The 143,114-nt window shown below is 41.5% G+C and overlaps 9 protein-coding genes across 12 annotated transcripts; 4 read left to right on the top strand and 5 right to left on the bottom strand.

Annotated features, from left to right (window-relative positions):
- Positions 1-19,679: 19,679 nt before the first annotated feature.
- On the bottom strand, positions 19,680-25,395 carry sod1 (superoxide dismutase 1, soluble). The gene is made up of 5 exons (XM_030068260.1): positions 25,240-25,395; positions 21,598-21,694; positions 21,386-21,455; positions 21,127-21,244; positions 19,680-20,090 (listed from the first exon to the last, which is right to left on the bottom strand). The coding sequence occupies exons 1-5, from the start codon at positions 25,309-25,311 to the stop codon at positions 19,983-19,985; spliced, it is 465 nt and encodes a 154-aa protein (XP_029924120.1). The 5' UTR covers positions 25,312-25,395; the 3' UTR covers positions 19,680-19,982.
- A 2,916-nt stretch (positions 25,396-28,311) lies between these two features.
- Positions 28,312-42,245, bottom strand: scaf4a (SR-related CTD-associated factor 4a). Of its 2 annotated transcripts, XM_030068247.1 has the most exons (19): positions 42,081-42,245; positions 40,528-40,611; positions 40,308-40,352; positions 40,032-40,193; positions 39,780-39,912; positions 39,233-39,369; positions 38,917-39,081; positions 38,639-38,727; positions 38,440-38,524; positions 37,745-37,921; positions 36,972-37,045; positions 36,615-36,805; positions 36,266-36,366; positions 35,696-35,809; positions 35,416-35,572; positions 34,998-35,128; positions 32,522-32,675; positions 32,149-32,304; positions 28,312-30,877 (listed from the first exon to the last, which is right to left on the bottom strand). In XM_030068247.1, exons 1-19 carry the CDS (start codon positions 42,108-42,110, stop codon positions 29,706-29,708), a joined length of 3,357 nt encoding a protein of 1,118 aa, XP_029924107.1. In that variant the 5' UTR covers positions 42,111-42,245; the 3' UTR covers positions 28,312-29,705. The 2 variants fall into 2 exon arrangements, with proteins under 2 accessions (XP_029924107.1, XP_029924109.1); XM_030068249.1 differs by lacking the exon at positions 38,917-39,081.
- A 2,436-nt stretch (positions 42,246-44,681) lies between these two features.
- hunk (hormonally up-regulated Neu-associated kinase) lies at positions 44,682-57,456 on the top strand. Its single transcript, XM_030069709.1, has 9 exons — positions 44,682-45,247; positions 48,546-48,838; positions 49,784-49,839; positions 50,263-50,398; positions 50,832-50,959; positions 52,971-53,097; positions 53,243-53,411; positions 53,782-53,935; positions 55,160-57,456. Exons 1-9 carry the CDS (start codon positions 45,008-45,010, stop codon positions 55,903-55,905), a joined length of 2,049 nt encoding a protein of 682 aa, XP_029925569.1. The 5' UTR covers positions 44,682-45,007; the 3' UTR covers positions 55,906-57,456.
- Positions 57,457-63,179: 5,723 nt separating this feature from the next.
- mis18a (MIS18 kinetochore protein A) lies at positions 63,180-70,910 on the bottom strand. Its single transcript, XM_030068970.1, has 5 exons — positions 70,560-70,910; positions 68,021-68,087; positions 67,792-67,914; positions 66,607-66,709; positions 63,180-64,007 (listed from the first exon to the last, which is right to left on the bottom strand). The coding sequence occupies exons 1-5, from the start codon at positions 70,822-70,824 to the stop codon at positions 63,927-63,929; spliced, it is 639 nt and encodes a 212-aa protein (XP_029924830.1). The 5' UTR covers positions 70,825-70,910; the 3' UTR covers positions 63,180-63,926.
- A 1,980-nt stretch (positions 70,911-72,890) lies between these two features.
- Positions 72,891-76,352, top strand: haus1 (HAUS augmin-like complex, subunit 1). Its single transcript, XM_030069046.1, has 9 exons — positions 72,891-73,050; positions 73,130-73,304; positions 74,264-74,399; positions 74,543-74,677; positions 74,817-74,940; positions 75,181-75,246; positions 75,368-75,439; positions 76,073-76,120; positions 76,213-76,352. The coding sequence occupies exons 1-9, from the start codon at positions 73,030-73,032 to the stop codon at positions 76,261-76,263; spliced, it is 828 nt and encodes a 275-aa protein (XP_029924906.1). The 5' UTR covers positions 72,891-73,029; the 3' UTR covers positions 76,264-76,352.
- Positions 76,353-78,726: 2,374 nt separating this feature from the next.
- Positions 78,727-86,549, top strand: eva1c (eva-1 homolog C (C. elegans)). Its single transcript, XM_030069043.1, has 8 exons — positions 78,727-79,254; positions 80,513-80,712; positions 81,427-81,550; positions 81,671-81,823; positions 83,246-83,389; positions 83,981-84,058; positions 84,573-84,683; positions 84,789-86,549. Exons 1-8 carry the CDS (start codon positions 79,140-79,142, stop codon positions 85,202-85,204), a joined length of 1,341 nt encoding a protein of 446 aa, XP_029924903.1. The 5' UTR covers positions 78,727-79,139; the 3' UTR covers positions 85,205-86,549.
- Positions 86,550-86,556: 7 nt separating this feature from the next.
- On the bottom strand, positions 86,557-89,556 carry cfap298 (cilia and flagella associated protein 298). 2 transcript variants are annotated; one of them, XM_030069045.1, is made up of 8 exons: positions 89,428-89,556; positions 88,958-89,125; positions 88,632-88,799; positions 88,148-88,215; positions 87,866-88,024; positions 87,392-87,523; positions 87,167-87,262; positions 86,557-87,037 (listed from the first exon to the last, which is right to left on the bottom strand). In XM_030069045.1, the coding sequence occupies exons 2-8, from the start codon at positions 89,094-89,096 to the stop codon at positions 86,927-86,929; spliced, it is 873 nt and encodes a 290-aa protein (XP_029924905.1). In that variant the 5' UTR covers positions 89,097-89,125; positions 89,428-89,556; the 3' UTR covers positions 86,557-86,926. The 2 variants fall into 2 exon arrangements, with proteins under 2 accessions (XP_029924905.1, XP_029924904.1); XM_030069044.1 differs by having other exon boundaries at positions 88,958-89,135; positions 89,428-89,550.
- A 1,188-nt stretch (positions 89,557-90,744) lies between these two features.
- Positions 90,745-123,957, bottom strand: synj1 (synaptojanin 1). 2 transcript variants are annotated; one of them, XM_030069040.1, is made up of 33 exons: positions 123,861-123,957; positions 121,775-121,932; positions 121,418-121,504; positions 120,632-120,899; positions 118,459-118,684; positions 117,092-117,175; positions 116,632-116,709; positions 112,502-112,563; positions 110,390-110,486; positions 109,730-109,905; positions 109,557-109,638; positions 109,302-109,454; positions 107,836-108,001; positions 107,287-107,310; positions 106,470-106,661; positions 106,169-106,253; positions 105,451-105,591; positions 104,511-104,703; positions 104,263-104,421; positions 103,748-103,904; positions 102,757-102,880; positions 102,282-102,494; positions 102,097-102,175; positions 101,637-101,802; positions 101,091-101,273; positions 100,918-100,956; positions 100,344-100,472; positions 100,129-100,167; positions 97,879-97,920; positions 96,696-96,748; positions 96,370-96,559; positions 95,882-96,252; positions 90,745-94,767 (listed from the first exon to the last, which is right to left on the bottom strand). In XM_030069040.1, exons 2-33 carry the CDS (start codon positions 121,896-121,898, stop codon positions 93,751-93,753), a joined length of 5,199 nt encoding a protein of 1,732 aa, XP_029924900.1. In that variant the 5' UTR covers positions 121,899-121,932; positions 123,861-123,957; the 3' UTR covers positions 90,745-93,750. The 2 variants fall into 2 exon arrangements, with proteins under 2 accessions (XP_029924900.1, XP_029924901.1); XM_030069041.1 differs by lacking the exon at positions 116,632-116,709 and having other exon boundaries at positions 107,836-107,992.
- A 337-nt stretch (positions 123,958-124,294) lies between these two features.
- LOC115371897 (solute carrier family 46 member 3) lies at positions 124,295-130,847 on the top strand. Its single transcript, XM_030069502.1, has 6 exons — positions 124,295-124,402; positions 125,093-125,305; positions 126,848-127,727; positions 128,573-128,656; positions 128,961-129,117; positions 130,279-130,847. The coding sequence occupies exons 2-6, from the start codon at positions 125,114-125,116 to the stop codon at positions 130,388-130,390; spliced, it is 1,425 nt and encodes a 474-aa protein (XP_029925362.1). The 5' UTR covers positions 124,295-124,402; positions 125,093-125,113; the 3' UTR covers positions 130,391-130,847.
- Positions 130,848-143,114: the final 12,267 nt, after the last annotated feature.

Here is a 143,114-nt window from a genome sequence, read left to right as displayed (position 1 = left end):
ACTCCTATGCCCATGTAGCCCGGGCTCATAAACAAGGCGGTGGTGTTGCCTTAATTTACAGAGATTTCTTTAATTTTACATCTAATCTGGAAAATAAATTTAAATCCTTTGAGGCTCTTGTCTTGAGTTCATCTTCCTCAGCCATGCATAGCCTTTCTCCATTTTATATGGTGGTGATCTATCGACCGCCTGGTCCTTACTCTCAGTTTTTAGATGAATTTGGTGAATTTTTGTCAGGCTTAGTTACCCACTCTGAACAGATCTTGGTTGTTGGAGATTTTAATATCCGTATAAATAAGGCTGATGATCCACTGAATAAAGCATTTTCAAATCTTATTGATACATTTGGATTTACTCAGTCTGTTCAAGAGGCAACTCATTGCAATGGTAATATCCTTGATCTGGTCTTGTCTAAAGGGATTGTTGTTTCTGATTTGACTGTCTTATCAGCCACCTCTGCTGTGTCAGATCATTTTCTTATTAAATTTGAGGCATCACTGGCCTGTCCTGTTAGTAGTGGCACAGATGTAATCACTAGTCGCCATATTGGTCCCTCTGCTGTTGCTGCGTTTAGCCAGCAGTTGCCTGGAGTTTTGGCTCCTCTCACTGTAGAGACAGGTTCTGTCGAAAATCTTACTAGTTCCCTCAATGTGGCCCTCTCCAGTCTCCTTGATACAGTTGCCCCGCTCTCTACCAGACCGAGGCGACTGAAGAGATTCACACCCTGGTTTAATGAAGAGATACGAGCTTTGAAGCAGGCCTGCAGGAGATTGGAACGACAATGGCGAAATCGAAGTTAGTAGTTTTTTACCTATCCTGGCATGATAGTTTATTGAAATATAAGCGCGCCCTAGCTGTGGCTAAAGCAGCCTATTTCTCCCGCTTAATCGCCACTAATAAACATAATCCTAGATTTCTCTTTGAGACAGTAGCAAAGCTCACAAAAAAACAGCCATCTGCTACTAGCTTATCACTTACAGCAGATGATTTTCAGGACTTTTTTGGCAACAAGGTTGAGGAAATCAGGCAAAAAATTAATTCTGAATCCGCTGCAGCTCCTGCGGACTCATTGGCAGTCGCTAGCTCACCAGTAGTCCCTACTATCTCGGTTTTTGAGGCTGTCTCACTTGATACCTTATCTAAGCTTGTGATAGCCTCTAAACCGACGACCTGCTTTCTTGATCCGCTACCTGCCAAGCTTTATAAAGAATCCTGGCCTTTACTGGGCTCTACAATGCTAGATATTGTTAATTTATCTCTTAGTACTGGCATTGTGCCCAGCAGCTTTAAGACAGCTGTGGTCAGACCGCTTTTAAAGAAACCACATCTTGATTCTAGTTCTCTAAATAGCTATCGCCCAGTTTCCAATCTCCCGTTCATGTCTAAAGTGCTCGAGAGAGTTGTCTTTCAACAACTCTCCACCCATTTGGCAGTGAATCAGCTGTATGAGCCTTTCCAATCAGCTTTCAGGACCTGTCACTCCACTGAGACAGCACTTACTAGAGTTGCCAACGATCTTCTGTTGGCTATTGATGCGGACTCTACCTCTGTGCTTTTATTACTGGACCTCAGTGCAGCCTTTGATACTGTTGATCACTCCATTTTATTAGAGAGACTAACTGAGAATTTTGGTGTCACGGGCCTGGCTCGTGCATGGCTTAACTCATACTTATCTGAAAGAACACAGTGTGTCATGTACAATAATACTAGATCCAGATTCTCCAATGTTAAATGCGGGGTACCTCAGGGCTCAGTCCTGGGTCCTCTTCTCTTTTCCCTGTACATTTCGCCACTTGGACAAATTATACGTAGCCATGGTATTAATTTCCATTGTTATGCTGATGATACTCAGCTATATTTGCCCATAAAGGCTGATGATCCCACAGAGATCAATAGATTAGAGGTCTGTCTGGCTGCGGTAAAGAATTGGATGTCACTAAATTTCCTGCTATTAAACTCAGATAAAACTGAGATGTTAGTAGTCGGCCCTCCCAGACATAGACACTGTTTTGAACAGTTAACAGTTCTACTTGACAACTGTGTGATTTCACAAAGTGTGGCAGCCAAAAATCTCGGTGTTACTTTTGATCCCTGCTTATCCTTTGACAGGCACATTAAGGATATCACCAAGACTGCCTATTTTCATTTACGTAATATAGCACAAATTCGGTCTTCCCTGTCCATGGCTGACGCAGAGACCTTAATTCATGCATTTGTTTCAGCCAGACTTGATTACTGCAATGTTCTGTTTTCAGGTCTCCCACAGGCCAGCACCAAAAGTCTCCAGATGGTTCAAAATGCTGCAGCTAGGGTCTTAACTAGAACTAGAAAATTTGATCATATTACTCCAATTCTGGCCTCCCTTCATTGGCTTCCTGTGCATATCAGATCTGACTTTAAGGTGCTTCTGTTAACCTACAAAATCTTAAATGGGTTTGCCCCATCTTATCTTTCAGATCTCCTTAAACCCTACATTCCATCGCGGGCTCTCCGCTCTCAAAATGCGGGGCTGCTTTGCTTACCTAGGATTAAGAAGAAGTCAGCAGGTGGCCGGGCCTTTTCCTATCGTGCCCCGCTGCTATGGAATAACCTCCCTGCTGACGTCAGGCAATCTGAATCTGTTGATTCTTTCAAATCTAGATTAAAAACTCATCTCTTCGGCCTAACTTATGGCTGACGGTTAGTGGTACGGTGGGCTGGTTCTCTGTCTCAGTGAAGTAACCCAAGCACTCACCTGCCGACGAGATTATGAGATTATTGCTCTCACGGAGCTAATTATCAATTAGTCTTCTCCAGAAAATTAATGTGCCACCTTTGTCTTTGTGTGAGTGTGTGTGAATGGTTGATGTGTGTTTGTCCAAGTGCGTGCTGTCTAGTTCAGATCCAGGTCGTCGTGGTGTAGGTGGCTGTGTGGCCCGGGTCCCTGGCTGCTCTGGTGCATCCAGCTTGCCTTGGCGTCATCATCCCTCATCCGCCACCTATCTATTCCCATTCATTTTATTGTTTGTATCTGTGTTTACAACATCTATTGCACGTCTGTCCGTCCTGGGGAGGGATCCCTCCTCTGTTGCTCCCCTGAGGTTTCTTCCTATTTTTCTCCCTGTTAAAGGGGTTTTTTTAGGGAGTTGTTCCTCATCCGATGTGAGGGTCTAAGGACAGAGGATGTTGTATTTTTCTGTAAAGCCCTTTGAGACAAATTTGTATTTGTGATTCTGGGCTATACAAATAAATAAAATTGAATTGAATTGAATCTTGGCTGGCTCTGATGGTGTCCCACACAACTTTGAGATCTACACAGGGAGAGTTGTGCAACCCCCTGAGCTGCCAGATGTAGGGGCAAGTGGCAACATTGTCCTCCGCCTGGCCCAGCCAATACCCACGCAGCAGAACTACAAGATGTTCTTGAGAACTGGTTCACGAATGTCCCTCTCATACTCATACTTGCTCAGCAGGGAATTCACTGTACTGGTACTGTTCGTAACAACAGACTACCAGGTGTCAACTTGATGTGTGAGGCTGAGTTGAAGAGAACTGAACGTGGATCTTTTGAACAGAGGACGGCCATGGTTGGAGAAACCACCTTGCATGCTGTGAAGTGGTATGATAACCATTCAGTCAGTCTTCTCAGTCATTACATTGGAGCACACCCAGTCACTGAGGTTGATAGGTGGGATGGCAAGCAAAAGAGAATCATCAAAGTCTCCTGTCCTGCTGTGGTGAGAGAGTACATTAAGAATATGGGTGGGGTGGATCTACTGGACTCTCTCATTGCACTGTTCCGCAACAAAATCAGGTCAAAGAAGTGGTACCACCGGCTGATGTTCCACTTTATCGACATGACCATCGTGACTGCCTGGCTGCTCTACAAGAGAGACTGGAGCAGCACTGGGATGAGAAAAGAGGATCAGATGAGGCTTTATACATTCAAGTCGTAAATCGCTGAAAGCGTGTGCAAAAGTGGCAAGAATCTGGAGCACGAGAGAGGTCGTCCCAGTTCCACAATTGCTGGGGAGTATGAGGAAGTCCTGTCTATGTGACAGTGCAACATAAATCATCTTGCTAGATGACATATGACATACTTACATGTATTGATGGATGTCAGTGTTTGACTTACTACATTTTTATACTCAGGTGTGGGATGCTAGCTAGTTCGCCATCAGTTCCACTGTTTCACTTCAATAGTAGGGCTAGCTAGCTCATTAGCATACATATTGCTGTGAAAAGTTCAAAACTTGGTTAATACTCCTGTAATGAAATTTTGTTTGTTGGTTTTGTTTTGTTGTTGTTGTTGTTGTTGACATTGTAGAGAATGTGTAAATTTTATTATATGTTTATTATTGAAGTTGTATTTTGCAGAGGTCACATATTGGATGACACTATATTGAGAGGTATTTCTAATTTTTGTCCTCCCTGTTTAGAGGGACAGAATACTGGAAACACCTCTCAATAAAATGCAGTCCAGTACAACAGCAGCACTGACTATGAGCTCAATGTCAAACATAGAACTGAATGAACACCTCTATTACTGTGACAGGAAGAAAACCTGAGCATTACAGACATCATAAGAGTAAACTTTATGGCAAAACAGTTGGATTGGATGGATTAGATTGTGCAGGTTGACCTAATAAAGTGGCCACTGTGCGTAGACATGCTATTTATAGTGATGTTACAGTGAGCATAATGCCTTTTTTCTATTGGTATATACAATTTTTAAAGAGTAAGTAAACCTCAAACCCACATCTCGGAAAAGTGAACCTAAAGGTAGAGCAGGGTGTCTGGTCTTTGGTGACATCAGCCAGAGATTTGGGTTTGGGTTTACCTACTCTTTTAAATAAAAAAAAGGGGACAAAAAGTCGAGGGGATAACAAAAAACATTTTCAGTGGGAGGAACGTGTCCCCATTTCTAGTCGAAATTACACCCACGGGTAAACTATAGCCTATTGTATTTTCCTGTTCTTATCACTGAAAGAGGGAATAAGTCACCAAGAAAAAGTACTTAATTAGTGTGGGAGAACTAATGGTCTGCTAAGCTATAAAGTAACCACCAAGCCACTCATTAGACCACTACTAAACACAATGAACTGTGTTGATCTGACACACCAGCACACTCCATAAAAAAACAGTGGAATGATAATTTGACTGAAATATGCATAGGTCGTTCCAGGCTGTTCTAAAACACCGCCGCACAACTCAACACAATAAAACATGACAGCTGAAACATTTACTTATTCATTTATTTACTGATTTTATTATTTACCAAGGCAAATTGTGAATTATGTATTATGAACAAGTATGCCTTTCAAAATCAGGAAGTTGTCGCTGTGAAGTCTTTTGGGATTGATGCACTGCAAAGAACAGAGTCGATGAGAGAAACATCTCTTTGGGGTTAGGGTCATGTATGGGTTGAGGGTGATACAGGAGACTAGCTCAGATGTCTCTTTCTTGTGTTATTGTTTATTTTGATTTGTTTTGGTTTTTTATGCATACACATCTATCACTGTGTATGTGATTTATTTTGTTATACAAGGATGTGAAAGTGTGATGGAAATGAAAAAACATTAGAAATGCTTATCACCAAAAAATGACAGTGAGCAAGAACTGAGGGGTTTTTTTATGCATTATGTAGGAGTACTACCACTCCACCCGGCTCATATAACTGTGTAAGGTGCTGGAAGATCAGAAAACTCCTGTTGAAAAAAGGATATCCGCACACTTAGTCAGTGCAAATTTCACTTTACTAAGGTTTTGGTCTGTGAAACCTTCATTGGAGCAGACATGAAAAACAATAATGGACAAGCAGGGTTAAATGAGAGAACACACATCCTTGAAGTGGAGCCACACCTTCTGGGAAAAAAAGGAGAGGGAGGTTGTGGAGCACAGTGAATAAAGAAAAACAAAAAAAAAGCCCTCACAAAACAATCACAAAGCATTTTCTATTATTATACATATCATCGATAATCAGAAAATGGGACTTTCATAAATTACGGGTCCCCAGATAGAAATACAGACATTTTAAAGAATCTCAAACAAAATCCAAGAGCTATGGAAGGACATCAGGCTAGGGCCGTCATGAACCATGGATCCCAGGTTTCATAATAAAACCAAAAACAGGGATATCCGAGGTCACAGCATTACACTCATGTCAAACTCCTCATTGAGACCTTTGTGTTGAAGGGCATCTTGTCTTGCCCATATAAATCTTATCACATGGGTATTTTAATAGATAAATAACATTTTCTGTGCAACATGTGATAATACCCTTAACAGGAAGGCTTTTGCCTGACCTTGGATGTTGAAAAACAGATGTTTTCCATGTGTTATGGCACTGAGAACAGTGGCCACAAGGATAGTTCACATTAGGTAGAGGGGCTAAAAGAGTCTGATTAGGACCTGCCTTAACGCACCAGCTTGTTGTGCGGATTTGGACCTCTTCTGTGGATAAAGAGGGAAGGGTCTTTAAAATGCTGAGCCAATTCTGGGTCAGAGGTCAAAATAGGCCAGTATTCAAGATTTTTCAGCTGAATATAGACTGAAAGCTTAGTAAAGTGAAATTTGCACTAAATTTGTGACTAAGTGTGCAAATATCCTTCTTTCTACTTCTGTTTTATGCATTATAAAATCTCTCTCTCTCTCTCTCTCTCTCTCTCTCTCACACACACACACACACGCACATGCATGCATCCTCATGGTCTCCTGCCTCATTTGATGAAATCTGTGTATCTGGGTTGTTTCCAGGTCAAGCAGCAGAGACAGAATCAGACTATCTCTTGTCCGCCAGTTGTGCCTGTCTCATTACATCATTCACTGTCCGTGACACACAGACTTCTCAAATTCACGTCATCTAACCCCATTTAGCAGCTCTCAGGGCTGCCGCTGTGAAGACAAGCAAAACAAGATAGACTACAGTCGATGTAGTGCTAATATAAACAATGCATTTAAAGAAAATAATACTAATACTAATACTACTAATAATAATAATAATAAATTAACATGCTCAGCCAGCTCCACCATTTAAAATATCTTCCTGATATGTTATATATGTGATATGCTAACCCTAAACCTCCTCAACACAGCAGATATGAATCGAATTTCACATTTTGACACCTACTGTGACAAAACGATTGCCATATGGAATGAAAAAAAATCTCGTTCTTATTAAACACTATTTGAGTTTAGCCCTTCAGTCATGCAAAAGTATCTGCTAAGAGGATTTAAACATGGGTGATATTCACAATACAGAGCGAGCAATTCATTTCCATATGTATATACAACACACAGCATCTTTGAATAAGACATTTCAGACGGCACTGCAACCTCACAGGCAGTTTCCAGCTTTTAACATTACTACTGCTGCATCTGCAGTTTCAGCAACTTCAGCTAGAAGTTGACAGAGCCAGCAGAGAGGGAGGGAGGAAGGGAGGGGAGGGAGGGAGGAGAAAACGGGATATGGGGTTAAGAGGGTGAGTGTGGGAAAAGGAGGGGTGGGTGTGTAAAGTAGATGGAGGAGAGGGAGGGGGATGGGAAAGAAGAAGAGAGGGAAGAAGGGATTAAGGCATCAGAAGGTATAGCGTTGCTCTGAGACATGACGGGATGATGGCCGCTCCCACAGGACTCACATGAAGGAGTAATCCCACCAAATGGATGAGTTTAACAGTTACCACCCACTGAGAGGACTTCACACACACACACACACACACACACACACACACACACACAGAAAAATGGTTAACACACAGACACAGAGCCACACATGTACGTGTATGCATACACACAGAAGAACACAGAAGTAAGCAGAAGTAAGGAGAGATAGCACTGACAACTGAGAAATAAACAAACCAGAAAATACACACATATGTGAGCAGGCACACACACACACACACACACACACACACACACACGCATGCACGCACACACACATGCATGCACACACACACACAAAGACCTGTAATTACAGTGAATTAAGCAGAAATATAACACTAACAACAGTGAAAAATAACAAAAGCATTGTTTTTCATTGCTGACCACAAGTACACACACACATGCTGGCACATACAATCACACACACACAATTTGTTATAATTAACAAGACATAGTGCACTGGCACTGCTGAACAACTGAAAAATAAAATAATAGAAAAACAAAACAAAAATGCATGAGCTTTTATGATATGCATGAGAAAAGTACTCATGCACCGCTGACCACAAAAGGCAACATGTCTGTGCACCAAAGCTAGAAAATGCACAGTTTCACATGCATGCATGCACACACATACACAAACAATGGAGGTTATTCTGCTTTTTGAACATTATGGCATGGTGCAGACACTTATACAGACACACACAAATACTGCATTTGAAAATCCCTCAGACTGCAGAGGGAGAGAGCGTTGTGCTGTAGGGTGTCAGGTGTCCTCACCTGACTCTGAAGCTTTCCCCGTACATCAGCAAAACCCAGGGCAGTCCCAGCCCAGTCTGAGGCTGCCTGCCAGAGTGGCTGCTGCTCTCCTGTGTCTGCAGAAGATTTGTCAGTGGACTCGCCTGACCCTGCAAACACATCGCCACTTTGGTGAGGTTTCTGCTGGGTTTGCCTGGCACACGAAAACACAGCAGAAACCTCACTTTCCTGGCACACTCCAATAATTAGACACACATAAACAAAGAGCAAGAAAGTGTGTGTGTGTGTGTGTGTGTGTGTGTGTGTGTGTGTGTGTGCATGTTTTGCTTCATATTGTGAGGACCACCTATCGAGGAATCAGTGTTCTTGTAAGGACAGTTTGAGTTTTGAGGACATTTTGGGTGGTCTTCACAAAAGACCAATTTTGGCTATTTGGTCAAGATTAGGGTTAAGATTAGAGTTACGGTTTGGTTAAGGTTTGGCTTAGGCATAAATTGGTTATGGCTAAGATTATGGAATAGCTGTGAAGAACGATGTCAGTACAAGATCCCCACAAAGATAGCAAAATCGTGTGTGTGTGTGTGTGTGTGTGTGTGTGCATGTATGTGCTTGTGTGTAGAGGGTGGTGGTGCTGCCAAGCTAGTAATGGGCTTTAGTTCAGTGAACCCTTCAAAGCCTCAGGACAACCCACAGTTAATTTAGCCAAATCAAATTCTAACTAAACAAGACAAGACATAATACAATTTCAGCAGCAATTAGACTTTCTGATCCTTAAAGGGCTACCCATAATGCATAATACTTGTATCAAGTGCTCACCGTGTGTTGCCTTAATGCCCTGATGAAGAAAGGTCTTGATGGTGAACTGATATTTCAAAAATATTAGCTGTCTCCGATCCAGCGAAGAAGAACAAGTGCAAAAAGGAATCAAAAGTTCAATTTACAAAGTTTAAGTCTCTGATATCCAGCCATATGCTGAGGACTGCCCAAACACCAGTATTTTCATCCAAACCTTGCTGCAGAGAGCACTTCTGCAGAATCCTCTCATGTGTGGCCATGAAGCCTGCATGCACAAGTGTGTGTGTGTGTTTCACTGGACGAGCAGCTTGGGCGGATGTGCTTGTGCAAACACACTTCATGTTGTCTTTGACTGGTTCATTCATTGATCAGTTAGTTGAATAAGATTTGTTGTTCAAATATCCATTGTCAATTATCACTTTGGCATTTCAAGGTCAGTATATTTAATTATATAGAATGAGAACTTAAGTGGACTGATTTTCAGTTTGTTTGTTTTAAATGGAGAATGAAGCCCTGGCATATCTGAAATATTTACTGTAATGGATATTTTCATGTTTGTATCCTACACACATACACTCACTCGTGCAGGAAGAATCTCATAAATTACATGCACTTTTAGGTGGGTAAGGTCAAGTAGCAAACTGTTTTCCCTAATCTCGCTAAAACAAACTGCTACATGTGCTCCCATGGTGTAAGACTCTCCACTGGGGCAGCTGTGTGACATCTCTACATGTGGTTTATTAATGTGAAGTATGGGGGTTGTGACGTGTGTGTGTGTGTGTGTTTCTGAATGGGAAAGGAACCTCCCCACTGAATGACCTTTATATTTTAATGTTTAGATGAACAAACATCTTAATCACAACCAAAGTGTGAAACTAGCTTTATGGTTACAGTCACTGAGCAGCTGCTAAACCTGCTAATGAGAGTCAATACGGCATCAGAGTGGACCGAGTGTGGTTCAGCACTGGTGAAAGCACAGGTGCACACGCTTAGATCAATACTGTGGAGATACTGGAGAACTTTTTTCAGCAGCAAATAACAGAACCATTACAACAGCCTAATATCAGCCATATCTCAATATTACAATATCCATAATCCCAGACAATAGCCAGTCTCATATTATATCAATATAATACTGATATATCACTCAGCCCCTTATTCAACCCCTAACCTCTACCCTCAGCCATAATCATAATCCTACTTCTAATGTAAACCCAAGATCAAATTTTAAATAAGCTCTTTAAAGAAGAGAGGACATTAGGCCAGTCCTATCTCTCTACTGTTGTGAGGGTTAGGCTTATACTTGGTATTGTGAAGGTATATATATATATAAGAAAGCACACACTCTCACACACACAGCTCAGTGTTTTGCTATCATCTCATTAGCATCTATCCAACCCTCTCTACCTGAAGGAGTTGGTCTCTTGGCTCCTCAGGGCAGCACTGGTCTAATTAAAACGGGTTATTTGCTGTCCAGGGCTAACAAAACAAGGTGCGCCACAGGTAATGATTAGAACAACTTTAAACACCAAAAAGAGAGCACACTCACTTCCAAACACACATTCAAAGTACTAAATTACTGTTCCACATCAGCTGGAGAGCAAAAGAGAGGTCTGGAGGAAACAGATAGAGCACAGAAAACTGGTCCAAACAAACTCCATATCTGTTATATTGTATATGTGTGTATCTATGGCTGATGTAACAAGTGCTCAAGGGCACTCAGGCAGTATCAGACCAGATGGACCACAACTGGGCACCTTGCAGGTCTTTTTCATTGTGGATTATACTGTAGTTTTTTTATGATCAATTGATCATAAATAAAAAATAAATCATCTCTTCAGATCGCCTTCTTGCTTTCCTCTTAATACCAAGGTATTAATATTATGATATTTTATTAAGTATTAATATATAACATCCAGCAAATCTTAGCATCTTAGTGATCTCAGTGAAGCTGGAATTAGCAAATTTTGGGGATCTTTACTTGATAAATGACTAAACAGTTATTGAAATTTTATGAATTTGGCTTGATTGACTGAACTGATTAATTGTTTCAGAAGTATTGATTGACCAGTTTGACTGGTCATTACACCAACAGGTTGATTAACACCTTGTTAACCACCTTCTTAGGCTAATGACCAATCAAACTGGTTTGGGTATGGCTAAGGAAAACAAATACAGATGGCAGAGGAGCAAGAAAATTTTCCATTTTGCTGAATAAAAGATAGTGTGAACTTCAAACTACCTTCACTTCCCATGAATTATTATTACACTATTATACCTTTTATTTTATAGGGATTCTATCTGAATGAAGAGTCCACAGCTCACTGAACACACTTTACTTTCCAAACCCTCTTCACAAGTGGATGAATAATTAAGCAAAATGTGGGGTGAATTGTATAATTTGGGTCGGCTAATTCAAAGGAATGCAAAATATGCGCATATTCGTCCAGTAATTTCCTCCTTCAGCTCAAACAGTGTGGGGGTCAGAGCCCAGGCAGAGGGCCGTCTCCTACAGAACAGAGACAGACGGGAAGAAAGGAAGGAGAGCAGAAGAAAGAGAAACAAAATCAGAGCGTAGACTGAAAAGAGAGATGTCCTGTAGAGAGAGAGAGAGAGAGAGAGAGAGAGAGAGAGAGAGAGAGAGAGAGAGAGAGAGAGGACAGGCAGTGATAGGGAAAGTAATAACATTCCTTCTCATCTGGTAATGGACATTGTCAAATTTCCATTCTCTCAGAGATAAATGGGAGCATCAGTGACCCTCTCTCCCTCTTTCATTGCTTCCTGTTCTCCTTATTCCTTTCTTCCTCCCCTCCCCCAGTCCTCCCTCCCTTTCTCTCTCCCTAACAAGAGAAGAGAGTGTATGGCAGCATTCAGTCCTCTGGGAACCGCAGAACACTTCACACCTGAACAGCACATCTCACACACGCGAGAGACTCATAATGGAAAACACACAAACATACGCACACGTACACACACACACACACGCCCAATTGGCTGCCCCCCCAAAAATCACAGAAGCATGAGATTGTTATAGTGAGCCAATACAGAAAACTAACCTTGAACACAAAAATATATGGAAAGTTTTGCACCAAAATGAGATACCCACCTTTAAGAAATGATATCCACTCTCCCATATTTGCTGGTTAAACCACATTATGAATTAGTAATATGTCATCGTTAGACATTTGCTTATACAAGAGTTAATAATTTGAGGACAGAATTGCTTATTTTTCCACATACTGCCTGGTGAATTTCAGGTACCAAAATTGTTTCACAACAGATATGTTCGGTCTGCTTCATTTGTAAGGACATTTCTTATCACCTTAGTACCGAGTTAAGAACATTCCTATTAGGAACCTTTGTTACACTTTAGACACCCTGAGAAGGAAATGTAAGATGATTACCATAGAAAAATCCAGTCCTCCCATTCTTTTTAATGGGGGTAGTGTGTTTAGGCTGTGAGAGTGTGTACCGCATGGGGTTCAGCAAAAGAGTGCAGTAGCAGTCAGGCAAAAAGTTGAACCAGAATCAGTAACACCAATAACCCAGCGATCAGACTAAAGATGCCCAAAGGAAGAAGAACCTTGTTTACCATGTGGCAACGTAGCACGAGGGGAGGACACTTCTCTTTGTTTGATAATGTTAAAAGTAAGGATGGATTGTTGTCAGCTTCCCGACTCATTCTAAAAAAGATGAAAAAAGAGAGCACAAATGAGCTGAAAGCACTAGTGAGAGAGAGAAAGAGATAGAGAGAGAGAGAGAGAGAGAGAGAGAGAGAGAGCGCCGAGATGGTCGAGCAAGCTAAAAGGTGAATGAAGAGAGGGAGTGGTGGTAGTGAGGACAAAGCAGTGAACCAGAGAAATATGATGTTTTCGCAGTTATGTTCTCGAGCACAAATAAACACGCCCACACCTCCGCACAATCCTGCGGGAGGGTGCTGCTTTGCCGGATTTGGTCTTAATGCAGCCTAACAAGGAGGCTTCTTTACAAATGCAACACACCTATTGTGTTTTGGAATGAAAGTTTTCATATGCAAACACATCCACTAAAGGATTAGTGCGCCTAGACGTTGCTTCAGGTAAAAACAGGATTGGTAAAGCCTAATCCATCCAGCTTAGTTCAGTGATCAGACCCCTGAACAGAATGTACAATATTTCTGCTCTGTGACACCCTTTTCTACTCATAGTCCTCCTTAGGATTTGAGTTGACAATGTTTGGCAGCCCAGCTCTCTCTCTCTCTCTCTCTCTCTCTCTCTCTCTCTCTCTCTCTCTCTCTCTCTCTCTCTCTCTCCCTCTCCATTGATATCCATATCTTTCATACTACTTCCTCTTTCTGTAACTCCCCTCTAAATATTTGCTTTGATAATATTTGAATGAGGAATGGATTTACATAACGGAATCCAAAAAACTGTCTGCAGGGCAAACTCTGCATGAACACACCCAGGGGAGGCAGGGGGAGGAGAGGGACGAGTGAGCAATTCAAAACACACAGGGGCTATGAGCCTGTGCTTGCTCGCTTGTGATCAACATATGTGAAATGTCTGCCAGTGACCATTCAGAAATTAGACATAGCAGCTTGAGCTACATCTCTGGAATGTCGCGCAAGGTCAGCGTCTGGGCAAGATGTTCCGTTTCCAAAAATCCACTCATCTTTGTCTGACTGCCTTCCTTTTTTGCAGAAATCTATGAAACAGCTTGTGGAAATCCTATGACTTTCCACAGGAAAAAAATAAATAAAAATGAGTGCTCTGGTGTGTAAAAGTGAGAATTATGGTCGTGCAGGTTCAGCGGGTCACCGAGTTCAAAGGTCAGACCCCCAGACTGCTGTTTGATGGAGGATATGAGGGGAAATTGTAATGGGTTAAATTGACCTGAGTTATTTCTGTGCAGTGTGCAGACAGTGTAGCCGTGTCCTTTAGCCCGCCACAGCCTGTCTTCTGACCTGAAAGGGCATTGAACCAGTGTCAGTCAAACAGCACAGAATTCAAACACTTAAACCTCGTCCTTATCTTCTTCTGCTCTTTTCCATGCTGACAGTAGGACTCCACCAAGCAATTGCACACTTTAGCCAATTCAAAACATGTTTGTAAGGTTACAGACATCCTGACTAAAATCAGGACTTACACTTAAGGTTTTCTCTGTTGAATAGTCTTGGTACATAGAGCTGTTCATGCGCTGTTTGAATTATCACGTCTGTATTTATGACTTGGTCCACAACAAGGCTGTACAGTGGCATAAAAGTGAGATGTAAAATGAACAGCAGGGGAAGAGAAAGAATTGAAAGGAACAGTTCAGCCAAAATACAAAAAATATATATTTTCCTCTGACCCTTATTGCAATCCTAATTGTTTCTGTGAGGTTTCCAGTCTGCCATCTGCTTCCCTGTGTCCTGGCATCCCAATGCATTGGGACCGGAGTTGTGGAGCTCAAACTCTTAAAAATATATGTGTGAAAAACTGAACGGCAACAGCTCTTTGAAAAAACAATGACACAGATAAACAATATAATCCATATCCCTTGTTTTGTCAGGAACTATTTCCTGCTGAAGAACACCGGAAAATTGTGTCCATCCACCCCCAATGCATACAAAGTAGAGGCGGGTAGATAAAGTTTGATGGAAAAAGCTTTTCTTTCTTTGATGTGCATTTTTGACTGTTTTTGAGCTCTACAAAAGAATACCCATCCAGCTCCACTGCAGTGAATGAAGATTGCAGCAGGCACACAGAAAAAAGGTTGTAAAGGATGTGAAGTTTGCTCAAGAGGTGAGGTGCCCTGTTCCTTTAAGGCGGAATGGGATGTTCAGGGGCTCCACTTGCAAGATCACATGACACAGTGCCGAGGGGTCAGAGGTTAGGTCACAGGGGCCTTGTAATTAGTCTGTCTACCAGCCACCCATGTCTCATAGGACGGGCACCATTTATGGCATCTCACCCCTGACCTATGGCTCTTTGCCTCTAAAATATCCCCACAATGTCAGTTGTGGGCAGCACACCGGAAAGCGAACTTTCACCCTTGAGAATAGAGAGAGGTCGTAACAGAGTTAGCACCAATACCACAATAGAGGCATTGAGTCCAAGGTGCAGAATGGGGACCTGTATTTATTTAGAAATGCGCAAGTGTGTGTGTGTGTGTGTGTGTGTGTGTGTGTGTGTACGTACATGCAGTTACAAAGATATGTGAGCTGTCCAAAGCCCAAAGAGAGGAACAGCTCTACCCTGAATCAAACCTCTTATGCAAATACAATCTTCCTGGCTAAGGGAAGCCACTTTTATGATTGCAGTGTAACTCAAAGTTTGAAGAGACAGTCATAGTGCCACCATCACACCTACTCAACAACCACACTTTTAAATTTGTTTTTCTTTTTGCCCGTGTTTGATCACCTGGAAAAAGAAATTTTCACATCCCAAATAAATCATCTATGCGGATCAAAAGTTGGGTGTATGCACAGTACGTATAGCATGCAGCTGTCAGACAAGTAAAAGCCTGTCCAGGGTGTTTGGCTGAAGCGGGGCTGTACGTCTTCTTCTGCAGCCCAGGGGTAAGCGTTAGGAAGCCACCTATAGAAATGTGACCACGCTGGTTCTTGTCAGCAGGGTCTTGGAGTGCAAAGCCAGACACATATAGACCAAACACAGCTCCATGAGGCTTCACATGCAAACAAAAACACAGACACAGAGATGCTGACAAACACACCCATACGCTATACCAATAGGTTGCACTCTCCCCACTTCCGTAACACAGTCAAAAACAAGAGCCTCCACTGCTGAGGTACATTTCCCCAGGAGTCCTACCGACTCCTGTGTGTGTGTGTGTTGGATTTCTTTTAATAGCAGATCTCTGGTCTCTTTTCTTTGTTACATTCACACTCATGCACAATTGCATTGTATGTGCACACACACGCACATACAGTGTCACTTTGTGTCACTAACAAAGGGACTGAACCCTGTAAGACTGGTTCACTGGCAATTTTGGGAGGAACACACATTTACTTTACACCCACAGTAAGTGTGCAATGTCCAAACCCTAAAGCAATGGCTAATACACAAAGAATACACTGTGAGCATCACCTTTCACCTCAAAAAGAAAAACAACAAATCAATCGTGGGCTCCAAGGAATCATGTATAGCCTATTTGTTTTGTCAGGAAGACAATGGGACCCGGGTTATAGAAGGCCGATACGTATACTGACATTTTTGTGTTCATGTCTGCATTCAAGCTGTTAAATATTGACTATTTATATATCTACAAATTACTGTGTATGTCTCCAATCATTTTATTTTTTGGTATAGTAGAAAAGCCTCTGACAATATGGGGCACGAAAACCCTCCAGTGAAATCCAGGACAACACAATGATACTACAACTAATGGTAATTATAATCATCAATATTTTTTTTTTAATAAAAGAAAACTTTCATATGGTTAATACGTCTGCAAACCAATATTTTGCTCTAAACAGAGCAATATAAAAATCTACTTAAAGATGAACCATGTTAAGTGGCTGAACGTCGATTTAAGGGAAAATACTTTGGACTGAATTGCAGGGCCGGCCCGAGGATGGTGGGGGTCCCAAACAAAAAGTCCACACGGGGGCCCTATTTTAATTATGAGGTAATTAAAGATCTGTTAAATTGTCAGCGCCCAGCCTGTTATGCGCTAAAATTATAATACATGGTCTTTTTCCTGCCATCTTGTGGCCATTTGGTAGTACTGCAGATCTGGTACAAGAGACTCGCTCCATTGTTTTATATTGTTATGGCTATTATAATAATATTGGTATTTTAAAATGTCCTATTCTCACTCACTAAAACCTGCAGCAACTGGGGAGGCTGACTTTGTTGAGATTTTTTTTTTAATTCTCACATTTCTCAGTAACCAATAATGTCTCCTTCATCTAAACAGCTTTATTTAAAATCTGTTTGCTTTCCTCCAGTCTTTGAATAATAATATTTACGTTCTGAATATCTGTACCATTTAATGGTTCATGTTCTTAGTTTATCTATATTGTTCTTAACTTTGGGTTAGGGTTATGGCATAACAAGGCCATGGATGTAAAAGGGAGACCTCAGAATATCCTTTATCCTTGACTTTCAGATATCAGGTTAAGAGACCAGAAAATTAGACTAAAATCAGAAAATACAGGACGCAAACATAAAATTTCATGGTTGATATGGCTGTGTGTACTAGTACTGTTTATTAGATTATTTTATTTGAATGATATTATATTAATAATAACATCTGGGCAGGCTGGGGCCCTGTTGAACCAATCAGGGTGACGAAACAAATGTTTAATTTACCCATTGATTTGGCCCTGCTGAACTAGAAACTTGACTTAGAAAAAAGAAAAAAACAAACAAAAACAAAAACAAAGAATAAGCACATCATTTACTACTTAGTTCTCAAAATCAGATTATTCCATGTTTTTCTTGTCAGCTGAGTTTAAAGGTTCTCTTTTAAATCAACCCTAGACACTTTTGCATAATGCACCTTTAAACCAGACTGGCTTAAAACAGTTTTTACCACCTATTGCAGTGACAGTTGCCATATTTTTAAAGTTGCAAAATGAAAAGCTGGCGGTTAAAATGAAAGAGGCCCTTCCATTTCCACACAACCCTCTGTTAGCCTAGCTGTCAGTCTCATTCTAGTCCATTCTGTGGTTTCCATCAGAAGCTGCTCCTTCGGTCTCTCCCGCTGTCATGGCCTCTGTTCCTCTACGCCAGCACCACTGGTAATCTCTATTATTCATCACCTCCACTCCAGGGCTATTTATACTAGCTCTTACAGTCGTCTGTCTTAATGCTCCACTGGCTACATCTGTCCACACTAATACAACTATTTCAACTCCGATGCTCACTTTTGGGCTGCTTATGAGCTTCTGACCTGCGTCTGCGTCACTATAGATACACAAGCACAGTGCAGACACATGCACCGACCTCCATGCATAACGGCCAACACACTCTGCTGCCTGTAAAGTCACTGAATACGGGCTATCAAATGTGAAACAGAGGAACACAAACATCCCGCTTGCACTTTTATTTTGTCAACAGATTAAACATGCATCTCGCCATATAATTATTCCGATGCACGTCTTCGGGACTCCATCTATGAATTGTAACTGCGCACAGTGTTGCCTCTGGAGCCCTCCCTGAGGTATTGTCTCCACTGAAGAGGCTCCAATCTCTCTTTTCCCCAGGAGAAGAGCAGAGAGTGCCAAGTCACTACACATGGGAGCATCCACCATTCCCATGAAAAGAAGGCGGCTTTTGGAGCATGTAATTTCAGCAGCCATGCGCTGGCCATCTGTGGGGAAGGGTGTAGTTGAGTGTGTCAGTAAGAATGTATGTGTGTCTGTGTGTCTGTGTCTGTGTGTGTGTGTGCATTGGCCAGTGCAGGCCGCAGCTGTTTAGTTTAATATCGCGGATGAAAAGCAGAGACCATGATTCCAATTTCAACCTAAAAAATTCCAATTATAAAATGCTATTTATTTTTTAGTAGGTTGGCCCCGATGGGTTGGCTGAGATGTTCATGAAATTTTATGTTTTTATATATGTATGGCTGAAATGAATATTTAAAGGGAGGCAATTCATTACAAATGCGGCATCATGAGACTTAGGTTCAACATTAGCAGATGCACTAAAAATAGCAATGGTTAAAAATCTGAAGACAGCGTTTCCATTTTGATTAAGTTGAACAAAAGAAATCTGATAGGATTCATCCAGCGACTGTCAGAGCTGGACAGTAATTGCATTTTGAGTTACAAAGTGTGGCAATGCCCTCTAGTGGAAGATACCGTTTAATACAACATCTTAACAAAAACAGATCCTCTACGGAGCTCCTGCAGTGCATTTATTTTGTCAAAGCTGTTTTTTCAGTTTCTGATTTGAATTGAAACTGATTATTGGAAGTGATCAAAACTGTCCTCTCACCATAGCCACAACACAAAAAAATTTCAGTCTATACTAAGCCTATAGTTTGCACCACATGTATCTGAGCAGAATCCAGAGGTTAGAAATGTTGACGTTGATAGGTCCCTGTTGTTTCATTTGCCACTCTTGGGCAGGGTTCTCCCCCTCAGTCTTGCTCGTTTTGCAATATCTGGGTGTAGCCAATAATGATTTTAGTTCAACACTTTCATGAGCCCTGGTTACTCAGTCCCCAACCGTGCTGCCCAAGTTTGAGAACAATTGTATGCTGTGCTTCAAGAAAAACAGGATCTAGCCAAATGTCTTTATAAGAAAAAAAAAAACCCTATGCAGATGACCACTAAAATCTTGTATCAGCGTTTTCGTTCCCCATCTCAGTAATAATAAACTTTCAAGTCTCTGGCCTCACATTAGCTTACAATTCATGCTGCATCCAAGACTTTTTGCCTGTGCAACAATTTCTATAACCCCAGGCCTAGATAAATCTTCATTTTCCATGTCCAAAACAGGTTTTCTTGTGTACCGGAGGAACTCTCTAAATGTGTGCCACAACTGAAAAACTACACAGCATGCAGATGAGTTGACAATTTATTGGTTAACTTTGTACAACTTCACTGAGTACGTTAACAACTCTTTGGAACAAAATTGATAAGCAGACATACAAACACTCAGACTGTGCAAGAACGAACAGGGTAAAGGAACTCATCTAATCTCTTAAGTGCTATTTTTCCAGACTGGTCAATAAGAAGCCATAAAGTAACTGAACAACAAACTGTCACATTAGGTGGCTATATTGGTCTTGTTTGCGGCGGAGGGCAACAGTGGTTTCCAGTGCTCCTAGTGCAGGCAGATTGTGGGGAAAGCGTGATTACTTTATTGGGCAATGCCAATGACCCCGCAGGCCAGCCGTCCACCAGCGTTACCAGTCTTGAGACTCTCCTCGTTGTTTCCTTTTCCCAGGTCATCAGCCTTCTCATGGATCTACAGACAGAGCAGAGACCCAATCAGAAAGGTTTTGGCTCAACAGTTTAACAGGGTTTTTCAACCTTTATCAACAAAAGCCCCAATTTATTCTCTCAGAAGAAAGTGAGTTTTTCTCTTTCATGGAAAAAGTGTCAATGTCAACACTTGCCAGGATGTCACTGTAAATAAGAACTTTCTTTAAAAAAAAAAAAGGGGGGGGGGGTAATATAAAGGGAATAACAAATCCAGGTGTATTCTCATGCTTGATATAATCTGGATTATAACTGCCAACAATCAGAAGTTTTGAGAAGTAGCACCCCGCGCATAATTTGCTTTGGGTGTGAGAAAAATGTCAATTTTACCTTGTCAAACCTGCCTGACTACTTCTGAAATTTGTATTGCATAGCCATGAGGTGTGCCGTTCACCTGACACCTGTCAGACATGGTGACAGAAACATGACTGCGCTTGTATCTACTCAAATATATTTGAGTTTTATTTGTTTTAATTTTGTTTTTGATAGAGTTGATATTGACATTTGTGTTTAAATAGTATATATATATATATAGCCACAGACTAGCATTTACATAACACTGGGCTCAGTGGTTAGAAAAAACCCTGTCTAAACTTGAACAGAAAGCAACTTTGAACTTTGTCATTTTCATTCTAAACACAAGATTGAAATCATGGATCCCTTAGGTTTGTGAATCAAATGCCATGCTATAGGTACCACTATCAAACTGAGGAGAAGAGGCCCAGCCCATTAAAATGACAACTGAGGAAACACTACTCTGGAAAAATGCCAAATGATTTCCAATGTTTCTCTTTGTAGCACTGCCACTGCTCTCTGCCCAGCTGGTGTGTCATCCAAAGTGCATGTGTCTATGTTTAGAAAAGAGGGCTGCACTCAGAAATAAATCCTAACATAGATTCGAAATTTTGCACACAATGGTACAAAATTTTGAAAATGTTTTACGTCAGACAAATGATCTAGTAAATCCAGGCACGATTTATTTCCGAACGTGACCCTCTTTTCCACTTGTCCCGCTTCCTTACCACCATGGTCCTGCCAATGATCGAGAGAGGGCCGGTGAGGGTGAGCATCCTGTCTGTAATGTTTATCTTGGCCACTTGATCTGCACCCGCAGTGACATTCCCAAGGTCTCCAACATGCCTTTTCACATAGAAAAGAAAAAGTTAAATTATTTTGATGGGGTGGGGAATCTAGCAACATACTGAGATTATTTTTGATCTGATCTCACAGGGTGAAATAAATTCACGCCCTGTCACTCTTGCCAAAAAAGCACTACCTCACCTCTCTTCATCATCAGGACCAGCATGAGTCTTGTTGTGGGGGTTGAAGTGAGGGCCTGCACTGACACAGCCTGGAGAAAAGAAAAAAAAAAAAAAAAACTTATGATAAATGCCGTCTATGAAAAGTTGTCCAACAGACACATTGCGCTTTATTTCCACAAACCAGCAGTTTGACCAACGCGACTCTACATGCAGTTTTTGTCAGATGCTTACCATTGGTGTTGTCCCCATAAGCGTGGACGTGGAAACCATGATCTCCAGGTGCGAGTCCCCCAATTTCTCCTGTCAGTTTCACCGGGGCCTTGTCATCCTGAATAGATCAAGATACCATATATGGTGTTAACCCATTTCAGAGCAACATGCACACACCAAGACACAAAAGGGCTGTCAAAGCCATGTGGCTACAAAGGACTTTCAGCACTGGAATACAAAACAAGGATTAGACTCATCCTGTTATGCATTCCCAGGTCGAGTTGCTCTACAACAGTCACAAAATAAAACATCATAACTATGACTAGCGTTTTATCAATTAAACCTACATTCTCTTGTCATCAAAGGTCAAGCATCATCAAAAGAGACAAATCTGCTATCAAAGCCTCTGTAACACTTGTAACTGGCCATTCATATTCTCATTAAGTATTTGGACTGATATTCTGTAGTGCCTTCAGTGTTTTTTCTGTAGGTGGTAGAAGGGGTTTATTGCGTTGGAGTCCAGTTTAGTTTCTATCGTGCTCCTATGTGTTTGTTATTGGAGCCCACGTGTAGTAATGGCGGATTCAAAACAACTAGGGTCTCTATCACGTAAAGATTACTTCCGCAACAGCGATACAAACTATAGACTAAGATTTCTGTTGGTAAGACATTTGTTTGTCTCGTCACATCGCACAGCCCAACTCCGACCACATTACAACGTTTCACAATGGCTGAATAACTTGATTATCTCTTCATAACTTCGCAGTGCAGCCCGCAAATATGAGGGACGAAAAATGACAAAACAATAAATAAATGAATAAATAAATAAATACGCATATAAATATATAAATGCATAAATAATTAAATTAATAAATATTTCTACATTTATTTATTTCTTTATTTCTGTTTTAATTCATGCATTTATTTATTTATTTGTGTATTTATACATTTATGCATGTATTTATTTATTTATTTTTACATTTATTTATTTATTTATTTATTCATTTCTACATTTATTTATTCATTTATTTATTTATATATTTATTTTTACATTTATTTATTTATACTTTTATTTATTTCTACATTTATTCATTTATTTATTCCTTCTTTTATTTCTACATTTATTTATTCATTTCTACATTTATTTATTTATTTCTACATTTATTTATTTATACATTTATTTATTTATTCCTACATTTATTTCTGTATTTCTACATTTCCACATTTATTTATTTCTGTATTTCTGTGTCGTATGTTAATAAGGTGGGCGGTTCTTACATTAGTCTTAAGCACGATTGGTTTGTGGGTGTGATCCTATCCACTGCTACTACCTGGACCATAGACATATGGCCTGGACTGGCAGTAGCAGTGGATAGCAGTGGACTAGCTAGCTACTAGGGCCAGACTTTTCCATGTCGTCGACGTTACGTCGACCCGTCAACACCGGGAGATTTTTGGGGGGCTAGCGGGGCTCTAACCGGAGGGAGGGAGGGGTTGTAGTGGAGCACTGACCGGGGGGGTGAGGAGGCTGCAGTGGAGCGCCGACCGTGTGTGTAGTCGGACCACTGGAAGTAGTCGGTGGGTGCATGATTTACCACATCATTCGCCAGTGACCTTAAATCACTGACGATGGCTCTCAAAACGCTTTCCATTGCGTTTTACACAGTAGCTAGTAGGGCATTAATGTAAACATCGACCCGTCGAAAGTCGAAGAAACACCCACACACACACCCCCACACACACGGTCGGCGCTCCACTACAGCCTCCTCACCCCCCGGTCGCCCGGTCGGCGCTCCACTACAACCCCTCCCTCCCTCCGGTTAGAGCCCCGCTAGCCCCCCAAAAATCTCCCGGTGTTGACGGGTCGACGTAACGTCGACGACATGGAAAAGTCTGGCCCTAGTAGCTAGCTAGTCCACTGCTATCCACTGCTACTGCCAGTCCAGGCCATATGTCTATGGTCCAAGTAGTAGCAGTGGATAGGATCACACCCACAAACCAATCGTGCTTAAGACTAATGTAAGAACCGCCCACCTTATTAACATACGACACAGAAATACAGAAATAAATAAATGTGGAAATGTAGAAATACAGAAATAAATGTAGGAATAAATAAATAAATGTAGAAATAAATAAATAAATGTAGAAATAAATAAATAAATGTAGAAATAAATAAATAAATGTAGAAATGAATAAATAAATGTAGAAATAAAAGAAGGAATAAATAAATGAATAAATGTAGAAATAAATAAAAGTATAAATAAATAAATGTAAAAAATAAATATATAAATAAATAAATGAATAAATAAATGTAGAAATGAATAAATAAATAAATAAATAAATGTAAAAATAAATAAATAAATACATGCATAAATGTATAAATACACAAATAAATAAATAAATGCATGAATAAAAACAGAAATAAAGAAATAAATAAATGTAGAAATATTTATTAATTTAATTATTTATGCATTTATATATTTATATGCGTATTTATTTATTTATTCATTTATTTATTGTTTTGTCATTTTTCGTCCCTCATACGCAAAGTGTTGCTCTGAATTATTTGTGTGCTTATCAATGCAATCCATCAACGCAATTTACATGGACAAACATGAAGTTGCGTAACTTAAAGCGAGGTCATGTATCACGGAGACCGCAGAGGCTGCAGGTTTTCATTCAGAGCAATCACTACGCAACGTGATTTCAATTATTACAATTCCCAATTAATGAATACAAGTTTATCAGTGAATTTGGCAAGCTGTATATTGATTGAGTGCAGTGACCACGACCATGGCTCCAGTCTATATCCCTGCTTTAGCTCTCCTCAGTGAACGAGGTACGGTATCTAACGTTACCAGACATTATCAACTAGACGACTCTAGAAGAAGGCCACCACCATGGCAATGACTCAGCAAAAATCGTTATTAGTGGGCCACCATCTGGCTCACTTTGAGTAATTAATGAAATTTGTAGTTGCATGCATGCTAGCCCCATTTGACGTTACAAAACTAGCCAACGCTAAGTGCAAGTGTAACTTTCCGCCCCTGACTTTATGAATGAAACGCCGTTTTCAGGGTCTTCAGGATTAACTCGTCTGGGACTTCATGTTAGCTCGCTGATACGAACAGTCATTCAACAGGCGTCTCGAGCCAAAGGGAAACGTTGCTTATTAACGAAATCGGGTCATGGGGGTGTATGCGTAGCTAGAGTCGCTGGTGTTCAAAGGTTGAGACTCTGTTGCTACAGGCGGAGTTAAACAAGCCAAAACGGTAGTCCAGTGCAGCAGAGAGGGAAAAATGTTGTTAGGAAGTGTACTTTGAATGAAGTGGCCGCTAACTGATGGCATTTGTGCAACGTGCTAGCTAGCCTCCTGGTATGCATGCGCAAACGGGTCGTTTAGTCGAGTGTCCTTGCCAGTGAGTTACTTCAAAATGCAGATTTAGCTCGATAGCTTCTAATTAAAAAAAATGCGCTGGCATGTAGCTTTAACATTAACTTCAGTTGGGAGTGCCCGACTGTCACATGAATGGAGAAGTCGGGATAGCATAGCTAGCACTAACGGTGTCAGAGAGCCGCTTGAGGAGCCGGGAGAAGGTTAGTAAGGGGAGGAAATATGTTACAACGATTTCAATTACGTGAAAGCAGCGAAAAACACATTACCTCCTGCTGGAAAAACACGGTCCCGCCAACGTTTCCGTCTCCCTTTAACACACAGACCGCTTTCAGCACCATCTTTGCAGCAGCTTCACAAGGTGTCCAAGTTTCGGTGTTGCTCGAAAGGCCACCAACGACAGGGATATCTGACTGCTGGGTGGGCGGGCCTAGAGAGCTGCCGGCCAATCAGCATCGAAGACGAGTAAATACGCACATTTTGATTGGCGAGGAGTCACTGCCACTGGGTCGCCGTCAATAAAGGCTCAACTTTGCCCACATCTCAGATTCCCTGCCCACATAACATAAAATCTGTACTGCCACAAAGAGAGGCGACAAAATCACCTTAAGAGCATTGCATATGGTGGAAATCGCTTGACTCCTTAACAAAATAAAAGGCAATTCATTATTTTGCTAAAATTTACTGTCCATGGTGTTTGTCCGACTGCAGCACATAGGAATGCAGGCTGTGCATCACTGTATGATGTATGTGAATTATATTTGTACACTGCATCTTGTAAGCAATTCACAAAGTGCATTTTGTGCATCACGAGTGCCACTCATTTCATGCATTTGCATATGTGCCACAGGGAAGTTTAGTCCTTTTTTGATAAATTGCATCAGCATAATGTGAATTCTTAAAATGACTTGCACTGCAAGAGGGGTATAGGCTTGTCCATTGATGGGCAAGCCAGCATTTTCAGTCTTCACTTACATAGATTTATATTAAAGTCTCCTTTCTATGATTACAAAGTTAAACAAAACAAAACAAAACAAAACAAAACAAAACAAAACAAAACAAAACAAAACACCAAAAAACTTGATGCATCTAGCTCTATTATAATTTTCCATGACCTTGACTTCATATATTTGGACTGTATGGTTTGATTTGGTGCCACATCAAATAAAGTAACAACTCAGCAGTTTCCTTTCTTGTAATGTTAATAGTCTCTGTACAACTCTTTTGACTCATTTGGTCTTCTGGCTTCTTATTCAAAGGTGAGCAATTTAAAGAGAAAAAAAAAATGTATTTTTGTGAAAATATGGTGAAAAATGTATATTTGAGTACAAAATAAAAGCAAGAAAAGATACCACTTACGCTATATCATATTACAATATCTGAAATCTCAGATGATATCTAGTTTCATATCACAGTATTGATAAAATATCAATGTAATGCCCAGCCATAGCTGAAAGACAATTAAATAAATGAATACCACCATTAATACCAAATTAATACCAACCATGACTAAGGTGTTTTTTTTTTCTTTTTTCTGTCATGTTTTTTTTTATACACTATACAAACTGTATAGTGTCTCATTGATTATTGTATAAAAACAATATTCAGTAGAAAATCAATACACTGTATTGTAAATGTTTATCGAATTAGCGGAGAACTGAAAACAGATTTAATGCACAACACAACCACATACAAAAACATTTGGTACAAAAATAGTTTATTAAAAACAATTTCCTATAGCTGAAATATTGAAGATCTCATGTCCACGTCTTTTGTATTTTTAACAAATCATAGAAACATCTCAACTTTTAAACCATTAGGAGTTAAAAAACATTAAAGCAAAGGGCATCTTTGTTCTTTCCAAATCATTTTTTTCCTCTTTGATAAATGAGTGTGGGGTTATGAACAAAAATTATCATTACACCTTGGTATCTTCAGTGATAAAAGCATATTTACAGCAGTGTGTCTCAAGCAATACTCTTCATTTCCTCAATTTAATTTTGCACTTAAGTTTCTTTGTGTTCAAAAACATTCAAGCACCAGAGTGGGGCTCGTACTATTTAGGCATTGTCTCATATTAACAAACTTATTTCTTACCAGCCAGTTACTGTTTGTTTTCAGTAAAAACGCACTATACTTTTGCAAGCCATATGGATCAGACAACGTCAACTGCAATTTATATTCAGCGACCAGGGTTAAATTCAATATTAAGATGTGGCCAAGTTATTCAAATTTGAGTTTGACTGGTTTACATGGAATGAAATGAGACACAAAGGCAAGCCTCTTTACAACCGACTCAACATAGCGTCCCCTAAAATTCAGAAAAACTGGCGAGAGACCACCACAAACATAAAGCTTATCTGCCATGCCTGTTAAAGTGTTGTACAGCCCCTCATTAAGCCCTGCAATCTTGTGCCACTCTGGAACCTGATTTTTTCCCCCACATTTTTGTGACATAAACCAGTTTTGAAATCACAATTGAGGATTTTCTTGTGTTTGATCTATACAAGATATTCTACTCTAACCAGAAAGAATATTTTACACATTTTTGGGAAGGTGTAAACTTAAAAGAACACTAAGTATCTAGTCTGGAAAGGTACACTTATCCTTGTTTTATATGAATTGGCTTAATAGCCAAAATCTTTTCTGCATTTCAAACAGATTTGTCCTTACACTTAATTGTTATGATGTAGTTAAGATTTATTGACTTTTTCTTTCAAAAGTCTGCAGAAACCCTACACACAGAAAAAGGCAATATTGAGCAGTTTCTGAACTTAGTGCTGATATGTGAACAACTTCTTCACAAGCACAACCAGCAAATGAGCATGAGCTGAGCAGCCTGCAAACAAGTTGAGTTTTTTTTCCTCAGGTATGTGATGTACTTCCTTTTACTTTGCATGTCACTCTACCATCTCATCTAGACCAGTCCAGCCTCTCTTGCACTGAGATAATGCTGACCTCCATATTAACATGATCAAATATTAGGACAATATCACATAGCACACCGAAGGAGGCAGCCCTTCTTTCCAATCTTAATTTCTATGCACATGTAATGTTGATGGATAATGTCACATTTGTCGCATAAGTAGTCTATTAGAAACTTTGTTTAAAAAAAGAGAGAAATGCCACAATCCAATTTATATGAGGTGTTGCACTGGTTTGTGTTAGTCAAATATTTCTTAACAAAGGGGACATTTATATGAACATGTAAAGAACTAGAAATAACTTTTTCCACATTTGACAACTTTAGTCCAAAGTGAATTCTGAAGATTATAAAATCTGATTAAAAAAACATTAATGCAGTCCTGATTTTCAGAATTGTATTAGCATTGCAAGCAGTGTTTTTTTTTTTTTTTTTTTTTTTTTCTTCACTCACATTTACTAGCCATGATGAGTAAAATATGGCTACCAATTATCACAGTTAGACTCAGAGACATGAAAGTGACCTCAGCTTCTAATCGTCATTGTGGCTAAAAAGAATCCTGGTACTTGTAAAATGTGATTTTTTTTTTTTTTTTTAAATGGACTCCTATAATACTGAAAACTGATGGTGAAATTTTTAGGGACACTGGATACTGGCCAGTAAAGGTTTGCGCAAGTGGCACTGAATTTTCAGTTACCGTACCAAGTTTTATGTGGAATAATTTTCTCATCTTCTGGCAATTGAAATAAAAGATTATGACTCAAAGTGACATTAATTCAGGATGGAAAATGAACAAAAGAGGAGCTCAATATTTAGTGATCAAACCAGTGATGCTAGATCATTTCTAACTCCAGAGGGATGGACTTTCCTTATTTTTGCATACTGAGGAAATCAGATATGCCCCTCAATAACCTATGACTTGACAGCATAAGAAATCTTCTGGCAATTTATTTTGATTAAAACATTATTTTTGATTTCAAGGCAAGATTAATCGTTCCAAAACTGTCTTACTGGGTGCAATACTGCGGCATGACATGTCCCAAGGAGCCACCATGACACAAGATAAAATAATAAAAGAAAACTAACCTAACTAAAACTGGAACTTTCTAAATAAGATACCACAAGTAATTCTAGTATCATTGTTTGGGAAGGTATTACCTGTTAGACAAGGTTTTGGCGTATTTTTTAATATGAATTAAAATGGAGAGTTCACCTTGTTGGAATACTGGGCAGTGCTTGTGCCCCTGCCATTCCATAGATTAAGCCATTTACTGAAAAATCATTTTCTTTGTTAGAAAACATTTCCTGTCTTCAAACAAACTCGAGTGAAAACAGGACTAAAAGATAGTTCCAAATCATGGACAAAACTTACATGCAAGAATGTCATCCATCCACCATCCACCATCCATCCATCCATCCATCTTCCCATCCATCCACCCATGCCAAACTATAGCTTACTGAAAGGGCAGCAGCCTTCAGTTGATATCTGATTTTTTTTGTCCTGACAAATTTTCCAAGGATGACGTGTTTCATGATGCTGATGCACCAAATTCAGGGATAAGTGGTGGAGCTTGTAAACAATTGTTTCTCCTCTGCTTGACAGTATGTCTGGGGGTTGTTAATTCTCCACATTTGTCGTTATTACTGGCCAAAAATCGTCAATTATCAACTGTTAAAAAGTCTGACTGAGACAGCTTCTGAAACTACTGCTTGTAATTTATCTGCCAGGGTTTGAGGCCATAGAAGAGAATATGGTTTTGTCTCTCATCTCTGGTTTAGAGCAGTCTCTGGCTGAAAGAGTGGTGAGTCAGCCTATGACGCTGCCTCCTTTGTTGTTTCTGTAGGGTCATTTTGAGCTGAAGGTGGAGGCTCAGAAGCCACCGGCTCTGCTGCAGCAGTTGTTACTTCAGGGGGCGGAGATAAATGTTCGGATTTTGCCTTTTGTGAAAAAGGTTCCATATTGGGTTCTTCACTCGTCTCCACAGTAACAGCAGGAGCCACACGAGGCTGCTCCGAACTGTCAGAGGTCCGCAATCTGTCTAAATTTTCCAATTCTGCTAGCCGATCATCCCTGTCCCACCGTGTGCTCCTCTCTCGTCTTTCCGACCGCCTTGGCCTATCTCCTTCTTTCCCTTCGACCCCTCTCCCCCTGTCCCTGTTTCCTCCCTCTCCCTTTCCTCTTTCTCCTCCCTCCCCCCTCCCTCGTTCCCTCTCTCCATCCTCGCCCCTACCTCGCTCCCTGTCGCCCTCCAGGCTGCTTCGCCTCTCCCGCCAGTCCCGTCTTTCCCTATCCCTGTCTCTTTCCCGGTCACGGTCGCGGTCGCGGTCTCTGTCCCTGTCCCGATCCCGGTCTCTGTCTCTCTCCCATCCCCTTCCCCGGTGATCTGCCCCTTCCTCCTGCCAGCCTCCAAGCCTGTCCCTCCCATCCATTCTATCACCGCCTCCTCCTCTCCCTCCGTCACCAAATGGACGCCTCCCTCCTCCAAAACCCCGATCCCGATCCCTGTCTCTATCTCTGTCTCGATCCCAGTCTCTGTCCCTCTCTGGGTCTCGGTCCCTGAAACTGGGCCTGTCCCCCCTGAATGGCCTGCCATCCATTTCCTCCGGCCCCTCAAGTCCCCGAGGACCTCCTGGTCTGATGAAAGGGGGAGGAGGGCCTGGAGGAGGAGGGCCGTGCCCATGTGGGGGGAATGGACCTCTTATAGCTTGAGGAGGAGGCATCCCAAAACCTCCTGGAGGTGGAGGGGGTTCATGGTGCATCATTTGTGGGTGTGGTCCCCTGTGCATCATCTGTGGGGGCAAAGGGGGCATGTTGGGATGAGGGGGGCGTGGGCCATGCGGCGGAGGGAAACGCTGCATGTGTGGAGGAGGGAGAACCGGTGGACGCTGGAGGGGGATTATGCCGGGCCGAGCCCCAAGCAGGCCGCCAGAAGGGGGCTGCATGTTTCCTGGAGGACCCGCTGGAGGTCCACTGACCTGGTTACCTGAAGAGGAAAACAAGTACAGCCTTAATCGCACATGTCTGAGTTTTCTCCTGTGCCCACTGAGAGGCAAAGAGAGCCAGGCCCTATAATTTAACATGAAACCTAAAATAGCCATTTCATTTATGACATATTTTATTTTGGTATGACTGAAGGAAAATGCAGTATTGCCATATTAATTGTAATTTTCCTCCTGTTCTGTATCGGTACACTGACATTTTTGTCTCTCTTCATGGCTATATTTCTTTAACCCCCTGAACCCCAAACCCGCCGGCGGGATAGAAAGACATGTATTTTTTAAAAAATCGCCAAAATTCAACCGTTTATAATAGCTGGAAGCTTTAAAAACCTATTTTTTCGTCGGATTTTGAATTTTCCGATGGTACCTGAATGCAACATGTCCGACTTCGGTTTAGCGGTAGAAAAAAGGACGAATCTAAGGCTAAAAAAGCGATTTTTCATTCGAATCATTTTATTATACATGCTTCATTTAACAATTCGCCAAAAAATAGTCGTTTACTCAATCCAGATCATTCAAAAAACAGAAAATTCTGCGGTCTTCAGCGGATCTGAGACATCTTGATTGATTCAGGTGAGCCCAACAGTCGTGTGGCAAAAATTCACTGAATTTCAGTGTGTAGGCAGCAGTAGTAATATGGAAGGGCACAAGGCAGTAAAAACGCCTAAGTTTATACAGGTTGGAAAAATGTTAATATTTCAGGAAATACATCATGTGAAGCCCTACTTTTTTTTTCCTGGATCAGTGACACTTGTGGGCACCTGAAAAAATGTTCTGTACATTTATTCCAGTTTTTCTCGATTTTTGTAAAATAAATTATCAAAAAAAATCAGTTTGCCCTTTTTATTTTTTTTATTATTTATGGCACTATAACTCTTTCATACTGTGTGAAAGACATTTTTGAATGGCTTCAGGTGATAGCCACAGCTGTGCTGTTTCCATAGAGGTGCAGCACTTGTAAGTGCAGTGAAAAACAAGCCAACAGTGAGCCAAAATGTGAGGGGAGCAGAAAACGCCCCAAAACTGCTTGGGGTTCAGAGGGTTAAATTGGCAAACCTGACTTCATATTGGCCTGGCACATATTAATAACTGTTCAAGACTACAATTGGCCATTATTTTGATTAACTAAACTAAAATAACAACGAGATGAATACTAGCTGTTATTTTGCCATGGTTGTGGCAGAGTCTTGGACCACAGATGATAAAAAGCAAATCAGTAGCATTTTTACAAGTCAGGAGAGAATAACAGACTGACCCATTGGTCCCATTTGGTGGTTGAAGAGGTTAGGCCCCTCCGGGCCTTCGTCATTTTTTCTGTTGCCCAGACCTGCTGGGTCCAGAGACGGGTCCTCAATTCCACCTTTGGACGGAGGTGGGGGTCCCATGGGCATAGCACCTGGGGGCGGGAAACCTGGAAGAAGATAGAGAACAAGTTATGCTGTCCGTATAATACTTCAAGAATGTTACTTCAGCCTTCAGGTATGTTACTGAGAACTGCTGATAATTCAGGTCATAAACAAAAGAAGACAGACGAAGCTCAACTCATTTTCTGGTATTTTTTCCTGACAGTGGAGAAAGAAAGAGCAAGAGAAAACAGGAAAAGGTTTAAGACTAACAAAGGATGTTACCTGGTGGTATCTGCATGGGGTTGAAGCCAGGTCTCATGAAGGGAGGAGGAGGGACACCAGGGGGGAAAGATGGTGGAGGCATGCCCATAGGACCTGGGAAGACTGGAGGCTGGACTGGACCAACACCAACCATCGACTTCTGCATTGGAGGAACCTGCGTAGAACATGTACAAAGCACACACTGATTAAGGTGTTTCAAACATGCAAATCATTTTCTCATGTCAGATATATGTCCAATGTCAGGCCAGGTGGTTGTACAAAACTACGAGACTGATAATGTTTTTTTCATGAAGCTGTCTATCATCCTTTTGTCTGACTTATTTCACAGATATGAAATACTCTGGAGCGCAGCATTGTAAAACTGATATACGGCTGCACAATGGCTCCCTCAAGAGGACTTAGGTGGCAGCTTCTTACCCTGCCCCACCCCTGAACCATGTTGCCAAATTACCTGCCTTATTTGTCAAAAGAACAAAGGGCAAGAGAAGCTGAGCTGGGGCTGGGCTATGCAGGATCGAAGTCTAAAGGCAATTTAAGGCAAACATCGTCTTGCTCAACAAAGGCCACTGAAGTGATGGGGTGTGTACAACTAACCTGACAGGAGAGGAGTTTGCACATCCAACTCCATCAAGATGTTTGTTAATTTAGAAGGCTCAAGGTGAAAAATCTGTACTTTGTGCCCTGTGTGGTGATATCACTTGAATAAACTGGATTAGAAGACCATTTTGATGGAGTTGTGTGTGTGCATTCCTTTTTAATTTTATTAGAAATGGAGGTTCCAAGTGACATGTTGAATTTTTTCCATCATTATCTGCCATGCCTGAAGCTGACTTATGGGCCTCGGCCCCTGTGCTCCGTCTGTTGAACCTGTGTCCTCAATATACGGGTCAGCTATTCCTCAGCCCAGAGGCAGACGAGCTTGTCAAGTTGTTTTACGTTGCCTCCCTCATCTTTCTGACTGTGCAATGCTGCACACAAGCATACACATTTGCAGAGTCCAGGAAGATCAGCCAACACTTTTGTTTCTACTCCATCTCCCATACACAGATCCTCTCCAACACAATCCTGACACTTAACACTCATTTTGAAAACACCTCTTCTAAGTAATTCATACAAGCTTGAAATTCAAAGTAAATTATCAGAGAAGACAGGAGGAGTACATAATTTAGATCAAATGATGCATCTGTGCGTAAGTATCGGTGTAGCGGCCTATGCTGGTGTGAGTATTTACAGTTGTTTGTTGAAAAGTCTGCCCACAATGACTTTATCACTGAAACACTGGATAGCAGTATCAAGGTTTTATTCATTCCACCTTGAGCCACATGAGGCATAGATTATAACAGAAGCCATTATGTTCACTCTCATATGATCATCACATTATCATGATCACACTGGCAGTGTGCGAAGCCATGTTTGGGGATATTTCTCACCATTTAAGTAACATATTGCAGGCTGTATAATTTGGGGATGAGGTGGCAACATCAGAACAAACATGGCAAACATCATTAGCTCAAGCCGGTTGAAGAGCGACAACAACCGGCAACATGCAACCGACTCAGCTGAGATCAACCCACAAACACAAAAGATATGCAAAGCGGTCTATCAGACCAATCACAGATTTTGTGGTGTTGCGGTCGCCCTGGGCACAGTTACATTTTTGGAAAAGGTGCATGCAAACTACAGCAGAACCACAGATCCCATGGAGGCACACTTGACCTTAAACTTTAATTTCCCAATTTCCTTTTCACCTATATGATATATCCCAAAAGAATGCAAAAATAAATTTAACAGCTTAAAAAAAAAAAAAAAACAACAACAATGTTTTCTAGCAGTCATTAAAAAAGGAGGACTATTTCAGAACTGCCACCTAAACCCACTGGAAATATGGTTTGTTTATACATTCATAGAGTTTCATACATTCAGAAAAAAAGGGCCTAATACAACCAGAGCCTTTTAGCTGTGTGCCGCAGGACAGCGTCACTGATACAGCTGAAGGTTAGATGCCTTGTTCAGGGACATCTCAACAATATTGAGAGAGAGGTGAGTGTTACTCATTCATTTTCTCCACCAGAGCCAGGGAGTTTACCCCGTGACCATCCAGTCACAAGGTTGCTCCACTGACATCTTGATGATATACTTTATGGCAAGAAATGTTTAGTCAGAGGTTACAATTGGTTCTTTCTTTGGTGATATAGGAATCAAATCTATATGAGAAACAACTTCAAAACCTCTACTTTCTTCTCTAAATTATCTTCATAATTCAGACACAGACGGTTTCATTTTGCATGAATAAAATGTGGGTCTTGTTGGTCAAGAGAAGTTGTTGGTCCAATACTTTGAGTTAATTCTGAAAGCAAAGAAAGGCTTTTAAAAAAGTGCCTTTACACAGGTCTTCTATAACCAACAACGGAAACATCTTGACCAGCACATCTCTACGCTAAATGTCAGCTCATATCTTGCAAACAGCACGATGTACCTGTGCAGGAGGAGGAGCCGCTGCAGGGGCCACAGATAGTACTTGTGCCTCCTCAGACTGCTGAGGCTCTGAGCGGCCATTGTGAGCAAGCTCCTCTGGGTTCTCCAGGCTGTTCCTCACTCCTCTCCACTCTAGGAATGAGACACAGATTCAACCGCCTTAAAAACGGCACAGTACTCAGCCATGAAAGTAGTGATATCAATAATGCATTTTAAAATCTTACAATCTTAAATTCCTGAAAGAAGTAAGTGCAGAATCTGAGGTCAGGTGATCAAACATTGGCTTCCACAAAGGGGAGGAGGCAGACTAGGCATAGTCCAGGGGGCACAGACAAACTATCAGAAGCAAGTGTGAGATCAACTAGATTTCTTAAATAAACTGGATTTCTTACATTCCTTATGCCTGTCTATGTTTTTACCTGGTGATAAGGTGTCTACATCCAGCATCCCGCCTTCTCTTAGCTCCTCCAGCTGGTCCTCTTTGATCTTGGACCAAGGTATGTACGTGACGCCCAGCTCCACGTCCCAGTACTGTTTAAATTCAGGCTTTATGCCTTTGTTCAAAGCCCAAGCAATCTGGCAAAATGAGACAAACAGCGATCCTTCATTCTAACAAGAATCTCATTTTTCTTTCTCTCTGAATAGTCGACTTTTGTGCAGCAGCGCAGTACAATACAGCACTTTGTATTCCTCCCTCACCTTGATGGCTTTCTGGTTAACTTTGTAAGTTCCTCTGCTGAGTTTCTGCAGAGCCCTGAAGGCATCCTGCCGGTGTACCATGACAATGTAGGCACAGCCACGTGGTGGAATCATCTGAACAAGGAAAAGAAAGGAATGATGGGCAGGTGAGGAAGTTGTGGTTATATTCATTTCAGTGAGTCTAACCTCAAACGCACAACAGTGTTGTTGCTGTGCTGTTTAGATCCAACAGCTGAATTGTTTCTTTTCATATAAATAACTGAGGTCAAAGCAGAGATATTAACTGTTGATTCTGATTTTACATAGCTTATATGGGGAAAATAATAATAGTAATACTAACATTAATTATAATAATATGATAGTAAATAAAAAAAAAAAAATTGCTGCCGGCCCTCCAGACTATAAGTTGGAGACAAGCAAATTTTCAAGATCTTTGGCTGACAAACATGATCATGAGTAAATTACTAGGAAGTCTTTTAACCAGCCCATATTTCTGCCACTATTCTGATTTGAACATGAGCTGTGGTCAAATCTATATCAGTCTAACTCTATCTGTGGAGGTCCATTTACATTGATGGAGTCGATCTGGCCAAACTCCTCCAGCAGACAGGCGACATCCTGCTGCTGTGTTCTCTTGTCCAGCTGGCCCACCCAGAGAGTCGTACTGCAAACTACAAGCAAAGAGAGGACAATGTGCACAAGAGAATGAAGTGGAAAGAAATGGAACTATGGAAGGGAATGAATAAGCACAATACCAACAAAGGGAGAACATCATCTGAAGAGACTGAGGATCTAAGCAAAGAATAAATATGTATTTACCATACAGCTTTAAAACCCTGCTGCCCACGCTCAAACAATTTCAGGCCCATGATTATCTGCTTAAATTAATATAGAAAAGCATAAATAGCTTATGACTCACCACTTAGTGTTTCATTCTTGGGCTGTGGGAGGCCTTTCTGTCGACGCTCCCTCTCCTTCTCTCTCTCCCTGCGCTCCTGCGAGCGGGAGCGTGGAGAGTGGTGGCGCCGATCTCTGGAACGCGAACGGGAACGCCTGAGTCTGGATCGCCGCGAACGGGAACCAGATCGTGACCTCCTCCTTTTTGGAGACCTGCAGCAACAGGAGGTGTTGTAGCCGAGTGAACATGGCAGGTTAACCAACTAACCATGAGCAGCTCATTTGCATAAAACAAAATGGATAGAGTGAATAACATTGTCTAAACTTATTTACTTGTGAATACCATTTTATTTGGATGTGTTCTATTTAAGATGCTTACCTGGAGCCTGAGTGTGACCTGCGCCCATGTCTGCCATCCCTCACAGTTGAACGGTCCATGTCCGTAGAAATATCCTGATATGGTAAGGTTAAAATATAGTCACTCTGCATGCAAATTATGATGCCCGATACAGTACCACGATATACCAATGCATTTGATTATCACTAAAAACCCAATTATGAAAACTCCCATAGAACAAAAAAATTCCTTTAATCTGAAGACAATGAATGTACATATATATAGGTATATATATTATACATTATACCAAAATATTCTGAATGTGCCGTTAGGGCTAGGCAATATGGGCGAACTCAAATACTATGATATCTTTGACCAACATTATCTGACATTGATGTACTAGAAGTAATTACTGGCTCCTTCATGAGGTATTAACACATATGATTTCTGACAGTCATTCATAATGTGGATATGATGATCAAGCACGAAGAGGCAAATAACAGCCAGAACAGTCTAATAAGTTAAGAAAATGCATCCTTTTACTATAATGCAGTTTTAAAACCAGGAAAAGACATCACTAACAACATATCACCATATTGCAATATCCAGAATCTCTGACAATATCTAATGTCATTTCACAATGTGAAAACATCCCCCAGCCCTATCTGCTGTCTTATTTTGAATGTGTCTTTTAATGCATATTTAAAGGCCTCCTGCAAACAGTGTCTCTGTGTCACAGTGGCTTACTATTTCCCCAAAAACTGCTTGTGAAATGTCCCTGTTTAACATATTCTTTGTGCTAATGTTAAGCCTACCTGTTGCTGAGGGGCTGTGTTGTGGGGTGGGTACCCCCCTGGGAAGCCCGTAGCGCCAACAGAGCCAGGAACAGGCTGGCCAGGCTGAGCCTGCCCCATGGGAGGCATCATGCCTGGAAAGCCTTGTCCTGGTGGTAACCCATAGCCCTGGAGTTGGCCATTAGGTGGGAGGGAACCCTGGGAGACAGATGGTTATAGTAACCACTGTACATGTACAGATTATACACAAAAGGCCACATATTGAGCAGCACTTGTTGACACAATAAAACAAACAGAAAATTCAATTCAGTGGCACTTTTAAAACCATTGTTATAATTTATAGTTCAAAAAACAAAAAACAAATAGAAAACTTGAAAAGTGCAGATCACTGCCAAGCGTGTCTTCCCCCTCTCCAGCGCTCAGACTTATGCGAAGTCAGAAGCAGTTAGCACTCAATTGAGGTTTTTCAAAGGTTTTGAATCAAGGCAACCATAAGAGGTTCTTGGTCATACAGCCATAACTGTACACAAAAAACATTAGTCAGAGAGGCGCAGTACTATGTGAGGTTAACTGCAGAGAGACGCACACGACCAAACCCAATATCCTCTTTGGGATACCGCCTGACGCATATAACAAAAGAACAAGACATTAGAGGAAGGGATGGCGTGTCAGAAAATATCAGTTCATTTATAATCAATAAACTATAGTCATATTACCTGTTGTGAAGGGTCTCGTGGCATACCCATCATTTGTGGTTTAAAGTGCTCCATGTGCTGTGAGAAGGCTGGAGGCTGCTGCATACTGTCACAATAAAAATACACTCTATCAGCTTCTCATTTAAAAAAAAAACATAACATATTCCCTCTTTACATTAGAGATGAGTCATGGTTGTTGTGAAATAAATGAAGGTCTTACAAAGATGGCTGGGATGATGAAGTCTCATCCTTCTTTGTTTCATCACCACCTTCCGGCTCATCATCGTAGTCAAAACGGTCCAGTAATTTCTAAGACAGAGATGTGCAACGGTTATGGATACACAGTACAGAATGCACAAAATGCGTAGATTTTCTATACTGCTTGTGTGACCATACACGTTCACAGATTGTCACTTTCATTATATTATTTAATTAGGGTGCATAGATATCTTTTTTTGCTGCAGATGGCATGAGCAAATAAAAGAAACTCATTACCACCTTGTCAAAGGCTGTCTTCTGCTGAGTGGGCTGGGTAGACAGGGGAGGATGTGGGGCACCCATGCCCAGGCCAGAGGTGATGTTCTGTGCCTGGGTCTGGAGGGGGGGAGCAGGGGGCTGGGGCTTAAGTGGCTGCTGCTGAAAGTTCTGGAGCATCTGCTGAAGCTGAGAGATACCAGTGACGGAGAGCACAAGAAAAGACATATTGGAGAATGAAGTAAGAGAAGGGGGGGCAACAGCAACAATGCAGGGCAGACTGACTAAGGTGAGGAGTCATGGCTAAATGCAAGCATGCAATGCTCACAACAAAACAAACCTGTTGACCCTGTGAAGACTGGAAGAGCTGTGCCACAGCAGCAAAGGCATCAGAGTTCTGCAGCTGAGGAACAGATGGCACGGTGGAGTTTGCCGTTACTGCAGCAACTGGCTCTTTGGCTGGAGACGGAGGAGAACCTGGGAGAATAAAAACACATCTTAACAACACTGGTTGATGGATGATTCAGTATCAATACAATGCTTTGGAAGTGATATAGTTTTAAAATATTAGAAATTTCTGAACTGACCAACCACTTCAATTTTCGCTAGTGAATGCAACAGTGCATGTAACAGCAAATGCAACCAATCAGGTTGCATTTGCTGCAAGGACCTCAATTCCCAACTTTTAAGCAGTGTAATTTCATTCATTCATCCACTTGTCTTGAAAGCATTTTATGGTAAAAGATAGATTTGAGAATAAATTTGTACAGATGATAATGTGCTGTTAAAACTTAAAAATGCAGAGTAAAAAACAAAACGAAACAGTGAGGACCTCACGAATATAGTTATCGCTAGTGCATCATGTGTACAGACACACATGAAATTACCTGGCTCATCTGTGCTTGTAAAGGCTGCAGCAGCACTACTGGAGCCAGCTGCCATGTCCAGTAGAGGCTGGATTACCTCGATTTTGAACACCCCATTCTTCTGCCACAGGTTCAACACCCGAACTATCTTACTCTGCATCAGAAAAAACAAACAATGGAGTAGAACAGGACAACAGGTGGGTGGGGTTTAGGTAAATAAAATTTGACCGATGTATCATTTTGCATCGCATGGTCTTCCTCAACACTGCTTACCCTATCTTCCACGGGGCAAAGGCAGAGGTTCTCAAATGTTCCAGTTATGTTTTTGGTGAACCTTGGGCCAAACACATCCTTGTCTGGCCCAAACTGGTGTCTGGACTGCCTAACGATGGAATCCACCACATACAGACCTGCCACCTTGTACTCAGGCTTACACTGAAAACAGGAGAAGAGATCATATGATCAGAGAGGACAAAGCCAGGGGATGATAAGGGGATGTTCATGGGTGTTGAGGAGAAATAGCATGATTATGGAATTAACACTCCTCACCTTCTTGATAAACTTTTCCACAATCTGGACAACATGCTTGTATAGCTGAGTAAGAGGAAAAAATGCAGGGGATATAGTTTTAGAAATGCAGTGAATAATTAGTGAACAGATCAATCACGTCAATACACCAAACATAAGCAAAAATACTTTCTCCAAATGGAGAAGGTTCATACATGCAACTAATTGCACTGTTAGGAAAGTAAAAGACACAGAATCTTACTTTCATAGCTTTAATGGCTGATTTGGTGATGGAAATCATCTTTGCCCGAGAGATTGGGGGCTTGGAGTCCATCAATGAGAATAACTAGAGGGAGGGAGAAAGCAAAGAGTGAGATGGACAGAGTAAAGAGGCAGAGAGAAAGAGAGAGACAGACAGAGAAAGAGAGCTACACAGAGAGACTTCCATTTTCTTGGAAATAATTTGACAAAGCCTCATTTCAATGCCCCCTCATATCTAAGAAGCACTCCTTGCCCAAATGCTACAAGACTCAGTCATTCATTTGTAATTTACAGTTTACAAGTGAGGAAGTATGACCAGTCTGCTGCACAAAGCAAAAACTCATATTAGAGGGAAATCTGAGATGCCTTTTATCACATGATGTTCAAAAGCATACATTTGACGATGCTGGATTTAAGCCACTGCCTTCCCTTTCAATTATTGCTAAGGTACATGCACAGGCTCACTTTGAACTAAATGGAAACTAGTCAATTGCAAATGTTTACACTTTTAACTGGTGTCCACTAGCAGTATGTTTATGTTTTCAGTGATTGGCCGCATGTACTATATTTAGGTAATATTTGACAGTAATTTGCATCTATAAATAAGGAGGAAAAAAATACTTCCTCATCCTATGTGAAAACCAATATTAGGTACTCAAAGACTAATGAAAAAAGCATATTCAAAAACCACTGAACTGACTGACATTCATTATATCCTTCCTGCCTGTAAAGCCACAAATATGCACCAACATGCGGTTGATAATGCTCAGTCTTAGGGGTCATGTTGCATTGGTGTGCATACCATCACAAAGTAGTAGTGGTTGTGTAATTTCAGGATTGTGTGTGCCGCCCAATCTCACAGGTCAAGTAACCCATTTTACGGGCCCGGCCAGGGCGAATCAAGCCTTCTAGAGATTATCAGTTTTAATCAATAGTCAACAGCCTAATTTGAAGACCAACAAGAGCATTTATTGAGCACACCCAACAGTTCGCCGACTAGTTTCTAACAACAACAACCATTTCTCTGCTGGGCTCACTAGCCTGTTGACTTTCACTGACTGACACAGCCAGGGTAAATCAAGGGAAACACCTCTGGAGTGGCAAGTGTTTATTTGCGGCCTCCTGGTGTGGCGGTGAGGATAGTTTGCTCGCTGAGGGAGTGAGCTGCTGCCTTGCTCAACACATAACCCAATTAAAGTAACGCTAGCTACCACACCATTGTACCAGCAGGTAGCTACAAGTTTGTGCTGGCTTACTGCAACAACGCTACCTAGCTAACATTAGCTAACTAACTGGAGCAAACCCTGTCGTTTCCTTCCACAGCTACGAGGGTTATGCTACAACTGGGCGACACCAAGGCTAACACAAGTATCCGTGAGCTTGGTAAAGTTGATAAATGTGGCTAGCTTTCCATGCCACACTTCTCCTTCGTCCTGCTGGCTGCTGCTGGCTCGGCCTTCTCCACTGGCTGCACTGGTGCTCAGACAGCTCCATGACCAGCATCCGCCGGACTCCGTGTGTTCAGGCTCTCAGCGGCCGACACGGTCAGCTTACCTCATGGTTAAATGCGTTGACGGCATCCATGGTTGCTCGACGATCTGTCCCCAGACACCCAAATCCCCGTACAAAGCGATGTTTATTCAGGGCAGGGCCGGTACAACATGTCCGCTCCGACTGGCTAACAGTAGCTAGCCTAGCATCAGTAGCTGCTCGGGTACCTGGGTCGGCCAATAGAGTCCGACGGCGGGCACGGCGCAAAGCACGATGGGATTGAGCGTGCTGTTCAACATCGGACCACTGGGGGGCAGAGGCGGCGTGTGAGTTTTGTACACACGCGACTTCCAGAGAATGAGAGGTGCAGGCTGCAAGAGTTTTGCAACAGTTGCAACAATTTGTGTTTGGGATGTGTGGGATTCTGTGAATATAACAGAGGCAACCCTGCTGAAATTTACATTGTATTGTATTGTATTGTATGACAATGACTCTGTCAGATCTACACTTTTTCTGAATTAAAGCCAACCGATGGTGGTAAAAAGTACAAATCTTTTAAATACCCCATTAGAAGTCCTGCATTCTAAATGATACTTACCTGGGATAATAAAAGCTAGTATGACTACAGTCGATTTCACTGAAAATTGGGAAATCCCAGCCTGTTTTCTCAAGTTTAAAACAGTCTAAAGGATGGATGAATAAATGAGTGAATGAATGAATGAAAGAATCAACAGCAAAAGTAGTCATTGTGAGGAACACCCCCTTTCAGCATTAAATTATTGATGCGCTAACCTGTGGCAAGTATTTTAGTCTTGTCCATATGCTGTTGGCAAGTCTAACCATACATGATAATATGTAATGTTTTGCATATAAAAGCTTAATATAAGCGTCAGATTAATGTAGTGCAGTCAAAGGTGCTGTAGTTTACTCTGAATTGTAGTGGAGAAAAAGTATAGAGTTTCACAAAGTGGAAGTAAAAGTGGACTAAAGAGCAAGTACCTCAAAACTGCACAGTAAGTCCTATATTTGTCTAAAGGTGGCTTACCTACTTTCCACCTATGAGGCTTACAGTAGACTACATGTGGTATCCCAAATCCAATCTGCTGTTTTGCCCAAGTACACAGGTAGTACACATATGCATAACTGCACACCATTTGGGCCAATGTACACTAAAACATTGAAGGTTTTTATCCATTTACATTTACATGCCTAGACAATTTTTGCATGTAACCTGTGGTTTCTGGACACCTGATAATCATGTGCCTTGTGCTGGTGCATACTATACTGCAGAACAGATGCTGTCCACTTTTTAATGGTTAGGCCTATAACTATGCCATGCATTATGAAACTAAAATATATTGCCTCAGCTTTGGATGTACAGCCAAGACAAACCAGTGCCTATCGTGACACTGGACACTGTTCCCAAGACGTGATGTTGGCTTGTTGGTTCAAACCCTTTCTCCTGCTCATTCATAACTTTAAGTAAGCTGTAAGTAGCCTACCCGACTGAATTTTCATGTAATACAAAGCAATTCCGATAGATGGTGGTATACTTATATGTTTGGCTCGCCGCCTGGGCGTCTGGTGTGGTGTCTAGGGCGCATGGTCCACTGGGTTGTTCATGTGTTGGTCCAACACACAATGTATTCATCTTACTCTTTCCAGGAGCACAGCCTGGAGGCTAAGTGTATCAGACATTGTTCAGTCCAGTGCGTCCGCCAGAACGTAATAGAACCAGGTCTGCTTAACCTGAGCTGAGGCCAAATTCAGGATAGAAAAGTCAATAAGTGTGAAATAGCTTCCCCCTGCAGGTAGCCTCATTAAAACGAGCACCTTTCCAGTTAGGGCAGTTAACACCTTAAAAGGCGAAGTGCAAGAAGCTCCTTAATTTCATAGTCATGCTGTGCCAACCTAACTGCACGTTTCCATTGTTGATTTGCCACAAAACATATATAACATCGCTGACATCAATGAATTTGGCAACGCGAAACACATAGCAGTCAATACACTTGATTGAATAAAACTGGTTATCACGCAGGAAATACAGTTATTAATTTGTTGCTGCTAGACCAGCCTCTCCCTTCACGTTGTGCAGGTTAATTAAGCCGCTGCTCAACTCGTCTTCCCCCGCTTGCAGCGCACGGGGTGCATACTGATGGGCGCACATGCATTACGCACATGCTCACGTCTTTAGGGAACCTAAAGTCACGACGCAAACTCATGGTGCAGTAATTTTAAAAAATGTTAAATAAACTAGGCCGTGACGATTTCTAGTGTAAATTTCAGTGTCTCTCGCTTTCAGAGTGAACTCTTTGTTCATAGCTCTAAGGGTTTGGGGTGCACCGAGCGAGACGACGGAGCAGCGGCACCGGGTGGAGTTGGCCCCCTTGTTCTTCCATGTGCTCCGCCCGACGGCGCTGATTGGATTGGAAATTATCCCAGTCACCACCAACAGAGGGGCTTTTTTTCTCACAATAAGGAACGCCCACCCAGATAACCGGGAAAGTCACTTCAAACTAAAAAACACGCTGCCTCCACCAGACTATTCAGGAGATGCTCATGTGTGGAGAAGGAGGGCTGCGCACGTCTCACTGAGCGACACTTTTTTAGACATCTCACACATGCATTAACATGTATTTAGGCTGTGTCAGTGGGACACGTTAATTGATTAAGTCTGGTGTTTCTTTTCCATGCCAAGATTTAATCTGATACACTTATCAAAACCTACGTGTGTCGGAAACTGCTGAGTGCGCTCATGCTTGGGGTGAACAGGTGGCGCAGGCTCCGGTTCCGTATTACGTACTATTCATTAGCCGGTAGAGACGAGGGACGGGCAAGTCACCGACAGATTGGAGTTACTGTACTTTCAGACGTGCGTAATTCACGGGACGCTTAGCATTTGAAATCCCCCAGAAACGAGGGCGACAAAAGAGCTGATCCAACAACCTGAGCGAATTTTACTGAGAAGAGAGAAGTGACAGCGAGCTGTTATGCCAGTTGCTGACAGCGAGATGGTTGTGGACAGCAGCCATGGGGTGCATGAGGGCAAAACCCCAAATTCTACCGGGAATGAGAGCATCCTCTCGGCCTCCCTGTGCAGTCCTGCCGCGGACATCCTAAGGAACTTTTACCACACCAAGCGGGTCGGGAACTACCTGATCGGGAGGAAGCTGGGAGAAGGATCTTTCGCCAAAGTTAGAGAAGGTCTCCACGCTTTGACTGGAGAAAAGGTGAGCCCACAGGCCGTACTGTTGTCATAACAGTGTTAGTGCTGCAGGATGCGAAGTTTAAATTGTCTGTCATAACTGTTTTGTAGCCCTTTTTCAGATCACAAACAGAAAACAGACAACTAGTAAGTCTCAGGTATCATTTCAATGCATGTTTTTGGCGATCCTATCACGTGGCATCAGTATACTCCCCTATAATTTAGACTTATTGCACTTTATGGTGATTCATAAACGTTTGAGAACTGGCTGACTCGAAATACATTCAGCATAGAAAATACATTTTTATTGGTCTGTTTTGGAAACTGGTTTTAATTCCAAAGGGGTAATATCAGCTGTCAGAAGCCACTTTGCAAGACATAATTATATGCATATATAATAGCTATATAAATTTTAATTTTACCATCATTAATATTATTTTCTTTTTTTGGCGGAATGTCAGCAATAAGGAAAGTCTATTATTACAAAGGAACAGTTGAGTGGATTTTCTATATTAGATTATTACAAGAGACAATTAAGGTCTCAGCGCTTACCCCAAGAGAAAGTCATGCACCCAATTTACACTGAGAGCCTTTTTTTTTAATGAGCTCATGCGGCATCACCAGGTGTTGAACTCGACTTTGCACAGCAGGGCATGGTTTCTCGCCAAGCTCTAGTGACAATATTTACTCTGCATGTGCTTGTGTGTGTGTGAAGACGAGAGAGGGAGAGGGCAACCTGCCTGCAGTTCAGCCATGTGTTGAATGAGCAGCTCAGTGGTTTTCCTGAACGTCTGCTTTGTCTACTAGCGGTGATCTCACCGCTTTGGGCGCGGGAGCTTCAATCTGATAGGGTCCCAGAGAAAATTGCCCAGCCTATGAGAGAGCAAGGCCGCTACTTACATATGAAATGATGTCTTTGATAAATGGGCTCCCCGTCTCATTAGGATTCAGCCAGCGCAGGGCTTTGATATGGGCTACCATTGGCCACCGGTTGCCTTTGTCTCTCTAAGCTTTTTGAGGAGCAGCCAGTACATTTGCATATTAGAAAAACAAGCACCCCCTTTTTCTGTGTGTATGTACATGTCTGTCTAAGTATATACACTATATGTATATGTATGCATATATGTATGTTTGTGTGTGTGTGTGTGTGTGTGTGTGTGTGTGCGCCACTGTGTATTTGGGACCTGAAATTTTCATGTAGTATGTTAAGGATTAGCTCATCTCGCACGCACGCGCGCAGGAACACACACACATACATGCATACACACACAGACATACCCTATTCACTGTTGTCATGAAAAGAGAAGAAAGCACTTTGCCTCTTCCCTCAGTCTCTTTGTTGAGGATGGGATGATGCAAACCCTGGCAATCTCGCCACCAAGCACAGCACACGACTCTAGCCCCCTCTCCCTCTCTCTCTCTCTCTTTCTCTCTGTCTCTCTCTCATGGTTCAACAGGCGCTGGGAGGGAGAGGAAGGCAGTGAGTTTATTCAGGCAATAGGCTAGGCAGGGGGCAAAGAAACAGAATCCTTTTTAGCATCACTAGAAAGTCAGCGTGAATGAGGGGATGGGAGCGTGTCTATGTCAGGACAGGAGAGAGTGTGTGTTGGGGGGGTTGTGGAGGTAAGAGGAGGTGATGTATAGTGCTGTCATGGTCAACAGGGGATTCAATGGATATTGGGGAGCCAGTGAGGTCATATGGACATGTTTTGATGTCTGTAACCCACTTTCCCCTCCATAACTCCACCCCCCATCCCTCTTTCTGTCTGAGGGGATCCTGATAAACAACTGACTCCCCCACAAGCCCCCCAGCTGGGAGCACCCTTCCCCCTCGCCCTCCTGAGCCTCATCCTATGCCACCCCATCCCCCCATCCTCATATAGCCTACTGTAAATACAGTGCCCCAACCCCCCCCACCCACACACACACTGCACCCCCTCTCTCATCCACACCGCCTCGCGTTAACAGGGGCCGTCTATTGTAGCAGCTCAGCCCACACACACACACACACACACACACACACATGCTTGTACTAATTAGCTAGTGCAAAAAGGGTTGCAGAGGTGAATGAGTTATTAGAGATGAAAGGGTGAAAGAAATAAAATAAGACAAGGTGGACAGGCAGACAAGGACAGGGAAAAGAGATCCTCCACCCCTCTCCGCTGTCCACCCCCCAGACGCCCCTTCCGCCCGTGCCCACTTTGGCCTTCACCATTTCGATAATGGATATGGTGATTAGTTTGGCCGGTTATGCCCTTCTGTGTCGGTGGATGTGTCTGTGTCCTTGAGGTGATTTGCGAGTTATGGGAGTCATGTTCTTGAACTCGCATTAGATGGAACAGAAGACGATGTGTCCCAGGGAAGAAATAGGGTAGACGGGCGCCCGTTTGCATGTAAGTAGCTACAGAGAGGTGTTTGCGCTGTGTGCATGGGACACTTCATTGAGTTGAACATCATCAACCTGCTCGGGGATCATAAGTGAAAATGAGCCCAGATGACTACATTTTAAAACTGGTGAATGCGATATATTTTTGTATGACTAGAGAGAAGACAGATTAATATTGTGGTTGCTGTAGAGATTTTGTAAGCTTCGTCTTGGATAACGAGGACAGAGGAAGACAGACAAGCTGGAATGAGAAAGTTGAAAAAAACACCAACACATCTCCATGTGAATCTGCTCTCTGCCGCATCTACTGTGGAAAAATGAGCGACTCCTAATTTAGCCCTCCTCACTCTTGGGCGTACATTTGTCGCCGCTCCTCAAGTGTGTTTGTCTTCAGTGGCTGGCGGGCGCGACTATGTGGCAAACGGAAGAATATTAAGTGTCCATTTGGCCTCAGCCCCAGTGTGGGAAATAGGGTAACATTTGCCTTTCCCCCAGTTTATGATGGTTCACTAACTCCTCTAACACACACATGGGTATGCAGAGACACACACACACACCACATACACACCTCCCTCTGCTGAAGCCCTAGGGCCATAGTGAAAGCGTCTGGGTTTGCTCCACATTGGGAGCAGCTGTGAGGGAGAGGTCAGTGTCGAGTCATATACCCTGCAATGGAGAGCGCCTAGCCCGTCACCTGTTACGCTACAACTCTCTCCCTCTCGCCCTCATATTTTCCCTCGAAGCAGCAGCAGCGCTCTATTCTCCACGGGGATTGTTCAGAATATCATATCTCACAGGGTCCAAAAGTCAAACTCTCGCTGCCAAGTCAGAGACGTCTAAAATAGCATCCCATCCTCCTCTGCTCTTCTCTGTTCTGTTCTGTTGTCTTCTCCTCACTTATTTCCTCTCCTCTGCTCTCCGTCTCGTCTTCCTCCAGGTGGCGGTGAAGGTGATCGACAAGCGGAAGGCCAAGAAGGACTCGTACGTGACCAAGAACCTGCGGAGGGAGGGCCACATCCAGCAGATGATCCGCCACCCCAACATCACGCAGCTGCTGGACATCCTCGAGACAGAGAACAGCTATTACCTGGTGATGGAGCTCTGTCCCGGGGGAAACCTCATGAACCGCATCTACGACAAGAAGCGCCTGGACGAGAGGGAGACACAGAAATACGTGCGGCAGCTGGTGATGGCCGTGGAGCACTTGCACAGGGCAGGGGTGGTGCACAGGTGAGGGAACATGCAACTGAAATAACAAACGCAGGAGCAGACTGATTCAAACACACACACACACACACACACACACACACACACACACACACACACACACACTGAATTCTCAAGTGTCACCAGTAGAATTGGTTTAGAAGTGTCAGAAAAGAATCAACATATGTCATCTATAGCTAAGAGAGCTTTTTGCTGTTTGTAGGTTAAAGCTGCCTTTAAGATCTCTGACTCAGACATGATCTGATCCTCTTTCCAATGTGTGGGTTAAGCCCTTATTGTACACATTATCATTAATCCATACATCACCAAACCCATCTAGTCACTGCTTGGGGTGTGACGTGACATAAGTTTCCCCAGAGAACCGCTAAGAAGTAAATACTACTTTATGGTAGGATTCGTGCCATTCACTGTATTTCAGTATAATCACTTTGGGATTAGGCAATGATCCAAATGCATTTTTACTTGCATTACAATCAAACATTTAACTCTGACTTCAGAAAAACAAAGACATTGTAACGCCCAATCAGACTTTAGACTAAACTAACCCAGTTCACAAAGCGTTCCCAGGTTTCAATTGTTTGCAGCTCTCGGAAAGCTTGGGAACTAAAGTTGTGTCACATTGAGAGGGATGCGTGGTGAGATGGCCTACGTAGATAACTGTATAACAGGATTTACAATACTGAGGAGACATCTGAGACACACAATAGACCCTGAAAATCAGCCAGCGTGACCCACATTGTGAGGGTGTGTGAGTGTGTGTGTTGTGGGTGGCGGGGGTTGCCAACAGCCCTCCCTGTTTCACTGGGGGTTGTTACCCACTAACCGTTCTTGCCCCACCACCACCACCACCTGATTGTGCATTGTGTGATGACCGATTTGATAAGTTATCTAATGTAAACTCTGACGCTGTGCAGGCATTGATGTATCCTTTTTGTCTTTGTCTCGCAGGGATCTGAAGATTGAAAACCTTCTGTTGGATGAGCAGGACAACATAAAGCTCATAGGTAAGAGAGTAACTCTCATATTTGTCTGTGCTCTGTTTATGATATTTGATCCAATTCCCACAGAAAGAGCAAGATAAAGATTTATACAGCAAACACAAAAAATGAATAATAAAATTATTATTAAAATTATTTAAAAATAAATAAAAGGCCTTGAAGCCAGCCACTTTACAGTAGCAAGAACAAGATTTGCAATGACTGGGAGAGCGTGTGGCCAATGTCACTTGGCCCATATGTAGTGCAGAGTTAAGAGCAATTAAATATCCTGTTAAAACCCCAACAAGCTCTCATCGTAATTTCAGCCTGCTTTTGTTTGTGTGTAACACGGTCGAGAGGCAACGTAATTAATGTTAGTTTGATGAGTGGGCAGAGAAGATGGCTGTTAACGCCGACACAAAAGCTGACCCCACCTCCTTTGTCTTTCAGATTTTGGCCTGAGTAACTGCGCTGGCATCCTCGGTTATTCAGACCCGTTCAGCACCCAGTGCGGAAGCCCCGCCTACGCCGCCCCAGAGTTGCTCTCGAGGAAGAAGTATGGGCCGAAGGTGGACGTCTGGTCCATGTGAGCTCAGTTTTTTTATGCAAAATTTCAGTGATTGTTGTTAGTAGAATTATCAGTGGCATCTATTTACTTAGATTTAGGGCTAGATGATATGGTTACAATCAGTATCATGATACTCATGCTCAAGAATTTTTCTCACATATCTCCATGCCTGCAAAATCACAAAACAGAAAGTCTAAAAATCAGTCTAAAAATTTCAAATAATATTCCTTAAAATGTTTCATGCCTATTTTTGTCTGTTTTTTTTTTTTTTTTTTTTTTTGCTTGCCATCATCATTTATACAGTAATATTGTGTGACACGATACCCCAAAATCACCATATCATTATGATATGATTATACTGAAAGACTATAAATTGTAATATTGAGTTGGATATACGGCTTCTGGAATTTAGTGCATCCTGATCTTAAATGTGTGTGTTTCCATTCTCCAGTGGTGTGAACATGTACGCAATGTTGACGGGAACGCTCCCGTTCACTGTGGAGCCCTTCAGCCTCCGAGCCCTGCACCAGAAAATGGTGGACAAGGAGATGAACCCTCTGCCTCCCTCTCTCTCTACAGGTACATACATACAAATACGCAATTGTTCTGCCCTGCCAAGTCCTACATGACCCGCCCTTTTTATGTAGAGTACAAAATGATCATTAATCTCACATATCCTAGAAAGGGTACAGAAAACATGCCCACACATCGCAGTATTGAACCCTCGGGGAGGAACTGAAATGCCATTGTCAAGTCTGTACAACTGACATGTATATGTTTCTCAAGAACAATGCTTGCACGTGAGGGTGAAGGCACATTTCTTAATTCATACATGTGTAATGACAGATCCTGTCATTGAACTAAAAGGCAATAAGCATACAAAGATAACACTGAACCTGTTTCAAGTCATTTGGGTTCATTAGAAAAGCTGTCAGCTCATTGTGCTCATGGTTTTAGGTTACTAGCAGACAACTTTATGCCAGTGCAGTGCAGTTTAATCCCCTCTGATATGCATGCCTCAACGATGGCTTGTTGGTTGGTTGGTTTTGCTGGCTCCTTCTTTATCTTAATATGATAGCATGTCACGTTTGATGTGCAACAAAATCAGTGCCAGCTACCGCAACTACCTCTTTGTTCAAACAGGTTTATTTGGTGCTCCTGTCCAAACGCTATATGCAAATTTTCTGTCACTACATTGTAATCTGACTCATAGACAGGAGCCAAAATCCTGATTTGAACCTTGTTGTAACATTAAAAATGACTGGGGAACTTAGGTGAATACTTTTTTCAATATTCAGTTTCAGCAAACATACACATACATGCAGGCATATAATAACATCAGTCAAGGATATTTACACGCTAAAGTATAGTAGTTAGGGTGGACTTTCAGCACTAAATATAAAAGAGAAGTCTGAGTGGTGTGATTTCTCTGTGGTACAAATTCAAGATAATCCATATCTAAGGAGGAAAGACAGAAATGAAAAAAGATAAAAAAAGACAAAGGAAAGGTGCAAAAAGTAAATAGAGTGGTAGAGCACAAACAAACAGCCACATTAACTAAATAGGCTTTGTCACGTCGCCCGTGTTAATCAAGAGTGAAAGGCAGACAAGGTTTTAAAGGGATAATTTGTTCCGAGGAGAAGCTCCAAGTCACTTTTATTTAATAGGAAAAAAAAGAAGAAAAGACTCACAATCTTTAATTTCAGTCCATTCTACAGGATTCTACATTCTGCACGCAAAGGCAGATTTACAAGAGATTACCGAGACAAACTGAAAAATAGCGAGGACTAATTAGGCAACAAAGAGCTTCAGTTGAAAAATTTGTGACAGTGACGGAAAACTATGTGCCCTTGAGCAATCAAGACCACAAGGAAACTGTCTGCGGCCCGGTCCAGTTTTTGTAATGTTTGTCATAAAACAGAAGCGTATTTCCGTGGAAGGATCTTTAGCAGCGTTCCAAGAAATTTGATTGCACGTCTGTTCGTTTGTTTTTGGCCTGCGGCTGAATCGGCAAGCAGTTCATTATCACATCCACACTTTGGAGCAGATGACGCTCATAAACTTGTCCCTCCAGCACAGTGTCAAAATATTGTCACGTCTTGATGATGCAGAGTAAGGATTAGCTTAGCGTGGTTACATAAATTCATATTAATGGAGCTTATGACTCAGACGTCGTTTTATCCTCTCATCGGTCTCCTTATGTAAGAAGGAACTGAATGAGTTGATGACCTCGTATATAGTGTGCTGTACATCGAGACAAGGAGCGAGATAAACGTATACCTGTACGCTATTCACGGCTGTGAGTGGCTTGTTAGCTGACAGAAAGGAAGCAATGTTTCATTCAGTTGGGATCACTTTGTTCCTCAACACTGAAGAACACTTACATTTCTGAAATAAAAGATATAAAAAATGTAATTACATATGGTTTAACATGTGAAACATTTATTTTTTTATTTTTATTTTCTGTGTGTAAAAATTATTTGCTGGGATCCTCCTGATGTCTGAGGGGATCTATGAGAACAACATGCATTTCAGTGATTATTCTAAATGAATACTTATTCTCTCTGTCTCTGTGTATTTGTCTTTCAAGCTGCCATTTGTCTTCTAAAGAAGCTTCTCGAGCCAGACCCCAACAAGCGCCCCAATATCCACCAGGTGATGGCCGACTCCTGGCTACAGCTGGCCAACAAAAACACAGGAGCGCCGTACCTCAACAGGTGAGCTTGCTCCCTCCCTTTATTAAGATTTACTTCCATGATAACAAAACATCAGAGGATCAATATGGCATATGGACATTTTTCCGTATAAATCCTTTCAAAACACTGAGCCTTTTCTTTCTCCACATTTCCCACCTTTCCTCAGGATCCACATTGAGGAAATCAACCACACGGTGTTGCTCCATATGACAGAGAGGATGGGCTATAAACACAGCGAGGTGCTGAGTGCTGTCCTCACCAACCGTGCCTGCCACACTTTGGCCGTTTACTTCCTGCTCAACAACAAGATGAAAAGACTTTCCAAGGAATACAGGGTAAGATGACCCCAGCTAAAAGCTAAAATTGATAAATGATGAGACACCGCTCACTCAACACGATAGTGATGTCTTCCACTGAACACATACCTGTTTAACCTGACGCTGAGGGATCAACAGAAGAAACCTGTTCATTTTTTATTATGGGGTGTTTTGTTTTCTACGACTTCCCGAACTGTTCACAAGCGATGATTCAGTCTGCTCCATAAAAAAGAAACTAAAATTTATTTGCTCTAGAAAGGCTCACAAGAGTTCAGTGATTACATAATCCAATTTGTTTTGTAATAAAAATTCTTACAAAGTTTTTATTTTTTTTTCTTAAATAATGCTAATCACTGTTGTAACACTGAGTTTTCTGTGATTGCTTCAGGAGATGCAGTACCAGGAGAAAAAGACGGAGAAAAATGAATACTTCCAAACCCAGTGGAGGAAGCACATCGACAAGATCACCATCCCGCCCAAACAGACGCCCGTCTACCTGGCTGTCAGCAAGGGGCCCAGCAAGGAGAAGAAACACAGGACAGGTGAGCTATTCGGAAAAATTTATTATGAAAAAAATAGTGGACAAACGGAGATTTCAGTAAAGTAAAACAAAAGGCCTATGAAAAAATGTGCCAGTAATCTTAACCTCATAACGATGAGGTACTTTAGGGAATAATTGGCAAAATTATAACCGCTGTGTAAAATATAACTCATCAGTTATGCATGGATTCATCAGATTTAATTTGTGGCTAAGCAATCCACAATGTTAAAACCAACCCACCAGCATTATTTAGTATAAAGTAATCTAAATTAAGTTGAAATATTAAAGTCTGCTGGTAACGTTTGGGTGTGGGATTGATAATTGAGTGTGATGGGCAGTCAGAGTGTGTCAGGTCAGCCTGGCTTGAGCCCTTAGGAGAGCTTACAGTTAAGTGACAGATAAGAACTGGTGCCAAAGCTCCTTTCCGATACCCTCAGTTACCTTTAAACGCTATGAATAGAATCCACGGGCTTTGCTGGATCCAGCATGTCAGAACAGGCAGACACATACTCACGCGAACCTAAATTAGTGTTGACCCATTTTAACCTGTGTGTATGCACTTTCAGACAATACATGCTTGTGGTGAAGCAATGCATTTTCAGTTATTGTGCCAAGAAAAACAGCAAGTCACTCATGTCACGTTTGGCTTCTGAAGCATAAAACACCAATCTGACCTAGTTATTTGGCCTATTTACTCTGTGGCAGCACACCTGTTCACAATTAATTAAATGTTGTTTATCATTCCTTGGAAAGTTGTTTGTTTGCATTCCCTCTGTCAATAGGTAACTGACCTTACTCAGTTCAAAAGATGCGACTACAGTAATTTACAGTTGTAGTTCAGAAACCGAACCATCAAGGTTGATTAGTGTATTTACTGTCAAGTCTGCAGCAAACTGAGCAAAAACAAGGAATGATGAATGAAAACAACAGGAATTTTGTGTTTCATTATTACTTTAAAACTATGAGCTGAAATGAAGCTCTCTGCAAGATAGACAGGCAATATCAAATTGGATAAGAGATGAATACCTGTAGGCAGACCTCATTTATGGTTCACCTGAGGTTAATGTGTGCAGCTACTATCTAGTTAGCATGATGTCAGGAATTACAAGACCTTTTTGCATAACAAATGAGATGACATTATTGCTGCTCTTCTATACCATGTGGAAAGTCAGATGGGTATATTTCATTATCCCTAATATTTCAAAATTCCTGTCGTTCCACATAGGTCTCCTCCGTGCCATAACCGGTGGCCATCGTAACTCCCCTCTGGCTCCGCCCGGCACCGTGGCCTCTTCCTCCATGGAGTACCTAGAGATCCATCCTCTCTTTCCCAACACACCACAGCAACGGAGGCGGCTGGCCACCCTCCCACAAGTTAACACCAGCCCAGAACACAACATCCCCGCCCCTCCGGCACCATCACCCATTGGCATGCATTCCTTTGACTCCCTTTCCAAAGCGGAGCAAATCGAAGACACCCCTGCGGCACCCTGGTACAAGCTGACCAACGGGACTTTCTCCCCGCCCCGTCACGTATCTGCCTTCCACCCCGATTCCTCCTACTTGAAGAAGGCCACAATCCCTAGTCCACCTGTCCTCATTGTCAACCCGCAGCCCAAGAAGAGCAACTCGTCCGACTGGTGCGGTTCCTCTGACACCAGCGGGAGCCCGCCCAGCACTGTAGGAAGCCCAGGGGGTTCAGCTTTCAGCCCTCCCAAGTCAGCCTTCAGCCCCCTCAACCCCACCTCGGCATTCAGCCCTCCTTCTAGCGGGGGCAGCAGCGACCCCGACAGCCCAACACATCGCAGTAAGTTCCCCTCTATGGGGATTGGACAGATCCTGAAAAAGAAGGTCCAGCTGCAGCCATTCACCTTCCGGGCAGAGCAGGTGGTTGAAGAGGTGGTGTCCCCGCCCCCCTACCCCATGCAGACTCTGCTCTGCGCTTCAGGTGCACTGAAGACCCTCTGCTGAGGTATACCACGCAAGAAAGTAAGAAAGAATGAAAGACAGACTGATTTTGAACTCAAGGCCCCTCTTAACATTTTTTTGTAAGTTGGGGTGGTCTTCCAGAGCGGCCTTCTGAACTGTGAACTGTCCCTTTATTGTGAATGGGTCACTTTTTATGCGAAAGTTGATCTTTCAAAAAAGGAAAATGAAAAAAAAAAAAAGAAAGACATGGGGTTGAATGAGAGCATAAAAATGTAATCTCTGTTACGAATCTCTTACGTATTTAATAAGAAGTGAGTGACGCAGAGAAGATGAGATTTGAGATGTATACCTAAGCAATGACTAAACCCTAAGGCAATCCCAGATAAAGCGCAGAGACGGGGCATCATATAATATGAGCCTCAAGAACAAGGTGTACACATACATGTGCAAAACACTGTATTATAGACTTCGTGAGAGATAGTCTCTCTTATGTAATATTGCTGTAACTGATTACGAAACTGAGCCGCAGACTGATTCACACCAGCCAATATACCCTGACCCTTACCCTGACTTAGGTGTATTACTGTCGAAATGAATGCTTTCTGTGAAACTCTCTTAAGATACCCACTGACCTCCAGCCAGCTGGCACTGTATCCTCAATGCTGTCTGGATGAAGACATCCACTGCACTATTTTTGAAAACCAAAACCTACAATAGCAACAGGGTTCGACATCTGTTACCTCACTGCATTGTTCGTACATTAATGTCGCCGCAGTCGATCATGACGTGCTTGTGTGGATTTTGCCACATAGTTGCAGTGTTTGAGCACCAGTGCCATTACGTGTAACACAACGAAATAGAAGTAGGTTTCAAGAGTCATTCTGTCACACTTCATAAAGTTGACATTACACAGTATATCACTCAGTGTTGATAATAACTCACAGTCACAACTCTTTTATAGCTTAGTTTTACATCACCTATATGACCCACAGGCAATCCACTGAAAAATGTGACTGTAAATTACTTAATTATGTCTTTCTCACAGCAGGATATCATAGAGTCGCCAAAGGCTGAGAGTATGGGGGTGGGAGGGATTAGTATCACAAAACGTCCATGAAAATGATTAACTTCCTATTGTCTTAATGCTGTAGTTTGTGCAATAGTCCTAAGTGTTAACTGCAATGCCGAATATTTGCCAAGAACTTTTCGAGAGTGATGTGAAATTTGTGCTTGTAAATACAGTATGATTCCAGTATTCTTGTTGCTTATAGTGTTCTGTACCAACGGGATTTCTTAAGTGTTCATCGAGCTACTATTTTCCACATTCACGCCGTTTCACAAAACTGTTTGACTCTACAGAAGGCTTCCACGTGCACTCAAGGCTGCTCACTGTTACGATAGAATCTCTTTCTGTCAAGACTTGCATGCAAAATTGTATTGTCAACATTTGAAAAGATGTCTTTGTACTTTTTGGGTTGATACTGAGATTGATACAGACTCGGGGGTCTTTTGTAAGATTTTCTAAGGGATGGTTTTGTTTGAGTGTCAAGAGATTTCTATGCTGTATAAAATATTTTAAATATTTATACTGAATCCATTATGTGTCTGTCTGGTCCTTTAAACACACCTGCTCACTGTCTGGTTTCATTCTTGTACATCATGTACTCTGAGTGCATGTTTAGACACATGGCAATACACAACTATTAATAAGGCAATAAATCAATGTTAAATCCTTTCTGCTATTCAGTAAGTACACAATTTGCCAATTTAGTCATTAACTTATGCGTAATATACACAAAGGCTTAGGGGTATAATTTATTCCCGGGCTCCCAGCTCCTGTATAACTTTGTGAAGAACAGCCTGCTGGCTATAGGAGGTTCTGTAGCGAGGCGTTACCTCACCCAAATGTGCTGCACCTCTCACATACCACACACATTTCCCATGAGGCACCTGTGGTAGTAAAGGGACCTTGCAACAGCTGACTGACCCTCGGCAGTTGGTCCTGATACACACACCACACATATGCATTAACGACCCCTCCACACACACTCACACAAATCTAATCCACTCAGCTGTGGCTCGACAGTCCCGATCATAAACCTCTTTTGGAAATGCTACCCTGACGAGACAAGTAAGGAGAGGAGGGGGGGTTCCCCCCAAAGCTAACACACACATGCACACACAGAGAACACAAACAGGGCTCTTTGATTAAATCGGCATGGCTAAGCCGATAAAAGCCGTGGGGCAACAGTGGCCCTAACATGCGTTTGAGCCGGAGCCTTTTGTTTATCAAAGACAGGCGGGCTGTGAGCCAAAATCCCTGAGCGCTCAAGTGAGACAAACATGCTGCAGCAAGGAACTTTATGTTTAAAGTTTGGAGTGAAAGGTCAGTGCACCGCAAGGCAGGCACAGGTTCAACTTCCCAGGCAGCACCAGTCTGAAGGAAGTGTAAAGTGCTGCATTGATGACACTTAAGTGTGTACACATACAGAGCGGAGAGCTATTACAAGATGTTCATGACAGGCAGAGGTGCCAAAATGCCATTTCTTGCCATTTGTCCGTCTTGAGATGGTTGTTTTAAATATGCAAGAATTGTAGTCAGCTCAGGGATGAGGCTGGAGACCACCAGCTTCAGTAATTATTTCACTTGACTACTTTTAGGGAGTCTAATACCAGGAATGTTAATCTGCCTATAATCCCCCTGGACAGATATCCATATTGATAACACAAGACAAAAAAAAAGATTATTTTTCTTTACACAAAGATTAATCAAAAGTTAATCTGTATGGAAAGGGGTCATCTTACAAAGAAGTGTCTTGAGACAAACTTACCATCCGCCGTCTCAAAACACACTCACGCACACATTTAAACAGAGATTACGACAGGAAAGAGCTGTTGCTTAGCACGGAGAAATATACCATATCTTGCTATTGTAATAATTTAGGATCATAATTATCTCCATTCTTCCTCCTGTTCTTTTTTTCTCTTTCTCTTATTTTAATTATTTTATTATTTGCATGTTTTTGTCAGTGTTCCGAAATTTAATTGGATTCTGCCTTTTATTTTGCTGTTGTGAAGCACTTTGTAACTATGTTTGGAAAGGTGCTGAACCAAGTTCATCATTGTTATAATTATTATAAACCTCATCCTTGGGAGCATTAGAGACACACGTGACACTACACATCAATATTAATTGTAAGCTGTGTTCAAGACAAATAAGAAATCTTGTGTGTTGATGGCTACACTCACAGATGCTGAGATGTTTTTCTTTAATAACCCATGAAAGATAAAACAGGATGAGGGCATTTTAAGACAACACAAAAAAGAAAGCAAGCAGAGTTGCAACTGATGCTTATTTTCATTAACAGTCCATCTGTTGATTATTTTCGAGATTAATTAGTTGGTTGTTTGGCCCATGAAATGACTGAAAATGGTGAAAAATGTTGATCACAATTTCCCACAGCTGAAGGTGACGTCCTCAAATGTCGTGTTTTGTCCCAACCAACAGTCCTCAACCCAAAAAGATATTTAGTTTACTGCCACAGAAGATTAAAGAATGAGAAAATATTCACATTTAGGAAGCTGGAATGAAAGAATTTGGAGATTTTCTTCTTATAACGACTCAAAATGATTAATTGATTATCAACATAATTGGCAACTAAATTAGTAATTGGCAATTAACCAACTATTCAACTAATTGATGCAGCTCTAAAAGAAAGTGAGAGACAATATACCAGAGCAAGACAATCAAAGTGTTTTTTTAAGAGAATTTCAGAAGTACAAGAAAACGGTCAAACTCTTACGTTGATTGTAGATTAAAGTCTAGAAGTAAATGAGAGGAAACAGAGATCTCATTTAGGATATTGCTCTCCTTTGGGTTAAAACAAGAGAGAATGTTTCATAGAGGAGACTTAGAGACTAGAGGAGGAAACATAATTTCTTGCCAAGTTCATAGAGGAGGCCAAAGACAGATAAGCCAGTTCCTTTGTTGTATCAGAGGGCTGAAATGGATCGCCTGGGAGCTGGAAGCAGTAAATGTTAAGCGGGTGAATTTTAATTACTGGAAACTGTCGTTGGCTGCATAAAACCTGCATTTTAACACTCCAGTCACTGGTTTTCACTTTAGTGAGAGGTCAAACTGACCACTTCCTGTGTATAACACCTTTATTTCTGTCAACCTGCTCAGGCTTAGACCCTAGTGACACTAATACTGTTTTAAGCCCCCTTCCCATACATACACACACACACACGCACGCACACACACACACATGCTACACACAGGCTGTCGCTGGCAACAGGACGAGTCTTTGTGTCTGAGAAAAACAGACGATTAACCTGCTACACTCTGTCGGACGCCACGGGTGTGTGCCCGCCACACACACACACACACACACACGTGCACAACCTGAGGATCCTCATCCAACTCCACAAACCCATTTCTTTCCTAATATCTTGTGTACACACAGAGGAAGAGAGTGAAAGGAGGAGGGACGGCCAGACTACCTGGCAGACGCAGACATAGACAAAGACGGGAGGAAATAAACAAGCAGATGTTTCTAATGAAGGAGGAGGCTTTGGGCACACACAGGGGATTTGGTTTATTCCATCAGACGAGCCACTGACCGGTTGACTATATTGTGGGATCAATGACACACTTGAAGGTGATTAATAAAACTGGAGGGCTGTGGCCTCCCACAGATTTTATGTCTTCATCCTACGAGCACAGAATGGCCGGAGTGTCCCGAGTGCTCTTGACACCAGGATCATCTTACACCGGCTGTTTTCCAGTAGCAAACTAAGAGATTATTTTGGGAGGTTCAAATTGCCAAATTGAAAGGGTTTACCGGTTGCCTTCATCAAATATCTGATTGACCTACTGTCTGACCAGTGTGACATGAAAAACCGAGATGAGACAGGCTCTTCTTAATAACTTAAAGGAGATTTCCTTCTGGCATATGTCAAGCGACCATGAGAGGAAAAGCGGGAGCGATCGACCTAGTCAAAACTTCAGCTTGGTCCTGTAGTGCATGAGGGTTTAAATTATTCTTTTTAAATGGTGTATATTTAAACTGAAGCATACAGTTTTTTTTGTTATCACAATTTCACTGGTTTTATAAAACAGACTTTGAGCGGAATTAAAATAAATCTATAATTTGCACAAAAAAGCAAGACTAAAAAAAAAAAAAAAAAGCAAGATTAAAACAGGAAACAAAAAAAAACAGCATTCAATTTATATATATATAAAAAAATAAAATAAAAAAAAAGACCTCAATCAAGGTAAATTTATTTTTGCTGATTTTGAGATGTGCAGTATAGTGAAAATATTATTCTATTTGACTGTAATGGAAAAACAAAGGACCCAGGTTTTGGCTGGAAAATCAACAGTTAAATTAGGATGTGGCCATAAACAAACTATGAGCAACTGGTGGGGTGTGGCTCCTTTGTTGGGGGAGAGTAAAACAGAGTAAGAATAAAAACGTGGCAGGGCATGGGAGCCATAGAAACAGCATTGATTAGAAGGAACAAATGTATTATAAAATAAATAGGTAAAGAGGTGGAAACAAGACTCAAAAATGGTGCTTTTATATAATTGAGGCTGCTTTTGCATTTTCAGGCAAAGAGCCAGACACATACAGTGCCAAAATATTTGCTGGTGCCTTTTGCCAGACAAAGGAATGACTGATTGTTCACTTTATTAAAAACACTATGAACATAAATTAAGATCTCTTATACACCTACAGAAAATACAGCACAGCTTTCCTCTTCACAGAATATTCTTTTCAATTCATGGGATAAAAAAAGACACAAAAACATATTTTGTAAGTTGGCACACAGGTGGCACTCCTTGAGATATTTTCCTCTCAAAAACAAGATCAGAAATCCAATCAAAGAGCTCAGCTCAGCCAATAGCAGCTCAGTGTCTGTGGCAACAGCAGCGTCAGTCCAAGCAACCATTGGTTAGTTGTTTCACACAGGCAAGGCTGTAATTGGCTGATTGCACGCCGAGGCTTCATTGCCTCCATGGCAACATTGCTTCCTTATTGCTTAGGGAAGGTGAAAGGAGGGGAAAAGGGGAGGCGACTTTCACTCAGACACTACCTCTGCATTATTCATCCTTTGTCCCTGAGTGCTTGTAGAATGTGTGTAGAAGTGTTGACTGGTGTGTGTGCATGTACATGTCTATTTGGGTCTCGGGTGGCAACCATTGGTTGACTAGGAAGGGGTGAATGGGTTGAAACCGCTGCAATGATTGCACTTCGGAGTGCAATGCATCCTGCAACACCACATCTATATATAAAACAGCTAAATGAGTTCAGAGGCCAGTCAACCGTTCACTGATGTTGACTTAATGCCGTGCTATTAGCCTTTAAGCCATAATGACCTAAACTGACCAAACAAACAAACTGGGACATATTTTTCCTGAATGACTGATGCATAAGGCATAACAACACACATCTGGACAGTCAACTAGCCGGCCGGCCGGCTTCCACCAGCCACCCTGTGTCCAGGGAGCACCCAGACGACAGCTCATCCTCAAGCGGGGATTGGACTGAGAAAACAAGAACACCCCCCCGACACACAGATACAACGACCGGCAGCACCGACGCAACAAAAACCACGCGGCTTGTTTGTTGTTGTTTTGACATTTTTCTTCCAGCAGTTGAGGGTGGAGAGACAGGGAGGGAGTGTTGGAGGGGAAAGAGAGGGGAGGGAGGACGAGGGGCGAGGGTGGGGTTAGCTGAGAGAAAAACATCACACAGAGATTAGGGTTCCATAGGAAGAGAGATGCATGGAGGGGAGGGGGGTCAGTCAGGACTCCTCCCCCATATATCTGTCTGAGCAAGAGCGGGGGATAACGGCTGTTGACAGGCGTGCCGGCCAGCGAGCTGGCTGGCTGTTCCTCCGACAGTGAGTGCGATGACGAGATGGCAACAGGCACTTAGCATAGCACGTGCTCTCAGTTGCCATCGCAACCTGCCCTTGGATACAGCGTGCTGGTTGGCCGTTTCTAACTGTTGTTGTTCTGTGAGGCTGATGAAACCTCGTGGGTGAGGGAGGGTGATCGGTACAGCATGTAGCCGCTTTCCCGCCTTGGTTGAAAGTGTTGCTATGCACATTCGAGGTCAGCTTGGTAAACAAATACAAACCTCTCAATACATAAACAACTCTCCCCCTTCACCCTGAAGTCCTAAAACTTGCTGTTTAAGTCAAATCCAGGAGACACCTTTAATGAGAGTGAAGCGTCAGAGCAGGTTGATCCTCTGATCCTTTACAATCTGAGCAAATAGCAAAGACACAGAAATATTTCAAATATATATCTTGACAGTTTAGTTATTTTATTGGGTTTATTCCATTATATATAAAGAACAACAATGAAATACAAATACAACAGAGTTAACGCTTTTCATACTCTTTTGACTATAGGGTGGAAACATCTCTTAAGCAATCATACCTGAAAAACCATCCACTATTAATAAGTCCAGAATGCACCACTTCTAAAAACAAATAAAACAAAAACAAACAAAATAATTAATAGATAATGTAACAGCAACAAATGCTTTACAGTCTGGGTCAGAAAGGGATGATTACAAGAGAGAAACAAACATTCCTTTTGTATTTTGAGGCTGCATGGCTCGAGGAAATGAACAAAGAGGGAGTGTGTGTGGCCTCGCATCACCAGATCGATACAGCAGTGTGCTGAGTGTGCAGCCTGATGAAATCCTACACAAATAAACATTCTGCTCATAGCCGGCATTCTCACTGCGTGGAGACGGGAAGAAAAGATGCTGCTATCAACAGCAGGAGCCAAGCTGACAACATGATTGATTACACGCGCTGGTCTTTGTTTCACCAACCGTAATCCGGACAAAGAAGAGTTGGCGCTGTGTATGCAGGTGTGTGTGCGTGTGTGTGGGTAAGACACAACCACAGAAAATGCTTTTACTGAGGGAATGTTGTAAGTTAAAGGCGATACATGAAGGTGAAAGAGGTAGCAGGCTTGGAACCCCTGCCCTCACCCGTCCAACAAATCACCCACCCAGATAAATGGAAGTCCATCACTATCAGGGCTCATCACCTCCCTCCTGCAGGCCAGCCTCGATCTCCTCCAGCCTCTGCGCCATGGAGACCACCAGCGTTTTTATCTGGGAGGGAAAGGGCGAGATTTTGAGTGGGCACAGGACTGTGGGACGAGGACGCAAAAGAAGCAAAGAATGAGGGGAGGAATGAGGGAATGGGAAGGAGTCGGAGAAAGGAAGGAATGAAAAAGAAAATGCACAGGTGAGAAGTGAGGTGAGCAGCAGGGGGAAGAGATGAAGAAAGAGGGTGGAGAATTGACAGATGTGAGGATGTGGGGGTTGGGGCAGAATGATGAAACCCGGAGAGGCAATGGTCATGAAGGGATGGGTGTGAGCGCGGGTGGAGAGTGGGAGTCGGGGGGGGGGGGGGGGGGGGGGGGTGAGCGGAGGGGAGGGAGAGACAGGTCATCAAGTGTACAAGGTGGAAAACCCAAACAAGTGTCTGGGAGACAGACAGACAGAATACATTAAGTATGGCGGGCGACAGGGGTGAAGGGTGGCGAGGATGTGGCAGCCAATAAAGTCGCTCTACCAGTTCTAACAGGTTTGGGCCCACGCTGATGGAAAATCACGCCAATACAGCTCATGGATGACTAGGCCTGATGAACTACTCACACAGACAGACTCACACCGCAAAAATCTGCATCTTATCAAGTCACATGTTCAGTGTTAAAATCTTGTTTTTCTTCAAACAAGTGGAAAAAAACTGCCAGTAATTATTTATTTATTTATTTATTTTTTTTTGTACCATTCGTTCCTTTTACTACTTATTTTGTTTTTGTTGTGCCTTTATTTTAACTGCTGTACAGCCGCTTGGTCAGCTCTGGTTGTATTTAAACGCGCTTTAGAGATAACCTTTATTCGATTTGGATGAGATAATTCCAATTTCCAATGCAGTTTCCAGAATTTTATAAATAGACAGAATTGGGCAGATCAGCACACTGGTATCAAGAAAATGACACTGACACTTGATTGAAGAAAACTGTGTGAACAAGTGGCATTATCTCACCCCTCTGGCAGATTTTTCTCACTTGTTTGAAGAAAAACAAGCTTTTAACACTTAACATGTGACCAAATTACTTGATTAGATGGAGATTTGTTGCAGTGCATGTAATGATTTAAAGTGCCGATTTCAAATCCTGACCCCGTCAAAGACCTGTGTAATCTCATTAGAATGAACTCCTGGCCAATGATTAAGTGACGGATATAAAAGCACCTAAAATGAATGCAATCAGCGCGTAACCTAGTGATGAGATTAATCTAGAGTCCACCCTCACAGTGACTAAAGCCTGTTGATGATGAGGGGACGTTGTATCAGGAGGCTACATATTAATCAAACAGAATACGGGCTAAACCCATTTATTTAATCACACAGCGAATTAAAGCGCTCCTTTGTCTGAGTGGCACATGGCACAGCTTTGTTAATATGACAGTGACATGGGCTTCATTGTGTGCCATGTACTGGAAACAGTAAGACATGGTACTTCACTTCCAACATATTTGTTCTGACAGGACATTGATGGAATGTAACCTCAAACACACACACTAAGACATTTAGGCTCTGAAGACTGACATGAAATTAAGTCTGATAATGTCGTGTTTATTTGAAATGTTTTTCTTCTTTTATTACGAGTAGAAAAACCTGTTCATGAAATGATGGAATGATAATATCTCAGAAAACCCTGGATCACATGTCACCCAACAGATAATCACAGTGTCTTACTCTTCTCTATCAATGTCAGAGACTTTTGATGAAGTAGGTCAAACAAACACGCCATAGTGTAACATGAAGCGCGCTACAGTCCAATCCATACAGACGTCATGATCAAAACATGTTTTCCCTCTAACAAAGATTCCTCAACATGCCCCCCATGGGCTACATTGTTCCTGCTGAAAGACTGTGGAAGTGCAGCCTTGTATTTCTGAGGACTGTTGCCACCTACTGGCCAATCTATGGTGTTGCGGATATTTTCTTGTACTGATGAACAAAGGATTAATTTGAATAAGTTGGGGAATCACCACACTTTTTCAGTGATTTCCCATAGCCTCTGGAAATTCATAATATGGTAAAATGCGACTGTAAAATCTACCTCTTCAACAGGAATGAATTAAGAGTTGAAACAGATTTTAAAATATTAATACCATTATTCACTTGCCAGTTATTGATGAATATATAATATTAAATCATAAAAAAGAGCATTTTTTGGTAGCCAATCTAGCCCAGACTGTTTTGAAAAACAAAGGGCTGACCATGTGCTGAGATCATTCAGCTATTGTCTGATATAAGAGTCTAACGGCCTCCCACAACCCGGCTGATGTCATCAGGTATCCAATATAACCCGTGTATTGATTCTCAACGAGAGAGAGAGAGAGAGAAAGACAGAGAAAGAGAGTGCCACCAAAATACAAAGCGACATGAAGAGAATGTGATTTTTGAGGCAACTGGCAGCACAAGGGTCAGGTCAGGTCTTTTCATAATTTTCACATATCAACAATGTGATTTTCAACAAAGGCTGCATTTCATCTGTGTTTGGCCATCGCATCCACTGCAGTGTACTTTCGTGCAGAGGTTCTGGTTGATGGATAAAATTTAAAACATCTCCAAACATGTCAAGGCAAACTGCAGAAGAACAAGACAAAGAAATGCATGAGCGCAGCAGTTTACCTCTGTCAGTTGTTGTTCAACAATGCCTCTGTACTCCAGGGTGACTGGCTGCTCTTTTGGGCCCTCTGCTGCCACCATCTGGTTCGCGGAGCCGAGCACATAGCTGAGAGAGAGTAAGATCCAGGAATATCAGGAAGCTTGAGCCCGTACATGGAAATTCATTCTGACAGTTTGGTTCAGCTGAGTGGCATCTAGTGCAATACTGCCTTTAGTCCCCGTGGCTTGGATAAACGGAAACAAAAGCTGATTTTAGTCTTGAAGCAGCAGGGTGCCCTTTTGGTTACACAGCAGCGCTTCAACTAATGATTATGATCATTGTTAATTAATCTATCAGTTATTTTTTTTTCAATTACTCATTTAGTTGAAGTGTCAAAAACAAAGACAAGTGCTCATCTGATGTGAAATCTGATGTTAAATTGTTTCCTTAGTCTGTACAGCAGCTGAAAAAACCCAAAGTATTCATTTTACAATAATAAGCACGGATTTGAATCAGAATCAGAAATGCTTCATTGTTCCAAGGAGGTAACTGGGTCTGTTGCTCAAATTCTCAGGAGAAAAATATATATAAGCATAGGTGAAATTATAAGGATAAGAAAAGGAAAATACGAAACATAAAAAATATGTGCAATAGAAATTTGTAAAAAAAAAAAAAAAAAAAAAAAAAAAATAGAAGTATATTAGCACCTCAGTGATCTTAGCGAAGCTAAAATAATCATTTTTGCTTAATAGATGACTGAAATTATTCATTATAAAAAATAACAATTTAATAATTTTCTGCCAATTAACTAATCAATTAATTAACTAATTGTTTCAGCACTATTAGACCATGTTCAATAAATAAATAAATCAGTTTGAATCGTAGTGTCCTTGACTCCCAGCAGGCCTGTATGTCGATTCCTTGGGTGACACGTGCATGTAAATGAGTAAATGTGACAAAAACTTTCCTGAATTAATTCCATAAATATTTCTAAAAAAAATCCTAAAAAATTCTTTTTAAGTACTCACACAGTCATGTTTTAATTATAGCAATCAAGTCCTGAGAATTAAAATGATGACTGATGCTACAGTGTCTGCATGTTACACTGGAGTAAATCAATTATTACTTATTGACTTTTAAATAAGACTGACCAAAGATTCCCAATATTAAAAAAAAAAAAAGGGTTATTTTTCATGGCATAAACTTACCTCTCAATGTCTGCGACATTGAAACAGAAGGCAAATCTTTTGAAGTCCAGGCTCTTGGGCGTGGACACATAAACCATGCCGAGCAGAGAGTGGCAGCCTCGACAGGTAAGATCCACGATCAGACTGCAGGAGGCAAAGACGAGAGGGAAAAGTCTGCGTGTGTTTGCTGAATGCGCTGACAAAAATCAATGAGATGTTTAATTCTGGGTGTCAGGCAGGACGTTCCTACCAGCGAGATCTTTTACTGGGTTCATAAACGTGGCTTTCCTTCCCAACCAAAACGTTGTCAGTGACACCTGAGATCAAAACCCCAGTAACATGTCAGACATTTTCAGGCAGCTGCTGAATTTCCATGACATTAACAGTAAAACAAATTAAGAAATAAATATCTAAACAAGCAATTTTATCAGGCATGCATCACTATTAATTGTTGAGGCTGATACAAATATCTTCATTTTAAAAAATGGAAATATTATCCGAAATGTCAATATGGCCAAGTGCAGTATCCACATTGAAGGAGCTGCATTTTTTTTTTTTTTAATAAAGATAAAATGTGCAACAAAATTCTATTGCCAGTTAAGTATTGTGGTGCTATGGAGATGCCCTGGCCAAACATAATAAAACATGTTTTGTTTGTTTGACCCCACCAATAAAAAAAAAAAAAAAAAAAAAAACGGGCCAAAAAGGAAAATGATGGTGCACTGTCATTCCCAACATAACACAGCAACATCCTATCATCATAAATCATGTGGCAATTAAAACATCTGTCAAAATAATTGCAGTTTTTTTTTTTTTTTTTTTTTTTTTTTGGCCATATCATTAATTAATTAATTAATTAATTTTTTGGAAGCACTGGAATATATGCCTGTATGTGTTTTAAACCTACTTGTTGTGTTGTTTTTTATTGTATTGTCTGTGTTTTTGTATTTATTTTATATGGACCTGAGTGTGGAATAAAGTTGGCATTGTATCAAGCATTTTGTATGGGACTCTGTATATATATATATACACACTATATTACCAAAAGTATTCGCTCACCTGCCTTTACTCATACTATGAACTGAAGTGCCATCCCATTCCTAACCCATAGAGTTCAATATGATGTCGGTCCACCTTTTGCAGCTATTTACAGCTTCAACTCTTCTGGGAAGACTGTCCACAAGGTTGAGGAGAGTGTTTATAGGAATTTTTGACCATTCTTCCAAAAGCGCATTGGTGAGGTCACACACTGATGTTGGTCGAGAAGGCCTGGCTCTCAGTCTCCGCTCTAATTCATCCCAAAGGTGTTCTATCGGGTTCAGGTCAGGACTCTGTGCAGGCCAGTCAAGTTCATCCACACCAGACTCTGTCATCCATGTCTTTATGGACCTTGCTTTGTGCACTGGTGCACAGTCATGTTGGAAGAGGAAGGGGCCCGCTCCAAACTGTTCCCACAAGGTTGGGAGCATGGAATTGTCCAAAATGTTTTGGTATCCTGAAGCATTCAAAGTTCCTTTCACTGGAACTAAGGGGCCAAGCCCAGCTCCTGAAAAACAACCCCACACCATAATTCCTCCTCCACCAAATTTCACAGTCGGCACAATGCAGTCTGAAATGTACCGTTCTCCTGGCAACCTCCAAACCCAGACTCGTCCATCAGATTGCCAGATGGAAAAGCGTGATTCATCACTCCAGAGAACGCGTCTCCACTGCTCTAGAGGCCAGTGGCGGCGTGCTTTACACCATTGCATCCGACGCTTTGCATTGCACTTGGTGATGTGTGGCTTGGCTGCAGCTGCTCGGCCATGGAAACCCATTCCATGAAGCTCTCTGCGTACTGTACTTGGGCTAATCTGAAGGTCACATGAAGTTTGTAGCTCTGTAGCAATTGACTGTGCAGAAAGTCGGCGACCTCTTTGCACTATGCGCTTCAGCATCCGCTGACCCCTCTCCGTCACTTTACGTGGCCTACCACTTGGTGGCTGAGTTGCTGTTGTTCCCAAACGCTTCCATTTTGTTATAATAGAGCTGACAGTTGACTGTGGAATATTTAGGAGCGAGGAAATTTCACGACTGGATTTGTTGCACAGGTGGCATCCTATGACAGTTCCACGCTGGAATTCACTGAGCTCCTGAGAGCGGCCCATTCCTTCACAAATGTCTTGTTTCACAGTCTGCATGCCTGAGTGCTTGATTTTATACACCTGTGGCCAGGCCAAGTGATTAGGACACCTGATTCTGATCATTTGAATGGGTGAGCGAATACTTTTGGTAATATAGTGTATATATATATATATATATGTGTGTGTGTGTGTGTGTGTGTGAGTGAGTAAAATGCTTGATACAATGCCAATATGCATTTTTTTTTTTACAATCATACTACAACTGCAGGGGTAAGTAATCTTTTCTGATTTACTTTAAGACAGCCAAATTAATTAAGACTTGTATTAAATGACATTCTCTTAAGATAAAATGTTGCATCAATGTCACGCCCACAATCTGCCAAATAACGGCAGTAAAAGTCATATTGGACCGATATAATATTGCCTTTTACAGCTAATATTGGCCTGTAGGCTACTGATTGTCTGACAATATATTGGTGGTGGGAATCAGCTTTGAAATAGTGTATTTTGAGTGTGTCGTGCCTTTATCTCAGACGCTATCTTTCTTTGTCAGGTGTAAGTTTTAAGAACACACACACACACACACACACACACACACACACACACACACACACACACACACACACACACACACACACACACACACACACACACACACGGTCTCACGTTTCAGGTGTATCTGGCTCTGACTGTCTTCACTCCCGGCCCAGGACAGAGAGTCGCCGACGGGCAAGCTGCACTTCCCGCAGACGAACACCACGGGTCCGTCGCAGTCCTCGTCGACCTCGGCCTGAGCGGAGATGTCACTGCCGGGGGTTAAATCCATAGTATGAAAAGAGAAATCTCTGTTGGTGTCGGTGGTGGTTGAATCTTCAGTTATCGGTAGGTATTTTGTCTTCAGCGCCTTTGACTTTGCTCTCGTCGCCGCCATTTCTGCTTCAATGTTTTGAGCGAGCCGAGGCTGTTTGAAGTTACGCGGGTGGCAGACAGAGCAAAATGTAGACGAGTGCGCAGGCGCGGAAAGAGGCTTCACTTCTGTGTCACTTCCGTCTTCGCTTAAATTTGCTAGCTAGATAGGCTAATATAAAACTAATGTTTTAGTCACAAGCAGTTGAACTAACTAATTACATTTACTCACATCACTGTAATGGAGTAGCTTTTGTGTGTTTGTATGTCTTGAGTATTTTTTTTCTAAAAGTCAGTAAGTTTGCTTTTACTGCAGATGGTTGTGGTAGTGAGAACCATTTAGGCTCAACTGGCAAGAATGTGAAATGCCTGTGGGAAAAAAAGGGAAAAAAGGGGGAATGATGTCAGTGGGATGGCCTGGTGATGAGAACCATGTAGACTCAACCATCATGTTACCCAGTAATTCTGCATTTGTCGTTTGAGTCTAAAGGGTCCTCGCATCAATCCAACCTCAGGAATTTTGCAGAATGTACCTTTAAAAGAATGTAGTTTGAACTGTATACTCACATCCTTTTCTAACTGCATGGAGGTGATCACACCTAACACAATTAGGCTGCTATCTGGACAAAGTAACTCCGTAGCTTTAACTCCAACTATATTTGAAATGAGCTACTTTTGACTTTTACTTAAAAGGATTTTTACAGCATTAGTTCTACTTTAGTAAAATATCAGCCGATTGACAGTACTTTTACTTGAGTAGCAATTTGTAGTACTCTTTCCACCACTGGTCTCAAATATCTGCTTCAGGCCATTATGAACTCAGCAGGAAAACGACAGTAAACAGGAAAAAATAACCCTTCCATGTAAACACCATGTCTGGACCAGCTGGAATAAGGCCATTAAGCCACTGGCTCACATTTAATCAGGATAATTAGTCAAATGTTCATGCACCCAGTGACAGCAGATGATTAGTTATGCTAGATAGCCTACTTGGATCCTTGTGGGAAAGTTGCACCGGACACAATGAACTTCTCAAGAATGCAGTGTACTTTGTGTGGTATAATCAGTAAAGTCACTTTAAAAAACAAACAAACAAACAATAAAAAATCCATCTCTGTGCTAGGTAGCACTGTTGAGATGTTTTCCAGGCTGTTGAAAAGGTCCCTAAGCTTTTAGATATTAAGTCAAAAGAATTATACAGGACACAACATCCGCAAATATAAACTAATAAAAACAACTCACACTCTGTCCAAAAAGCCCGCCTGCATTTATTATCTTATCTGATGAATAAGCTTTTTTGAGTCAAGACAGATGAACATTTGGTACAATTAGGGTTGTTGAACCTAAACATGTTTTTATATTATTTCATGTTATCAGCGCTCTCATTTCACATAAGCCTAAATGTGGTAGCCTTTGTTGATGTCCAATGTCAGAAATGAATATTCATTAACATCCTTGCATAATTTAGCGATGGATGCATCAGCTAGTTATTCAGCTAGCTGTCTAATTCATTAATGAACTAATTTTAGACAAACGTAAGCTTCAGGAAGCTAATTTTATAACCTTACGCTGTTCCAATCTAGACGACAAGGGCTCCCAAACGGGAACATCACATGAATTATCTTGACTGTCAAGTTCCTAATCTTTGAAGAGGAAAACGTGAACCGATTTTTTTTTTTCCTAGGATGGCGAAGTGATTTCTTACATTTTGAGTCGTCATTTTGGCTCATAGGTTCAGGTTAAGGTTGAGGTTAGGGTTAGGGTTAGGTTACATTTAAGTTTAGGCATAAGCTGGTCATGGCGAAAATTAGGAAAAGGCTGTAGAGAATGAACGTAAGTCAATTAAACCATGTCTTCGCCATCCTATTGGAAAAAAACGTGAACCGGATAAACACCTTTTCAGTCATTTGTGTTGCCTTTTCTTGTCTTGTCTGTTTGTATTATTTATAAAGAACTTTTTTACCCTTCGTAACCGTTTTCGTCTAGTTCTTTATTTAGAAAAAGTTGTTTTGTATAGCCAAAAAAAAAAAAAAAAAAAAAAAAAAAAAAAGGAAAACACGTGTTCCACATTCTCATTGGCTGTTAACCAGGAAGTTATTAGAATGACTTTTGGGGCGCGAAAACAGAAAGTAAAAACTCGGCTCACAAACTTGTTGTTGTGTTTTGAGCCGTTGAGCCGCTTCAACATTTACAGCAGCCACTGTCGGCCTCTCCAGCCTTTCCCGTCGCCATGTGTGAAAAGATGAAAAGGGTAATGTCTGGCTTTTTGCTCACAGTTCAGTCGGTGTAAGTGAGCTGGTGGTAACTGTGTGTGCCCTGCTGCTCCTCAGGTGAACCAGTGGCTCGGCGCAGTGTTTGGGGATCAGACTGTGCCGCAGTTTGAGGTCAACACCAGGACGGTAGACTTACTGTACCAGCTGGCGGAGGCGAGTGAAGTGCGATGCAGCAACACAGCTCTGCTCATAGAGGACCTCAGACAAAAAACTGCAGAGTATCAGGCTGACGGTGAGTAGCTCATACATGCATGCATGCATGCATACATACATACATGCATACATGCAAACATACTTCATTGATCCCGGTGGAAATTTAGGTATCCAATAGCTCAATATAATAAACACACACAAAAAAACATGCATAAATAGCCCAGAGAAGTGACTGCACTGTATACATAAACAAGACACTGTTGATGCACTAGATAATTGAGTCAGTAGATGAATTATGCAGGAGATCAATAATAATCCATAATGTAAATGTAAATAAACACTCTCCAACTTTATTTGACATCCAGTGGTGTTGAAAATGGTGTTAATAATTTCCCAGTTTGGGATCAATAAAGTAAATCTATCTATCTAAATAAAAATAGAATTACGTCATTATATATGATGCTTAGGCTAATATCTTTTTCTATGATAGTGTAAGTGAATTCATACCCTGCATCTGTTACTGGGTGCTTCCTTGTGGCTTGAGATTTGTGTCATTTGAAATTTGATTTAAAATGTGTAAAACTAAAACTTGTTCCAGTTGGGCTGCGATCAAAACTGAATTTGATTAGTAACGTTTAGAATTCTTGTCATGGTGTGAAATTCAGTTAAAATTCATTTGTATTTGCATGTTTATTTGTATCTGTTTTATTAAGTGTATATATGTTTTAGATTCATGAGTATTTTTGGAAACACTGAAAAGTCTGTTTCAAAGTGACACATGCATACTTTAACCTGAAAGCTTTGTCCTGTGTTTCATATAACCACATGGCTGTATTCAAATTAAATTCAGAAATTCAGTTTTGCGCAAACTGCCTTGACTGGATGCCTGTATGGGCTTCATTTAACAGTGCTCTTTGCCATGTTGTTTGTCTGACAACTGTATTGTTTATTTTTTCACTGCGGGCCTCTGAAGGGAAGGATGTACAATGCTGTGAGTTTTTCTCACTTGCAGAGTTCTGGTGTGTTTCTCCCGTCTAGGTGCTCATCTCCAGGATGTGGTTCTCCAGGGAGTTGGCCTGTCTAGTGCCAGCTTGTCAAAGCCTGCCTCTGACTACTTGTCTGCTCTAGTGGACAATGCGATGGCTCTGGGAATCAGAGACACATCACTGGGCAGGTACATGGCCTTTGCTTTTGAAGCCTATCAGTCAAGGGGCACTCTTTTCTGTTTCTCTGTTAGTAGTTTCCCTGCTGCCAGCCAGTAATTGCTCCTAGTAAAGTGATGCCATCATTAATGTTTGGAGTTTATGCCTTGTGTAGCTTTTTTCCAGCAGTCAACGACCTAACAAATGAACACCTGGAGGCAGAGAAGTCAGAAAGGAGACTGGATCGGGAGCTCAGCGCCCTCAGAAAGAGACTGGGCACCACTCTGGTCCTGCGAAAGAACTTACAAGAGTAAGAAAATGAGTGTGGAGGATGATAGTGGCATGCTGATATAAGTGACTGTACTGTAAAAGCACAATCATGGCCTATCATATTGTAGGATATAATTCATTTCCATTTGTTTTTGTTTTTTTTTTTTCTTTTATTCCAGGGACCTGAACAAAACAGTGAAAGCTCAGGAAGTGGAGAGCGCTAAAGCAGAGGAGAGGCTGCTCAGCAGGGATTTTGTAACAGCAAAGTCTAAAGAGCTCAGTTACAGGAGAAAGAGGGCAGAGGTTTGTTTGTCTAATGGTTTGGTTATCATGTCTTCAGGACATGCTGATGTAGTAATGACATACTTATTACATACAAGTGAAGGCTGCCAATACCTCCTATAGTAATACACTTTGTATTATCACTGGGAGACGCCAGCCATGCTAAAATTATTATATCTCAAGTTACACAGCAACACGGATGACATAGCATAGCTGTGGAGCTCGCTATGAATGTTACATTCCATCCTATCAATCCTGCAGGATAAACTTGCATCCAGGAACATGGATAAAACCCTCTCCCACCAGGCTATCGTGCAGCTCTCTGAGGTAATTGAAACTGTATCGATGCAAAACGCACAAGTAACTTGGAAAATGGAAACATAATACCTGCTCCTTTTTAAGGCTTTGAAACATACGGTCTCATTTTTCCCCTGTCTGTCCTCTGCAGGAAGTCACTGCGCTGAAACAAGAAATAATTCCCCTGACAAACAAACTGGAACCTTACTTGGACTTAAGCCCTGTATGTTTGTTTTGATTTTACGACTATGATGATGATACTGTTTTGCCTGTCTCACTGACCACCAACTTAAAAGCGCTGTCAGGATGTGCAAAATATTTTCATGACGCCATTCTTGAGAGATTGAAATGCATCTCCAAACAGTTCTATTACATGTTCATACTCTTACCACTAAATGGCGATGTTTGCTTGTGATTGCTAGCCATAATTTTGGTTCCCTACTCACCTTCGCTCACTTTCCTCATTAACGAGAGCTTACAGGCCAGCTTACCCAGAAACTGAAACACTGACATGACAGTTCTGCAGACCTGTGAAAGAGGCTTTGCAGTTTGTGATTAATAGGATTGTAAAAATTCAGACACCGGAAGTCATATACTGTTCTACCAAGTTTAGTCAGGTTTCCTCACCCTCAGTCTGTACCACTGCTCTGTTAATGTACTTTTAAAAGCTATTTCAACATGTTACATAATGATATGAATTATTACTAAAATGTTATTAATAGTGTGTGAAGTTTATTTCAAGTTCAAAGTAGGCAAGTCATTTCATTTCAGCTAGTTACAGCTCTGTGAGCTTTAGATGCTTGAAAACGTTTAAAAATTTGCTTTACTAAAAAGTGTTTCCTCCTGTCTGCAACAGAGTCCATCTCTTGCTCAGGTGAAAATAGAAGAAGCAAAAAGAGAACTGGTGAGTCTGAAGGTGTATCAGTAATGGCGTGAAATGTGGTTACATACAGTTAAAATGGTGATTTTTAACGCTATATTTTTACTCATTTTCAGGCTGCACTTGATTCCCGACTTGAGATGAATGTGGATTTCACACAGAAGTGATTATTATTAATTTTTTTTTTTAATGATATAGTGTTTTGGAGTTGATGTCTGTAAATATTTAATGCTTGAAGAATAATAAAGTAATAATAATAAAGTTGTTTGCTCACGACTCTTCCCTTACAAGTCTAGATGACGATGCTCTGTCCTTGTCGTGGTTAGAAATGAGGGATCAGATCAGGCGTCAGATGTAGGTTTAGTCCTTCAAAACTATTAATATTTCATCCACGTTTGCCAGTGAGAAAGGAATGTAATCTAATAATTGTGTTGCACAGTGCAGCCAGAAGATTATTTTCGAGCAGCCTGCCCAGCCTGCAGTAGAGCCTCTAACAGAGTTGTGGAAATAGTTCAAGTTCTTTGTTCATACAATTAAAATAGAAACTCAGTAATGTCAGTCAAAACTCTGACTACTGTCCAAATTAGTATCTTTCCAGATATCAGATTATTGAACAATCTGGCTCTGAAGCTTCACCTTACTTTGACATGCTACTGAAAACTGCTGATCAATGGGGCTGTTTTGGCAAGAAAACAAAGCAGTATGTTGACGAGTGCAATGATAAAATACGACACAGAACATTATAATGCATTTGAAAAAACCAAATGAGTGTAACATGCATGAGGATACGTCCACACACTGTGCAGTTTCTCTGTTAGACAGTGGAGTGTGTTGCAAGAGAGTGAAACATCAGGGAGAAAAAAATATATAATTTCATTTCCAGTCATTTCAAGTCCCAGTCTGAGCTAACTGTCTTATTTATACGCACAAATACACACACATCTGGCTCAATCTCATCCCACTGTCAGATTATTACCGTTCATTAAACATGCAAAACACGGCCTTTATTGCCTTTGGTTGGACTTGATTGGTTCGTCTCTTCTGCTTCCTGTTCATAATAAATCATCATTAGCTCTAATCAAATGTTTTGTCTTTATTTGCTGGAAACAGGCACTGACGCTGGCTGTCTTGATTGAAGGGTTGCTTTCACCATCCAATTTGAACAGAAGTTGTTTTCAGCAACATGCTTTGAACAAGATTGTCTGCTATAAATACATGTCAGATATCCCCCTATACACCCAAACACAGATGGCATCATCAGATTGGCTTCAAGTGTTTGAAATATCTTATTATAAATAGTGATATACATTATGTTTAACAAGTGCTAGATTATTCTGACTCGCTGTTTAGCTCTTCTGAATGTATCGCCTCCAACCTTTCCCACGGTATTTTAGGATGAAGCATGGTAAAGAATTTGTTTCAGTGTCCTGACTTCAGTTTCCACCATCAACTATGCAAAGTCTGTTTACCTGTGTACTCATTTGTTTTCTTGATTATTGTTCTACTTTTAGTATAACAGCTCTGTCCACCATGGCTAACAGTATGAATTTATGATGCCATGAACACATTTACTGACATGAAACATTACAACTTTTTTTGTTTGTTTGTTTGTTTCATTTGTGACCGTCATGGTTGAGTCTCGTCAGCGTGCAAGGAGGCTTTCAGGAAATACTGTTTCTTTTTTCCTGGAGTTTGACAACAAAATTCCACAGGCTTTGGAGGGAAAACAGGACATGAAAGGGGTCGAGGAGCCACTCCCTGGGTGCCTAAAGCTAAAGTGCTGAGAATGAAACCAACTAGGGGGCCTATCCTCCAGTTTGTATGCAAAATATCTCCTCTGAGTTCCTCCCCCTGCCAGTCTCCTCAGAGGCTCAGACCTCGGAGGCTCAGATTGACCTCTCTGTCAGCTGACTGTTGAAGTTCGCTCCTGTAGTTTGACATGGAGATTGACTGGTTACCATGGAGGGCCTCCTGGATGCAGGCTGGAGAACAATTTACCAGATAGGCCCCTTCTGTATTCAAAGGCATTTTGCACACACAGCGATGAGGGTATCAACACAGGATGAGGTAAAAACAAAAACACCAGGGACAAAACATAAACCTGGGAAATATCACACCTTTGAAATTTAATCTTTGTAAATAAAAAATGGTAAATGAGAAGTCTCCTTTAAGAGTCCGGGTACACATACCTTACAGGGAATAATTACACTGGCCTAACATGTTCACTCTCCATGCAACAGGTGCTGATCAAGTCTATGCAGTGAGGCAATGCTTCACAGTGGGATTTTACCACCAGTCACCATAAAGACAGACAAATAAAGTTTAAAAGAAAGAAACCCTTACAGAAAGAATTTTATTTATTTATTTATTTTTTTTACAAAAACCCAGCAAGTCACGGTGCCTGTGGTACTCAGTGGGGAGTTTATGGTAGAAAGAAAGAAAAGAAAGAAACGACAATCCAAAGAGTAAACATGTGTCTCGTGGGAAAAGGTTAGCCGGTGCCTCCTCATACCATTCAGTGTCGACCCTCTTCCCTTTAAAATAGTTTTATCCGCCACGCCCACACCATAATTCCCACTCAGCTGTTACTGTAAGTGGCTTTCAGTTTCCACATGTATCCATTCACAAATCTGCGCCCTGAAACAGTTGAAAACTTGGACTGGGAGGATCACCATGCCTCGGATTGTATCTCCTCGACTGTCCGCTTTGAACAACTTGTTGCGCAGCTGCTATTTCTAGTCCGCTCTGCTGCCGCGTACCGGAGCGGGACAGGGGCTGCTGTCATGATTTAACAGGAAAGACGGGCGCTTTTTGCAGGATATTGTGCGTAGGCAGTGTTGATGCTTTTGTGTAGGGAGGCGGGTGATATATCAACGACTTTTCTCCTAATTTTTTTTTGTAATGCGAGTTTCATGATGCGGGGTTTACACCGTGTCGTGGCACTTCATTTTTTCCCCTCCACATCAAGCCGTATCAGTTTAATGAAGCGCTTCAGGCTGTGGTGACTTTTTGAGCTCCATTAATATGACCTCAGAGAGAGGGGATGCGAGCCATGAGCTGGACGCGTCCTCTCCACAGACATGACTGGAGCCACAGCCTCTTCTACCTGACCTTACTGCTGTGGACCAGGCGCATGGACGGGCTGGCCGACTTCTCAAGTAAGATGATGATGATGATGATGATGATGATGATGATGATGATGATAATGATGATGATAGTGTGCAAGGGATGCAGGATGACCCCTTAGGGTGAGAGCAGGAAAACATACCGGACCATCACCTTTGTTTAGAGACTGTTTAAAACATTAAAAACATTAGGGCTGGGGGATATGGACAGAATCAAATATGATATTTTTTGGGCCAAATACCTCAATGCTGATACTGTGACAGTGTTGTTCACAATACATTTACACAATCATATTTTTGATAAATACTCATCAGCAGTGCCTATATAATAAATAAGTGGGTAAAGGCAAATAACAGAACAGCTAGAACAGTGTAATTAAGTTCAGAAAATGCCATCATTTTAATGTAATGCAGCCTTTAAAACCAGGAAAAAACAACACATATGCTATATCACAGTACTATGATATCCAAAATCCCAGAAGTCTCGTATCATAATATCAATATAATGTTGCTATATTGCCAACCTTATTTCCAAGTGTCTCAAGATATCTTGAGAATAATTTCCAAGACAGCAGGACAGGTATTGTGTCATCATGTCCCAAGACAGTTCAGAGCATGTCGTCAGACAGATATTATCCATGGCATTAAGGCTTAAGGCACTTTGCTGGACACTTTGACTTTTAGAAATTACAAAAGTGACAAGGAGTGTCTCAAGTCACAGTGTTAGTGTACATTACCTTGAATGTGGTTTAATTTTTAAAAGTTTATGTTTTGATTAGAATATTTTAAGTGCCAAATACTGATTAAATGTAGAGATGAAATCACAAAATTTTGCTTTAGTTTTTTGAAGGAAAAGGCTGCAGATGGCTGCCCACCCAGAGCCAGGTGGGTGACCATATGCCCACCTAGAGCTGAGTTCTGCTTGAGGTTTTTTCCCAGTTAAAATGTTTCTGTCCTCAACACTGCTCATGGGGGAGTCTTTGGTTGATGGAGTGAGCCAAAATCTGTTGGGTCTCTGTAAAGCTCCTTGAGTTAACTTCTGTTACGATTTGATACTTAAAACTGAATTTAACTCATTTGAATCAAGGATCTGCATTACATCCCCAGCAGAATCATTTTACCCAAGGAAACTCCTTCTGAGATTTTTGCTCTTAGCTACGATTTAGTATAGAATGTCATTCCGCCTCATGGGCTCCCTGGTGGTCCTCCAACACCACTTTGGTCATTTTGATCAGATAGATTCAGTGAATCTGTGCTTCTATGTTGAAATCATCCATCCTCTCTGTAACAGAATACCTGTCCAGAATCATCACCAGCCATTCTGCCCAGGCATGTGATGGGCAGCCTCTGCGTCTCCACTGCCCTCGCCACTCCACCATCTCCATCCAGTCGGCCTTCTACGGGAGCGGTGGGTCACAGCTATGCGGTGCAGACCCTGACCTGCTGCCCGGAGCACAGAACCACAGCTGTTCAGCTTTTACTGCTCTGCAGGTGCTTTTATTATGCAGTTTGACTTTCGCTTGTTCAGTTGCATCTAGGTGGGCATTATTTTATATGAGAGATGTGCACCTCATATGTCTAACTTTGGCAGTTGAGTACCAAATTAAACTTTTATTTGGATGTTTTTGGAACCTCGTAAGCAAGGACTGGGATGTGGATGGAGATTTATTTATTTATTTATTTATTTATTTATTGCAGAGTAGAATTCACCCACCTTTTTAGGCTGACATAAATCTTTAGAACAGAAACTCATGATATTCTATACAATACAGTAAGTAGTATCAATCAAATCAACCTGATTAAAGTTCATCTAAGGATAGGGTCTTCTAAATAAACAAGACTAAAAAAAATAACTTTCTTAAATTTTTTATGGCACTATTTTGTCACTGATATCGGTTGATGGTGTATTGTGATTATTTAAATGCCTCAAAAATATACATGAGCATTATTAATTTGCTCTGCTTTGACTGCTATAGCAGTCAAAGCAATTCTATAGCGTTACGATCAAGTGATATGAATAGTGTTGCCTGTCTGATTGTCCTGTAGATTTATTATGGCATTGCCTAATCCATCATTTGTGCATTAGTGCATTGTTCTGAACTGAGCCTCTGAGTCAATGTTCATTATGGATTATGGAACAAATAATTGCAGGGTCAAATCCTGCATATTGATAAATGCCAACTCTCCTTCATGTTTGCTGTACAGAAGCTGCTGTCAGAGTGCCAGAGCCACAGAGATTGCCAAATGCCTGTCAACCACCTGCTTTTTGGGAGGGACCCCTGTCCCGGGACCACCAAATACCTCCACGTGGATTACAAGTGTAAACCCAGTGAGTTCAGTGCTGCACTCAAAACTCTTACCTCCTCTCCCGCATTCCCAAACCCTTATTTTCCCTCTGTCATCACCACTGTCTCTTCCTTGCCCTTTGATGCTCTTTCTCCTCACTCAGCTGAACACAAAAGACATGTGGTGTGTGAGGGAGAGACGATGGTGCTGCGCTGTAAGCCCCCCAGGGTGCTGAACATCTATGCAGCTGTCTATGGGAGAGGTCTGGCCGAGCCTGACATCTGCCCCTCGCACCTGACGAGACCACCCCCGTTTGGTGAGTCGACGACAGTTTCACTACTCTTGCATGGTGGGAACCGACAATTCCTAAGAGCGGAACAATAAAGCCAGGAACACAATATTAGCATAAACTACTTTATTATGAGTCATAGAGAGAGAGGAATTAGTGAGTTTCATCATGTGTAGTAGTTCAGTAGTAGTTAATTAGATAAACTACTTTGAAAAACAGTTAAAAGCTGCTGTGTATTAATCTATCATCATTTGAACATAATACAAATAAGCATTTTAACTTAACTTTTTGTTTGTTTGCTTGTTTGTTTTTGCATTTCGCGTGGTCAGATTTGACAGGAAATCTAATTTATTACTTGACTTCATAGTCTCTGCGGGGGGCTTCATTTTGCAGCCAAGTGTAAAGCAATACACACACAGTAATACACACAGTACACATTACCCACACCATAGATCCAGTTCCGCTGAAGTTAGTTCAATACAGATATGGCCCTGAATATGAAGTTTTTTTGCCTGTGGAAACCTAAATATGTGGCCTGAGTGAAGAAGCTGGAGTTTACACCAGAAAACACAAAACGGGTGAAAGCAGAGCTAACACTTTTCTCTCAAAAGCAGATGGTGGAATGAGTGAAAGGTCAATGGCAATCCAGTGAGGGGGAGTAATGACAAGTAGCAACATCCTTGTGCAACAGCAAGCAACAGAGCATTGGAAATGTGCTCTTAGTTTTGAGAGGCATTTTCAACAATAATACCACTAGTATGTGATAAGAGGTCCCATTTGTTTACAGTAATTATATGAAGCTGTGAAACAAAATCAACTGTCACATACTGCCATTTTAAACCTGCTTAACATAGCATCTCGATTCATCCTTTGCAATTTGTTTTGCAAAACATGTGTGATAGCTGGTGAATACTGTGAACTGTGTTACAGTTCTTTAGATTTACACCAGTATAGTCTGTTTTCCATGGCAGTGGTTTTTAAAGTGGGATCCAGGGTCCTTGAGGGGTCCTTGAGGGGCATCAGGGGATCCTCAGCAAAATGGGGAGTTGTTCAATTTCACTGTGATCAAATTTGGAAGAAATTATTACAGTAAGTGTTATTATAGCATTCTGTTAAACTCTGAATTGGGCCTCAGTATGAAGGTTCACCGTGGTTTATGGCAATGTCATATGTTTTGTACTAATAGATGGAATACTTGAAAACAGTTTAGCCGAAGCCATAACACACCTACAGTATGGACAGACTTTAGTAGCAGAACGAAGTTAATTCAAAATGAAATAATGAAAACAGATTACTTTCTGTCAATAAATTGTAATTGTTGTGCTGGGACATGAAGCTGAATGGCACATTATTGCTAGCTTCACACACACACACATACACACACTCACACAGATTCCCTTGCAGAAAATGTGACTTATTCATTGACTAGCTCTTTTTTTTTTCTTTCAGAGTGTTTGAACCATGAGGCTGTACACGTGGTGTCCCGGTCCTGCTACAGCAAACAGAGGTGTGTTGTTGCCGTCAGCAACCAGACCTTTAGGGACCCCTGCTTCCCAGGAACCAGGAAGTACCTCACTGTGCTCTTTGCTTGTGGTAGGAGTCCTTCTGTTTCCTCATGCACAAAAACCTGTCAATTACACAGAGATAAGTTACAAGAGTAAAACCCCTAACATGAAACTGGGCAGAAGATTTATCACATTCTTGTTTTTGCCTTACTCATTGCTCTTCAGTGCACATTTGTACTTTGCTATTGTGAATTCCTATCTGCTGATCTCAGCCACCAGTTATTCTTATCATATCACACCCAACAACACAGAGAAAACAGTGCCAGGGAAAAATAGACCGTGAGCTCAGCTTTGAGAGTTGAGGCTGACATCCTGATAAACTTCCTGTGAACAGCACAAATGCCAGTGAGGTCACTGACGGACATTGTTCGTGGATCATAGATCGGAGAATTGATTTCGGCCTGGTGGTGAAAGAATTCTTCTGACAGACAGTGTTGGCTCCGTTTATGTGCAGAACAATTTGAGTGAACCTTGACGGGCAGTCATCAAAGTGTTTAGGGAAAAAGTATTCATGGTCTGAGAGGATAGTTTTGTTGTGAGCCCAGATGTAGGCACTGGTGTGCTAATGAGCAGTTCACTGTAAACCCACTGACATAGACGGTCTCTTTCTCCTCTCTAGTGCCACAGACTCTTCTTAGAGAGGCAGATCCAGGCATATTCAGCTCCCCTTTGCCTCCTACACTGGTCATCGAAAAAGGTAAAGTCATCATGTCAATAGCTGCAACTGCAAATCTCTTTTGGTCTATTGGTCTATCATGAATGAATGAACTTTACTTATAAAGCACCTTTCATGCACAGAATGTAACTCATAGTGTTTTACAATTAAACTCCAGGATGAGAATACACAAAAATACAATTTAAATAGTATTTGCATAATACATATAGGTAATATAAGTAAGTAGTATTTTGAGGTGCTACCCATATAGTGGTATTTGGTACTCCATACGAGTGTTTCACCCATCAGCTCCTTCCCTGTCATGGAAAGGAGCACTGCAATAGATAATGCTGGCCTCATAAACATATAAAAAGGTGTGCTATCAGCATACCTGTTGAATATTCACATCATACTGCTGGATCATGGTTTCCAGAGACAGCATGCGCAATGAAAACTACAGACGTCCAAACACACCTCCCTGGGGTACACCAGTCAGTATTAATAAGTTTGGAGTTTCAGAGACATGCTCTTCAATTTTTTTTTTTTTTTTTACCAGCTTCTCCAGAGGATGTTGAGGTGGAGGAACCTTTCCCCAAAGGCTCAGGGATGCCAGACAACACAGGAGCTGTGATGAGCAACTCTCTCTTGACTTATGCTTACATCAAAGGTAGACAGACATTACACACATGCTTGGTCATGCTTGCGATTGCAAACACAAACACACATCTACTCTGTGCTTCAGTGCTTCTTCTCTCCTTGCCTTCCTGTTCAGAGCACTCGGAGATGGCGGCGCTGCTGTTCACCTCAAGTGTTTGTGTCGGCCTGCTGCTCACACTCCTGGCTGTGTCTGTCCGAGTGACCTGCAGGGGGCGCCCACTCAGAGGCCACAGACTCACAACCAAGTCGCCCAGTCAGGTACTCAACCGCCAAACAGTGGGAGAGGACGATGGCAACAATGATGATGAAGATGATGATGACGATGATGATGATGATGATGAAGAGGAGGAGGAGGGAACAGACAGCTCTTTACTCTCTGCCACGGACAGGAAGTCGCTGTACGGCTGGGAGGAAGTGACATATGTGAGTGAGGCAGCAGAGCGGGCAGAGAGGATTGAGCGTCGAGAGATGGTCATCCAGGAGATTTGGATGAATGCCTACCTGAATGGCACCTCCTGTGGACTAAACTGACCCATCGCCCATGGGTGCTGAATTAGCACCTTCAGGATTTTGCAGTCGTCTCTCTGGGACTTTCCCCCCTGTGAGTATTTGTACCCCAAGAGACATGACTTTAAGTTGTTAAGCAGTTTGTTGTGTGTTTTGTCATTTTTGCAGGGCTGCTCGTTTTTCTAAAAGTAAATTGTTTTTGGCCAAATATCATTACTTGTCATTTTGAAAGGATAACATATGTTTTATGCTGTGAAAGGCTGGTCATTGGTCAGTATTGCAGTTGCTAAATCATAATTCCTGAAGGGAGTATGATACCATTTTTTTTTTCACTCACACTGACCACCAAATGAACTTTTCTTCATTACAATTTTAAGTTAAGACATTGTTTATTGAGAAATGATAAAATCACTGGTCTTTTCATACTGATTCATCATCGAGGCTTGAGTTGCCACATTGGCTGAATCAGTCATGCTCTTTTGCCACTATAAACCAAAGAACATGGCAGGGAATGTGACCTGTCACAAGACTGGCCTAATTTCATCATGGTGGTTTGACCAAAGGGACCATGTAACACAGTCCACTCTATACATTATCATGTAACTTTTGCCTCCTGACTTACATCTCTCTGGGCTTGAACTCCACACTTCAAATGTATCTTTTTTCATCACAGACAAGTCAGTACATTAATAAAGTACAACAGTTCTAATGCTGATCAGAGTGTAAAGTGCAAAGTGTTTCAAAGTCCATCTCAAAATTGTTTTCAGTCAACAATAACTTAATTAAGTGACATGGCAATGTGTTCCCTACAGCATAGCATTAGTGGTAGTTAAACATTTCAGCTATTCATGTGACTATGACCAGAGACCCAAGCCATGTACGCTTTTTTCTCCTGCCCCTACTGGTCAAAAAGCCATCTGAACAGGATGTGAATGAAGTGGAATTATCCTTAAATTAAGTGCAGTATGTTCAGGATGTTTTCTACGTAGTGTTCCTTGTAAGGGGCCAATGAAACCACCCACGCCTCTCTGAATCACTGCAGCAGCTCCATTGATGTTCCACGCTATGACTCAAAACACTTTCACCCTGAACTCTTGAGCCCCCATTGAACACTGGGACATTAGCTGGAGTGACGACTGGCTATGTGGCAACTTCCTGTCTTCAGGCAGCAGCGGCTCTCGGAGGTGCGAGTGCCACTGACGGGGACAAAGAGAGGAAAGGTGTTGCATCCTTCTCTCTCCTTGCACTCCAGGAGGCCCAATACTGGGTTCCTGTTGAACTTTGATTCTTACATTTATAACAATGTAATTTTCCACATATACACTGTGGATATCAATAAGAAACACAGGACTACTTTTTTACATGGTGTATGAGAATTTACTCAAGTTTGATAAGTAATAGTTTTTACATTTTATGTTTGCACAGCTTTAATAAAAAAATTAACTGTACAATGTGGGAGGCTAAAGAACATGCGTAATGTACAACAGGGCACAGATTCAAGTTTAAATAAACTGGGCTCATAAAATTAACCTTAGTTTGACATCACCTTCTTCACAATAAAGTGTGTCCAAACATCTTTGTCACATTTTATCTCAGGTAACCACAAATAACCACAAGCAGTGACTTAAGATTCACACAGTTTCTGAGAGGAACCTTGAACAGAGCAGGCCACCGGCATAAGGCACAGCTAACTGCACACAGAGCTGTGGTAGAGCAGATTCAGCGGAGGACAGCGGCTCCTGGTCTCTATCTGGGCCCCCATTTGATGTTGGTGAGACCCTGAAACTGTCTTTTGAGGGCCTGCCTGTCGGACCACTCTGAGTCCAGGTGGCTGTCATCATCTGCCTCCTCCAGTTTCTGAAAACAAAAGATATGAATGGCACACTCACTGAAAACAGAAACATGGTTGGTATGCATACACATTCAATGGTAAAGAGTGTTAATCTTTGTCTTTGAGTAGCATGATTTTGTTTAATCTTTCCCCACCTTCAGCTCCTCCTGTTTTCTGTAGTAATGCATCATCATTTGTTTCTGCTGCTCCTCAGTAACCAGAGGCTCTCTTGCTGGCGCCCCCTGGCCTTTCTGAAGGGAACAGCAAACACAAGCTTTTCAGTTATTTATTTAAAACCACTACAAAAATGATTACCAACTACAAACCATAAGGCCAAAACACCAAAAATAATAACTTCAATTAGCTGAGACTCTACTTACCTTTTGGATTTTGACCACAAGCTTGGTCTTCTCATTTTTGCCAATATAGTCTTGCAGTTTTTTTCCTCTCTGCATCTCCTTGGCAGCCCACCATAGCTGGCACTCGTCCTCCGTGATCACCTGCAGAGAAGCCTGTGGGAAGGAGGAAGATGAGACAGGCAGACAGACAGATGCAGAGAAGGAAAAAGAGAGAGAGAGAGAGAGTGACAGAGAGAGATTCCAGGAAAATGTATTAAGAACACAGTAAAGGCCTGTTTATCTGAAGACTTACATTCCAGATAAGAGATCCACACTTGAAAAAGGTGACACCTACTGTACTATCTACAATGCAAAACTGTAATAAATTATGGTACTATTTAAGGACAACGGGTACCTTAAATGTTTAGCTGACTGAATGCTAATTCAGTTCATCTCTCCAGATAAATTGATGACTTATCAGAAACCACTTCCACTGAAAGAGGCCTAAACATTCACCTGTGTTTGAGAGAGGTCTTCCCGGTCCTCAAACTCCATCCTGATTGGGTCGTGAGGAGGCAGTCCCATGGGGTAGACAATCATGACCGCCCCTCTCAGCTGGTCCAGGGCCTCCTTCACCATCTCCATGGTGACACAAACATTGGCCTGCACTTGTTTCTGAAGAACAAAGAGAAAGAAAAGAGAGAGAGACAGCATGAATCAAAAAGTGGGAACTCTTTTCAAGTTTTCATATTACCCATGAAACATAACTTTGTGCGTTACACAGACTTTCATACTCACTTTTGAAATCAGTACTTTTGCCTCTTCCACGGTTTTCATCAACACTTCTTTCATTTTGTCACTTGGCGCTGAGAGAAGAAGGTAGAAGGAGGACCGGTGTGTTTATTGTTGTCAGCTGAGTAAAATCTTTTGTGTTGCTTGCACACAAAGATCACCATCACTCTTACACATTAAATAAATACATGAAAAGCACATCAAAATACCTCACATCAACATCAACTGTCATTCAGAGTAGGGCTGCACATTCCACTAAGAAAAAAACTACACTACTGAATTTCCAAATTACAAGATGTGGGAAGTTATATCAGTGGTACAGAAAATATTTTTTTGCCAGTGTTGTGCATCCCTGATTGAAAGCCACAATAACATTTAAAAAGTAAATAAATATGAAATGGAGAACATGTCAGGGTGTGCACCAAATCATTTTAGGCTGAATGCGGAGGAGGTTATTTAACTACGCTGCAGTCAAGAGTTTGAGTCTCACCATGTCCATTCCTCCTTCCGATCTCATCCTTCTTAAACACTGCTCCTCCACTGGGCACACACTTCTCTTCCCACTCGTCCTTCAGTTTCAGCTCCTCGATCTGGTCGTCCGTCAGGCCCTGCATGTTGGGAGGCAGCGTGACCCCGTGATCTGCCAGCTCTGGGATCTCTGAGGATACAGAAGCACAAGAAACACGGATGTGGCCATGCTCAGATGCAGAGACGATACTACAACATAGCAGTATGTTGCCAACATGCACACAGAGAGTAGGTACACACGCTTCACCCGCATGAAGTGTGTGTAGAGAAGAGGATAGCACTTCTCACCTGCACATATTCTGTCAATTTTGAGTCTCCCGTTGTAGATGGCAGTAATTTGCTGGATGAGGCTCTCCAGAGGAACATCCACAGTGGTGCTGAGCAGAAACTGGCTCTCATCCCCACGCTTCAGGTGCAGCTGCACCATCCTGCAAACTGGGCCAATTCACACACGTCCTGAAAGAGACTTTTACAAATTACCAAGTTTGTATTTGTTCTAAACAACAACAACAACAACAACAACAAAAACACAACAACACAGCGTGTTTGTGTATGAGCAAGCGTCCGAGGTCCTTCAGAAAACGGTGTAACCATAGCAACCGTCTTGTGTGGACGCTTCCAGAAAACCGATGCTAATGTAGCCCGTATGTTTGTTTACATCGTCTCGGCTAGCACAAACACAGTCAAAACATTTATAATTTTGCAATGTGAACGCATACCCATGAGAAGAAACAGAAATGCCAACATTGTAAACTCACTAGTCAGAGATAAAGTTGAGGTGACACTCTGTCTTCAGTCAGTCAGACGACCAGCGCTAGCAAGAGCAGCAGGGAGCCGCTCGTTCCTCAAGTCTCGTCTCTTTCCTGTGAGGTTTGCTGCAGTTAACACACTTGTAACGCGTGCTGCTGCCCTCTAGAGGCAAGGCACAGGAACTTAACGTGAGAGTGCAGAGCCTCAAACACACATGGACAGGACAATAAGACGAGCTGCTCTTTTATACAGTTAGTAAAGCATACTGATGCAGGTCAAAGTTGTGATTATTTACTGATTCCACTTAATTCATCAATCCCTTTCATCATTAAGGAGGCATGTGGATTAATCCATTGCGCATTTATAGGCTATTACCTATTGCACATTTAACTTAGAAGACGGGATTTTTGATATTATATGAATTGCAGCTTTGTTTTGTTTATTTTAAATACATTATATTACCTATTGCACATTTCTGTTCTCACATAATTTTGATCAAATTTCATTCAGTCAGTCCTATTCTATTTCTTTATACACATGTATATTTCATGACTTTTACTTATTTTATATTTTACATGACACATTGTTTCATGCATACTTGTGCAATCAGCTGTGCACTTAAAAAATATGGAACTTTTGGTATTACATGAATTGCAGCTTTGTCCTCTCATTAATATGTTATAGCACCTATTGCACATTTCTATTCTGGCAAAATTTGTTCAGGTTTTATTCAGTCAGCCCATTTCTTTGTGCATTGTCATAACTTTTACTTATTTGATATTTTTCCTTAGAATTTATGTCATTTATATACCTGGTGGATGGCATGTTTACATCTAATGTTATTTGTCACTGACTGTCCTCTATCCGTCTCCTGTGCCTTGCCGTAAGCGTTTCACTGGCGGTGTGGCAGGTGTAGGCTGTGCAAATGATGAACTAACTTGAATTTGAGGCAGATGGTGTTTAGTCACTTTCACTATCAAGACAGATTGCACACAGCGGGGTGCACCTTCAGGATGTTATGTGATCCTGTGTTGATCCAACCCATTTTATTGCTTTACCCACTCTAAGTCATGCTTGTTGTATACACCTATGTACTGTTCAGTTTTATGCCCCTTAAAACTGTAAAAAAATATTTAGAGACATTGATGCTACATTGTCTTTTATGTGTACCTGATCTATACATTTTTGTTCTATATTTTGAGGGCAAAGTCTGAGCTCTTTATGTTCTAAGGACAGCTCCCAAATGTCTTCAACATTGTATTTGGGATGTACAATGTAAGTGGCAAATCATGTCTTGCAGCCTGCAGCCAAATGAGACAAACCAACAGTGTCAACTGACATTTATTATTGCATACATACAACACAAACTGTTTCATACATAAATGTGCAATCAGCTGTGCACTTAAAATATGGAACTTCTGATATTACATGAATTGCAGCTTTGTTTTCTCTTTAATACATACAGAACATGGTCAACAACACAGACTTTTGTTTACTATGGATTATAATCATAAAAAGGGACACCAATCTCACAAAAGGAGCTGTTTTGTTTCCTATAAAATCTCATCTTGAGCATGACATGACACATGAAGCGCTGGCTATAGTCACCTATTATTAATGCTTCAAATACAGTACCTACTGCACACATCTGGATAACATAAATGCATTTTTTAGAGATTACACAGACTCCAGTGTAGGGCTGTAAGCAGTAGGCAGTCATACACTTGCCTACAGTGCTACTGCTTTCAGTGCAGTGAGTGAAGTCTGAATCTTTGCAATGCTACGACAGTTATTTACCTTTTTTTATTCATTTTTTTAAAATTCTTTTTTGTGTACATGGTGTTTGAAGAAAAGCGCAGTACATCAGAGAAGCATTAGTTAGCTGGTACTTTCTTGGACCCTGATGGGTTTTTTTCCTCCTCGCCTCATCAAAGCGCTTTTAAGACTAGACGTTTCAAGCTGTTTCACAGTTTTTGCACGTAGAGGGAAACAGCATCCAAAATATACAACAAAATCGGGCTCGTGGCAGAACGGTTTCTAGTCTCACCGATCCTTTTGCAAAACAGTTACTCCTGTATATGGAAGTGCCATCAGTGGCTGCCTGTAAACAGAACCTGTAAAACTCAATGCCAGAGTAAAGTAGGTAGTACACCAAATAATTCTGGCATGTCAGAAAAAACACCAAACACACCTCGTTAATAGTTACACTCTCTGCAAGACGCGGTAACAATGACTCTCAATTTGGCTGAGAACAGATTGTACCCCATATCCAGCTCCTCAGTGTCTAGCAAGTCTGTGGAGGAGGGAACAAATCACACTCCTCTGTCTTGTGGGCCAAAATTTGCCTAGGAAGGATGCGTAAGAAGTCATTTTTTGGAAATGATTATCTAGTGAATTCACCTGAATCCTCATTTTCAGTCATGTGGCAAAGGAATAATCTTCCCCTGGTAGTGCCACAAGGGGATTCTCAGTCAGGTGCGGGGTGCTTTCAAATAAATAAAACAAATCCTATGAGATTTATTGTACCACAAACCTTGTCATATGTAATAATGCCACATCACACCCTTGGTGGGCTGGAGAGAAGAAATACACTGTTCCAGCCACAACAGAGTGACTGATAGTTTCGTAAGGGGGGGGACAGCAAACTAAACTTCACGCCAATCCTGTACGCACACACACACATCCAAACACAAACACTACCGCACACGACAACAGACAATATGTACCTCAAACACAGCACGTTACTTCTCACCACAGCATCATTTAGAGATTATCAAGAGTAAAATGTTTTTAGAAAAAAAAAGTTTCTGCGATAAAAAAAGGTGAAGTCAAAGAGGAAAAAAGGAAAAATAAAAGTATCCTCTTGCATGTGCATTGCTTAATGTCTGATTTGCCCACAGAACCTGATCATGTTTGTCCTTACACTCGGTTAACAGAAGCACACACATGTGCATGCGCGCGCGCACACACAGACACACACCACATTCTTTGAATTGACAGTTATATGGTTTGAAGCTTTGGATAAATCAAGAGGGATCAGGGCACTAGACAGAGGTGGAAGCAGGTTAAAGCCCTCTTTTTGTCTTCTCTCTCACTTAATCCACAGGCTCTCCATCTCTGTGTTGCTCGGCCATCAGAGCCTCTGGCTTCAACACGAGCACAACCATGAGAACACAGACAGCGCTTTCAGTGCATATCAGTTACATTGTGCATACCACTAATACGGTCATCACGAGTACACATACACACATTTAGCGAGAAGCTTCCGTATTGAAAACATACATAAATACATAATCACTATGTATAGGTTGTGATATAGAGTTACAAAACATATTCAGCTAAGCGGAACAGCCCATAGACAGAGGAGGATCACTGAATAGAGAGACAACAGAAACGTCTTGACTGATCATCAGGTGGATGAGGTGATATTACAGAGCATCAGTCCTGCGGCAGTGAACAGTGTGACTGACTGTGACACTGACCCGTGTGGCCGTTGTTCACACAGTGGGCTCAGCAGAGAGGCAATGACAAAACCCAGTGCAACAGAAAAGTACATTCATGATAAAAGCAAGTTTTGCACCACGCCAATGAGACTTAAGCTTTCAGTATGCCCCTCTGATATACAGAGAACTGAAGAACAGAAAAATGTTAACAGACACCAAGCTCTTTGCAAATCAAAGTAATGTCTGATCAATGCTTATGGACAACAGACAGCAGCCATTTTTTTGGGGCAAATGTGGCCACCCGCAATGCATAGCCTACTAAATGATATAAACGGACTACCCTCGAGAAGTGTCTACTTTGAAAATCCCTCAATATATCCGATGTAAAGATACTGGCTACTGCCAATACAGTCTGTCAAAAATTAAAGAATGTCAGTGAAAGTATACATAATATGGTCCTATGTGAAACCCTGCAGGCCACTGCAGCATGCTGCATGGCCACACACGTTTGATATTGCACAGGAGATTACACACAGATACTTGTGTGTATACATATACTTTATATAACTATATAGACACAGGCACATGTTTGCTGCCATAAATAAAAATAAACATCAGAACCATTCATATTAAAATAATTGTTGATATCAGGGAACAAGCAGACAACTTTATCATAAGGATAGAAGACACATTTAGCCTTGTACATTTCCTGTGTTACTGCTCAATTGCTCGTCTGAGATATATATTTCCATTCATTTGATTCTGAGGGGGAGTCGTCTATACTTCTTAAATACTGTCTCTTTTGTACATACCATACACACGCACATATACACATTTATCATAGATCTATACATATCTGGATATGCCCTATAATTGTTAACTGTCATCCTATCTCTCTGTCAACTCCTTAGGGAAGGGGAAGCCGTCACTGGGTCTGTCTGGGAGTTTTGGGTTGCTGGGTGCAGTTCTGGTGGGGATGGGAGGGGGGAGAGATGGTAATACTGAAGAGGCGGAGGATGCCCAGCTTGGGTCTGAGTCAAAGCCAGACATGGGAAGCTGAGGTTGGGAGGTGGAAGTGAAAACGGAGGCTGGTGGCGTGTGGGTTGAGAGGGGGAAGTCTGAGTCGTCGTCAAAGGTGACCCACTGCTGGGTTGGTTTTCCACTCGTGGGAGGGGGCCGGCGACACGGTGCGAGGGCAGTGGGGATGGAGGAAGGCGGGGCCAGAGGTAAGGCCGGAGCAGGGGTAAGGGGGAGCAGAGGAGTAGTTGTAATAGTGGATGATTGTCCTATCAGAGACGTGGTCCTTTCAAGCTGGGAGGAGCGCGCAGAAGCTGCTGGAGCTTGAGTTGGGGCCAGTATTGGAGCAGGTGTAGGGATGAGGGGCTGGCTAAGAGCAGACACGGTCCTCTGGAGGTCAAGCCTGGTGCTCGAATGCTGGATGCTGAAATCTGGGGTGAGCGAGCGTCGCTGCTGCTGTTGCTGCACCAGTGGACCTGTGAAGGGGTTGGTGCTGCTGGGACGGGACGGAACCGGGTCAGTCAGCAGTGGACTGGGGGAGGCACGCAGCGTCTCCTGAGAGCGACTGCGAGAAGGGACCGGTGGAGGTGGGAGCAGGGAGGAGGTGAGTGGCGAGGGGGTGGAAAGGGAGGAGGAGGAGGAGGAAGAAGTTTCAAGGCTCTGCAGGGCTGACAGAGTGGAGGACTGGAGGGAGAAAGATGAGGGGAGGGTGTTGGAGGAAAAGAGAGGAGCAGGAGCGGATAGGGGGGTGCGCAGAGATGAGCCTCTGGTCAGGGACTGGGTGTTGTGCCACGAAGATGAGGAAGAGGAGAGGAAGTCAGATGTGAGGGTGTCAAAAGGGTCAGGCTTCCATTGTGCTTCTCTTTGGAATCCATTCATCCCATTGGTCTACAGAGGAACAAAACAAAGAACAGCCATAAGATAGGGCAAATATGAACCAAGAAAAACTACAAGTTAATGTGACTTATGAGTTATCTAGCCAGTAATTCTTAAACATACTGGCTGCTGTAAATCATAGTTAAGCAACGTGACAGATTAAATGACAAAGCAATTTAACCAACTAATTGACAAGAAACATTTTATTGTTATGTGTAAGTTGTTTAGCCCAAAAACTACAGTTAATCCTGGCTAAAGCTAATCAACTGCAGATTCACTACACTGACTACTGATATATGCATTAAAATCGAAACATAGCCATTTTCTAACTGTAAAACACTTAACTGAAATAAAAAATATAAATAAAATCATGAAGTCGTTGCATATGTGCTCACTTAAAACATCTGGACCACAGTGAGCAATATGAAAGGACTAGTGGGGGAAAATGGCCAACAAAACATGTCACATTTCCAACAGCTTTTTCTGATCATTTATGGTTTGATATGTTGACCAACAAAAACAAGTGAAAACAAATAATACACCATATTGTGAGCCTAACACAAAACAACACACAATTACTAGCCTTGCAATGGACTAATAGACATCCAGGTTGAAAGTAACTTAAGGAAGGATGTAAAAAATTGGGAAATCAACTAGAAAATGAAAGAGGATGTTACTGGGTGTAATGTATGAGAGTAGGTCATACATCAGAGCAGAGGACTGTGGTGCTATGGAGAAGGAGACAGATAGGTGGTTTAATATCAAGTACCTGTCACCCTGAGGGCTTCTCCGGCTTGTGAGAGAGAGACATATGCATCAGAGAGACAGAAGCGCACAGCAGAAAGAACAACACACACTACTAAGCTTATCTGATGCAAGACAAACAAGCAGAGAGGTTTTCCCCTATTTGTCACATTCTCTACCTCCTTTACTTTTCACACATCTGCCCAAAACAATCTATTTTTCTTATCCCTCTAACAACTGAGAATATTGCAAAATATTCTTTAACTAAGTGCAGGCAGAAACCTTCGATGTGTTCTGCATTGATGATTAGATCAATGTTCTTTGTTCAATGGCTAAAGTCAAAATAACTGACGTCCAAAGTGAAAGGAGGGTTGTTACCAACCTGCGCATCTGGGGCAGTCTCAGATTTGGCAGCGTCAGGGGGCAGAGCGTGAGAGGAGCGGGAACGTGGTGGAGGCTTGGGGGAGGCCAGACCCTGTGGGGGCCCAGCGGGGGCAGCAGCTGGAGGCCCTGCTTTAGGGGCTGCGGCTGGCTGTGGCTGCAGGGGGGCTGGAAGTGTGGGCTGCATCGGTGGAGGAAGCTGGGACTGGACAGACGGGGCGGGTTGGGGCTGCATGGGTGGCTGCATGGGAGATGGAACCTGTGGTCTCACTGATGGGGGGCCTGTGGGAGGAGGAGCTGAGGAAGGGGGACCTGTGGGAGAGGGACCAGAGGGAGGGGGTCCTGTAGGAGGGGGGGCTGAGGAAGAAGGACCTGAAAGGGAACAGAGGAAAGATACGCTTGAGTCCAATGTGTCTTTTCAGCAATGTTCAAATGTCAATCTGTGATTTAATACGTTGTCTTCTGTGTTTGTTGGACACATCTACTCACCCAGAGGCAGGTCAGATGGTTTGGCCTGGGTACTGGGCACAGGCCGGGGAGCCCCAGGGTGGGTGTCTGGAATAGGTCGAGGGGCCCCGGGATGCACCTCTGGAATGGGCCTGGGTGCTCCAGGGTGTGAGGGAGGCATTGGGCGAGACTGGGGGGGCATACTAATCACACCAGCTCGAGGAGGGATATTCTGAAGAAAGAAAGTGGAACACATATCAGGGAGAGATGAGTGAGTTACATAAAATAAGCAGAGAAGTAATGATCCTCAAGTGTATAGTAAGCTATTCAGATGTGTAAGTGAGCAGTGTTCTAGGTTTAAAACTCACTGGTCTAGGAACACCTCCTGGTCCAGGACCTCCTGCTGCTGCCTGGCCTCGACCTGTAACACAGATTTAAGGTTGACAACGGGCACAAACGGGTTCCTTCAAAATTAAGAAATGTGGACACGTAACAGTGTTTGGCCTTCCTCAACATTCGCAGCGTTCCCTGTAGAGGAAGATGTAAGCCAGAGCAGGAGGGTTACCAAGGAGATGGAATTTACTACAACCACAATGCTGAATCATGCTGCAAACCGACAGTCCACCTGCCCCACTCCTGCTCTCTGTCTGCCTACTGGAATATACAAACCCATCACAGAGAAATCTCCCTATGGCTGACTCTGTTATTAATGATGACTCAGCCATTCCTGAGCTGCAAGAGGTCTGGAAGAGAGGCAGACCTTGTTCTGCAAGACAGCAGCTTAACACACAGCTTGCATTAACTCCTCTTCTGTCACTATTCTCAAGCCAAGCCCCTTCAGACCAAGGGAATGTGTTCCCACGCAACTTAGATTACTGCTTTGGTGTATTACTTTGCCATGCAGAAATCAAACAAAAGTCACCCTTGCTAATCGTATCCCCCTGTTGTGACAAATGGATTCAAGTAACACAAATGGACCAGGTGAAGACAGGTCAGGGCACTAGTGATAATAATAAATATAGAGTACTTTTTAAAACATCACAAAGTGCTTTACAAGAACAGAAAACTGTGCTGTTAAAGATAAACTAAAATAAAAAGCTTATAACAACATAAAGCAGTCATCATAAAAAAAAAATAAAATAAAAACAATCAAATGTATTAAAAGCAACCCTATAAAAGTGAGTTTTCAAAAAAAAAAAGGATATAGTATATGCACAGATGATCTGCCCAGGTGGGCTGTTCCACAGCCTGACTGAGAAAACCCTGCCACCATTTGTCTTTAGCTTTGACTGCGCAACAGCCAAAGGATTCCTACTCCTGGATTTCAGACTGATACATAGCAAAACCCAATTCTCCGCTTTGTGTCAGGTCATAAACTAACCCAGGACTACAGCGGATAGAAACACATGGAAATAGATTGCCTGGACAAAGACAGACCTATGTGGAACATAAATAGACAAAAACAAATCTGACAACATTAAGTGAGAAAGCATCGTTAATCTTAATTGTACAATAGTGAGGCTACTTCCAACAAACTACTGTAGTACTCACCTGCAGCAGCATCTGGCCGAGCAGGACCAGGGCTTTTTGGTCCTTCGCAGCACAAAGGAAACCAGACCACATTACCATTACTCACAAAACAGACTATTTGTTACAGGAAGCAGGTACTCCCTTTGACAACACTTTATAAAAAGCACTAGGGCTGGTATACACTGATAATGGGGCAGCAGAGCAGCCATGCTAAGATGTTGCAAGCCTGAAGTTGACCTGCCCAAGGAAGATTTCTCCACCAGGTACATGGTGAGACCATACAGTTTTCAAGACAGAGCTATAATCAGTGATACCTACAGCACAGTGGAGCAAAATGAATACCTTTTGTATTTTATTACCTGCACACATAAAATTCACGGATCAGACAAAAGCTGGAATATGAGACAAAAATGAGACTGCCCCCTGGTTGATATGACATTTTTTATACCTCTTGTGTACTTGACAACATATTAATAAAAGCCAGTTCATTTAACTATAAGGATGATACAAAGGCAGAATGCACCCTGCAACTAGGTAGCAAGATGCTGCATTTAGACCATTTATACCAGATTATCTAAACTGATGCTTTGAAATGTCTGGGTGATGCTAAATCACTAACACTTGAGACGGTTGTTACAGGTAAAGGTAAGTAAATTAGTCCAAACATTAAAACATTACGAAATAATACAGATATTGGGGGACAGGCTGCAACAGTGTTCCTAAATATGTATATTGTGTCTTCCAACTGAAGTGATCATGAGAAATCATGTCTGATGGCAAATTTTACATGGTAATCCTGCATATTTAACCAGTGGTTTCAGCGCAGCGATTAGATAGGTTGTAAATAACCTGATGGGAATATATTCTCCTATAGAGGCCCATTGTGAAGTAGTTTTCGTTGTGAGAGGTTAGTCATAACCAGATGACTATAGCAGAGAAAGACTGATTCAGGACTATCTCCTCATGTTCAGTGAACTCAGATATTTTTAAACAAGACTATCTGTACAACTACAAATTCACACAAACAATTTACCCTAGGACACCCCACAATGACACAGCATTTATCGATCCTTAATAAATGCAAAAAAGAACTCAAGAAATTTGATGGCTGTGTGCACGATTACAGGGATATGGGGATCAGGGAGCTATGTCAACTTCACACTACATTACAACAAGGACATAAAAAACACACCAAACTGCACACCACACTGCCACTGCAGCTAGGCCAGTTACCTTCGCTGCCTCTCCTACTAAGGACTGGACTGGGACATTCTCCACAGTCTTAGAATCAGAAAGGGGAAACAGTATTTTCAAAAACAAATGCAGCAGGGAGCATAATAAAATGGCTAACAAGACAAAATGTAAAACTCTCAGGCTGGTGAGTAATCAGTTTATAATAAAAGTAACTAATATTTAGCCTATAATATACATCCTAACGAGAGTGTAATCCAAATAAAGTGAAATAGGCATTGTATCTTTACAACAAGGTTCAGACCATGAATAACAACAATTTTACACTGTTTACAGAAATACTGCTGAGGAAGGACAGACAAAAAGACAAGCCGAGAAATACTTAAACAAAGGGTAAAATGTGGACTGAATGCTTCAGTAAATTGTGCTTGTACTCCACTTGCCAACAGGTGGAGATTCATACACTGCCCAGATGCCAAACATCAAGCCATATTTCAGTTTGAGAACCTCTAGACGTGCCTGGCTCTGTGTATTGAATGTGTTGTTTATTGTTGTTTGTTGTTTCCTCTACTCGATGCCAACACTTTTGGCATCGAGTAGAGGAATTACAGTATGTGCTCTTGAGACCGCCCAGAGTCTTGAGAGCGGAAAACAACAGTGTGCACTTGAGCAGACCCTCACAAACCAGACCCATGACATTCTCATAGAGGTAGGGCTGGGTGATATGAACATCAAATATGAACATCAAATATCATGCTATCTTTAACCAAATACCTCCATAAACCGTACCTGATTTGTTTCATTTGAATTTTAGTAGTGTATTATTGCCAACAGTGGTGAGGTATGAACATGGTCATGGTGTTATAGAACATAGAGAATACTACAATGGGCATCTGGGCTCCATATGATCACCTCCAGCCATTAACAAGAGTAATCACAGCTTACACAGTGCACTGTGCTTCTGAATATAGTGCAAAATGGAAAATAGCAGCCATTACTAACAAATGCAAAAATTACTTCATTAAGCAAACTAAAATGCTTCAGCAGTGTGAGCACACAGTGACACAATAATCATTTTACCTCCAGTGTCCTTTCTAACTGGTAGAGGGCTCATGCCTCCTTCAGGAATGAGGGGAAGCAGTAAGATTAAGGTGACAATGTTAACATTTGGCTAAAGCATTTCATACTATCCCATGTAATAATCTAGACTGAGTTTCACCGAGTCCTGAAGATTGTAACTTAAATTGCTGAGGTGGAGATGCAGTAACATTAAGTATTTGGGGGTTATACTATACCTGAAGGTGGTGGAGGACGCTGGGGGGGTGCAGGTCTGGCTGGTGGGGCGTTGGGCCGCGGGGGAGGTGGGCGTTTAGGCTCCAAGCCCTGAGATGTGGGGGCACCAGGCTGCATGTTGACCGGAGGCCCTGAAGCAATGGGGATGAAACTGATTTATACACAGAAAGGTGTATAGGATGGTTTGTCTGAGTAAAAACAATACTCAGCATTTGGAAAACAGTTTCTCTCTGGATAACAGCACACCCTACTGCTTAAAATGTAAAAATACTCATAATAATAATAACAATAATAATAATGATAAAGATTTTTTGAAAAAGGGTTCTTTTCTTTGATGTAACAGTTTGTGGTCAAGTATAAATCAAGCCACACATCACTCTCTTGTGAGTCTCCTGGGCAAACCCCTCTCAACGATTATCACACAGTCAGTACCACATGTATGCAAAGACAGTAATATCGCATAACTGCTGTAATGCTGCATTATGAAACATGTTACAGGAGGACTCTAGCAAGCTTAAGACACACCGCAAGCACTCTAAAACCACATGGAGCAAATCTTCACACATCACGTATTACCTGGAATTTCTCTCCTGCATGGTGATGGGCTTAAATCTCCTTCCAAACAAAGCAAAATTACAGTTTAGATTCCAGCAGGCAGGGACTGGAACCAGAGAGGATTATGGTACGGTGCTTTGAGCAACCTGATTACAGTTACGTGTTGAGGTTTGTGACCTCAGGGGAAAATTTACCTTGTGACGGTCGGGACGGTTGGGGTCCACGGCTAGGCCTGCTGGGGGCCACAGGTTCTCCATGGGTCGGGGAAGGACAGGGGCTACTTCGCGGGGAAGGGAGGGGGGAAGATCCAGGGCCAGAACCTGCTCCAGGCTGCAGGTGCTGTGGAAGAATCTCCTCCACCTCCTCATCCACATCACCTGGTCCAGAGAACAGAGGAGGGTGAGAATTTATCTTTGTGAAACCAGTAATCCATTCTTCAATCTCTTAGTCCTCAATCTCATTGCTTGAAGTATAAGAACATTCATTGTCTTATTGTCTAACAACTACAAATTGTATAACTCGAATTAACACCATAATCTTCCAACAATACTGAATGATACACAGTTAAATAAAACAACAGCTTTAGACAATTAGAGCTGAGTTTGACAATCACAGTCACCATCAGTGCTCCAAATTCAACACTTTAGTATGCATAATCTCAAGCCTTTCCTCCTTTTGCACCACACCCTGCCAGTTCTAATACCCATATTCACTATGATTGTGATTGCTCCACACCCCACCTTCCATATCGTAGTCATCATCGCCCATGTCTGTGTCCTCAGCCAGCAAGGTGGAGCTGGCCGAGGTCGGGATGCTTCCACAGATCCTCTCCACGCTCATCTCCTCCTCCAGACTCTTGATCCAGCCAGGACTCTTCAGACGGATGTCAATGACCTTACCTAGGATCTACATTGTGAACAGAAACAGCAAGAGATTACTACTTACTTCTAGTATAGAATCAATTTAAAGAATGTTTCTTGAAAAACAGTTCTTCTGATTCAAGACACATTCTAATAATGGCATAGGGGTGATTAGGGAGGAGGACATCGATAAAATTGTTATATCACTCATGTTAACACTTTTATTACACACTCTAAAAGGAGTGAGGAAAATTTATAATAGTGTCTAGACCATAGCAGTTTTATATGTTGGGGCATTTTTATTGCTTTGAAGTAATTTATGTTGTCTGTGATGACTCACAGTGGAAGCGCTGAGAGAAAGAGCAGCTAGGGCAGAGTAACCTTCGAGGAAAGTCACCCACATCTTCTCCTCGACAAACCTGTAAAAAAAACAGGGAACCTTGTAAAGGACAAGGACATTTGTCACTGTGATCTACTGCCATCTGCAGGCATAGGTCTCTGTCTGTGTGTGGACAGTAAGCTCACCTGATGAGAATGACCTCTCCGAAGTTAGCAAACTTGTCCAACAGCTCATCTATGAGTGCGTCATCGAAGTAGTCGTCAGGACCGGACGTGCAGAGCGACACCATGATGGTGCCATCTGGGGGCCCCTGCAGGGCGATGACATCCTTGTAGACCTGGTGCCGAGCCTCTGGGTCAACCTCCAGGATGTCCACATCCATGATCGCCATCACAGGCCTGGAGACAAACAGAGATCAATAAAGGCGGAGTCAGCGATAACAGTCATATTTGAATAAAAGGAATTACTTCCACCATATATTAGTTTTTGTCATTGCGATAGGATATGATGTATGCGATCAGTCTGTTCACAACTGTTTCATTTCACATAGTATGATTTTTAAAGCCACACGGCATTAGCACAGATGTGTCAATTTCATTAACTGTAAGATTATCAAAAAATATTCGTAAACTACTATTCTGGAGATGTCTAGTGAGTTACCTGTGATCTGAGGTCTTGAGCTCAGCTCTGCCATAGTACTTCAGAGTGCCAGGGCTCCAGGCGTGCTCTGGATCATCCTCACTGGCAGGCACAGAGGCTGCCCCAACTACATTCATTTCTTCAGCTGCAAAGCATGCACAAATGCATCCATGCACACAAGTGGACAAATACATAAATATTTACAGAAATATTTTTGAGGTTCATTATTAAGAGTTTTTTCAACTGTCATAGGTGAGCAGACCTGAAGAAAGCAAGTGTAAGCCTAAAAAAGTTTTTTTTTTTTTTTTTTTGCTGTGCTATGTTTTCAATAAAAAGATGCAATTGTGAAGACCATAATTCAGGTTAAAGGCTGATTTATAGCTCTGTCAAACGTCACCATAGATCCATGTAGTTGTGTTCAGCAGTGTTTGAGCATTTCTAGTTCTGTGTTGGTAGGTCTGTATGTAAAGCGCTGAAAGGCTAGATGGGTGGTGTCAAGTGTTCATTAATTCCAAGAGAACAAAGACCAAAAAATGGAAGCAACTTCAAGTCTATTCTCTGAAACAGAGTGTCTGGACATGTGTTGGACACATGTGGTGGTGTCCAAACCAAAGCTCTGTGATATTTCTCTGAATGAATTTAGTGACATTTGGTTTTTATAATTTGACAGTGACGAGTCACACAAATGAGCATATCTGCAAACATTATCAGCTCATCCCTTTTCAGATGACTTGATTGTGTCTTCAACAACCAGAAACACAGATGATGAAATACAAAGCAGCCAAGTAGATCAATGGATCAATAACAGTCCATGTGGTCTTGTGTTAACCTATGTACAGTTACATTTTGTAGAGGGGCACATAAGATTAAGACAGCAGTCTATTTGGGCTATGCTGACACTGAAGAGATCTGTGAAATAGCTTTAATACAGAGCCATACATTTTCTTTAATAAGCAACATCTCAGTCTGTCCTTAAGTAACTACACTCTTTCCTTTGGGCGCCACTTCTTACCAGTTTTGTCAAAGTTCCACTTTCTCCTCTTCCACAGTATACGGTCAGTCCAGGCGGGTGTGCGGCACTTCTCACTGGTGTCATAGTCCTCTGAGAACAGGTCATACTTATAGGTGGGGGCAAAGTCGAGATTCCCCTCAATGAAACCTCGGAAGACCTGTGGAAGAAACATTTAGCGAGAATATCAAAATTAACTAAAGCAATGCAATGCTACTATTGTATGTATGCAAGAAAGGTGTTTGCAAATTTCTATCGCATAATACTGTACAAAATCTGCATTGAGTGAAAGAGCACAAATGTTATCTTCTGTGGTCATGGAATCATGGCTCATTATTTTTGCCTTAGTATAAGCTGAAAGACAATGTTTTCATACAACTATATTCATGATGTTGTGAATGCACAGTTCAATAACTAAGGTAATGCAAGGTGCACTGTTTCCTGAGGTGATGAGGTGATGAACACCCTCTAAGGGTGACCTATACTATAAATGTGCATGTGTGTGGTTAAGGTCATACCAGGCCAGCATTCTTTTGGTCCAATAACTGGTCTCCAGCAGTCAGAGCATCCCAGTTTTGTTGTCTGATTAACTCTTTTACTTCTTCATTGGGTAGGCTGATACGGTAATTGAAGTCTCCGCACCAGAACACATAGTCATGTGAGTACAGCAAACGACCCTGTAGGGAAGTAGGGAGGCAGAAGAGGTCAAGTTTCCTAGCATGTAAAAACATTAATTACAAAACTCATTGTAAACACTAGTTGTTACCATGGGGAAGGTGAGTCTGCGTGTGATTTCATTATAGTCGTCATTCCTCTCCTTGACCTGTGACTGGCCAGCAGCAAAGTGGGAGCAGACAAAGCAGATGCTGGTGGTGTGGAACAGTAGGCGAATGGCCACACCCCCTTTATTACCTGTAGCCCCGCCCATTCCAGTTTTCACTGTATCGACTGCAACATCTCTATTGCACAAGAAATAAAACACAAGGCAGTAATTAGATTTTGATAGAATTTAACTTATTTTCAATACTTACAGAGTCTGAGTAGTTGCATGACAAAGCTAGGCTGATCATTTACACTGTATGCCTTGGATGACAGGCCTGCTTTAATATGAAGTACTATAAAATTACAAATATAATACAAGCTGGCAAACAGTTGCTTGATTCAGTCTCTGCTGGCACAGTATCAGTTTCTTCTCTCTTTTTGCTTTGACAAAGATTGAATGACTAACCCTCCTTCATCTATGCTGAAGTTAGGCATTCAGTCACTCAGGATGCAAGCAAGTAAAAAATAACTGTCACTGCTTCCTGTCAGGAGTGACATCATAGCCACACTACCACAATATCACAGGATGGGAAATTAAACCAACAGTCAGTGTTTCAGGAAAATGACCACATTCTATGCTCATTTTCCAACTAAATGTAAACATACATACATGTTTGCTGCGACTGAGTGCAGTAAATCCACTACTGCTGAAAAGAGTTATACTCTATAAACAGTGGTGAAGTTTGACTGCCCTGATTTTGGCTCTTGAATGTCTCCACAACCTCCCTGTGCTATGAATGCATTTTTACCTCTATATTTAAAAATAATAATAATCATGATAAAAAAAATATAAAACACTGTAGTCCACATAGGATACACAAATCATGCAAACACTGAGTGAGTCTGTGAAATATCTGCTGTAGTGAGAACAGGCAATTTCATACCTGATAAAGGGGGCATGCTGTGGGCGGATGAAGACAAAGAGACACACTCCCACCAGCTGCTCTGATGCAAGCAGCACATACTTATGGTCTCGAGAGATGTTCTTTTGTAGCTCAGCTGCCCAGAGTTTCTGGTTCGTGGTGCTGAAAGGACAGCCGAGAGGTAAAACAGGTGAGAGTAGAAAAAAAAAGCCAACATGAAACAAAGTGAGTTGGATAGAAGGTGGTATAAACTTTTAAGATGTGTGGGCTTTCACTTTATTCCTCTTCAACACAACTGAACAAAACACATCTAGATGAAATACCATATAAGCATTATCTGAGCCTTGGCTGTGTGGCCTCCAATCATTGGTACTTTGGTCTGAAGTATGTGATTTTCAAATTCAGTCTCACCTTTTAAAACTGAGTTACACTGTTAAAAAAAGGTTTTGGGGTAATACATTTTTGACCTGTTTAATTGTGATTGTATTAAACCCGTTTTAGTGTTCCAATTCATGTCTGACACCTATATTGTCAAAGTACTTCATAACTTTTTAAAAAAGTGCTCTAGAAAAATAACTATGACTATTATTTGCATCAGCTTAAGAGCTGGCCTAATGAGGCACAGAAAAAAAACTGTGGTTCCTAGTTCCTGCACAGCCCAGAGGCAAAACACCTTTTGTTATTGCACAAATGGCTCTGGATGACAGTTACCTTCCAGGTGAAACACTAAGCCACATACCTGGCACTGACAATGTTGCCGGCATTCAGTTCAACCATTTCCTCAAAGCCAATGGCAAAGATATCTATTGGGTTGGCTTTGCTGTCTGTAGGGAGAAAAATGACAAAATGTCCACCAGAAGTGCCTGATCAATAATTAATGTTTTACATCAAGAGCATGTGAGTAGCATAATGATTTAGACCATCTTTTTTAACGTTTATGTATTCATCCAGGCTCTTTTTGAGTATCCCCAACCCCATGTGTACAAATGTAGATGAAGGAATAAATCCCAATTCTTCATTTACTTCATACAGTAACATACCTTGGAACTCAGGATGCCCCGCCTTCTTTGGAGCATCCAACAGCCAATCGTTGAGTGTTTGGTTGCGAAAGGCAATGCTGCGGAACTGTTTGCCTCCATTGACATTCCAGGTGCCGACACACACCCTAATCTGCTTGGGCCGTGTGTACTTATGGTAGTTTTGACACATTCCCAACAGCACTCTGGGAGATGCTACAGAGGAGAGGAGAGCAGAGTGAGTGTGTGCTTGCGCAAGCATGCATGTGGTTGTAGGGAGGAAGTGGGTGTGTGTGTGTGTGTGTGTGTGTGTGTGTGTGTGTGTGTGTGTGTGTGTGTGTGTGTGGTGGTGGTGGTGGTGGTGGTGGTGGGTGGGTGGGTGGCTGGGGGGGGGTATGTAGGGGTAGGGTAGGGTATGTAGAACCAATGAGAGAACATCCAAAAATGAAAAGGGAACACAACCAAAATGTCCTAAAAATCACAGGGCATGACACAAAAGACACATCAAAATGCTTGAATACCAATAATATACAAATCATCAGCCTTGGTAATGGTTCATTTCTGTATGAAATTTCCTTTCAAAGGCTTAGTGTAAGGCAATTACCATTTTGCACACTGCAGCCAATTTCATTGCATAATTCAGCATTCTTTTACTACTAATCACTGTTGTGGGAGCCTGATGGCACATGTCAGATATTGGACAAGAAGATTAAACCATTACCAAAATTGGCCTATAAATGAATGAAGTAATGAGTGGGACTACAATCACAAAGGAGAGGAGTACTGTGTGACATTGGATGAAGACAGTCATCCACTGGGGGCAGTCTGTCAGTTACTATACCTGATTGTAAGACAGGCTCAGTGACTAAGATTGTGGGCGAGAGCAGGGGGGAGAGAAGGGAGAGAAGGGCGGGTTAACCAGTGCTTTCACAGATAATGCTAGCAGAGCAGTCAGTCGGCATTAATCTGGCTGGGACAGAGAGCTGACGCATGGAGATTACACCTCCCACTTAACACGGAGGAGACAAACCCGTCTCTTCCACAGTGAAGCAACAGGCAACCTACTGGACAAGATCAGTGTAAATAACATCTCACAATCCTCTCCAGTTGTACCAGGAAGTAAGTGGTAATCTTAAAATAGACCTTGGTCCTCGACAAAAGAAAAGACGCATTCTCCTAATATGCACAAAAATAACAAACCGCTTACAGTTACAAAATACCTATTCTCCAAGACACCATATTATGCAATAACATACACTATTCACAAGTTTAATTGTGAATAAGTTAATTTATTGAGTCCTGCAAAAAACTACTGGTCCCATGTAATCAATGACACAAGCCAATACTACCCTGTGGTGTTACAGAATCGGTCCCTGCTGTAAGGAATTACCGTAAAGACTGGAAGTGGTGAGCAGTGCCCGAGCTTTGTCTGCCAGATCACTGTTGAGTGTGGAGCCCAGCCTTAGGATGTCTATAGCCTCCTGCTTGGAGCTATCAAAGAAGTTGTTCTGGATGGTCCTCGTCACAGAGCGAGCTCCATCTTTCAGCTTTCCCGCCTAAGAAGAAGGATAAGGTGAAAAAAATTACCTATACAGTCACTTGACATGAGCAAAAATGTCCTTACCTTCCCAATTCACCCATGGGAGAAAAGAAAAGGATCAAGACTCCATTTTTGTAATTAGACAGGAGACGGGTCTCTAGAATTGTACTGATTGGTGGGCTACACTGTGATATTTTGGATCGATTTCCACTCAAAATAGCAGAAGTTGACAAAGTACTTTATTAATTTTATATAATAATGACATAAGATTTTTCTTTATCTTTTCAAACGTGTGTTTTCTCTAGTGTCTTTCTAGATCATTGTAGAGAGATCTTCCACTTTCTCCTAGTAGCGTTCTTGATCAGGACAACCGGAGTCGAGGCGTGTGCATCAGTGGGACTCCTCAAGCAAAATAAAATCAGCCAAGTTTATCCAAGAAGAGCTCCCATTAATCCCATTCTGCATCAGCATCATTCAACCCACACACACGGAAATCAGCACCGCATCAGAAATAGACCAGTGGTTCACGATACGAACGGCATCGACTGGCTTGATAACTTACCACACAGGTAGAGAGGTCCAGAGGACAGCAGAAAGAGATAGCACACAAGAATTAAGAAGAGCACACAGTTTCTCACACACACAGAGGATAAACTGTTCATTCAGGGCTGTCAGTGTGTTGCATGCAACATTAACATTTATTTTTCTGTAAATGGAGAATTAATAGTTTAAGTGAATGTAATTCCTTGGTTCTGTTATTACATGGGACTTTAGCCTTCTGTCTCACAGTCTTGGCTTTAGTGGTGTTTCTGTTTCTGACTGTGAGGCCTAACAGATGAACCATGTCTGGTTTATCTGATGGGCTTCTGACATTTTCCCTTGAGGTTTGCAAGAGCCAGCATGCTTGACAAATGAGTCACAAGGTAAGTGACAGCAGGATGTGCTGAGAGATAGTAAGCTTTGCAGAATCTCACTCAGCTCAGACATTCCAAAACATAAGATAAGAACTTAAAAAATGTTTGTGGATGAGGCAAACTTTTGTTGTTGATATTATGTTTAAAGCAAACATTATAAATCAACGTAACAAAAACTTGCCTTGATCAAAGTATGTCTAAACTGAGCAGACTATACATTACATTCTTTTGAATTTATTTTACTATATTATGTATGTGTATGTGTGTGTGTGTGTGTTGCTACATTATACTTCTGGATTGAGACTTCTTTTTAAACAGTCACTGCTGTGCATCAAAACAAAAAACTGTTAAACAGTAAATTTGTCCCTAGGCGTGTGTTTGTGTTTTTGTTCAGTTGTGTACCTTGGCCTTGCCATCCAGGGCCCCAGTGCCAGCATAGATTTTGCTGACAGAGTCTCCGTTGACAGACCACATGGTCCTGAAAACCTCCTGGAACCTGGCCACCAGCTGCGGTTTCTCTGTTAGACCCATCTCCTCCAGCTGCTTTGGCAGCATCTAGAGAAAGTGAGAGGAGGGGTGGCATATAACCAATATCAGTAAGCTCAACAAATGAGTGTGTATTGCACAATTGTGTTAAAAGTGGTCAGCTGGTCTCACCTCAAGAGCAAAGAAGGCCTGGACACTGTTGGTTCTGTCCAGACAGTCCAGGCAGTTGGTCCTGATGGTCCCACTCTGAGTCCTGAAAAGACAAATGAGACAGACAATTTGAGGCAACCGCCCAGGTGACAAGTAGTACTCCTTCCTTCCTTGTGAGTGCATGTGTTTCTCACCTGGCAATGCCAGTCTCTCCAGAGTAGTAGAAGAAACCGCACTCTTCTGTGAATTTGCTGAGCTGGGGTTTGAGGACACTGTGGAGTTTATCTGCCTTGCCTCCCTTCACCATCTGATGGTAGTCAAAGTTCACCATTTTCACTGCAGTTGCATGCTCTGACGCCTTCAGATGACTCTGATTGACACAGAGAGGGAGAGGAGTCACTCCTAGGAATTTATAATAGGTGGAAGAGTGTTTTGTGTGCAAATCCCATATCTGACTATCTTTGCTAATCCTGATTGTACATAAGCATTTCCAATACTCTGCATGAATCACTGCCAACTACCTGCTTCAATTTAAAGGACATCCTTCTTCATAACCTGTCTTGGTGCACTGCACTGTGCACATATTAGCAGCTGTGCAAATTTAAAAAGATGGTTTGGTGTACTCAGCAGGGCAGAGGTTACAGAGTGGTTACAGAGACCATTAGAACAGTAGAACAGTTACATATTCAGCCCCATCCTTAGTCATGCGTACTGTCTAAATATGTCTGTAAGATGCTGAAACTCAAACTGCTGTCTCACTACAACTTGTTCTTGATAATAGCATAAATGACATAAATGAAGACATAAATGACCATGAATATGAAATTAAAACAGGTAATAATTATTCCTTTCACCTGAAATGCTTTGCTGAGCATATGTTCTCCTTCCTTACTCCCCAGCAGGTTGATGATAACCTGTTTGCCATACAGCCTCCTCAGAGCACTGAAGTGCCTGGAAAACATGTACATTCACTTGCTAAGCAACATGGAGGCCTTAAGTAAAATAATACTTCAGTCCTATGACAAAGCTGGCATTTGTTAATACCATGTTAAGTATTCACATGTAGTTCTTATGAAGCCAATGGACAGTAATGAATACATACATACATAGTGTTTTACTAATAAATTACACTGGCATTTAAGTTCACTGATTAATTCAACTGCATCACAGTGGCACATGCAATTTGATGAAATTTGATCCAGTTAACAGGCATGTCATTTGTGCAACCAAAAACCTAATTTTTCAACGCAGGCGCCGACATTAAAGTTTGTTACTCTACTGAATGAGCTAAAGACAGTGCAGCTACCATAGAAACTTATAAAGTACTTTATCTCTGTTAAGGGTGTAAAACCAAACCATGAAAAAACAAACCTTTCAATATTATGTAAATCCGAACTGTAAAAAAACAAACTTTTCAATACACAATAAACCCCACAAAGTTCTCAGCAGTGATGGTTAGACTTCCAGGGCGACTAAGAGTTACGTGACGATAAGTGTTCATTATATTTTGATCTGGGAGAGGCACACTGCCAATTTCATATTTGTTATCTCAAAAAATCTGCAAAGACAAAATACAGAAAATGATCATGTTTCTTTTCCCTAATGGATAAAATAAACTGAACCGAAACAGAACCAAAAACCGCAATACAAACAAGACTGTGGGTTTGCTGAATCGTTATACCCCTAATGTCTGTATCCTGCAGAGGCCTTATTTGAAATTTTTAGGACTGACAAACCAATTTATACTAGCTGCTGAACACAGTTAAAAAATGACTTGTTTATTATTTTCATCACACCCTGCCTTAATACACTGTTTTCAAGTATTCAAATGTAGTTCAACTTATGACAGAGCCCAATAAACACATTTATTTCTTGGGACCATTGACGCAAACTGACTTAGATATTTAAACAGCACTGCAGGAAGCAGGGAAACATAACACAAGGGAGCAAAAATGGTGGGACTGATGGAGAACATGTGAGACAAGTGTTCAGTTCAGCACTGGTGACTCATCACAGCATGGTTCTCTCCCTTCTCTCCTAACATGCTACTAGAGCAACAAAGCAGCAGATTAAGATGTAAGAAAGGTCTGGGCTTATGCTATGACAGCTGTATGCAAGCATCTGCTAAACCAGCTTGATGAATATGCATGAGGTCTCCTAGGTTCATCAAAATGTCTAATGGCATCATCTTAGTAAATACAGTACTAGATCTGTACATAAATGTTTCCTTGCTTTAAAAACTATGTGGTTTGAACAAAGCTCAGCAGCACTGCACTGCTACAGTCATAGAAGAATAAAGGCACGGAGCACTCCAGACATGACTATGCATCTAATTAGATTTGGCAATGTGTAAGATATGCACAGCCAACCTCACCATTATACAGAGTGGTTTCCAGATTTTGCTGCCAGTTAAGTCAAGCTGATTGGATCATGAAAGACCCAATCAGTAATTGCAGTATACCTATTTTTCCGTTGGCTTTCACAGTAAAAGTGCGGAGGACACATTCACGAAAAGGTATAATATTCATTTTCACAGACTGATTGGAGAATGATTTTCTGAATGTTTAATGACTGGATTTTAATATTGCCAAAGTCAATCTAGTGTGGGCGCTTATTTGAGCAAACTGTAGCTGCAAAGGACTCTGCACACAATATAAAATATAGGCTATGGAGGGGGACAGTAAATTTTGGGTTACTGATGTATCCTCGCTGTTCCCTACAATAAACAAGCTTCCAAGGACACACTTCAATGAGCATCTTCTCCCTGGAAGGAGTCTGCGCAGGATTTACTCAAGTCTGGTTTGGGCGGTGACTACATGGGGACGTGGCATCCTGGTGTTTCCTCTGCTCCTCAGGGAGTTGGAAGCCAGCCAATGCAGCTGGAAACTGACACAGACACACACGCGCGCGTGCTTGCACACACACACACACACACACCTGCCAACTGCACACACAATCTAAATTACCTTTCAAATGCCGGTGCATTTGCCTCAAAGCCCCTGGAGAGTTTGACACGATGAGAGCCAACCTGCAGGGAGGAGAGAAAAGACAAAGAGACACAAGTCAGGGTACCATCCTTTATTAATGAGCTCATCCCTCAAAGGAAATTCGAGCAAATACATGTTGCTGGGGGCCAAAAAACCTGAGGGCAAAGAATGGATTTGGGATATCAATGTTGGACAATATCTGAACAGTGGAAAGAGACTTTCATAATGGTAACAGAAAATGACATAAAAAAGCAAGACACAGGGGCAGCAAGGGGAAATTTGGTCATGTAGAAACAAAGAAAGTGAGCAACAGAGAAACTGTGTTTCCCTATCTGTCATCTCTCCATTTCTCACTGAGATCCTTCTTTAAACTTTTATTTGGTCTTTTCCATGTCCTCTACGCCACTACTGCTCTCCAATTTCTCTCACTTTTTGAACAAACTGGTGTCGAGTGAGTCATCAAACAGACCAAGCCTTTTATGAGTGAAGTAGGGCTGTGACAACGAACTTCGAAATTCGATATTAATTCGAACTGGAGGGAGGGATATAACGTTCGATTGCTGAAATTCACGTTCGAATGTGTGTGTGTGTGTGTGTGTGTGTGTGTGTGTGTCTTTGTTTACGTTGCGTAACGACGCAAATCAACGTTACGCGTGATCGTGCGCGGGATAAAAAAGTGTGGGCATGCATCAGTGCAGCGCGCACCTGTAGGAAGTTTACAGCATGGCTGAAAACAATGCAGCAGCAGAACCGAGGGCTGTACTACGAAGGAGGCTCAATATAGCCAGGCTTTGTGTTCACTATCAGGCTGAACAAAACCTAAAGCTCCAGTCAAAGTTAAGTGGTATCACGACGGCGGTTCTCATCAAGGTTTGTTAAGTCCGGCTGTCAGCTTTGTGCTCTGTGCGCGTTCACAGAAAAGGGGGCGTTTTGGCGTCATATGATTCTACTTCCGCGAAAAATGGACCGTTCACGGGCTGCAGATTTCACGCAAGAGGAGCAGCTTGTCCTCATGGAAAGCTATGAAAATTTCAAAAATAAAATTAATGCTAAGAGCAACACTGTGGCCGCAAATAAGACGAGAGAGGAGAGCTGGCGATTAATTTCAAAGGAAGCACAAAGGGGGATTCTGTCACTGTTATAGCCATTTTAAATAATTGCTGCAATATTCATTCAGTATTATGAATTTTAGTTTAGAAATATGTAACTTCAGTAGCTTTATGGGAGTGTTGCCTAGGAATTGGAGCTAAAGCCTGAGGTTAAGTCAGGTGACTGAAGGTGTGTGTGGGTGAGTCTAGCAGTGTCGGACGGAGCAGGCGGTGGTTACCATGGTTACATGACAATTTTGACCACTATTTACGCTGCTTAGAGCTACTCGTCAGTAGTTTCAGATAATTGTTCGTTACATTTGAAGTTTAACTTGAATTATGGAGCCATTTCAGTTGATGTTTGTTGGCTCCTTTTTTGTTAAATCTTTTTTTCTAAATAGGAATAAGTGGCGTTTGGAGTGCGTTTGAATCACCACGGGCTGCTCCCGTCCAATCATCATGCCGTGACAGTCACCGTTATAATATAAGGGGTTTCCTTTTAAAAAAAAAAAGTAGCCTACTATAACAAAGTCTGTGATACAACGGACTATTTCTAACAAACGTGAAGTCTGTGCACCACTAATAGTATACCTGCATTGTGCATATGTGTTACCAAACACCGGACAAAAATTACTTTTCGTGATTTCACCTGGGTGAGATAGCGCCGCTTTTATATCCGGGGTTAAACTTAACTCATAACCTGGTCGGGACCAGGTTATGAGTTAAGCATAAGTTACCATGGTGATCTAGCCGGGTTAAAAGAGAGCCACCTTCGTGATACAGGAAAGCCTGGCTTTAGACTCAACATACCTCGCTAACCCACTGAACCTGCTTCGTAGTACACCCCTCCGGTCCCGGAGACTGAAATCACAGCTAAGTAACACAGCTAACCCTAACCCTATTCTAGACATTCCTAAGAAATTTCATATTGAGTGAGAGTTGAAGTGCATTAGTTATCTTGCGTGCTTATTAAAATAGGATCGTAAATACATCCAGATTATCATTATTAATGTTGTGCCTTTCAGAAGGAAAGCGCTTGTTAATATGGTTGAAACGCCCTCTGGCGGACAGACCGTAAATGACACCCATATTGTACATATCAATAGGCTAAACAATAGACTAAAATTGACCCTAAAAATTCGAACATAATTCGATATTTGACATTATAGGGCAATCGAAATTCGAAATTTATTTTGGAGGAAAGTCACAGCCCTAGAGTGAAGGCAGACAAGCACAGTCATGGCCACACCTTTATTGGCTTGGTGGGACACTTCTAAAACAACAGCATTTATGTCTGTTGCGCAGCCATCTACTCACTCTGCAATGCAAGTCCCTGCTTGTGCCTCACCGATCGCTGCTTTTGGACACAAATCCTTAAAACCTTTATTCATTTCTCTTTGCTTGTCTAGACCCCTCTCTTCTTGTCTAAATTGGCCTATCTTCAGCTTAAAGAAATTAAATGTAAGTTTTTTCTTTCTGTCCCCCCGCATTCCAGTGCACACTCATCCATCTACTGTCACTAAATTCAGATGTGTCTCAAGCGGCATCCATCCATTCTTGGTCTAACCCCGTCACACATCATCAGCACTGTCTTTTCTCTGGGGATGTTACTGCATGCACCTAAACTGTCTCCTCAGTCCTCTAGACTAGGGAGTAAGCCTGTCTTTCTCCCCTTCTCTCGCATTATCAATTGATCTTTCCGTTTGATTTGCATTCATTTGCTTGAATGTTTATATCCGGCTATTTCAGCTGGGCCTATGCTTGGGAATGATAGATATTTGGCTTCATACTGCTGCCATTTTGTCACTACTTCCACTGTACCCTTGTGTAGGTCTGTGCTATGCATATTTAATAACTTCCTGAGCCAGAACCTGAGAGCACTCAGGTTACAGCCATTCTTCTTAGTCCCAATCCTCCTCAGGTTCTATACTAACTTAGTGACTGAATTTCAGACTACAGATATCTAGCTTAACCGCTAGAGCTTCACTAACCAAGTGACCTATTTTCTCTTCATCAATTTAACTTATTTGATCTTTTCTATACAATTACAAGCATTTATGTGGAAAATGAATTATAACTTGCATGTTTCATGCCTTTTCTATTTTTGCTTTATATCTTTACTGAAATGTTTTATGACACAATGTGATAAGTACTAGTCCTAGACTAATCCACAGCCACTTCTAATGAATACTAACAGCAGCCTACTCCATAAATCCCCTTCTTGGGGTAAGAGAGAGACTATCCATATCCCTATCCATATCTGTTCAAGAGTGATATCCTGTTCAAGAATGAAATAAAGAGTAAGGGAAGGATAAAGTAAGCCTACAAAGAAACTAGTAATCAAGGGGACTAAGGGCTAAAAGAGCTTTTGAAAAGTGGGAGGACTACAGTTCTGTCTGAAAACAACCCCAACCCCACCACCCTGTGTTTAGAATTGTGGACTGAATAGGTGAGTAATATGGTCATGGCTCCATATGACTTTTTAATGAATTCAACCACTCTGACTACCATATTATCCATCTACACCTATCCAGCTGCCAGTGAACCCCAGGGGTCCAAGTGAAACGGAAGGGGTTAGGGGATGTTTTCGGACCAGGCTCTCACCTGACCAAGGAAGTCTGAGAGCTGAGGAAAACAAAGAAAAGGCCCTTTACCAAATACTACGTCTATCATCAACCTTCCCCGCATCAGATCTGTTCCAGTAGTCTGTGCAATGTCAGGACAAGGGTAGGGAAAACCCAACAACTGGGTCTACAGGGCACTGGGGATGGGTGGTCCTAGGTCCTGCTTTAATCTCTAAAACTGCATTTCATGAAGATGTAGGTGGGACAGAGGTGGAGACCACCTTGAGGATTAGTGATCACACAAGATCCTTGACATTGACCCCTGTCCTTCGGCACTGCACAGAGTGACCTCTTTCCGCAATATGAAGGAGCCAGCACCAGCAGAGCCACAGAGCAACAAAAAAGAAGACTAATTAAAAAAAAAAAACATATACTGTATATATGTATGTTGTTATACCAGGTGGGGGTTCTCATCCATTCCATTAGGGTGGCGATTCTCATTCAGGTGCAACAAAACACCCTTAAGGGATTTTTTCTGAACACAGCACGAACAAAATGAGTTAAGACCAGGCTAAGGATGTGACAACCAATTGTGGTAAATATGAGGAGGCTCCCACAAACCACTCACACACTCTAACAGACACAATTGCCAAACATATTTTAGTAAATTGCTTTGTTCTTCTTTTGTAAGACCTACACATAGGCTACGCCAAATATTTAAGTACAAACACTTGCATGTGTAATCAATCTGAAAATGAAGGAGCCTCCTCTACAACTGCAGCATAAACAGAGCAGTGGTTCATACTAAAGATAGATCAGGGTAGGTTTATGATTTTTATACAATATGGCATGACATTTTAAATATTAATATTTACTATGCAAGGCAGGTTGTATAACAGATAATTGATTTTCATTACCTGGATACCTGGCTGTTCCCAGAACAAAGGAATGGACCCACGGATCTGTATGAAGGATGACACTTTATCGTCCAAGAAAATAACCTGTTCCAAGAAAAACAATGTTTGGTTTGGTTTAACTGCACAGTGATAAAACATAGAGGTTACAAGATAAAATACCAAGGTAATGAAGTGGTAAAACATGTAAAAGGAGAAGAAATTACTTATTTCTGCTGGCTAAAAAGGGGCTTATAAAAACATATAACCTCCAAGCAACCAAACAATCATTAACTCAATATGCAAAGACAGCAGTGAACTGAATGCCAGAATATAACTCACAACAGAACACAACCGAGTGACAATGAGAGAACACATGGATAACATGGCAATGGAAATAAATTAAACCAGTCCTGACAGACAAAATAAAATGACAAGGGATTTACAGAAAGTTAATCCCTCTGTAACCTTATAATGCAGACTAGGCAATGACTTAACTCTGTGCAGCAGGTACTGGACTTAAAACAACAGAGATGAGTAATGCAGTTCTTAAGAATCCCTGAGGCTTCCTTAGGAAAGGCGTGGCATGATGTGTTAAAGACAGTGAGTGAGTGTGTGAGTGAGCGTGTGTTTGTGTGTGTGTGTGTGTGTGTGTGTGTGTGCGTGAGAGAGAGAAAGGGAGGCTGTGTCAGGACATTGAGGAAATGGGAATGAGAAATCATAGCGACAAGCAGTGTGTCATACACACATGGACTGCATTTCTTTGTGCTGCACTGACAGTCCATGATAACATCACCAATAGCTGCTAAACTAGCTTGATGTTTGTTTTCTGAGAGAAAAAGGATCTCTAAAAGGGACAATGACAACTGTGATTCTACAAAAGGAACAAGTAACCCTAGGAGTAACATTTTTTTCTGAAAATGTGCAAACCAAGCAAAGCAAAAAGAGCCAATTACAATGTCCTGTGGTCTAATGCTGTTTTCCACCCTACCAAGAATAAAATCCATAACACTGAATTCTTACGCTATATTAACACACAATATTGGTTATCAGGAGTGTCAGTGCAAAAATATTAGGCCTACCAGTGGTATCAATCTTGAAATGTTTTTCACCACCTGGCTATATCAGGTTTGCTCATCAAAGGTCAATAGCTAACTGGTGTTTGAACAGACTCTATGAACCAGAGTCATGTGATTCTATATAGGCAAATGACAAGACAAATGAAATGGGCTTAAGCCTGTCAGTGTGTTTTACAATACTTTCATTGTTGTGAAGACTGTTGTCCCTGTTTTGACTGGCATCTGAGAAAAGGACTGCCATGCAGGGAGCAGACAACCTACAAATTTAAGCAACATTGCAAACTCAGCGAAAGATCATAACAATTGATTTACCTGTTCAGTCTCCACAAAGTTGGCCACCTGTCCATCGTCATTGGTTCCTCGGACGTTGAATCGTGTCCCAGCTCGCTCTGAGCTGAGGCGAGAGATGATGCAGGCTTTGGCCTGTTTATGTCCCGCATAGATGGTCCTAACCTCCACACCTCCACACATCAACCTCAACAGCCAGTCATCACAGTTCACCCCATAGTGCTTCAGGTGCAGGTGAAGTGACTGGTTCCTGTTGTTTTGTGGAGACAAAGCAGTTATAACGACAGACAAAACAGACAATATGCACATGTTCACACTGTACTTACACCAGACCTGCCAAACCTAATGAACAAACATAACTACACACATATGCATAACATGACATCCATTGAACATTTTGGATAATTCCCCCAATTACCAACTACATACTGATGACAGTGCATTACCCATATACCCAACTGGGTGCAGACTGGCTGACAAACAGCTTAAAGTCTGCAGACATTCCTTTGAATTTGTTTGACAACCGTGTGTCTGAAAACCTTGGCAATATGATGCTTTGAAACAATATCACTGATATGACGGTGTATCACCCACACACCTGATCATATGCAAATTGGTTGGTACAGCATATGGCTTAAATAAAAGTTACTTTGGAAAAAAAATACTATTGAAGGAAAAACATGAAATATGTTGTGAAATACTACAGCATACAAGAAGGCACACTTGATCTATGTACCTTTTCAACTTGTTGGCTAGTATTTTTACATGCCAAAATATTCAACTATTTAACAACACTTCAAAATTGCATATGACTCACTAACAAGCAAGTTAATATTAGGAGGGTTCAGTTAAAGTCCATGGAATAAAAATTAAGCCAGCTAGCTAGCTAGATAACGATAATAATGAACTCAACACACTTCATCCATTTACCTTATGAAGTGCATCAATATTAGATGCGGGGGGTAGTGACAGGGACTGCTGACCTTAAGGGCAGAAGCATATTCAGGGCGCAGACCTAAGCCTATCATATCAAAGTGATTGAGTTCAAGACCAAGAGATTACAAAATAATGATTGACTCAAACACTTAGTCAACCCAGATTAATATCTTGATTGGTTCTTTTCATTTTGATAAGTGATATTAAGTAATAATTTAAATAAATAAATAACAAAAACTGCTGCTTGTAAATCTCGTACAAGCACACTTCCATGTAAACTTGTGGAGCTGCTACGCAAAATGAGTCCCACTTAGGCGGTTTGCTGACACACATAAATAATACATAATGTAACTTTAACTATGAACACAACTCCGAAATCCTCTTGTTGCATACAGAGGGAACTACATGGTATGTCCACAAATGTGCTGTAGCACTGTGCACAATCTGGACTCAATCTTTATTTATTTATTTATGAGACTTAATTCTAAAGCCAGTCAAAAAAGCCTAATGCCTATCACCCACCAAGGCATGTGACCAAATCAGAGCAGGCTGAAACTTTGCTTAATATTTCACTCACGTGCACACACTCCGCACTCTCCTGGCTCGAAGCCTGTCCTAACTCGGATTATCTGTGTTTCATATCAATTGCTTAATTTAGGTTGTAATAATATTCTATTTTTGATAATGACATTTGTCTAGTTAGTGACATACGGGCTATAGATTTTGTGTGGCTGTATCAACTATGAGCCTTCCTTGTGCATGTGTGCAAGAACTTGTGATGAGATATTGAACCCATCTGCAGAGAAAACAGCAAGGCATGACTGTGTGTTTCATTATACTGACTCAGCAAAAAGATTACTGCCAAACTGGGAAAAATCGTGCAGACTGCACACTCATAACTACAGAGAGAGAGCAAAAAAAAAAAAAAAGAATCAACGATAATGCACATCACTCACTCCACACTGGTCCTCATTTTTTACCTTCATTTTTTTTGGAGCATTTTTATTGAGCATTTGAGCTAGCTGCCAAATTAAATGATTAATTAATGTTGGCTGCTTATGTGTGATTTTAATGTCAGCATACAGTAAATTAAATCTAGTGTGGAGAAGAAAGGCATTCTGGGTTGAGTGGAGCAGAGCAGGACCTTATGAAATGCATCTGCCTCAGGTGAAATTATGTCAGCTCCCCTCCCACTCTGCTTTACTCCCAAGCCTTGCCACCCACGTGTAACCCTGGACCAAACAACATGTCATGCTCTTACCAGAAGAAGCGGTTATCTGTGGTGTCTTCTAGGATCCTACGATGTGCATTCAGACTCAAGTCCATGCTGACCCCAGTGGCAGACCATGCAAAGTAGAAGTGTCCAGAGTTCAGGACCTTTCGCACTTCAGCAATCCGGTCCTCGTCTCCGGGGTCATTCTTCAGAGATACAAAGTCTGTCTGTGTGACCCTGAAAACCTCAGAATCCTGGACTTTTCCCACAGAGCTACATCCTGTCACAACCACAAGGCTGTGGAGCATGGAGTCACCTGCAAGGGAGAAAGAGAGTGAGAATTTGGAAGGGAGGTGGAGTAGAGAGGAGAAAATGGAGACATGTGAGAGAGAAAAAATGTCAGTCAAGTGAAGGGAATAGGAAATTGGCGAAATGGTATGAAGGGGGATCAAAAGTAAAGAGAAAAAAGGGGGTAGCTGATCAATGGAAAATCATGGAATACTTGGGGAAAATATCCCAGAAAAGCACAACGAATGGTTAATAACACTTTGCTGCTATTCCTTTTGTTGGAAACCACTGGCCAGCCAAATCTCAGTCATCGCACAGACTGAGCTTTAATCTTTTGCACGGCTTTTTCCTTGTTGTGATAACAGAGCCTTCAAGGTCAAGTAGAGGACAGGAGAAAGCAGCTTACAAGTAAGCAGCAACAGAGCCACAAATCAGAGAGCATTCATTCATGAACACGAGGGTCAGAATCTGGGCTTTTTTCTATGGCACCTCTTGGGAATTTGTGCTCTGAGGTGCATTGCAGATGAACAATATGCTATAGCTTACCCAGGTTTAGGCGTAGGACCCCCAGAATTCCATAAGCATCAACAATCTTAGTGTATGTATTTTTGATGGCCTCCTTCTCTGCTGCCGCTGCAGGTGGAAAAGAATTACAAAAACAAACAAAACACAATACTGAGTAAGGAAAATCATCTTCATCCATAGATCTTGGCATTAATTCAGGTTGTGATTTAATCATAACATAGACATATGGCTATCAATTAACATCAGTCAGGGATATGCCGCCATTTTAATGGTATTTCCAATGCAGCACTCATAATATTTGTGGTTAGGGTTCAAAAAGTATCTATAGCAGTATTCACTTAAGTATTCACAACAGTGTAATTCATCAGAGTGCCTTACACAGAACAGCAACAGCCCCTGATTCAAACATGAGGCATTCATCCCTGCTCCTCGTTTCCACGATGACACTGTAGGGGGGCGGGTCCAGTTTGTGGTAAATGCGATATCCCTTGCTGAAGGCCATTGTTGATCCAAGGTGAAAGAACCTGTGTGACTACCTGAAAACCAAAGATAATGAATGAGAGGTGATTACACAAAAAAGGCACTACAAATTTCACAGACAACAATCTGCAGGTTTCAACCTACGACTAAAGTTCAGCACCATTACTAGGCAAAATCTAAATGATCAGACTCCAATTCAGGTCTGGACCCAGCAATGGTTCCAACCAGACCGCATAACAGCTCACAATTTTTTTTTTTTTTACAGTGTTGTGGTTTGTGGCGACTGCATATCTGTGTCTTGTCCAATTCTCTGTGTTATTTAAATAACTCAACCACCTTGACCAATCAAAGACTCCTCAGCAGGTAGCACTTGTATTTAGTGTCAGAGAGAAGCAAATGTAGGAGATAAAGAAAAAGGAAAATGCCAGAGAAGTGTTAAAGATAAATTCATATTTGTTGAAAATAATCACTGCTGTGCTTTTGTCATGCCTAATGTTCCCACAGTTTTGCATCAGGTGCTTTATGTTACTGACAGATTACAGATAAACACCCAGGATAAAGACCAAAGAGTATTATTTTATTTTCATTTCTATTTTTAAGGGAGACTCATCTTGATACTTGTATTTGTGAGTAGACCTACTTATTTTGAATTGTACATAATTACACTTTATAGTTCTATACATACAACTACATGCACATCCCTATAGGCCTACAAATCACAATAAAAGTTAGATGTTAATGGCTTGGCCCTATGTTGAGGAGGAACTTCATGTAACTGGACCTCCTAAGATTGTAACTGAATACTCCTGATCTATTCAAAACAATACCAATACCAGACAGAAGTTCTGTGTGAGAGACCACTGGGTGTAGCTAATAATGGATGCTGCTCTTTAAGCATTTTCCAATTAGTGCATCAGATAGCCTGTTGGCTACCCATATGAAGGAGTGGCCTAGGATCTGACCCTACTGAGCTTGTCTGTTGGCTATTATACATATATTTGCCAAATAACGTATAGAATATATACACAATGTACTTACCCCAAACTCCTGTAACTATTAAAAATAAGTACAATTAAAATCCCTTCTACTTGAGCGTATCAGTACATTTATGATGATGTTTTGATACTCTTATGTTCTGTTCCCTGTTCATAAACGACGTCAGCAATATTAGGCAACCCAAATTACATTATGCATACTCCTGACGACAGAAGATTTCTTGCAACATTGAAACGGGAGTGTCTTTGAGGCGAGCGAGGCTGAGACGAACTGACGACTACACTGTTGTTCCTAAATATGATCATATCATAATGTTTCCAATGCTCGTCCAGTAACCAGCTCTTTGAATTCTGATATATAACGTTAACAGTAAGGAAGAAGAGCTGGGTTGGCTAACATAGCTGCCACGGATTATTACAGTGACAGACCAGAGAGTCGCACAGCTGTCTAACAGGCTAATTAAAATTTAAAGAGGAATTCAGTTTTGCAGGTGGAGATTGTGAACAGCAGCGCAGCAGAGCTTTGCACGTTAGGCCAGGGGACTGGAATATCATCCATCCTGACACAGGCAGTCACGACTTCCAGCAGCAACAGTAGTAGACAAGGCTCGGGCTAACGCACCGGGACGGCTCGTTTAACGCTGGCTTCTGTGTGAACGTGGGCGACAAAACACGACTAAACGACTAGAATCAAAAAATAAACCAAAAACAGCTCTCCGACAAACCTGTGTAGCGGGCAACGCTGGCTGGCTAATCAGTCAGATAGCTTAGCAGGCTAATATTCGCTAGCTTATTTTGATGGTGCAGCTAGCTACGATCAAGCAGCTCAACGTCCGGGTTGTTAAGCTGTCATCCACTGACACAAGAAGCTGAGCAAGCAAACCGACTCAAACCAATAAAACTTGGGTAAATTTTATTTTTAGTTTAATTTGAAAATGATGAGCTTTACATTAACCATCACAGAAGAAGGACATTTGATATCGCCTTACCGATTCCCCCCGCCGGGTTCCTCAGACGGCTCCTGAGTGTCACAACAAAATCCCTCCCGTTGTATTGACAAATGGTACATTCCGACGCAAACCACTCTTTTTTCCGTTACCGTAATACCGAAAATGAGGGCACCGTGTTTTTTTTAATACGGCAACCCAAGCATTGTTCTGTCGGTGCACAAAAAAATACAGCATTCTAACCCATAACACAAGCATTAGTAAATTATTGTGTGAGACAGCTACACGACCCTACTGGTAAAGTTGGCTAATAATTTGCTTAAAGCATGACATAGAAAGTCACAAAATGTTCTCGTCCTTATTATACATGATCGACAATATCTCCCATCCAGTAAACGCGCGGCGGAGCAAACGTTGTCCAATGAGATAATGCGAGGGGCGGGACTCCGGTGACTCCTGCAATTTGCGTTTCATAAGTCTGCTGTAAACAGTGATATTGGCAGACAGACGCATCAATGTAAATGAAACATTGGCTAGTATGATATCCCGTTGACCAAACCACGAAGCGAACAGCTGTCTAAAAGGTAAGTACTACAATGCGTGTTCTTTTGTGTGAATTTTGCACGATGTCAACGTCTGACTATTAAGAAAAAAAGGCTAAGCTATTTGTGTTTACCATTGTGTGTCATCTAAATATTGACATAACCCCAGTCACCGTTGCGGTACATTTGCATGCAAGAAAACTGTGAAGTTAAACCTCTTGTAAAGTTATTATCTTTTATTCTATTTTAAGTTTCAAGTTATCAGATAAGGTTGTGATCAGCGATATAGTGGCAAATTAAAACTTAGCTAAACTACATATAAACACCTGTCTCTCAGCATTAATTTATGCATTTTTGCGTCGTAGACCATATCATAATATGCATCAGTATTTGTACTTGTATATATAATTATATATAATACTATGGATACTCAGAAATTTCATATTATGGAAAAAGCTGCTCTGGGGAAAAAAGCTGAGTAAACCTAGATTACGTGGGTTCACCCTGTACTAGGGTTATGGTTCTAATAATGAAAATGATAAACGTTGATAATGTAAGATGTGATACAAGAAGAATCATCTAAGCCTGATATTGCACAGTGAGATCATGTAATAGCTCAAATGTGCTCACATGGTTATAATCAACTTCAGTCTTTTTACCCTGTTATCCACTTATCATCAGCAGTGCAGCAGTGTTCACCTCTGAATATCTTCCCTTTTTCATCTCTTCCAGGGAATTTCACAGGCCTTAAACATGAAGGGTCTTTTCCTCATAGAACCTATCGTTGCCATCTACTCTTTCGCCGGTTTTCTGGTCTATCCCCTTGTGCAGCAGTATGTGTACCGACGGCTTTGGCAGGAGCTGACCAATACCAGCTATCCCATCTCTGACAACAGCTCCAGATGTGCAGCAAACAACAGCAGCAACCATAGCAGCTACCATGAGGTTAGTCATACAGCAGTGGATTTGTAAGAAAGCATGCATGAAAGTAACACAAGGCAGAAGGTGTTTTCTTAGTAACCACTTGTATTTTCTTCCAGGTAAAGGTTCTGCAAAGTAAAATAGCATTTATAATATTTATCTGTGATATTATTACTCTATTATAAGATATAACTCAAGGAAGAATGAGGAAGAACAGGCTGGTCTGAATTCTACTAAATATTGAGTTACATAAATGTCTACTGTTACCTATTACACATGAACAGGTATTTTCTCTTGCAAGTACCATAAAGTCAGTGCTGTGACTTTTGTCTCTCATAGGGGGATAAAAGAAAACTCTTGACATTTGAAAAAAAAAAAAAAGTTAATAATGTCACATAATTCCGTTCCTGCTTAAACAGGAATCAGAGAGAGTTTGTGTTTCCTGTCAGTTTCCAACACTGCTTACCATGTGAACCTGACTTGCTTATTACTGTTAGGATTCCTTTTGTGTTTATTTTGCGGGCTCAAAAAAAGAAACATCTGACTTGAAAACAAAAGGCTGGCTGACTGAAATAGCATATGCTGACATACTGGTCCAGACTTCCACAGGTATCTGTTTATATCAGCAGCTATCCTTGTTGCTGTCACCATAAGCCATTTAGCCGTCTCTTATGCAACACAAAAAAGGCTGAAGCAGCTAGCTGATATCAGCTACAGGGCCATGTAGGCCATGTAGACAATATTAAAAGTAGACTTGAGACTATGGTAGCTATGGATCAGACAGACACTTCTGTGATAATCAAAGCCCAGTTATCGGGACCATATCATACTCAAATTTGCAGTTATTTTACAGTGTGAAGGGTTTTGTGAGGATACACACCCACTAATTTGTTAGTTGCTAATTCACTGCATAGGTTAAGTATTAGAAATGTTCCAACCAGAAAGGGAGAAGGGAAATGAAACTTGTTGGTCTGGAAAAGCTTGCCTGACACCGGTATAGCCAGATATACACCTGTGGTGTTAGAGAGGGCTCGTTTCCTCTTTTGCCAGTTGAGAGGAAAGCCTCATTGTATTTCGGTACTATGGGCATCACATCACTGTGCCAGAGCAACAAACAAAAAGCACTCTTCAAAATCTTGTCACGTTGTGGTGCCGAGTGTAGATTAATTATCCACCAAAATGTCGGCAAGACAAGAATTAAAAATGCAGAGTCTTTTTCTGTGGACGTGGGAATATTTTCTGTCTCTAATTTTATCATCATTGAACATATTTTTAGGCTCTGCACTTCCTCTTTTAAATTGATTTGAAATGAAACTAATGAGAGTGAAGGTGGTGTTTTCCTTTGACAAAACGCAGAACAGATCTAATTGTGCTTTCATACTGAATGGGTTTAAAGTCATGACATCAGATCGACTTATTACTTGTGTTTAAATTATGTTGCTGTTTGTATCATGGCTGCCAACTTGAGGGTCGCTTTCATTGCTTCCTGACATTATTGATTACATGTTGAAAGCCAGGGACACAAGCACTTCCGGCATTCACTGTGTTCTCTCTTGCTGTTTCCAGGAGGTTCAGAAGCAAGCATCTCTCTTCTCCCTGTACACAGACCTCTTTTCCACAATACCCTCACTGGTTGTCACCCTCATTCTGGTGTCCTATAGTGACAAGCGAGGCCGCAAGATCACCATTATTATGCCACTCATCGGTACGCTGGTCTATAACATATCCTTCCTGGCAGTGTCCGTCTTTGAGCTGAATGTCTACCTGCTGATCGGTGCCTCGCTGGCCAGTTCGATGTTTGGAGGCTTGGGAACATTTTTGGGTGGCTGTTTCGCCTACATAGCAGACTTGTGTGAGGATGGGAATCAGAAGACACTCCGTATGGCTGGGCTGGATATGGTGATCGGCCTACTGTCTGGGGTGGCCTCATTATCGACGGGCTACTTTGTAAGAGCTGCAGGTTTCAACTGGCCTTTCCTTACTTCAGTCCTGTGTGTGTTTCTCGTCCTACTTTATGCCGTCTTCATTTTGGAAGAGACAATGAAGGCTCCCGTTGACGCCCTCTCTGTGGTTGGGCCTCCTCAGCGCGCATCAGTGAGCCAGATGGCTTATAGGATCTACCAGCTGTTTGCAGGGGCCAGTCATAGGCGTTGCACTCTTCTGGTGCTCCTGCTGCTCATCTTCCTCACCTACAACTTTGCCAACATAGGTGGGCTGTCCATGATAACGTTGTATGAGCTCAATGAGCCCCTGTGTTGGAGTGAGATTCTGATTGGCTACGGCTCTGCACTGGGCACCACTGTGTTCCTGGCCAGTTTTGTGGGTGTGTCTGTGTTTACGTACTGCGGCGTTCCACAACTGGTCATTACTGTCATGGGGATCTTCTCGCTCATCACAGGCATGACTCTGGTGGCCTTTGCCAAGACCACCTTAATGATGTTTTTGGGTAAGTCAAATGCATCCACAAAGACAGCTATGGTTGTCTGTTGTTTACACTGTTAAATGTTATTGTGAGTGTCCAGTTTTGAAGTGCCTCTTCAGTGCTTTCGTGAGGTTTGAAAAAGAAAAAAAAAAAGAGTTCACAGTTTATAAGTTTTACAAGGCAAGGAAGGAGTAACTGATTCCTGCCACGTGACACAAGAACAGCTATGCATTCTGCCCTGCTTTCCCTGCTGATCTCAGAGTAGAAATGCTCAGCAGATTGCTGAAGATACTGAAGAAGGCCCAAATATTTGAAATTGCCATGTCAAATAATGGAAGTTATCTAATGAAATTATGCATAGCTTTGTGGCCCAGGCCTTCTTTCACAGCTCACCTTAAATGTTGTAAACCATTTTATATGCATGCAAATATTTAAGTATACAGTGCTTAAATATTTGGTTACACAATCATTGGTGCAGCCTTCCTTAATTGCCACATTTACAGTGTTTTTATATGTTACCAGTCCTATCTTGTGTCTCTGTTTATTGTACTGTGAACCGATAAGACAGCGTAATTTTGATGACAGGATTGTTTTGTTTGAATTGTAATGGAGCCAATATCCATATTGGCCATGTTCATACCATTTTACTTACTGCCATAATTTAGACTTGAACTTTGAACGATTACATATAAAATTTTATCCCCTCAAACATCTATAAAATAAACATTTTGCTTTACTTAATTAAGTCGAATGGCTCTACTTTTCCATCTGCTTTATTTAATTCTGATGTATTTACAATTTGTGTCTCCTTATTCTCCCTGAATTATAATGTAACAAAATGTCTGCATTCTGTCATTTGTTTACAACAGTGAGGGTGCCAATGCTTCTGGCCATTATGCCGTTCCCAGTTGTTCGCTCCATGATGTCAAAGATCGTCTCAAAGGCTGAGCAGGGTGAGCGGGTTCAGACCCAGACTGCTGGGCTTTACTGGAGCCACAGATCCATGTCTTTGTGCTCATAGTATGAAAAATCCACTGAAGAGTGACCTCTCCCAACCTCTTCATGAGGCACTTTTAAGAAAAAACACTCACAACGCAACAATAGCTTTGAACAAGAGAAATCTTGAAAGGAAACCATTTCAGTGTAGGCTTAACGGTTTCAGTGGTGCCCTTGTCTTTCGTGTACATAATATGTTACCTAACCTGTGTGTCATTTATCAGACGTCGTTTTATCCTTTCCTGGCTGTGTTTTGTGCAGGAGCTCTCTTTGCCTGTGTGGCGTTTTCGGAGAGTCTCAGTGGCAACGTGTCAGTGGCTGTCTTCAGCAGCATCTATGCAGCCACAGTGGGGTGGTACCCTGGCTTCACCTTCCTGTTGGCTGCAGGGATCTGTGTCATCCCCATTGCTCTCGTGGGGTAAGTTCATCATGGTGTCAGAGTGCATAATGGAATATTACTTCATCACATAGTTTAATGTTAACTCAGTCTGATTAATATTGGGCCAACTCCAATCTAGCCTTAAGTACATTAAAACAGAAAGATCCATGCTGGTTGATATGCTTCAAGTATAAAGCTGGACTCTAAGGGTAGAGTTACATTTGACACATCTTTTTTTTGCAAAGTCCTTTCTGTTCAGTTGAACTAAAAAAAAGAGAACAATTTTGCTTGCACTTGGCATTTGCCCAACAAGAACCCCAAGTTCCTCATTCCTGCGTGGTTCATATCCAGCCTTACTGACTAAACAATTTCCTCCTTCAAATGTTAAACACATGTCGTTTATCTTAGACGCCCTAACCTAACCTAACCCTAAGTCTAAAACGTGACCATGACTGTGTCCTTTCCTGTATGGGTTAGTCGAAATACAAAATATGTGTGAATGTCTTGTACAAACACATCTTTTTTGATATGCTTGTACAAAATCCTGCTGAGTCAGTGCAGGGAAGATCTACTGTAGCGTGAAATACAATACTCCTCAAGTGGTCCAATTCAGTCACATGCAGTGTACTTGCAGTTATATGGTGGGTAGTTTTTAGAATAACAATGCCACTGGTTCACTGGTGTCTTTGTCAAACTGCCAAGGCCTATGTGATCACTATGAAAACAGGGTTCTTATTCATGGAGAACCTAGAAAATTAGAGAAAAAGTAACCATTTTGTATATATGTTTGTTTGTTTGTTTATTCTTAGTCAAATGTTTCATTGTCAAGTCAGGCCACTAGAACAGTTGAATTACTTACATTTAGGGTACCAGATAACTAACCCAAGTGACAGTTGCTTTGAGCCAAATCAAGACACAGGACATGCAAAAATGAGAAAAAGGAGACATTTGCACACAGATATTGACAAATACTGGTGATGGAACTTGTGTGTCGTGTCACAGTCATTGAAAAGTCATTGAACCTATAGTGATGTAACTTTGTGTAAGAATAGTTTAATCAACTACACCCTAACTTTGGCATGTTGATGTACAAGTGTGCAGAAAGAAGAGCTGTTGCCACAAACATGGTGGCCCAGTTTATTTCATGCACAGTTGGAGCTGGTAAAGAAGTTCATGTCCTGTTTCTCCATGTCTCCTCAGGGTGGTGGGTGTGCTAGGGGTGGACGTTGCCAAAGAGGAGTCAGAGTCCCTCATCTCAGGAGAGGAGGAACCTGCTGGAGATCAGAACGACAACAACGCTCTGCCCTGCTGAGCGACAAAGGGATAACCAGATGACCAAACCGTCACCAGCACTTTCCTCAGTTTTGGTTCTCTTTTCTCATGAAGCAAATGCACAGCACTGAGCCGCAAGGCCTCCACGTACACACAAACCTCAACAAGACAATTCTCATTCCAGAAATACTCGTATTGGCCTTTTTTTCATTTTGTTACATTTCTGCACTTTTAGCTAACCCTCCGTTCAGAAGTTGTCAAATCCACATTACATCTCACATACTCACAGAGCTGGTTGGATGTACTCTACAACTCCAGCATAAGGCATAGTGGGTATACAGGCTCTGCTGAATAAAACAAATAACTCAGAACTGGCATTTGCAACAACTGATTAAATTACAAATTACATTTTGTTACAAAGTTGCTGAAAATCATACTGTCTGTAATACGTTGCGCTGTTACAGTTCCAGTGGCTTTGAGTTGCATGTTTTTTAACTCTTATCTAAATGCCAACTTTTGGTTGAAATTATGCTAATTCAAATTGAACTTTTTTCTTTTTTTTTGGAACGCCACCCATTCCTGCATTCAGTAGTTACACAGTTAAGGTGTATATTAATGGCTCTTTCAGCCTAGTGAGAAACACTGACGGTATTGTCATAGTATAGAGAATTGTTTTATTAGATACATGTCAGGAGTGTAGAATTGGTGGAATAAAAACAATTATTGTGTTTCATTTTCCAGTATATCTGGATATATTTTTGAGGGTAAATGAGACATTTTTCTATGCATTATATCATATTATAATACTAAGTGCAGTGAGTCGGTTTTGGTTTTTGGTTGAGAACAATGCTGTCAGCAACTTCAGCCATTTACCTTCTCAGAATGCTTTGATAATGCTGTGACATTGCCTGTCTTCAAAATTAATTTTAAGTGTCTTTTTTGTTTGTTTGTTTGTTTGTTTGTTTGTCTGTCTTCCATTACATTGTGGTATCAGTTTTAATTATGTCACCGAAACAATGACGCTAGAGATATTGTGTGTCAGATTTTTAATATTACAAATCTGCCCCGATGGCCAGTATAGTTCCTGGTGGTGAACGCAATAGCTCTAATAATGTTTATTTGCATCATCTCAAATTTATTATGCATATTCATGATCCCTTGAGGAGGAACCCTCTTTATTTTGGTGATTTCATTATGCTACCTCTAGCACCACCCTCAGGCCAAACTTTGTGAATGCAGTAATGTCAGCACATATGTTAGCAAACAGTAAAAGGATATGTTAGATGCTTTGCTTTGTGGAGTTAGATTAGGAGGGCTGAATAACTTAATGACATTAGTAATACAGTCCCCACCATTGGTTGGTGAAAAATGTTTTGCCAGGTTACAGACAAAGTCATAAGGTGTAATTGAGTATTCAGGTCATTTTGAGGATATATCGTGTTGTTCACCAGCAACACATGTCTAGTTTGAAAAAAAGTGTTTGCTTTAAGCTTTCTGTTTTTGTGCATTGATTCAGATCAGTTGGACTTTTTTTTTTTAATCACAGATGATCTGTCTCCTCATTTTTTTTGTTCACTGTTCAGGTTATGCTTTGACTGATGATGTTCCCTTGATAAGCATAGGTGTTTTGCTGGGGGCTTCACATTCACTGGTCTGTGATGTATTCATATCCTGAAACCCCATCTGATGGATTAGAGTAAGAGTTAGAACTGAGGTATCATTAGATAATAAAAGAAAACCGTTCCACTTTTAACCATGACCACCATATTGAAAGCCATTATTGGTCCAAATGGCTGAAAAACAACCTCAGAGAAATTAATGTTTGTCAAACCATTCAAAAATTCAAAAAAGAAAAAATAAGCATAATAGTTGGCTCCAGGCTCAAGTGAAGCTTCACCCTGAAAAAGAAAATCATCAGTTGATGAATAATGGGAATGTGGTGAATGATTCCTCTTTTGTGCCTTAGTTCCTTGATGTGTTTGAAGGTAAACGGGATGAGCACAGCCCTCTGCAGACAACAGAGATGTGTTAGCTAGTGCCAGATGGGGGGAGCTGTCTTCCTCTGTGCTTTGTGTGCATAGCACATCAAGTTCTGGGCTCCAAGGACATCAAGTTCAGTCTGCTGGAAAGTTGTCCCATTACCCTCCTTATAAGTTCTCATAGACCACATATGTCAAGTATCAGTCCATTTGACTTTTCATACAATAGCTAGATAGGTTTTGATGACTATCCTCTGTTCTTGATAAAGTATCACAGGGAACAAAATGTAATCATTAGCAGTGGAAGTCCTGCTTTGTGGGAAAAAAAATTATAAACTGTTAAAGTAAAGATGAAGATTTGATGACACTTTTTATGTGTGTGCTTTTCTTATTGGAAGCTGGGAGTTACTTGGATTGACTTCAGAGTTTTGGGTAGTGGGGCAGGATTTAAAGTAGGTTGCATGCCTGTTTTCGGTTGGTCCCCACATCCCAAAAATCTGTCCTTACATGACTCATACTACTAGTCTGCTTTAATGAGCCAAGGTCCAAGGGAGAGAATAAATTTGCTTATTCATGGTCTCTGGCTGAAAATGTCTGGTAAAGTTTGACTTAAAGGGGAGAAAAGAACAGTGTGAGGAAAATTACTTTTATTTCTGTATTTACCACTAGGTGTCACCCTTGATCCATCCGACAGCTGACTTTGAGAGGCTGTACACTATTACAGTTTTACAGAAACCTATACACTGTACAAAAAATAATCAGTTTTGAGTAATAAATAACAGATAGTTTTTCTTTTCCCATTTTGTTCTCTTTTGGTTATAGAATTTTTTTTTTTTTTTTTTTTTTTTTTTTTTTTTTTTTAATTAAATAAAAAAGGCTGTGAAGAATAATTTAATTAGGAAAGAAAAGCACAATCACAAAATGTTTTCTTCCACATCTCTAAACTATCAGTCACAATGTCCTCCTCCAAAATATACATTCGAGAGTAGATCAGAGTTTGAGCAGTTTTATTTTTAACCTCTACTGAGTAGACTGCATGGTTTGCCTTATAGACGGACCACTGATGACTGAAAGGTCATCCATAACAAGATTTGTAAAAGATAAGGTCACGCTTAGTTATGTTGTTAGTACAGTCATGATTTTATTTAATGGTCTGATGAACCAGTTAAGCTGTCTCCAGCCAATGTCACAGTCCGCAATACAAGGAAAGTGTCTGATGTATGAGCAGCATATATAGAATTAGAGTTACAGTCTAAATCACTTAATTTGACAAATGCAGTCCATGAATAAGAATTTATTCTGCTGTCAAATCTTTTTTTTTTCTTTATATTTGTGGATTAAATAATCAAGTCTGCCCTTATTTCAAGTAAATGCATGCAGCCGACACCTCCAGTTTTCAGCCAACACTGCTCCCCATGCTCTCACCGTCTCACACTCAAATTTTTTTGTTGGATTTTCCTGCACTGACTTTCCAAAGTTCCCACCTCCTGTCTTTGTGCTCTGTGAGGTGTTTTTCTCTGTACACACATGTATGTGCTCATATTTTTCTTAGACCCGCCCTGTCTCTGGGAGAGATTTGAGATTTAAGCAAAATGTATAAGCATGCATGCATGTGTCTTATGCATGATGAATGGATATCCAAAATCCTGGCAGTGTTCCCATCAGATTGCACGGCTGGTTAGTTAGTGGGCCATAGGATTAGTGTGGAGAAAGAGAAACATGTTATCACTATGTGGCACCACAAAAGATGGATGGGATGGTTGAGATGGCTGCATGATGACCACACAATGTAATTCCTTCATGTGAATCTGCAATGAATATGCCAACACAACATGAAATCAGATTCCATATGATGCATCACATGCATTGTTATCAGATCAGCTTTAGATTAGCTGTTTGTTGTGCGGCTTCATCTGCACAACAATTCTCCCCATTAAATTAAAGTGAGCTCCACTGAAGGTTGGTATCAAATCCTGTTGTGACTCACACAGGAGCAGGGAAAATTATCATTAGAATGGAGGAGACAGACACTGGCTGCGGAAAGAATAATACAAAGTGTGATGAACACGCAATATGAATGCACTTGTGCAGGATAAGGACCAAGCTAGCTCAGTCTGGGAAGTCCTGATGCAAGTTCTCACATAATGATTCACTCTTGCACCAGAGCTTCTTGCTCTTCAGGGAGCAAACTTTTGTTCATTTTGAATGTTGTTGAATAAAATGAATTGAATAGAAACAGGCTAGGGAAAGTGTGTGATTTCCGTTTTTTCTTCAGCATGTCAGTTTGAATTGGCTTGATGCATGGAAACTCAAATGACGTCTGATCATTTATAATGTGCAGTTATTTGATTTCCATCCCCGATTCCTTGAGAATCGTGACTGCAACATAATTGTAAGGTAATGTTGACACAGCGTTTGAATTAAGCTTAGCGCTGGAGGTTGTATGGGGGATAATCTGTTGTTGGGCCCACTTGGCACTGAGAATGAGGTTTCTGGTTAAAGGGAAGATGGAGGTGTGGTGAGCAGTGACGATATAGGTTGCAGTGAGGAGACAGTTTCCCAGGGGTAACAAGCTATCAGAGAGATCGTGGCGTGCGTGTGTCTGGCATACTTGGGGTCGTTGAGGATTAAAGGGAAGTTGGACTGAATATGGTTGCATATGGAGGCAGGAGATCGGGGTCTTTGGTTTCTGGTTTCCAAACTGGCTGAATCAGCAGCACGATCATCCGCACCACACCACATCACATCGCCAGTACCCCATCTCTGATGTTGATCCAGCAAGTTGTTAACAGCGCTCTCTTTATCTCAACCTTCTGCTCGCTGCGTTTAGATAATCCACTATAATATATAAAGCCATTTGAGGTGGTTTGCATGACTTATAACTAAGGGTGAAGCGGGAGGACTATACCCACATTAACTTAATTTGATTATCAAAGGGTGATTTGATCACACCAGCATTCTCTGCTGCTGTACAGGCCTTCTTCATTCTCAGTTTTCATCAATGGCACAGGGTTCCTCTGGTCTAAATGGTGAACTGCATTGGGGCGCTGACAATAAATTCAAATGCCATTTCATTATTAAATGCAAACACAGTATTAACTTTCTTACCTTTATTCACCCAGTAACAGAATCCCTTTGGGGTCACATGGTAGAAAGAATAAATCCATATGCAAATGTGTACTCTCAGTTTACAGATTCATAAATTGTACCCTTGAATTACAAATCCACACCCTCAGATTTGTGAACTATACCCTGTACATCCTCCATCCCCAGTTCCAGATGCTTCCCCTTGGACACTGCCTATGCTTCCCTAAGCGCTCTGCAAACAGGTGTAGAGCTCATTCTGGAAGCCATCCATCTCATCAATAAAACAATCGAGGATAATCACACACTCTACCGTAACCCCAGTGTATGAACTGCCTTCCACCCATGAAATAACTTTTTACCTTTTTTGAAAACAATTCCCCCTGTTGCACCTCAACCCTGTGGATTTTTGGATCTATCTTTTATCTCATATTCATTTTGATTTCACATGCACTTTCTGCCCCCATTATGACAGCGCTGTCTTTTTATGTTATGTTGTGTCTGACTGCGTTTTTAATTGTATGCTGTGTTTTTAATGCGCCCAAAATTTAACTTAACCCTAACCCTATCCCATCATGGACAAATAAAGTATTATTGTGTTGCACTGTGTGATCGATATACATTTAATGATGAATTTAATACTAATTCATCATAGTAGTTTCAATCTGAGAGTACAGATTTGTAAATCTTAGTATATGGTTTACTTTGAGGGGACGGATTCATTATTTAAGGCCACAGTTTAAAAATCTCAGGGTCCAGTTTATACATCTGAGGGTAGAGATTCATAATTCAAGGGTATGAATCTGTCTGTGCAGAATCGCGCATGGATTTATTTTTTCTACCATGTGACCCCAGGGGGGGTTCCATAGGCCTACAGCAAAGACTGCGCTGACCACATAGGCCATTTCTTAGCGTTTCCACCTCATTTGGTTGCACTCACACTTCGCAACTGCCAATTACAACTGTAGTCATCCACTGAGCAGCTCCTGTGGACCCGCTGTGGGTTACGCTCGCCCGCTCAGAGACACCTTGACATTAGCTTAAGAAGAGGAGAGCATTATTGGCGTACCTACCCTATTTTCTCAGGCAGTTTGTGAACTCTCCAGATGTAAGCCTATTGTTCTAGGTCCGGTATGGCCTAGCTAAGTTTACACTACCTCAGTTGGGAAGGTTGTGGTGTTCAAGCACTAGTCTATTTTAAAGTGTTTTTGTTCATGTGTAAGTGTGAGTTTGCATGCATATACAAAAAAAAAGAAAAAGAAAAAGAAAAAGAAAAAAGAAAAGAAAAGAAAAATCATAGAGATCACTTGTGACATTTTTATAGCCCGGAAAAAAAATATTAAACTCTTGACAGTTCCACTACATGCTATATATGTGGTATTTCTGTGAAAACTCAGGGTTGGATTATGGATGTACAATCATGGGACACACAGCAAAGAAATGTAAAGACTATTTCAGCCTACCGTTCTCTGTCTGGTGGTTTGTATGAAAAGAAAGAAAGGCCATTGGCTCCCCCTCTGTCATCCAAACCATCAGCTGGAAGTCATTCATTTTTTTTCTTCCTCCCTGCCTTTTTCGGCTTGCAAAGGTCGCACTGCTGTGTTGTTTTTTCCCTCCTGGCAGGCCTGCCATGTGCTGCAGACGGTGCATGCATGTGTATGTATGTGTGTGTGTGTGTGTGTGTGTGTGTGTGTGTGTTTTCAGTGTACATTTTGTGTATGACCTGAACCTCTGGCCCACATGCGATCTGTGTGTTGTCAGTTGGTATTTTATGTGCATGGGATGTGTGTGTGTATGTGTTTAGCTGAAACTTTGTCAGAGGGCCAGCACTCTGTCCCTGGCCCGTAATTACTGCCATTCCCTTCAGTGCTTTTTCTATGAAAGGTTATAATCACTTGTCGTAGTTTGCTACTGAACAAAACAGACATTCCATCTTGCATCTATTCACTCGTGGAGTTTTCAGCTTTCCCCTCAGCCTTATTGCTCAGTTTTTACTCCTCTTTGATTTATCCGTTAATATCACAGAGATCATCTCTCTCCCCGCCTTTAGCTGTCACACGCTGAATCCCTGTGCTTTATTCTCTTACCCGCTCCTTCCATTCATGTTTTCTCCCTGTCTTTAATGGGAATAAGGTCTTTTTCCCATGATCCCATGCCCATTCCCTTAACCCTGGTCTTACTACCTCCTCCATGCCGCCGTCATTTTCTCTCCACCACTTCACTTAAGAGAATCGACTGGCTTTTTATGATCTGTTTCAAATATAGATCTGTAACCACCATTATTGGCACACGCCTCAACCACAGACCCTCTCTCCTCTCCTCTCCTTGTCCTCCGCCATCTCCACCCGCTCTTCCAACCAGGCTTTAGAGCCTAGAAGTGGTTTTACAGGCAAATCACCACCTCCCCTTCTCTGCCGATCTATGTCTCATGCCCTTTCCTCACCACACGCGCACACACACACACACACACACATACACACACACACACACACACACACACACACACACACACACACACACACACACCCTCAGCCAATTGCCAGTAACTTCATTCAATTCAAGGCTTTTCAAAGTGCTACCACCCTGCAAAGCCAGATGGATATTAACACTTTTACAGACATAAAAGATGCCGTGATAATTATACACACATTCATGCAAACATTTTTTTTCTATAGGTGATTGATGATAATGAAACCTATTCATAAATCCAATATTGGAACATACTTTATATACCCCTATACCAGAGAAATTGTTGTCATCTATGTTACATCTAGTCATATATGAACCAAACATACATCCCCTCAGGATTTGGCACATTATAACAACATATTGTCCTCATATGGCCATATATGCGCACCCATACCTGCTCGGCATATGCACAGTATATGACTGTAGCAGCTTGTGACTCAAAAAAAAAAAAAAAAAAAAAAAAAAAAAAGAGGAAGCATGTGTCCGCTTATGAAAATGTGCCAAATTGAAATACATTTCATATATGGGTATTTAATATAACATATAGACATGTGTCTTATATGTAAATCCTCTATATATACATGCATATTACATTTCTTTATGGGAGTGCATAAGCCTGAAATAATTCATACTCTAAAACCCTTAAATTTTACTCTACTGATCCCTGAAGGGAAGAATCATAGAATAGCCTAATTAAAGCGCTGATGCTTTAACTAGCTGAAGGATGGTCTCTCTTATCACTGTGCCACACTACTGATACCAGTATGATCGCTCTTTGGCGGTGTGCACACTGTTAATGTCAGTTGTGCAGATGAACACACCAGTGTTTCTGTCTTTAGTCATGTCAGCTGCTGGAGAGTGTGAGACTTAAAGGATGACAACCCCCATATCTCTGGAGCAGTGCAAATGAAAGGTCACTGTGTCAATCAATAGACTGTTCTCCATTTGGATGGTTCTGCTTCAGTGGCTCAGACTAGTCAGCCTGCCGCCTAGATTAACAGAAACGTCAGTAGCCACTAATCAGGGTGGAATGGAAGGAGGAGGACTTGACTGTAATGGTTGGGCTTATTGATGATACGTTCTTCAACCCTGCTGGTCCCGTTGGTGTGTCTTAACAAAGGCATGCTGAGCAGGCAAGCTCTGTTCAAACCCACAGTACTTTATTTTAAATTCTAGTTGAGATCCCCTGGTTTTCAAAGACCTGCTGAATTACAGGGAAATGTGTATAAAATGTTGCATATAGAATATTTTGTATTTGATATATTGGTGCAACCACAAAACAATAGTATCTTGGGTTGGAATATTTCTCTCAGTAAATGCATGATGTCGCTTCAATTAAGCCTTAAAGGGAAATTTTAAGAGAAAATCCGTCCAGTCCAAGGGGTTAACAATATTCAGCATTCAATCTGTTTCCTTATATCAGTTTACTATATTATTCATCACTGACATTGCCATTGTTATCAATATGTGTCACAGATTTCTTTAAGTAGTCAATATCATCATCATCATCATCATCATCATCATCATCATCATCATCATCATCATCATCAATATTCACAATAGACTAGCCCCTCTTCTTTCTTTCAGTCTCTGGTTTCCTTCGGTCTCATTTTGCCTCACTGAGGTTTTATTGTTTTTAGGCTCCATTAACAACACCACTTGACTTAAGTGGGTTCACACTTATTGTGTTTGGTGGGGTCTGCTCTTAAAACACACACATACACACACACACACAGACACACACACACACATACACATACACACACATGCACACACCCACACACACAGTATACAGACTTGGAGTGATATCTCTGGTCAAATCAGAAGTTCAGCAGAATCGGTCTTACATTACGGAAACCACATACAGAGCCAGTAAACTCAGTGTTTGGGCATGCTGGCAAACAGCAAGCCAGCACAGTGTGTGAGTGACGTGAGAGCTCAGAGCGAGATCTGTATTTATCAGATTTGCTCTAGTCCAGCCCATGCTGCTGCTCTGCCAGCGAGTTCATTTTTACAACCTGCTGGTGACAAAGTCTGGTTTTCACTGCTCTATTAATAGGCATTTTCATTTCAGTCTGCACCAGCATGTTTTCCACAGTGCTCACTGCCATCAGTTTTGTGATTATGGCCTTTGACTGTTTTTGTTGGGCGCATGAGATACAGTATATCAGAAGCTATTATCTTGTATGAGAAATTTAATACTCTAGTGCATAATAACATGGCTGACATTTAGTTTCTGCACCACATGGATAAACAAAGACTTGAATGAGTTCTAATGCCATATGTCATCCACTGAAATAAGTAGGTCCTTGGTATAAAATTATATAATAATAACAATAAAACCTCCAACCCCCTCCCTCTCCCCGCTTTACATATGTTATGCCAGTGGTTTCCAAGGTGGGGTGCAGGGACCCTTGAAGTGCTTCCAGGTTGTTCACAGGAAAGTGAGGAACAAATTAATTTCACTATAATTCAATTTACCACAAAATGTTACAAAGAAAATGTTGGTGATTACTTTAACATTGTGTTTTAATTTTGCCACTTTGAATCTTAAGAATTTAATACTTAACACAAACCAGAATATCTTTTCATATCAGGGTCCCCAGTGCACAGTCACTTCAAACGGGGGTTCATGGCTTAATGAAAGTTGACTTTGGAGTCCAGAACATGAAAAAAAATGGAAAAACCCTGCGCTACACTTCTGTTCAAGCCCACAAGAGGCAAAGAATGTGGGAAATTGCTATTTAAAATTCATTATTTTCCTTTGCTATCTCTTAAATTACTTCAGTTTCAACAGATAATGGTGCAATTCTGAAGTTATTCTCGCTGTTTGTTGATGAGAGAAAGAGTCTAGCTGGGCTGTTTGTTTGTAAGAGCATTTGTAGAAGGACTGTATCTTCCATCGAAGGTTAGTCTTATGTTAAAAGTTCCACAGACAGCAACCCCTGGCCAGAAACCCACTGTCTCTGACTCTTAAAAATATTATTGTTTTACTTTCATTCATCTGAATTAGCAAATCCCTGGACATTCAACAATGGAGTCAGATGATACGACTGGGCTTTGGTTTAATGAGCGTGGTTATTTGAGATGTATTGTATTTTGTCTATCAGCCCACCGCCATGAACCCCAACAGGAGAGAGGAAGCCTCCATCAGATTCGTTATAGGATGATTGTGAGTGGGGCCTGAGAAGAGGATGCAGGGATATTAGGGTCAATTTATTGTCCATGTAGACCCGAGGGAGTTCTCTTCCTTTCCAGCAACAAGGGAATGCTGGGAGGGAAAACTGCATCCAATATGAAGTGCAATAAGGCCAATGAAATAGCCTTGAGCTCTCCTTTGTTCTTACTGTCATCTGTAGGAGGGACGGACTATGACAGAAACCTCCTGATGTGTGTAAACCTTGCATACCTCCATTGCAGAATCAGTCGGGCAGATAAGCCTTGTTAACATAAGCAAAGTCAGAGGACACAGATCCTATCCCGAGGGCTATTTTGCCCTTATCTTCATTTCAGAAGTCTCCTCTGCCAGCTGCTAAGACTTATGTGTGTCTGCTGGAACACGGCTAACATCTGTCTCATGTCGTCCTGTGATTGATGTCATCCATGTGAGTGATATCAGAAAGATCATACCCACCCAGATGAACACAAGCATGTACATGAGAACACACGAACACACAAACACATACACTGATGTCTCTGAGGTGTGCATTAAAAGACGGAATGTATTAAAATTATGATCAGGCTCTTTTGCACAGTCGGATTCGTTAAGATATCGGTACGTCTGCAAAATAGCAAACACTGGAGTGTTAACAAGGTGGCTGAGAAGGTTCCTCCAGTGAGAATGTAATGCTCCAGGAATTACAAATACCCCTTTTCTATTTTCGATTCCCCTTTTCTTCTCAGCGCAAAGGAAGGCTTTTGAAGAACAACAAACCCTGTTTTCCAAACCCCCTGTTTCTAGTTCCCTCTTTCTGCCCCAGGGGTTGAGGTGCTGGCTCCCGAAACTGCCCCGGTAACTGACATAATATTCTCTGAATTTTTGGATGCTGTCAGGGCCACCAGAGATTTAGAGCTGAAAATTCCTGATTGGAATTCCTGAACGTCTGACGCACGAGGCTCAGAATTTCACCGTGCTGTTTGTAAAAACAGGAGTGAACACAAGTTATTGAAAGATCATAGCATCAAGAGATTATTCAGCGAGGAATTGAAAGAAAAGCATACCAATTGTCTCTGTTTGCAGCTACATGCCACGTCACAGTTGATCTCCATTATGAAAATTTCAGATGTTGATTGTAGTGTCCTCAATCTCATTTTGCTTTTCTTCTTCAGCAGCAGAGTAGTAAATAACCATGAACATCACTGATGCTTCATCATCTTCCATGTTTACTGTTGCTGTTGTGAGTCACCTACATAATGATGAGACTCTTCCGTATTTGCATTAACTTAGTTTTTCTGGGAAATGCACACACAAAGGAGCTTCCCCTTCTAACAGGAACTCCCAGAAACATTTGGGTGGAAAAGGGGCGAGTAAAGCGAAATACGGATACGCAGAAAGGTGCTCTACCTGAGAGCTGCTAAAATAGACGATAACTGTCAATCTTACTTGGTTTGTCCTTTCATAGGGATCAGAGCATTGGATCAAGCCTCAGCCCATTGGTGCTGGAAGGATAAAACAGTCCACATGACTAGCGCTTTTCCTTTAGAGCAGTGATTAAACTTTGTTGGCGCTACTTCAAAGCTTGGTGTTTGGGCTGTTTGTTCAACAAAATAAATTCAGCCCCCTTTCTACGAATCAGAATTGTGTTGCTGATGTAGCTGCATACGTGAGAAGTAACCTGAAAGATCATTTATTATTCATAGACATAACAATGCCTCATAATGTCGGTCATACTCCCAAGTGAAATTCATACATACTGTAGTCACCAGTCCCCTCAAACTGTTACAACTCTGCAGCTTGATGTAAAGTATATATATAGTGTTCAGTTTGTCTGGATGATGCCAAGCTAAACATATAGCAGCTGGTGTTTCAGTGTGGGATGCATGAGAGGAAACCACTGGTCAAATACCAACAGTGAGTTTGGTCAGACAACTGGTTCAAGAATACTCTCTGAGGCCACAGACACACGCATCCATGCAGCTGCATGCACAAACACGCACCAACACACGCACACACAGACACAAAAACAAAGACACACACACTCGTGCATCTATGTACGTGCACATGCAAGCACA

This window comes from Myripristis murdjan, chromosome 14, assembly GCF_902150065.1.
Source record: "Myripristis murdjan chromosome 14, fMyrMur1.1, whole genome shotgun sequence".
Taxonomy (NCBI): domain Eukaryota; kingdom Metazoa; phylum Chordata; class Actinopteri; order Holocentriformes; family Holocentridae; genus Myripristis; species Myripristis murdjan.
Note: the sequence above shows the minus strand (reverse complement) of the source record. Positions and strands in the feature narration are given on the sequence as shown.

Coding starts and splice junctions, on each gene's coding strand:
- sod1 (XM_030068260.1), bottom strand. CDS start 25,311: ATGGTGCTGAAAGCGGTCTGTGTGTTAAAGGGAGACGGAAACGTTGGC. Junction 21,695..25,239: donor CCGTGTTTTTCCAGCAGGAG/GTAATGTGTTTT, acceptor TGATCTATTCAG/GATGACAAGGCCCCGGTGAA. Junction 21,245..21,385: donor GGTCCTGATGATGAAGAGAG/GTGAGGTAGTGC, acceptor CTATGTGAAAAG/GCATGTTGGAGACCTTGGGA.
- scaf4a (XM_030068247.1), bottom strand. CDS start 42,110: ATGGATGCCGTCAACGCATTTAACCATGAG. Junction 39,370..39,779: donor TACAAGCACAGATGAGCCAG/GTAATTTCATGT, acceptor TTATTCTCCCAG/GTTCTCCTCCGTCTCCAGCC. Junction 32,305..32,521: donor CCCCATGCAGATACCACCAG/GTAACATCCTTT, acceptor ATCTTCTTCCAG/GTTTCCCGCCCCCAGGTGCT.
- hunk (XM_030069709.1), top strand. CDS start 45,008: ATGCCAGTTGCTGACAGCGAGATGGTTGTGGACAGCAGCCATGGGGTG. Junction 45,248..48,545: donor ACGCTTTGACTGGAGAAAAG/GTGAGCCCACAG, acceptor GTCTTCCTCCAG/GTGGCGGTGAAGGTGATCGA. Junction 53,098..53,242: donor GGAGCGCCGTACCTCAACAG/GTGAGCTTGCTC, acceptor ACCTTTCCTCAG/GATCCACATTGAGGAAATCA.
- mis18a (XM_030068970.1), bottom strand. CDS start 70,824: ATGGCGGCGACGAGAGCAAAGTCAAAGGCGCTGAAGACAAAATACCTA. Junction 67,915..68,020: donor CCCAGTAAAAGATCTCGCTG/GTAGGAACGTCC, acceptor TGCCTCCTGCAG/TCTGATCGTGGATCTTACCT. Junction 64,008..66,606: donor TTGAACAACAACTGACAGAG/GTAAACTGCTGC, acceptor TTTCCCTCCCAG/ATAAAAACGCTGGTGGTCTC.
- haus1 (XM_030069046.1), top strand. CDS start 73,030: ATGTGTGAAAAGATGAAAAGG. Junction 74,678..74,816: donor CTGCGAAAGAACTTACAAGA/GTAAGAAAATGA, acceptor CTTTTATTCCAG/GGACCTGAACAAAACAGTGA. Junction 76,121..76,212: donor AAGAAGCAAAAAGAGAACTG/GTGAGTCTGAAG, acceptor ACTCATTTTCAG/GCTGCACTTGATTCCCGACT.
- eva1c (XM_030069043.1), top strand. CDS start 79,140: ATGCGAGCCATGAGCTGGACGCGTCCTCTCCACAGACATGACTGGAGC. Junction 83,390..83,980: donor CACTGTGCTCTTTGCTTGTG/GTAGGAGTCCTT, acceptor TCTCCTCTCTAG/TGCCACAGACTCTTCTTAGA. Junction 84,059..84,572: donor TACACTGGTCATCGAAAAAG/GTAAAGTCATCA, acceptor TTTTTTTACCAG/CTTCTCCAGAGGATGTTGAG.
- cfap298 (XM_030069045.1), bottom strand. CDS start 89,096: ATGGTGCAGCTGCACCTGAAGCGTGGGGATGAGAGCCAGTTTCTGCTC. Junction 88,025..88,147: donor CAAAAGTACTGATTTCAAAA/GTGAGTATGAAA, acceptor TTTGTTCTTCAG/AAACAAGTGCAGGCCAATGT. Junction 87,524..87,865: donor AAGACCTCTCTCAAACACAG/GTGAATGTTTAG, acceptor TCCTTCCCACAG/GCTTCTCTGCAGGTGATCAC.
- synj1 (XM_030069040.1), bottom strand. CDS start 121,898: ATGGCCTTCAGCAAGGGATATCGCATTTACCACAAACTGGACCCGCCC. Junction 106,662..107,286: donor TGAGCCTGTCTTACAATCAG/GTATAGTAACTG, acceptor TCTCCTCTGTAG/CATCTCCCAGAGTGCTGTTG. Junction 105,592..106,168: donor GGCAACATTGTCAGTGCCAG/GTATGTGGCTTA, acceptor CTGTCCTTTCAG/CACCACGAACCAGAAACTCT.
- LOC115371897 (XM_030069502.1), top strand. CDS start 125,114: ATGAAGGGTCTTTTCCTCATAGAACCTATCGTTGCCATCTACTCTTTC. Junction 125,306..126,847: donor ACCATAGCAGCTACCATGAG/GTTAGTCATACA, acceptor TGCTGTTTCCAG/GAGGTTCAGAAGCAAGCATC. Junction 127,728..128,572: donor CACCTTAATGATGTTTTTGG/GTAAGTCAAATG, acceptor TGTTTACAACAG/TGAGGGTGCCAATGCTTCTG.